General features: G+C 45.9%; 3 protein-coding genes across 7 annotated transcripts; 1 reads left to right on the top strand and 2 right to left on the bottom strand.

Moving 5' to 3' along the window:
- Window positions 1-10327: 10327 nt before the first annotated feature.
- On the bottom strand, window positions 10328-67823 carry MAGI3 (membrane associated guanylate kinase, WW and PDZ domain containing 3). Its single transcript, XM_054517281.1, is given in 22 exon segments — window positions 10328-12974; window positions 12977-13330; window positions 15092-15230; window positions 17369-17512; window positions 18027-18147; window positions 18238-18331; window positions 21762-21947; window positions 23696-23881; window positions 24597-24789; window positions 26469-26560; window positions 27073-27226; window positions 28950-28981; window positions 30003-30602; window positions 31981-32169; window positions 32770-32864; window positions 33915-33972; window positions 35360-35439; window positions 36201-36375; window positions 37661-37870; window positions 39254-39373; window positions 40779-40895; window positions 67451-67823. Coding segments are annotated over 22 exon segments (4356 nt in total). The 5' UTR covers window positions 67773-67823; the 3' UTR covers window positions 10328-12279.
- A 17850-nt stretch (window positions 67824-85673) lies between these two features.
- On the bottom strand, window positions 85674-108902 carry LRIG2 (leucine rich repeats and immunoglobulin like domains 2). Its single transcript, XM_036398300.2, has 18 exons — window positions 108706-108902; window positions 104318-104389; window positions 103771-103845; window positions 103158-103292; window positions 102498-102641; window positions 102224-102367; window positions 101311-101454; window positions 100934-101077; window positions 98731-98811; window positions 97830-97901; window positions 97622-97690; window positions 95973-96136; window positions 94405-94725; window positions 93061-93342; window positions 91389-91838; window positions 90766-90915; window positions 89607-89888; window positions 85674-88708 (listed from the first exon to the last, which is right to left on the bottom strand). The coding sequence occupies exons 3-18, from the start codon at window positions 103839-103841 to the stop codon at window positions 88482-88484; spliced, it is 2880 nt and encodes a 959-aa protein (XP_036254193.1). The 5' UTR covers window positions 103842-103845; window positions 104318-104389; window positions 108706-108902; the 3' UTR covers window positions 85674-88481.
- A 19043-nt stretch (window positions 108903-127945) lies between these two features.
- On the top strand, window positions 127946-143602 carry SLC16A1 (solute carrier family 16 member 1). 5 transcript variants are annotated; one of them, XM_054517294.1, is made up of 5 exons: window positions 127946-128002; window positions 136581-136838; window positions 140230-140373; window positions 140836-141696; window positions 142102-143602. In XM_054517294.1, exons 2-5 carry the CDS (start codon window positions 136622-136624, stop codon window positions 142365-142367), a joined length of 1488 nt encoding a protein of 495 aa, XP_054373269.1. In that variant the 5' UTR covers window positions 127946-128002; window positions 136581-136621; the 3' UTR covers window positions 142368-143602. The 5 variants fall into 5 exon arrangements, with proteins under 5 accessions (XP_054373269.1, XP_036254338.1, XP_036254339.1 ...); XM_036398445.2 differs by lacking the exon at window positions 127946-128002 and adding an exon at window positions 128432-128455; XM_036398446.2 differs by lacking the exon at window positions 127946-128002 and adding an exon at window positions 128847-128913.
- Window positions 143603-144179: the final 577 nt, after the last annotated feature.

The following is a 144179-nucleotide window of genomic DNA, read 5'->3' as shown; positions in this document are numbered from 1 at the left end:
CAGAGAACGGGGACACAACACGGACAGAAAGCTCCTGGCAAGGAAAATGGCTGCGAGGACTGAGAGAATGCAAAAGGAGATGACCGAGGGGAGACCGATGGTGAGCTGATGAGGCTCAGAGAAACCTGGAGGAAGAAGATGCTAACTGAATGATTTATTCCAAGAACTGCAAAGATGGATGCCTGAGAATCCTACGGCCAGAAGCCTCTACCTGCCCTCACGTTCTTTCAAGTCCTAGTCCGCCATAATGGATCCTGGCGGGACATAGCTGTCCATACAGCTCTGAACAAGACCTGAAAAGACATCTGACCGGATGCTTCTAAAGAGACAAGAGAGTTTGATGCCTGTCTGAGATCCCGAGTCCAAAGTTCTATGGCCTGGCTGCCAGGCCGAGGAATGCAGAGAGCACAGATGCTAACAATGATGCCAGGGTTTCTGACAGGCCCCTCCAAGGCCTAAGGTAAAGGACATGACATATGCAAACAACACATAATACACAAAAGACAAGTGACACGATACACGCCGGGACTGCTCTGCCCTGTGCACCTCAGCACTGTGATCCAAAGTCAGGCTTTGCTTTTATGGGGCCTAAGGGGCCGCTTCATGGACACCCCCACCTCCAAAGGGGAAACAAAAACCCCTCCCAGTAATTCCCAAACCAGCACCCTGCTTTCATCCCCTCTGTGGGTCATGGCCCTCTACTTATCTCTCGCACATCTGTGGAGGCCAGTCTCGGGTGCGAAGAAAGGCCACCTCGTCAGCTGGGAAGATCCTGCTGGCACCGGGCTGGTGTCTCTTAGACAGCTGTATTAATGAAAACCAAACATCAGTGCCCGATCTCGGCAGCCCATGGGCCAAAACCCCACAAGTCTGCTACTCACCGTGCTCCTAAGAACATTCAGCTTCATCGACGAGTCCCATGATTCTTCGGCAGGGCTCGAGAGAGCGGCACACCCGGTGCATCAGCCGGTTGGTGACTGGGGCTCGGCGTACTCCGAGTGGATTGCCTAAAACGCAGAAACAGGAACAGATGCTTAGAGTTGCACTGGAAAGCGAGACTGGAGCAATAACAACTGCTTCTGTACCCTACTCAATGCTCACCTTGCCCACCTCACCTTGACTGCTGATATCCAGCTTTACTTCCTAAAAAGAAAAAGAACAGTGCTGTAACAGAGTCATACTTTACACTCCCCCTGCAGAGACAAATGGTGACTGACCTGCTCAGGGGAACCTCCTCACTCAGGATGGGTGGATGGATTTTGCCCTGGATTTTATCCTTCTGCATCTGAAAGAAAGTGAGGACAAAAGTCAAAGGGCAGCGGGATAACTTCACAGCTCCAAACATCTTCTGTCTTTTTAGGAATATCATCTAGAGTCTGGCAGCACCCCACAAACTGCAAGTCCCTGGGACTTGTCCTGTTGCAGCAGGCTATGCGGCAGGGCAGGGCAGAGCGGCTCCGGCACAAATATGTGCGGACACCCGTGACACGGAACGTGACAAACAGGGGGACAACAAACACAACACATTATGCTTGTGGTGAGGGTCTTGAGGGGAAAAGGCAAAAGGGACCCCAAAGACACACTAGGTAACACGGTACACCGGACAACACGACGTGGACCGGAACTGTTCTGCGCTGCCCGCCTGAAAGCTGCCATCAAAAGTAGAGCCTCTCCCTTTAGCTGTCCTAAGAGGCCCCTTGGAGGAGATTGCTTTTCCCACTGCTAATTTTTAAATCTGTCCCAGGAACTCCCAACCCACTACTCTCCCATCATCCCATCTCCAGGACGTGGCCCTGACTTATCTTTTGGATCATCGGTGATGAGGATCCACGTTGCACCTGAAATGAGTCTGCCTCAGAGGGCCCCGTGATTGCCTGTTAGCCTCGCGGTCAGCTACAATAAAGAAAAACCAAAACCAATGTATGAGTACAGAGTTATGTGGGCCAAATCCCAGCGAGTCAGCTACTTGCCCTCTCCTGAGTGTGCCTGGCTCCTTCAGGCTCCAGCTTCATCCTGATTCCAAGGCTGTGGCCGTTATTATGAGCGGCACCTGGGTAAGAGAAAGGCAAAGTTAAATGGCATTCCTGTGAGTGCAGTGGATGACCTTGTGTGCTGTAAGACGTGTGAATGCCTCTGATCGGCTTCTAAAAGGCCTTGGGTGGGGGGCTCAAATAAACACCCTTTCTCACCCTGCTGCCTTCAAAACCACCCCCCCAACAGTAACTCCTAACCGGATACCCGCTCACCCTCCCTCTCCTAGTCACAATCCTCAACTCACCTGAAGCCTTAATCTGAAACATCATCTTGGACACTGGGCAGATTCCCAGATTCCTCTTGTGACATGATCAATCTGCTGAAAAAAGCATTGTAGCTGACACAACCTGGAGCCTCTGGAAGCTACGCTCCTCCTAAAAAAAATACAAAACAAAATAAGAACAAAACAGGAAATTACAAATGCACTTTACCACCCCTAAACACAAAACCCAAAATTGTGAACTTAAATACTCCCTGTATTCTATGCTGTTTTCTTCACAGTATCTTCAAAGCCTCTGTTGCTTTAGATGCCCAGAAACACCTGCTGAAAACAAGCTGAGATAAGCTGAAAGAGCCTCTTACCTGAAATGAGAGTGAAATGAGAGGAGAGCTCTGATCCCAGCACATCCCAGAGGGGGAATGAAGGCCCTGAGCAAAGGCTGGGGTTAATATACCCCTGATGGTGCCCGCCTCTCGTTCCCATGGCACCCAGGAAAAGGGAGGGAGCGAATCCCACCTGGTATGAAAGCCCTCAGAGCAGTTGCAGCTGTTTGGCTCCTCTGACTCAAGTTCAAGGGGAGCAAAGGGCTTGTTATAGAAGAAAACTCTTCTGAAAAATAACAGCACTTTCTTTTTTGCAGCAACAACTTGGAGTAAATGGGCAGGAAACTGGTAAGGAATAAAACTTTCTGTTTAGGCAGCATAACTAGATAAATTGGCTAATTTGCTGTGAACTTACATAATTATTCCTTAGTGGCTATTAAGTAGTACTTCATGTGTGACTAAGCTGGGTGGAAAAGAATGCTTCTGATGTGAATCATCTAAGTCTCCATGGGACCTCTAATTAGGCCTATCTACATTATAAGTAAAAATAAGAAAAATAAAAGCTTCCCAGGCAGTGTAAGGGTTAAGTGCATGCCAGGCTCACCCTGCTCTGAGATACTTGGTCCTATGGCACAGAAAGAAGGGCCCTGAAATGTATTTTTAAACCCTTAAAATGCTGAAAAAAGCAGAGCTTCCTTCCAGTGAACCCCTTAAAAAGAGGAAATGGGGCAGTTACCTCTACTGAAACTAATACAATAGCAAATAAATAGCTTCTGCCCTTTAATTTACTCTCCTTAATTATTGGGAAAAGAAGGGTTTTCTTCTCTCTTTAAATCTCTCCAGGGATGAAAAAAGAGGGATTTTTCCCTCAGTTCAAATTCTTATGGAGGGATAGCTGGGCTTCTCCCTCAATTTAGGCCTCAGGACAACAAAAAGGGGGCGGCTACCCTTAATTCAAACCCATAAGAAACATTGTCAAGGTTTTCCCCTTCTACTTAAACTGGTAAATAATAGAAAATGAGGACTTCCTGTCAATTAACACCCCTAACAGCATAGAAAAGGCAGGGATTCTTTCAACTGAGACCACTAAAATTGCAGGGGAAGCAGAGTCCCTCCCAGTTTGAACACAAAAAATAAAGGAAAAGGAAGCTTTTTCCCTTTTTTCTAAACCCTTTTTCTCCTAATAACCCCTCTCCTTTCTGGGAGTGCTGTGGAGGGTCTGGGGGCTCTGGGGAGGGACTGGCACAGTAAAAGGGGAAAGTTGAAAGCCCTCTCCTGGAACCCCACATGCTGCCTGGCCTGCTCAGATGCTGCCCCTTGGCAAAAGGGCTCTTCCCTTGGCGTTTTCTCAAAGGGGACTGAGTGGTAATAGTTTCAAAAAAGGCAAATGATCCAAGAAATGTACAAAGAACAACACAGAATTAAGAATTAAGACAACGCTTGTACCACTGATTTCAAACACTGCCTGGTTTTATTCTGGTCTTGCCTGAATAAAACATCTCCTTAGGGGAGGAATACTCCAGATAGAAGGATCAAGACTGTGTTTGTGTTCTGACCTTAGCCTGAGAATTGTACAGGGGAGAAGGGGAATTACCATTTCCATCAGTAAACTTTATTTGATTCATTCCAAGACTGGACATGCTAGCTGGGTTATAAGTAAATGCTTGAATTGTGAGAATAATTAGTATTGTAGTTCACAACATTTATGCTCTTATTGCAAAAAGTGTTAAAGTAATAACTTAGTTTTGTGGATGGGAATTACTAGTGCCTGGTGAATGAGAGATACCTGAAGAACGGTAAGAGTCCACAGTTAAAGGGTGTCCAAACCAATTTGCCTGGACATTATTTAAGAGAAAGTGACAAGGAAATAGAGGGCACGACCAGATTGGCCTCTGTTTTTTGCCACCGAGAAGATCAAATACACCTGCTGTGGGTTGCAACCTCACAGGCCTGGGAGGTGGGAGTATAAGGCATACTGGACCTCTGTTATTCCTGTTTCTGGCACTCATTTGTTCTCTTTTCCCTTTCGGGATACCAGCAAGATTGTGTCACAAATGCTGCAGAAAGCATCGCGTGGAAAGAAACCAAAGTTCCTCTTTAATTACACACACCTATGTCAACAGCCACTGTTATAACCCATCCAAATTAAGAACCTGTAGGCAAAATGGAGTAAATTATTGGATTACAAGAAACTTAGGAAAAAGTGGTAATAGATTTGGAATTGAATGTCCAAAAGGAGAGAGAGGGATTTGTTTTACGTTTAATCTTGACGGTTCGAGATTTGGTAAAAAAAACAAATAATAAAGGAAAAGGTAAAACCAGCACAGCAACTTAACTCTGTATTGACCCCAAATTATCTATTGAGTCGTATTACAAGACTCCAAGCAGTTATAGAAATGATAGCAAATGGAGCTGCCCAGGCATTGGAGTTAATATAAAGTCAGCTAAGCCAAACAAAAACTGTCGGGTATCAGAATAGGTTGGCTTTACACTATTTATTGGCCAAAGAAGGGGGTGTTTGTGGAAAGTTTAATATATCAAATTGTTGAAAATTGATGACCACAGAAAAGTCATTCTAGAAAAAGCAAAAGAAATCAAAGAAGAAAAAAATATATATGCATATAATAACCGAGGTACCAGTCCAAAAATTAGAAAATAATGTTAAAACCTAGCTGGTAGGGTAATGTATTAGAAGAAATTAAGATCTTTCATTTTATGTGTTGCAACTATTTTTATATTTCTTCCTTGTGTAATCCCCTGTTTTATTTTGCCCGCATAGTCCAGAAGATGCAAGTAGATAAGAAATATTGCTCAAGCCAAAGGATTTACAAAGAATAAGAGTGGGGATTGTGGCAAATGCAGGTATTTTATGATTGGCTTTTTTGAAATATTAAAATGAATATTATATGTGTTGTGTTAGAAAGGAATTAATTCTCTTAAGTAGTGTGTTAAATACAGTTTTAGGTTATAAAAACTGTTAAAATAGAAACGATGCTATGTAAGATACTTTTTTTAAAGAAAGGACTTGCAGCAAGATAGCGGCCACAGGACACCTGGATCTTTCAGAGAAAAAGAATTTATATATATTGCCCTCTTATCAGAAGAAACAAACTTCTTCCTGCCTCCAAGGCGCTGTTAGGATTAGAAGGAAGAAGTGGATGATGAGCAGACAGAATCCTGTGTTTGAATGGAATTTATGCACCATGTATGAAGTGTATGACTATGCAACAGGCTATTGCTTTTAAGGGTTAATCCTTTGTTAACGGGGGTCCTTTTTCGGGCTCGTGCTGCCCAGAAAAAGGTACCCGGACGTCCGTAACTCTTTGTTTTTGTTGTCTCATATTGTCCTAATTCAAATTGTCCAAATTATTATTACTCTAATTGTATGACTATTTTTATAACCATTTTATTACTATTAAACTTTCAAAAATTTGAAAAGCAACTGATTGGCGTTTTTCACACCAGTCTGTTAGGTGAAAATTATCAAAAGACTTTTGTGAGTTTTCTAATTTTGGCATTAATGCTGGCAAATTTTCAGGGTTTACTGTCTATTTGTGGGTCGAGAAATCTGTCCCAAACACTGAGGGGACTCTGGAGCTATTTGGGAACAGTTCTTTTTCAAAATTCTTTTGTGTTGGGATCAAAGAGCTGGTATTTGCAGGGGCAAAATAATTCTCTGTCTGTCCTGTATTTATTAAAGCAGCTGTCATATTCCAACCTCCTCCTCCTCCTCGTCGCACGGTTTGTGTGCATGGATGTGGCTGTGCAGACGAATCGTGACACAAAGTAGTCCCACTGGGTGCTAGGAGTGTGGAAGGCGAAAACGCGGAGGCACACCAGGTATCGGTTGTGCACGGTTACGCGCTGCGCTGTGGAGGGATCTCTCGGTGCCCGGCAGAGGGAGAGACGCGGAAGGATACACGCAAGGCGCTGCAGTTTTCGCTTGCTGTGGTGCCGTGTATAGACGCAGTGGCGGCAGAAGTGGCGTGACAGGGCACAGGGATGCCGGCTGTGGCTGGACAGCGGCACGCAGCGGCTCGGAACCGGGACCGGACTGTACCAAAGCTGCGGCAAACGCAGTGGGGGGTGGCGGCGGGGCCGTGGAGATAGAACTGCGCATGTGTGCGGCTGATCCCGGAAGCAGCGCTGTGGTTCGATGAGTCGGCGCGGAGTGATATCGCTGGTGCGGGGGTTGTAGCAACTGCGCATGCGTGGGTTCCGTCACTAGGGCGGCGCGGGCAGTCATCATGGCGGCGGGCAGGACGGGGCGTGCGGGAGGCGGCGGAGCTGCAGGAACGGGAACGGGGCCGCGGCTGCGGCCGTGGAAGGGAACGCCGGGACGCCCGTGGTTGCAGGAGGCGGCGGAGCCACGCCATCCAGCAGCTCTGAAGCGGGAGGGTGCGGTGGGGAAGGCGCGGCTCGGCCCGCCATGCAGCGGGGGCGGCAGGAGAGGGGAAGCGACCACGGGCGGCGCTGACGGAGGCTGGGCTGGAGCGCCGCAGCGCCGGCACGGGGTGCCTTGGGTGGCTGGGGCGCCCCGGTAAGACAGTCATTAAAACACCCTAAAAATTATTTTAAAAGCCCTGAAAAAGCCCTAAACCTATCCTAAACATTTCCAGAGAATTCCTAAAAATCTCCTGTAAAAAAAACCCTAAAATATCCCTAAAAATCCCTGAAAAATCACCTGAATGACCCTAAAAAACTGTTTAACCCCTACCTGTAACACTGTGGCCTCCAAACATCATCTTTACCTATTAATCGGGGTAACTGCAAGACCCTCAAACACCACCACAATCACCAGCTTGAGTTGGTCTGGGCAGCACCAAATAAAATAAAATAAAAAGCTTTAAAAATAGAAAAATAAAAAATAAAAATAAAATAAAATAAAATAAAATAAATAAAATAAATGCTTTAAAAATGGGAAAATAAAAAAAAGAAAATTAAAAAAATAAAAAGCTTTAAAAACAGAAAAATTAAAACTAAAAATTAAAAAAAAAATTAAAAAATAAAAGAAATGCTTTAAAAATAGAAAAATTAAAACTAAAAATGAAATAAAAATGAAATTAAAAAAATAAAATAAATGCTTTAAAAATAAAAAAATCAAAACTAAAAAATTAAATAAAAATGAAATTAAAAAAATAAATGCTTTAAAAATAAATCAAAACTAAAAATAAATAAAGAAAATTAAAAAATAAAATTAAATAAAATAAATGTTTAAAAATAAAAAAATTAAAACTAAAAATTAAATAAAAAATAAAAAAAGGTTTAAAAGTAGAAAGATCAAAAATAAAAATTAAATAAAAAATAAAAAATGTTTTAAAAATAAAAAAATCAAAACTAAAATTTAAATAAAAAGGAAAATTAAAAAAATAAAGAAATGCTTTAAAAATAGAAAAAGCAAAAAATAAAAATGAAATAAAAAATAAAATTAAAAAAAAGCTTTAAAAATAGAAAAATTTTAAAAAATTAAATAAAAAATTAAAAAAAGCTTTAAAAATAGAAACATCAAAAATAAAAATTAAATAAAAAATAATAAAAAAATGCTTTAAAAATAAAAAAATCAAAACTAAAAATTAAATAAAAAAGAAAATTAACAAAATAAAATAAATGCTTTAAAAATAGAAAAAGCAAAAAAGAAAAATGAAATAAAAAAATAAAAATAAAATAGTTCAAAAATAAAAAATTAAAACTAAAAATAAATAAAAAAAATTAAAAAATAAAATAAATGTTTAAAAATAAAAAAAATTAAAACTGAAAATTTAAAAAAAATTAAAAAGCTTTAAAAATAGAAAGATCAAAAATAAAAATTAAATTAAAAAAACATTAAAAAATGCTTTAAAAATAAAAAAATAAAAACCAAAAATTAAATAAAAAGGAAAATTTAAAAATAAAATAAATGCTTTAAAATAGAAAAATTAAAACTAAAAAAAGATAAAAAAAAGCTTTAAAAATCGGAAAATTAAAAAAATATTAAATAAAAATTAAATTTAAAAAATAGAATTAATTAAAAATAATAAAACCCAAAATCCGTAAAGTGCTGTAAAGTACTGTAAAAGTTCCATAAAAGGCAGTGTCGTAAAGCGCGACTGTCGAAAAAACGAACCTTTTACGACAGTCCCGCTTTACGGCACTACCTTTTAAGGAACATTTACGGGTTTTTTTTAATTTTATTTTTTATTTAATTTTTATTTTTAATTGCTTTTGTTAAAGCATTTGTTTTATTTTTCTAATTTTATTTTTATTTAGTTTTTAATTTTTCTATTTTTAAAGATTTTTATTTTATTTTTTATTTAATTTTTTATTTTTATTTTTGTTTTATTTTTAAAGCTTTTAATTTTATTTTTTTATTTTATTTTTATTTAATTTTTATTTTAAATTTTTCTATTTTTAAAGCTTTTTATTTTATTTTTTAAATTTTATTTCTTATTTAATTTTAAATTTTTCTATTTTTAAAGCTTTTATTTATTTTTCATTTTAATTTTTATTTTTTCATTTTAATTTTTATTTTTAATTTTTCTATTTTTAAATGTTTTATTTTATTTTATTTTATTTTTTAATTTTATTATTTTTAAAGCTTTTTATTTTATTTGGTGTTGCCCAGACCCACTCAAGCTGGTGATTGTGGTGGTGTTTGAGGGTCTTGCATTATGGCACTACCTTTTATGGAACTTTTACGGCACTTTACAGCACTTTACCGTTTTTATTTTGTTTTTCATTTATTTTTAATTAAATTTATTGTTAAATTTTAAGCTTTTTTTTTTAGTTTTTATTTTTATCTTTTTAATGCTTTGTATTTTATTTTATTTGGTGCTTCCCAGACCAGCTCAAGCCGGTGATTGTGGTGGTGTTCGAGGGTCCCCAGGACACGGGGAAGAGATGAGTGTCTTGACTCCACCTTTCAGAAGGCTGATTTATTATTTTATGATCTCTATTATATTAAAAGGAAATGAGATCTTAGAACTATAGTAAAAGCCTGGCGGTGGGGGGAGAGAGGGATGGGGCAGGGCGAGCTGGGGAGTGGTGAAGGGCAGAGAGAGGGATGGGGCAGGGGCAGGCTGGAAGTTCGAGTAGGGGTGAGGGGCTGAGAAGGGGACACGACAGAAGAGGGCTGAGGGGAGGAGGTAAGGGTTAGGAGGGGGCAACTCCGAATCTCCCAGACCAAAGCTGCAGCGAAGTAAAACTCTGGTTGCCCTGGCAGCGCCAAACGCCTCCTGCAAACTGAATTCAGGAACTGGCATTCAGTTTTTAAACAGATTCTCAGTGTACATATCAGAAGTTTTCCTTCTGCTTTATTGTTCTACAATATCCAGAATGTGCTGGCCTCATCAAGTCATCCCATGCCATGCACAGAAAAACTGGATTAATGGGGCTGAATCCTGGCAGCTAGCACTGAAACCAGTAGGAACTGGTGCGGGACATCAAGCACTAAAGCCATACAAGAGCTGCAGCTAGTACTAAATTGTTTACAGCTATTTTCTATACAAGGAAAAGTTGTGAGATATAAAAGGAGACGACAATTTTATATAGCAAAATGTACAAATAAACCTACAGGACAAGTACTTCATGACTGTACTGTTTTGACAGGACTTAATGGTTTTGATACCCTGTTTTTTGAACAGGGGATCAAGGACTTCCAGTGAGAAACTGCATTCATTTTCCAGATGAGTAGCATGTTTGTGGGTAAAACCTGCATGACACCCCTGAAAGCCAAGCAAGAACCTGGTTTAGACAGTGCAGAATCAACAGGCCATGAACTGGAATTTGTTTTTAATATCTATATAAAAAATAATGAGCGATTTACAGGTCTCTCTCTAGTCAGAACCTCAGAAGTCTGTATAAAGGTGCTGTACAATATATAAACATTTACACCCAGTACATCCATACATTGCGTAGCATTCCAAGGCCACATGGCTATGTCCGATACAGGAAGTACAGATACAAGGTCTATGGAAGGAGAAATCACACACAGGTAAGACATTATCAGGTGACATGAACATATAGAAAAATACAGTTGATGGCAGGGAAATAATTTCAGTGGGGCTAATTCATCTGGAATTAAAGGACTGGATTTTTCACTATACTCAGTGGTCAGGCCAAGTGCACACAGCTCAACATCAGCCAACCTCTGGGGAAGAACACAGGGCATTTTCTACACAGGCTACTTCAAAGTATTAAATTTTCACAGTCATATTCCACCCAGGGAGTATTTGTACGTGTTATGCTACATAGCAACCCTGGTGTCAAGCAGGTGAGCACAGTTCAGAGCTGCTTTAAAGCCTTTTGCATTCCCAAAGTCTTTGTTTAAAAGCTGTTTGAGCACTCAGCTGTACTCGTGAAGAATTCCACTCAGAACTGCCTCACTGTGCTTTGTTAGCCTTCAAAAACATTTAATGTTTCAAAGCCAAAATGAGATATTCACTTGCAAAGAGCAAATTATGTTTGTATTTTAAGTAAGTAAAGCTCAGTGATTTACTCTTCTTTCTCCAGCAAAGGGCCTTCTTTCACCACTTTTCTCCAGTCATTAAAAATCTCAGATGTCAGGAAATAATCACTAAAACTGTGAATAAAATAAACCCCTTCCATTTCTATTGTTCTTACAGTAGAACTTATTGTAGGACTGATGTGACAGTAGGTTCTGGTGGTAACATCCCTCTTTAAAACATCTCTGCCAGCCCAAACCATAGATGGGATGTCTCCTGTATCCTGTTTGTCACCAATGCTCCTTGATCACACATCCATAGTAAATAGGGGAGAGTTCTAAAATATACAGGCAAGAACTTCACTGAAAAAGCTGCTCTGGTAGCTGAGTCTGTCCTAAGGTCGGTTCTTACCTCTACAGAGGGGAAAAAAACCCCAATTCCTAACTAGCATTAAATAATTAAAGATGGGACTTCAGTATGAAATCCACACTGAGGCTGAGGGTGTCATGGTGCCACAAGTGAAACCAAAGGAATTGTGTTATTTAACAGAACTCAGAATCTTCTTTCCTCTCATGGATGTTTGCAACCCAAATCCCTGTGAATCAAGGAACTAAAGTGATTCTGCTGTGTCAGAAAAAGCAAAATTACAAAATTGTGTCAAATACATATACCAGGGTTTTGTATTAGGTATAAAAATTCCAGGAAACATATGAACTGAGCAGCATCAGCAGCTAATTTGCTGTCCTGGAACTGACAGAACCAACTCGCCTGTGTTCTCCCTGACCCAGCAAGAACACGTGGGTTTCCTGATGTAAACATGCAACCTGCTCTAGAGAAAACACCTAAACCTGCCTTGTCTCTGACTGGAATCCATGTGGGAAGGGTTAGATTGACTGGATTCAGTAGATAGCTTGGCATAACAACAGCAAGTGAGTCAGGATCACATTGGCAACAGAGGCATTAAATAACTTTGTTCAGAGTTCACAATACTCGGGGAAGCTGCAGCAGTGCAACACTGGGAGCAGCAGACATGGCCTGCAAAGGGACATGGGGACAGCAGCTCAGGAAGGGTTTCACTGAAGCAATCTGAAAATCCTTCATGGAGTTTAGATAATTTAAGAACAAATCAAATACTTCCCCCCCACAACCAGTTTCTGAGGAAGAAGAAAAAAAAAAAAAAAGACAACTGTGTGAGAAAAACCAATGCTTTAAATTACCCTTACTGGAAAATTGATCAAAACATGTTTGTTCTCAAAAAAAAAAAACAGCGTCTCTCAGTCTGTCACACCCGTTTTCCAGGCACCCCTGCTGCTGGGGTGCCCTTACAGCCACTGGGGACCCTCCACGGCCCAGGAGTTATCAGTATTTTCCGTACTGGAGAATTCTTCTCAGGTTGGGAAGTTCCATCTTTGGTTTCATTGTGTCTCTCCATGTGTCTTTCTCCATGGTGTCTGTTCAGCATAAGAGCTTCCTGTGTTTCCACCCTCTTTTGTTTCTCCATGGAAAGCAGTGGGATATTGGAAAGGCTGGAGGTTTTGAATCTGCTGGAACTTGTGTCTCCAGAGCTGGACTTGGTTAATAAATCATCCTCAGAGGCATTTCTCCTGGAGTCCCTAAAGAGAAGGTTATTCCCACTAAACAATGGGTAATGTTGGTCTGCAGAACACCCTTCTGTCTTTCCTGGGGTCTTCTGCTTTATTTCTTTACTGGTGACTTCTGGTTTACCGTTCCCACCTTTTAACTGCTCAACAGAACAGGATGTTTGGATCCTTCCCACTGTTTCTGTGCTTCCTGGCTTGCCATGATGCCTTTGGGGACTTGCTGACCTTCCTCGATTTCCATGGGAAGACTCCTTTTTGTCACTATTCTTCATCCCTTTTCCTGTGATTTTACTCTCACTCCTGGAACTGTCAGATTTACATGAGAGATTGTTTTTCTCAGGATCCCCTTTCCTGGGGCTGTGGAATCCCATGTGAGGTATCCTTCAGCAGCTGGACTGGCAGATCTGCCCCTTCTGGTCCTTGCTTCTGAACTACCTTTAGTGATTCCAAACCCAGGACTTGAGGGACATTCCCATCTGTTCTTTGTTCTCTGGGGAGAAGACTGAGGCTTCCTCTCACACAGGTTTTCAGTTAAAGTGCTTATCTTGTCAGGCACAGTGTTCTCTGCTTGCTCCAGTTCCTCAGACAGCTGAACTCCGGTTGAAGCTTCTCCTGGTACTGCTAAATAACACACTTCAGATGGGAAAGCAGAATGGGAAGATGAAGATAATAATGGTGACTGTTCTTCATATATTACATTTGATGAAGCAGGATTGTAGCTATCCCAATCACCTGGAAGCAAATGGCAAGAGATTTGGTTAAACACACAAAAAGTAATAATTTGCAAACTACTGAGTTCAATTCAAAAAACATTATGGAGTAGCATACTTTTAAAGCTTTATTAGCCAGCTTTCTGTATTGTGTTGTTCTACAACAACCATGAGGATGTGATTTTAGATAAAAATATCTAGTGCTCAGAATACCGTATCCCTGCAGGACTGACACGGTCTTGAATCAAAACAATTTTAGAGCCTACAAAGCAAAATTTCAAATTAAAAAGTCCCTGACCTACACTATTTAATAAAACCTAACAAACTAGAACTGCTATGCCTAAAGAAATCTGAAACAGTGAAAAGTTGGGGTTATTCATAGCTTTGCACTTTAAAAATAGGAAGAGATGAAACAAGACATGCAGATTTACCAAGTCTTTAAGGAAAAACCAAGAAAAGCACTGAAAGCCCTTAATGTTGCTCAGGTTTCACGTAGGGACACAGACTGGAAGGAGCCAAACCTGAAGGAGGAAGAGAAAAAGCCCAGAAGTACATACCAAAAAAAAAAAATCACAGAGTACAGCAAGCAAGACTTCAATCAGAAATGTGGGATTAACAGCAAGGCAAGAGGCCATAAACCCTTCCCCACTCCACCATTTCCTTCACCTATCCCAGGCCCCACTGTAGACAGAGGGCTGGCCTGGACATGCTCCAGAGGTTCCCTTTTGTCTGATTCTGTTTCTCCTCAAGTTCAGGGAATTTCTGTGACCGGCAGGGCCAGTAGTGATGCTCAGGATCCTTTTCTAGCTCTCGGGAGGAAAGCAATTGAGACGGTTCTGAGCAGATTTTGCCCTTTGAGTGAGGCCAGTAAGTAATGCCAGTGACTGAACACACAAAGTATTTGGTAGCTCAAACTGTGTGTTTGGGATTTTGAAAGGATAAGCTTGGGGTTGGTCACTGTGACTGAAAAACTCCTTATCAGAAAAAGTGACCCTACAATTTAGGAAGGTTAGCCATCAGCACCTTGGTGTCAGCATCAGGGTTTACAAAGACTAAGGAAGTTATATGTTCTTTGCTTTAAAATGCTGCTGCTGCCACTGCCACGAGTCTCTGATTTGCAGTCTTGGGACTGCGTCAGACACAAAGTCACCAGTTCTGAACTCTGTGGCTCCTTCAAACATTTGCTCTGCTGTCCTTCCTAGGTTTTTTGGGTTGTTTTTTTTTTTTTGGCCTACAAAGCTGTGGTTTCCTTTTGTAGACACAGAAATCACCTTGAATCAAACTGAATGCCTTTGGAGAGTAAAGTTGTCCCTTTCCTGCTTCCTGAAGTTTTGGCTTTGAAAAACAAGGCACTTCATAATTTAGAAGGCTAAAACCAGAAGTAAATACGTACAGAAACAAACTTTTAACAATACTGTAGCACAGAGAATTTTCATTTAAATTAAAAGGCAATCGGGGTTAATCATTATATTTTTATAGAAAAATTTGATTAGCTTGGACCGAGCTGAGAAACTAATTAGAAATATGGAATAATTTCAGATTGTGCAATACTCCTACGTACCGTCATGTGTTAATTTTACCCCAAATATTCCTTGTATTTGAAAATAGATATTTTATTTTTCAATTTTTATATTTTAATTTTGAATTTAATTCAATAATAAATGCACAGCTGTCACAAAGGCAACTGCCAACTACTGCAGTGAACAAGCAGCAGAATCTCCTTATCCCACTTTACTTCCCTGCCTTGCACCCTCAACACCAAAAAGCCCTTAAGACAACATACTGTGATCTGGTATCAATCCAGTCCCTGGTCTCAGCAGCAGCAAAACTTTATTTCCTCCAGCCTGAATCAGCTCAATGGCTCGTGTGTGAGTGATTCCTTGGGTAGGCTCTCCATTAATTTCCACAATTTGGTCACCAACCTGAGGAAACAAGAGCAGCAGATTAGTTTTTGGGAATCTCTGACACTGTGACCTGGTTTTTAATTGAGAAAGAAAAAGTAACAGAGGCAGATGCTTCTGTTTTCCTTCTCGTGCTAAAATCCAGTGGGCGTTAGTGGCACCATTCCATGGATTACAAGCAGGATGTTACCCTAGGATCTGGGGGTTCAGAGGTGCACAGAGGTTGTCTGCTCAGGAAAAGATCTCAGAGATCTTAACCACATCTTCTATTTATTTACAAGTGACGAGGCAGATACAGGATGTGCTTGAATACATTTTCATTGATCCTGGATCATGCTGTGGAGGTAGCATATGGATCAACCACATCACACTCGTCTGAGGTCACCTTATCCAGGGGAGGACACAGCACCTTCCCTATACCCACTGCCAAGCTGAACACCACACAAACGGATTTGATGTAGGGAAAGGAATTGTTATTTTCTGTTGGTCAGATCAGTGGTGAGGTCTCAGAGCCAGTAAACAATTCTCACAGGTACCAGGCAGGTTAATTTCAGCCAGCGTTAACTTCCCTGGCTGCTGGAAAGGGGCTGGAAGCTGCTGGAATAGCATACCCAAAAATAGTTCTCTATCAGGCAAAACTGAGAAGGGAAATGGGGAAAAAAAGGGAGCGGGAGCCTATCTAGCACTGCACATAGCAGCCAACAGATGTCACTGGTGTGCAACATTAGCAGCTTAAAGAGGCTTCCTGGGCTTTCTTGAAGTCACTCTGCAAAAGGAGGTCACTGCCGGCTCTTCATGGACAGGCTGGGTCTGAGACACACCGGGACAGCTCAGGTAGCTGGATGAGAAGTTCCTCCTCACACCGTTGAAGTACAACCAGAAAGAGACACCACATCCAGATGACAAGAAATTAAAAATGTGAATAACCTCAGGCTGGGCGAGCTCAGCCCATCCGTGCTCTGGGCTGGGCTGGTGACTTGGCACATGCCAGCACTGGGAGGAGCTTAGTGTCAAGGATGGGAAGATCAAAGACGTGACTCTGCACAAGACGCCCAGACAATCCCATGCTGTGCCTGAAAGCATTGTCCAGCACTCTTTGAACTCTGGCAGCCTTGGGGCTGTGACCATTCCCTGGGTAGCCTGTTCCACTGCCAGACCACTCTCAGAGGGAAGAACCTTTTCCCAGTATCTAACATAACCCTCCCCTGACACAGCTCCAGCCACTCCCCCAGGGCCTGACACTGGTCCTGCCCCTCAGGAGGAAGCTGCAGACCCCAGTGAGGTCTGACCTCTGGCTCTTCTTCTCTGGGCTGAACAATTTTTTTGGTTGCTTTGCCCAATAAGCAAAGCCCTGGAGCTCAATGTAACACCACTTGAAGGACTAGGAGAAAAAATATTAGCACTGAATGCTAAACTTGTGCTGCCTCTCAAGCAAATGGGGGAAAATACCAATTACTGTGAAGAACAGGAGAAGTTAAGAATACTAAGAATTCCACATCCATTTAAGCCTCACAGCAAGTATCTGTGCCAGCCCCATTCTGCAAATAAAGGACAAAGAGAGGCAGAGCCACATGCCAGCAACAGGGAAGCACAAGGACTGCAAAGGATGGCATCTCATGGGCACCTGGCTCACCTTGATGCTCCAGTCTCTGAAAATCCAGCCCTGGGCAGCAAATACAGAGTCTCGCTTACCATTGTTCCTTCTGTTGTATCCATGTACTTTGCTTTTACTACAATATTTGAGAATGTATTCCTTACACAAAGGCGAGAATTAACATAATATTTGGGGAAAAAAAATCAGGATTGTATCTCCAGAAATGGCATAGAACAGCCGCAGCACAATGTACACACAAACATTCCTCAAAAATTAACTGACTTGGACAGTGATTCTCCTCCCAGCTCTCTGGTGCACTGTGCAATCTCTTGTTGGGGCTCCTAAAATACCCATGAGTACCTGCTACTCACACCCAGGGATGCTACTGTAACCCCAGCAAAGCAGACAATTCCTTTGGGACGGCCAGAGCTGTTCATGGAAGAAGGGCAAAGGCTCAAGATGCTGTTCTGGGACCCTGTGCTTGTGAAAATCCAAGTTTGTTGCCACTCTGGGTAAATTAGTGTATCAACTGCATCAACAAATTGGTTAGAGAAGCCAAACCTACGTGGACTCTCCCATCCTTGACTGCCGGCCCATCCTCAGCCAGACGGAGGATGAATAAGCCCATGTTGTACTCCTTTCCTCCTCGGAGGCTGAATCCAAACCCTCGAGGGCCCCTTTCCAACTCCACTGGGAAACAGCCAGCATTCTGTGCAGGAAGTCACAGGGGGGAAAAAAAAAAAAAAAAAAAAAAGAGAGATGAGGACCTGTAGGCAGATTTAACCTTCTGTTTTTCTAGAAAAATATCACAATATTTCTATATTTTGAGCACTTAAACAGCATTCATCCCAACTTGGCGGTGACTCAGTTTTAACCCAAGTCCAAACATTCAGAGTATCTTTCCTTCTTAGTCTGAGATAGGCACAAAATTCTTGAGGAAACTTTGCCAAAGGGTCTATAGTCACTCCATTACAAGCATTTTGCGTTTCTTTCATAGCTATAATGAATGTTCAACTACCCATAGGAGATAATCACATTTGAAACATGAGCAAAAACATTCTGTGAGACACTTCAGTATGTTTTTATATACAACTGTTCTACCTGTATCCGACAGGGAAATGTTTTAACATTCCGCTTTTGAGAACTCTGTGGTAATGCCACTAGAGTGCCTTGATGGATGAGTATTCCCCGTGTCTCCACACCCTCTAGATGGATTCTTGTACCTGGGAATGACGGCTGCCAACACCTGAAGCAGCATCCAACTGTGCCATGTGCTTGTGCTCAGGCCAGGACAGCCGGTAACTACTAGAAACTTCTTTTCCAGCTTCACCTTCTGTAGCTCCCCTACGGAAAGGTGAAAGGACGTGGATGTTGCCTTCACATTAATCCCTCTGGCCATGCTTTTCCCACCATTCCCAGCCCCTTTTTCCCAACCTGTCAGGGTTGATCGGTGCCAATCCCAGTGGTCGGTGCTGTGGGGCTGGGCTCTGCCTGGCCGAGTTTGTTCCTGATGGAGGACCACGTTGCTCTAGAATCCAAACAAAATCAACAGTCACAACTTTAAAAATCTGCAGCCAGACAATGGTCACCACCAGTGCTGGGAGCTACTGCTCCCAAGGAATTGCAGCCACAGCACCTTGAGCCAAGCTCATGTGGGCACAACAGAGAGAGGATTTTCCAAACCAGGAACACAAGTACAGCTCATCAGTTCCATGGAATTAATTCTTAGGAATTCTAGTCTTTATTTTTATTCTTTTACTCTGCTTTTCCTCTGGAAATACCAACACAATTGTATGTCCTGACATGAACAGAAGGGTTTTAGCCTGTTTGCAACTTGATAAATGCCAGAGGGGATCAGGGCTGATCAGATCCATGAAATTGGTTCAGATAATCATTACCATAAGATTTTTTAAGAGATGAAGAACAATGTCCATTTGAGAAATACCCCTCTTTAAGGTAAGGGAATGAAGATCTGCAGGAGAAATGGGGATTTAGAGGTGAAGGCCCCATCAAATAAAGGGAAATTGCCAACTCATTTAAGGCACAACAGTTTTCCATTGCCCAGCTCCAGGTAAGGAACTGGTCTCTTGGGAGAAGGAGTTCACTGGCAGGCAATCAAGAGGAATGTTAATGTGTTTTGCCTTCTCCCAAAAGCTAAGTAAAAAAAAAAGGTTTTGATAAAACCATTTAAAATAACTTCCTATTATTTTTCCCTCCAGGGAAAATACTGTTAGTGTGCACTTTACAAACATCCAGTGCATTTCTGGAAAAAGCCCCGTGTTTCAGGATACAAAAATGACACTCTCGCTTAAGAATAAAGAACCACAGCCTATGCAAAAAGCTGCCTCTTAGCTGGAACCTGAATGGCAAGCAGTGGCCCAAGATGGACTTCTGTGCTGAAATATAAACTATTAACTCCTTTTCCCTGAAAGGGTTAGAAAGCAATCAATAATTCCCAGCACCAGAACTAGAGATGTTCCAGCCTCATTAGATGCAGCACATCACCGCATTTCTTAATTAAGAACAAACAAATTCCACTAAAATACAAAAAAGTGGTCAAGAATGTTAAGGGAAGAGAAATTTAAAGCATATTACACTGAATTTCTCAGGTATGTGAGACCTCCCGAGCCCTCCACACATCTGCTTGATGCTGTTCTCATGACATGCCTTAAAGAGGTTTTTCTCTAGAGACAAAATGTCGACTTTTACTCCTGGTTTATCCTCAGATTTTTAATTTAGAAGCATAGGCAAGAAAAATGCCATCTGTTTGTACAAATCCTGCAGCCCTCTCTGCAGCCTTGTCTCGTGTGTTCCCAACTAATACATGACAAAAGCTAACAGGCTCCTGCTTTTGTGAAAAATGTTAAAGAATCTCTTCTGGCGCATGAAGGGAATTCATTTAATCCCATGAAAAGCAAAGATCACAGGCCTGTTAAAGCCTAGGGGCAGGGAAGGGGACCAGGCAGAGGTTTTGTTGCCACTCTCAGAGGACAAAGCTAGGGAACAGCAAACTCTATCCGGGTTTCTGCCTTGCGCTGCTCAACAGCTTCCAGCAAAAAGGGCATTTTGTGTTTTTGGAGCTGTATCCTGGATTTTCCTGGGTGTGAACCATCCTTGTGAGGCTCAGCTCTGTCCCTGAGTGTCTGAAGCCTCGACTCGCCCACATCCATGCTGGATTCCCCCATTACACAGGGCTCTACTGTGAGCTAAACTCTTATTTCTTCAGCTACATTGAGGGGAATTTTAAAGTGGAGATATATTCCCACTCCAGTGGAACCGGTTCTGCTTCTTTCTCCTTCACTGTCACAAAATTCTTTACATCTCAAACATGCCAACTTCCGCTCCTCTGAGCCACAGATTTTTTTTCTGACTGATCTTTTCTCTGGTTTTACCACCTGCTACTGAGGGGTTCTTTCCTCTCTTTGTTGAGCCTCCCCAGGTTGTGTTTTTCTCTCTGTATTTTGGCTCCAAATCTGTAATTGAGGCAGTGGGAAAGGTTTTTACACAAAGCCCATGCAAGGTCATACACAAATAATGGGTAGAAATATGATATTCAGAAAATTTATTCTGAAAACAAGTGGAAGGTGTTCCTGATCATGGCAGCCCCATGGGCTTTCAGGTCCTTCCAACCCAAATCAGTCTGTATTTCATGACTAAAAGCTGCAGAGAAAACAGATCTAATTCAACCAACTCAAACTTCAGTTGCTTTATAAACATCACCCATGGCAACTGCTTTGAAGTGTGTCCCTTCAAACTGGAATGAACCAGATTTGATAAAAATAAAAATCTTAATAGAAAAATAACAACTTATAGAGGTCTCTCTACTTCAAGCATTAACAAAAAGGAACATTAAGTCTTTGAAATTCTGTGTTACAGGCTGAGATGGCATGTTAAATATTTGCAATGAACGTGAAATTAGAGAATCATCTGCTGGCTTTATTCACAGCCTGGCTCTACCTATTTCTTATTTCAAAGGTGAAGAAAGCCAACTTTCTGACAAAATAATGATAGGGAGTTAATTAAGCAGCATTCAAGAAAAATGCAGGGCAGGAAAACAGCTTTTCTCTCCAAATTACTGGATTTTATATATTTATATTTTTGTTTAGAAACAATATCACAGTGCATGCAGTGTTACATGGGAGCTGTCATTAAGTCACAGTCTCCGAAGATGGGACTTTGCAGTACCTAGGACTCACTTTGCTGCTCAGGTGACACAGCAGGTTTTGCAGGTGCAAGACTGGCAGGAAAACCCTGTCAAGGCTTTTTCCCTGTGTGGTAGGATGTGACCCTTTTCCAAAGAGGAGCTTTGGCAGACAGAACTGCAGCGTGTTTCTGCTGCAGGGATGCAGCATTAGGGAATTTGTAGGTTTTAACACGGGAGAAAGCAAAAACTCATGGTTTAAATGGAGAGATTTGAAAAGCAGGAGTCCCTGTGGCCTTGGAGCAGGGACAGAGCATCCTGGCAGCATTGGGAAGAGAGCTCTGGTAGGACCTGCAGCAGCAGGAGGTTGGCCCCTGAGCTGGGGAGAGATTTTCTCACTAAGCATGATCCTGTGGCTGCTGCAGCCCCCTGAGGGGTCATTTCTCTTTGGCTGGAGAATACAAGGTCCGGACAGGACGTTTCTATGTTAGCAGCATTTTCTGTCTCTCACACATGAGAATTTCTCTCACTCTTCATTGCACTGTTACTAATTTTAGCTCCTTATTGGGTACAAGCACCTTATTGTGGCAGCTCCTCTCTCTATCCCACCTGCCTTTAGCTCTTCCAGAGCAAACACATGAGCTTCCAACTTACTCAACTTCCAGGAGCTGATGATCGCCACGGGTCCCGCTCAACTCAGGATATTGTAAGATTTACTCTCCTAAATTTCCAAACATCTTCAAATGCTCCATTTAAGCCAACAAACTTCAGCAGTGATAAATACCCAACTTTGACAGTGTGGTGGCACCTTCCTTACCTTCCTCAGCCACCACTGTGAGGGTCACCACGTTGCCTGCATCCTTGATGAGTTGCACAATGCTGTCATGGGAGAGCTCCACAATGGACTGGCTGTTTACCGCTGAGATTCTATCACCCACTTTCAGCTTCCCACACTGGTCAGCCGGGCTTCCCTCGATAATCCGCCCGATCTTGTGAGGAATCACTAAGAAACAAGAACAGGCACAGCAACACTGTAAGTATTCACAAAATTATGGAATATCCTGAGCAGGAAGGGATCCACAAGGATGAAAATCCAAATCCCGGCCCTGCACAGGGCAGCCTCAAGAATCCTACCATGTGCACATCATGTGCACATCAGATAAGCATCACAAAGACCCAGAACTGCCAGTCACAGAATCACAAAATATGCTGAGTTGGAGGGACGTACAAGGATCATCAACTCCTGGCACTGCAGAGGACATCCCAAAATCCAAACAAATCCCACCTTGTGCCTGAAGAGTGCTGTCCAAACACTGCTTTAGCTCTGGCAGCCTTGGACCTGTGACTGCTTCCTTGAGGAGCCTGTTCAGTGCCCCACCACCCTCTGGGTGAAGAAGCTTTTCCTAATATTCAACCTAACTCTCCTCTGGCACAGCTCCAGCTGTTCTCTTGGTCCTGTCACTGGTCACCACAGAGCAGAGATCAGTGTTTGTCCCTCCTCTCCTGCTCCAAAGGGTGAAATTGCTTGTACAGGACACACCTGCAAATAACAAGGAATGCTTCACTGTGAGTGAATGGAGATGCCAACCACACAGCATGGCCTTGTCATGTACAGGGTGCTGTGCCTGAAGGAAAACACGGGAAGGAAATGGATCATATTTTGCAAAGGGACGAGTGAGAATGTATGTCCCTGGAGCGCACCAGAACAGTTGGTTTTACCATGTATAATGTAGTTTTCCATTTCATGCATCGACCCTGACAGACAGTGTGGGCTCAGAGAGATTTACGGTCATCCACTGTAACACAGGCATTCAGATGCATGGGCTAACTCTTCCTACTTGCAAAGAAAAATTAACCCTTAACACACTTTAAAAATATATCAAACTTCTCCTGCTGGGGACTGATTCACTCAGGTGAGGACCTGAGCAGGGAGCCTGTGCAAGGCCAGCAAGGTGCTACATCAGCTTTGCATAGATGTGACCGCTTTTCCTGGTCTCTGAGATGAATATGCACTTGTAATAATTGCCTCAAATTTCCTGCAGCTCTCCTGGCTTGGTTCCCTCAGTTCACCCCAGAGTGACATTATACCCTGCACAGACTCCTCCAGAAACCAAAGCTCTGGGGCCAGAACAGACAGACTGGAGAACAGAACAGAAGAAATGTTCTGAGAAGTAGAAGGCAAAAAGATCGATTTCAGTCCTTTTCCCAGAGATGAGCACAGAGGCAGAACTAGAGACAACTATGCCTGAGCCGCATCAATATCTCACAACTGCAATACCAGACCAGACTGCTTTTTCATTTTGATGATTCTTCTAGACAAAGACACTCAAAGACAGTAAGTAACAAGTTCATTGTTTTCCACCAAATACTGTACACTCTACTTCCTCAGATCTCCAGCATAAGAATTTTTACCTGATTAGGTAATATAAAGCCAAGGTTGAAACTATGCTTCCATTAAAATGCCAATAAATTAATGCAACATCACTAGAGCCTGACAAATATCGACATCCCAAATGCTGCCCTGGGACAAGTGCACACACTTGGGTATGGGTTGTGTGAGATATAAATTCCCTTTTCCCCATTTATGTCACAGTTGGGTGAACAAGACATACCAACACTCAAATGGCTGGGCTGTGCCAGTGTGAGTGAAAGCTGACTATGAGGGAAATACCAGCACTGCACAGGAAGAGATCCATGGAGAAGCCCCAGCGAGGTTAAGCAGAGGCAGAGCCACCAGGACATGGCACTTACCCCCAGGAGGAGGTTTGGTCTTGGAGGTGAGGATGACGAAGCCAAATCCTTCGTTCTCCTTCCGCTGCAGACGGACGTCGTAGACCTCCGGGCATGGTTGGTTGGCAAAGTTGACACGGTTCAGCCGAGGAGAGCCGTTCTGTGTCAGGACAGGCTGCGGCTCCTCCTCCTCTGCCTGCTTTTCCCCTTGCAGGGAACAGACGAACAACAAATAAGGAACAAATCACACAAAGCAACTTCAGCACAGCCATGAAGCTCAGTTGTCAGTACCAGCATGAGGTGGCAACAGCAGTTACTAATCAGAGCAGGGGGCCCTTGTCAGCTGTAAATCCCACCCCAGCTTTGTCATTCATGGAGTCACAGACTAATCTTCTCTAAAGTGTTGATCTGGACACTGATCTAAAACTGCAGCATCTCAAGATCTTGCTCTGAAACAGCTCCAGTTTGAATACAGTTAATCTTCCTACACACTAATGCTAAAAGACTTGAGAATACAGCATATAGAAGGTGCCCCTGCCCACGGCAGGGTGTGGGAAAAAATGAGTTTTAAGGTCCCTTCCAACCCAAACCATTCTGGGATGTTGAGAAAATAGACTGCATTATTATGCAATTTCCATAGCACTAATGGCTGTTCTAACTACTACTTGCAAAAAGGTTTGAAGAAACCCCTGCATCATAACCTTCAGAGCCTTACTTGTGTGAGCAGTGCAAGCTAGCGAGCAACAGAGTCCAAGCCTATTAAATTCTGCTTTTCTTCATTTAAGAGTTCTCCATTTATAGCTCACCCTACTCTCCTCTGTCTCAGGCTGCTCAGCCCCAGTGCAGTAATTAAGTTCCAGAGCAACTTCAGTGGACTTGACTACAAGCCCTAAGTGCTCTTTCTAGGCAAGCAGACACGTACCACTGAAGAAGATCTTCCTCCGGACAGTGAGCAGCACCTGCCCGTTTCGTGCAGCACTGGTCATTAAATCCAGAACTTGCTTGTGTGACTTCCCTTTCACAGGGACTCCATCAATGCACATCAGCTCATCCGCTGCACGCAGCCTCCCGTCCTTTTCCGCTGCTCCCAACGGGATTATGGCTCCGATATAAATCTGTGAGCAGAGTCCAGGGGTTTGAAAGGGAACATGAGTTCATCAGAACACACAGTGGTTGGAATCCACATGAATCAGTGCAGAAGAGGTCTTTTGGGGAACACTTTTTTAAAGATTACCTCACTGTCCAGCTCTAGCAGAAATGCAGCCAGCAAGTGTACTCTGCACAAGCTGATCTAGTGGAGACAATCTGGAGTCTCAAAGCATTCACTAACTACTTTAAATCTTTAATCTATATTTTTGTCAGTTCTTCTCTCTTGAGCATGTTTGCCAGTTTATTAGAAAGCAAAATTTTTGAAATGAGCACACACCATGTACTTATTATATATATGATTTCCTAGACATTTATGACACAAAAGCCTCTGACATTCATTCTACTCTATTTTTATTTTTTTTTACCAAGACTGAGGAAGAATGACTGGGGAAGAAATAAAAGCTTTTGAACCAACTCAAGTTTGTTTCTGAAAAGTTGCTTATAGACAGTTCCACATTTCAAGTTGCTTCAGGTCTCAGCTTTTGGTAATGAGATAATGAATTCAAACACCAACAGTTCTGCCTACCCCCCACCTCAAAAAGTGCTACTAAATATAATACAGAGAAGAACCACACTCAATTTCACATGCTACAATCATTTTCAATTAAATGGAAGATTAAGGGTAACCACAGCTAGCATGCTGGAGGTTAAGAATGGCGGGCAGCTCATCCGTACACAGCACTCAAGACATCAGCTCCACACCTCCTATGGGTGTTATGGAAACCAAACACCATAAATGCTATAAAGTGCAACAGAAGTAACATTCTCTGTGTTTGCTTTTTACTTTAAATGCATGTTAGTGAGGGAGGAAGAAAAAAAAAAGGCTAGCACTGGATCACAGCTGGGAATGGAAAAACCGAATTCCTTCACTGTAATGAGAAAACAATCTATGCAGATCTATTCCAAAAGCTTTTTCTCTCCACTTAAACAGCTTAAAGAAAGGTCCCTGATATATAGTACAAGTCTTAGAGCTTCTTCCCAAAGAGAAATTTATGCATGTTTGAAAATACAGGGGAGTCTCCTAAAACCTGCCCTTGGAGAACAGACCATCCAGCTGTGTCTGCTCTGGCATTTGCCCAGCTGCCTCCAACACAATGCATGCTTAAAAATCCAGCAGGAGAAGCAGGGAATAAAAGGGGTGTGTCACCATCTCAAATCTCATTTCACTGGGCTGCAAGGAAAGGAACAGCCTAATGAAATTTTGACAGAAGGAGCAATCACTTCCTTCCACTCAGCTGCTTTCCAGGATGCGCTGCTGTGCACATCTCACCAATGACTGACCACCACTGGGATCAGGTGACAATGGGCAAAGGCTGGGGACCAGCATGGCCCTTCTGAGGGCTCCGAGACACAGCAACGCAGCAACAGCTGTAGAAACACCGCCAGTGTCCTCGGCCCGACAGAAAATTGCGGCAAAGGACGGGCTCGGTAGCGGGAAGGGCGCAGAACCTTGGAGAATGGAGTCCAAGAAGAGGGGAAAAAACAAAGGTAATGAGGACTAATTCCTGATCTCTGAAAGGCAGGTATGAATCAATCAATTTTGCCATCACTGAGCTGCCTGGATGGGATGATTTGAAATGGGGATGACAGAGTAGGAACATTTCAACAGCAATACTGTGAGATAACTGTGATCAGTTTCACTTACAGGCTGATCTGGTCCGTCCCCACCAAGCACCCGGAAACCAAAGCCTGACTCTTGTTTTCTCAGGAAAACATCTAAATCTCTTGTGTTTGGAGCTAAGAAAAAAAAAAAAAACAGTATTTCAAAACATGTAAGGAGCTATCTTGGATTATTGAAGGATTCTTGAAGGATTATGCTTTGGTGGTACACTCTGAGTCTTCTAGTGACAAAACACAGCAACCAGAAATACAGTGATATTCTCTTTTCAAAATGGTATCATTAATTTTCAAAGCAGGAATCTCAAATACATCTGTGCAGCAGACCAGGAAAAAAGCCACTCTGTAACACAATTCAGAACTACTTTTATAAGCAGGTCTGCTGCAGTTTACTTCACAACCATCCTTGGCATTATTTCTGCAATTAACTGTTTTACTGAAAATACGGTTGAAACATACTTTATCTTTTTTGTTTTTCTGATTGCTGTTTGAATGATGCATTACTTGAAACATTTTATCCGCAGCAGGTTAACAAACTCAGCAACAAAGTCTCAGTAGTTTCACTGCACATGCGACAAAAGAAAAAATTCCTTCATAATTCAGTATTTTCAAGATGAAGATGATGTACTTACGTTTGTCCTCATAAATTGTCTTAGACTTCAGGTAGACTTCAGACGGGTCCAGTTTAGGAGAGCCTGGTCGCACAGCCGAGGGCGGGAAGGGCATCGGCTGCGGAATGGTATCGCTGACAGCTTCCAAACTCCCGGAACTGTCCTGCCTGTCCTTCTGAAACAGCCCAGAGATGCAAAATCCACATTAAATAAAGGCATGACTACACTTGTGGGTGCAAAGACAATGAACACCATGCAGAAGAAATAGACAGGAAGAAAGGAACAGAATTACAGCTTTTCCAGTGGATGTGTCTGACCAGAGTACTAAAGTCTTCCTCACTTGTACATGAGTTTCTACTGGAGACTAGGCTTGGAAAGAGTTTGAAGTGACTGATGCTCAGAGAGGAGTGAAGATGGGCAGATGCTGCTAGTTACCAACACATGGGATTAAGTGGGGCAAAAGGACAGATCATGTTTGGAGAAGACACCGAATCCTTGTCAGGTGCCTGCCTGGCTCTGGGCCACAATCCAGCACCAAAGGCACAGGCTGCTCCTTACCGGCACTGCCTCCTGTCCTTTGCCAAGCTCCTCCCCACAAGCACCAGGGGTGCTCCCAGCATGAGCTGTTTGCTGGAGCAATATACAATGGGGCAGGAGGACACACCTGGGCAGTGTGAGGTATTAACAACTTGCCTTTTTTGTCTTTTCATGAGCTGCAACTCTCCTGTTCATGAGGCAAGGACACTTTGTGGTCCCTCATCTAAATCCCCAATCAATTATGCAACAAAATAACTCTAAATATTTCTTCTGTGCAGAAGCCCAGCCCGGAAAACTGGCACGTGGCAGTGCATGCCAAACCACAGCAGGAGCAGAACAGATGTAGATATGCCCTTTCACCAAGAGCAGAAGAAACTGCCCAGAGCCATTCAGCAGTTTGACACTTCTTGTATGTTTATAAACACAAGAACTTGCCCTTTTTAAGTGAATTATTTTGCCACGCTGCTTAATGCCACTGAGCATCAAGCACTCTGTGGGCTGTGGCTGCTGTATGTGTGCTGGAATAGTATGCCAGTACCCAAGTCCAAACTATTTTTAGCACATTGCCATGGGATCCATGCTGACAGGACCAAGGCCCTCCAACTGCAGGGATTTCTGCTCTGATTTATTCAGTGCGGGCAGGTGGATGCTTGTAAGGAACTGAATCTGAAGATCTTATTGAGCACAGTCATCTTTGAGCATGCTGAACATGTGTGCTTGTGTCATTCCACTGCTGGGATACAACTAAGGTTGCACTCAAACAGCAGGATAAAGATAGAAAGGGAAGTTACAGCTATGTTCTGGTAATGGGGTTTTCATAAATTGCCCTGTTTGTTCTTTACAAGAAGCATTTTTAAAGAAGTATCTGTGTTCGACCACTCTAATTTACAACAGAACCTTCATAAAAAACATAAGCATTAATATCAGCATCATTAAATCAGAGGTTGTTCTATTAAGACCAAGGATTCTTTACTGAGCTAACATATGTTAAAGATGCCCTGACAGATCAAAATTCCAAGAGCAATGAGTATCGAGCTAGGAATGTACAGCTCCATAGAGACTTGCTGAAAATATGGATCCAAAGATAAGCATTTCCAAAAGGGAGCAGTAACCAGTCCATTAATTCTATGCGAGGACTGAGAAGACTCAAAGGATCATAAACTTCCTTTAGGAAGGAAAAAAATAGATGCTGTATTTTGTTTCCCTTTTAATGGGTACTCTAACTTAGACAAAGAATTTTGGCTACCAAGCAGATGTGGTTTTGATAAACCATCTTGCAGGTTATCACAGGGACTAAAATCCAGACGAAATGAGATTACAAAGCAGGTGAAAAACAAGTTACATACATCACAAATACTCACTCCTTTGGCAGCTTTAGTAGGGGAGGGTGGACCTGAAGAAAATAGAAAGTAACTTTAATAGCAGGTTACAAAAAGTTTCAACAACATTTCAGCAATATAATCAGCTGCCCCTGGGGTGAAAATAATAGCAGCTGATTCACTGTGCTTTTAAATGGCAAAGTGACCAAAACCATCACTTTAGAGAAGTCTCAATTAGAACAGAAAGCTGTACAACAATGAAAAATATCTATTTCTCTTTCTGCTGGAAGCTGGTCAGCCAAGTCACCCCTCAGTTCATGGGATAAGGAGACTTATGAATTTGTCTGAGGGAATTTCACTTGTCACACATAAATCTAATTACTTCCTTAGCTGATTAAGGAATAGTAGTATTTATAGAGAAAAAGATCCAGAGATTTTTGCAAATACCAGTGGCTGAAGTTAGGGTTACAATAAAGCCTGAAGGGACACTGAACGGCCACGAGCTACCTCATAATTCATTCAGATTCAGCTTCCTCTGAAAGAGGGACACTATCTGCTACAGTTTCTGGGGAGAAGATACATTCTGGTCTGTGACTGACAATCAAGGAAGGAGTATGAATATGCAAAGGAAAAAATCAGAATTTTTTCTGCTATTCCCAGTGATCAGCCCCACCTCTTCACTAATGCTTCTTCCCATCTCCTGCAATCCCCTGTTCTTTACAGACACAGTTACTAGAATATATTTGGAGAACCTCACAAAACTCAGTCCATCATATGCTTTGCATTATACTGGAGACCACGTGTTTGCTTTAGCACTCCCCAGAGACTTGGATGAGACAGTGCATAAACATATCACCATATAATTGTTGCGGGAAAAAGACCCAAAGAAAAACCTAACTAAATCTTCAAACAAAATCCCAGCAACATGCTCTCACCCTAAATAGTGAGGGGTATAAATCAAACTTAGAACATAATGGCTCAGAGATGGAATGAACTGCTGCTTAGCTGTCAAGACTGGACACAATTTAGATATCACACTAAAATAGGACTTTTAAAAACTTATAACCAATATGACAACTGCAATTTTGTCTGTACCTCCTCTTAAGATAAGCAGGGGCACCTCTGCTCCGACTGGAAACTGCTTGAGCACCTCCACCACCTGCAAGTGGGTCAAGCTCTGCACATTCTGATGGCAAATCTCCTTGATGACATCCCCTTTCTGTAGGCCTTGGCACCACTGGCTGTCCAAAATCATCTTCACCTTCTGGCCTGTGGGACTGTCTGCAATGGCAAACCCAAAGCCTTTAGGCCCTTTGATCAGAGGGATGGTGACCAGCTCTGGCTGAGAGCCTCCTGAGGAGGCAAAGGAGACCCTTTGCTCTCCTGAATCCACAGAAGGGCCGTTCAGGCGACCGTTGACCAACACTTTCCCATTCTGGTCCAACACAACTGTTGCTGCTACTAAATCTTGGCTGGACATGGAAGCATCTCCCTTGGCCACCGGCGGACCACTAATGACAGGCGTGGCTGTCACGATATCCACCACGGGGTCTTCATTGTCATCAGGAAGAGGGTACCCACGACACAAAGTCATGTTCACATACTGATTTATGGGAATGAGCTGAAACATCTGGACAACATCTGCATGGGTATGGCCAAGGACACAGCTTCCATTTATGTCCACGATGACGTCACCTGTTACGAAAGAAATTTTGACGGTGTCAAAAACAGAAGCGAAACCTTCAACAAAAGCCTACCTTGAAGAAATCACAGTGCTGTCTTCGAATGAATAACTGGTGTCTGGGATATTACCTCACGGCTAATATTGCCAAAAAGCATAAAGGATTTCCTCTTTGCATTTATTCTATTTCATCTCAGGACACAGTGCGCTAAATATATAAAGTTTAATCTGCAGCAGATTTAAAAAATGATACTGTACAGCCACGGGAGATGAAGCAGAGCACGCACACTACAGCAAGCAGATGTCTTCTACTTTAATTCATATTGCAGAGCATCCTAAACCCAATGCAGAATAAATCGGATTTTTTTTGGCCCCGTGTTTATTTTAGGACTGGCTGAACTTAAGCTAGGATCGTGCACACACACATGCTCCACACTCTTACACTGCTGCCACACGTGGCTAAGAATACATTTTCAAAATGAACTTATGTGGGCTTCAGATCCCAAAACCTTGGTTCGTGTTTTCATAATTTTGATGTGAAACTTTGCATGTGAGGTACAATATGTCCTGCAAACTGTCCTATCCCTTTAATGCCCAGGCATCAGTAAAACAGGATCTCCCTTATTCCATGAACTACAACCAGAATAGCTGCACATCTTTTCCATTCCAACATTTCTGCAGGATTGTTTACTTTTTTGCAGAGGTGGAAAATGAACCACATACAAACAAGTTCAAACAACACATCAGCAACAAAACAGGAAATTGTTCCATTTTGTAAGTTAATAGTATTTATCTTCCAAAGTATGAATTCTTTTACTCATTTGCTCAAGAGTAAGTGTTTATGTTATAGGTAAAGAAGCATTTCACCTTTTCTAATATGCAAACCAGAGGTTATGGTAAGGTTACAGGTAACCTAATTACACATGTAATAACCATGAAAAAATGCATAAATCCTCATGGGTTGCTCATCCCTCTTCTCTCCTCACTTGTTCAGCTCACACAACTTTGTTTCCTCACTCCTGCTGTGGGCTTTTTGCAGTTTTAATAATCGGTGTCATGGTTTCTGGCAGCAACAAGGCAAAACAGACCAGGACTCAAACACATTATTTTTACTTCACTTACAGAGAGAGAAACCATTCTATGAATAAACATGAAGATAAGTGTCTTTGCTAAAGCAGAAGTACTGAAATCTTCAGAAGTGCCCTTAAAGTCAATTTTTATCTAGAATGCTGCTTCTTTTCCTTTTCAGCCACTGCTCTGCAAAGATCTTTCACAAATATGAAAATATTTAATTTAGTGAGGATGTGTATGGAGTCCTCCAACCTCCTGTGCCTCAAGCTGTATTCCCCAAAGTACCCCAGGAAATGGAAGTTTACAGAAATAATACTTGACCTGGAGCAATTCTTCCATCTTGCGCAGCGGGTCCATCTTTTAACACATTCTTCACCTGAAGAAACTCGTCAGGCCTGTCCCCTCCGATGATTGTGAAGCCAAATCCCATAGTACTTTTCTTCAGGGATGTCCTTATGAGTGCTCCAGTAAGCTGGGATGGATCTCGAGTGAAGAGAGACCTCCCCGGTCCTTTGGAATTATGGAACACAGAGACAGGAGGGCAGTAAGCCAGGGTTAATTCTGCTAAGTTTTTTGTTTATTTTTAAGGTGTCACAAAGGTTAATGATTTGTTTATTGTTGATCAGCTTCTGAAGCAGTTTTAAAGGATAAACAGACAGGGAAGTGCTACACTCATTTTCCAGCTGAATTCAGGGCATGGAAAAGAGTTTTTCTGGACAGATTGCAACAGAGCTGTATGCAAACCTCCCACCTCAAATTCCCAATTTTTATCCTTGAATACCAAGCTTAAAGTAGATCAAAAGCATAAAAACTCCAGGTGTGGCTTTACCTGCACTTCCAGATGGCTCTTCTAACCCTCCATATATTCCAAAGCTGTTTATGACAACCGGCTTCAGAACAACCAAAATGATTTAGAAGCAGTCTTAGTGTGTCGGTTCAATTTTAACATGAAAAATTCCTTCAAAAAACCCAAAAGATCTTGGAGGGTAACACTGTAATGGCTAGTGAAAAGACAAGGCTGATGCCTTCATGAATTCCAGAATTGGGTTTTTATAAAGCATACTTGCAGATAAAGATATATGTGACAAAGAACACAACATTCAGTGATACCTGATTTGGAAGGGCCAGCATCAGTCTGTCCTAGCTGTTTTTTCCTTTTGGCTTCCAATACTGGATTTTCAAACTGAGTTTTCTGGTTAATATGACTGCAGGCATACAAAAGGTAGGTCAGGACTTCAACAGAAAACATTCTGACTCCTTCCCAAAAAAGACAACCCCAAAAAAACCACATCTACAAACACTATTTTTCATTATGTCAGATGAATGCTCTGGAGAAATGAACAAAAAACCTCTCATAACTAATACTGAAAATATGCTCATTCTTCCAGCGGTTTACTTACTTTGAGGCAAATAAAATTTTACTTCCTTTAATCGCCAGGCAGAGTTGTAATAGTTTAGATCCGAGCAAACCTGCTTTTTCTCTTGACCCATCGACCTATACTATTTACAAACTCAGGCATCACCTTTTCCCTAGCAGATGATAGAGAAGTACAGCATAGGAGGGGAAAACCAACAAATTTGAGCATAATTCGAATACCTTGGCTTTGCTAAGTGAAAAATGTTTGCTTGTTCTCTGAAGCTACATTTTCACCTCTACCATTTTTCTTCTCCATGGTTAAGGAGAGATTTAATTTCCTCTGGCCTGAAGGAGATTCAAAAGAGCTCCTGCAGCAGTTTAGTGGTTATTGACTTGGCTTTTTGAAAACAGCAATGGTCTACAAGTTATTTTTACTCTTTTAAAGTTATCAGGTGCCACTCTTAAATCAAGTGACTCTGTTTTTGGTAAGCTAAGAAAAATGACATCAGCTCACTTCCATCTATAAATTATTTTGGTTGCAACTTGCTTTCTTTTCCCAAATGAAAAACAGTCCTTAAGTCTTTAAGGTCACACTGTGGATTTTCCCTCATGCCAGTGCTACCAGAAGTTTGTGCCATGAGTTTGCAACCCAAGAACTGTTTTTCCTGGATATATGTAATAGTTTCACAGAATCACAGAATGTTTTGGACTGGAAGGAACCTTAAAGCCCATCCAGCAGTTCCACCCCCTGCTACAAGTATGGATACCAGACCAGATTGCTCCTAGCCCTGTCCAACCTGGCCTTTCACTGCATTACAATCGCTACTTACTGGGGATCAAGGACTTCAGAGTTTCATGCTCAATTTTTATGTATGCCAAATCAATAATTAGCACTTACTCAACGTAATATGTCCCATACTGAGGGTCTTCTATTTTCTCCCATCCATAAGGAAGTTCTGCAATCAGAAAGACCGAATTCTCCATTACAGGGGAAAACTATCCACAGATATCAGAGTTTTCATTAAAGAACACCTAGGCTCATGAAAAATACGAGGAAAATTCAGGTCCCGTTTTCTTCCCTGATGAAAGGTAAAAACCCGTTCCAGGGAATCTGAAGCCCTGCAACTTTTACTCCTTCTTGCACTAAATGATGAGCCTTGTATTCAATGAAATCCCGCAACTTTAAACATAAATAAACTTAAAGACCTGTTTGTACTGAAAATTACATGCAAAAGGCTCCTTTTTATGGCAAATTTAGCATCTGGTAAGACGGTACCAGCAGCTCATGACTGACTGAAGGTAATAAGCAGTTACCACAGAGGTCAGCTTATCAAGTTTATTGTTCTAGTTATCTTGACCATGGAAATTTAAATATTAGAATAATGAATATAGTCAGCCAGACATTTTAAGGATAAATTTGCCCTGCAACCTTGTTTGAGGCTGCCCTAAGTTTGACAATAACAGGAATCTCCTTGGCATATGACAGCATATTACCAATTACTAATACCAGTATTGGTCCACAGGGTCTGACTAAAGACCCAATGGGTCTATTAATTTAAGTATTGTTCATTTGGATATCCCGAATCTCTGTTTAAAGAGCTGCATGTACGTTTAATAAGCAGCAGAATAAAGCTGCTCCAGCTGGCTTCATTATGGATACATGGCTGTTAGGCTGGGCAATTTTGGAGGATGACAGGTCATTCTGAGCCTGCTTCAGCTTTTGGAACATGTCAAGCATTTGCTGAAGACAGAGCTACCTGATGCTCTTTCCTAGCAGACTAAATTGCCCACCTGTGTAGGAAATGGTTGCAGAAATTGCCTAATTGCCTGGAGGCTACTGACCTGGAAGTCTTGAAGGAATTTAAATCAATCAGTCAGATTGTTCCCTTAGCTTCTGCATTCAAATACTATGTCACATGCAATCGTTATCATCAGAAATATGTATTTTGCCATACCTTCTTTGTTATTCCTATATTCTGTTACTTATGGACCTTCTTCTGCCATATTCCACCTATACAACAGTTTCCAGTGAGAACATCACTCACATGCAGCTTTCTCCTTAAGAATGACACTGGAACAAAACATCTCATATTCTGCTCAGGAATGTAGATAAACATTTTGTTTGGCCAGATTCTACTACTCCAGGGAAAATACACCACGGACTTTCCCAGTCTTATGTAAATTCCTATTGCCACCAAACAGGGGACACTCAACACTCAGCCAGCTCCAGAGTCACATCTACCGGGGAGAAGCTTCTTCCACGGAAGTAATGGACTGTATCCAGCTGGAATAAACTCATACATTTATCAGTGACAGGTGGCAAATGCCTTCTGAACATCTCACCTCCATCTTCACAATCTTCAGGAGCTTTGGCCTTCTTACAGAGTCGGGGATCAAGCCATGTCGTTGTCTTGGTGTTGTGACTGTGGAGCAGAACACATGCCAGTAAGAGAACTCCCTCACACTGAAGAAACTTTCCTTCAAGTATTTACTATTGTAGGAAAATGTAGACTTTAGATAATACAACCTTTATTTGTGCCTCAGTCACGTCACAAAATGCTACAAAGAAAAGGCATCAGCACACTGGAGACTCTCCAGGGTACACAGGAAGTGTTGGAGGCACAGATCCTCCCCCCAGCCCCCCAAAAGCTCATATGGGAACAGCAGCTGTTTCTACCTGATAGGAAAAAAAAAATGTTTAGCCTCCTTATATGCTAAACTCTCAGGAAGGTTTCTGTTTCATTTTTGCCTTAGAACTCATAAATGAGGCAGTTTTACATGTGCACACATGAGCTACTTTCCTATCCTGGGCTTTCATCTGGGCTATTTGTATTTTGAAACGTCCATTCCCAGCCAAGGAACACAAGCAGAGAAGCTAAACAGCTAAACAGGAAGTTTCCATGTCATGTGTCACTTAGCAATACTCAGCCAGCTTTGTATTTGTGAGATACAAAACTTAGAACAAACAAACTGACTTTGCAGGTGGAACCATATGGTCTTCCTGCACAATGGGCATTTTACCGAGCGTGCAACATTGAGGACGATGAGTAAGGAGTGTAACAGTAGGAAAATAGTAAATTTCATAAAGAAATAGAAGCAGCACAAGAAGAAGAGAGGTGAAAGAGCAAGCTTTCCAGACTGCAGCCACCAGCACTTGTCTCCTCCAAGGAGTTGAGTTACTCACTCAATGAAGTAGATCATGCCAGCGTCCGTGTAGGCCATTTCCCAGTTCTTGGGTAGTGGTTCCAGGGTCTCATCCCTTGACAAATAATTTCTGAAGTCCATGTTGCTGCTTGTCTGGTTGTAGCTGGGAACAGGTTTCATCCAGTCAGGAGAATCTGAATGTTTTTCTTTGTCTCCTGTAGTTGTTCAGGGAAAGTGTTTGTCAGATGCTTATGTTGTTTCTCACAAAGAACCACCCTCTTAATCTGGCTACGAGTGGATGTCAAACACATCTCTCTATGTGAGGTGCATTTTTTTTTTCAGATGTGAACTTCGAAAAGCTGACATGAAAAGACTGAACTCTGCTCTTCCCCTGCCAAACAGAATTAACCTTGTATGCTGTGCCTGAGCCTACTCTGAAAAATCGACACTGGCAGAAATCCAAGTTGACTATGCTCTGTTGCCATTTCTACAGAGAGAACAGTGTTTGTAATGCCATAAAACAATCAAAAAAATCCTACTAATATTCTTTAAAGAATCAGAAGGAAATGTAGAGAAGACCCAAACTGCCAGTAAAATAAACAACAGCTTGCTACAAGCCACAACTAGAAAGAAGATCCCAAAAATTCTGGCAGGAAACTTTAAATAGAAGCCTCTACCCTTCAGAACTGAGGTTATGCTTGATACCCGCTGTGACATGACTATGTCCACGACCTTCACCCAACCACCAGCCTGACCATTGGCCCCTCTGTGGTGTTGCCAGCCCTGAAGATGACAAGACTAGGTCAGGTCTGGTCAGTGTAACTCTGTCCTAAACAGTCACACACAGGATCAACTGCAAATGCAATGTGACAGTTCCTCTCCACCATCAATTCGCCCCCCTCCAGATGAGTAACCATGACAGCAAAAGGAAAAGGGCACCTTGCCAATCCCAGAAAGGTCCTGATGGACACTGCTCCAGTCTCAACATGCTTGGCTTTGTTTCTCACTACAAGCGCCCCCCCGCCTTGGGTGATTTCAGGTTGTGCGATAGTTCCCCCAGGCAAAATCATCCGAAAATTTTACAGTATGAGCCAATGTTGCCCCTTCAACCAATCACTTCCTTAAAATCTCCTGTGTACAAATTCAGTGATTGCCTCAAAATTCAACAGTAACATTTGCAGGGTATGAATTCCACGCTGTGAAGGACTCTGTTATTTCAAGAGTGGACAAATTTTTCCTTCCTGCTCGTGTAACTGGCCCTGGCCCATATCCAGCACCACATGTTCTTGACCAAGCAGTGCATTTTATGATGCAACTGCACATCTGGCTGGGAGAACAGCTGGTTCTTTTTAAAAGGTCATCTCAAAATCAAATAGAAGCACCAGTCTGAACAGAAACTGCCTTCATACTTCACCTAAACTAAGGAAGCACAAATGTTTTTTGTATAGTCCATGTCCATTCATACAATACTCCAGGGAATTTCTCCCCTTGTCAACCAACCTATCCCTCCGCTGCCATTAACTGCTTCCTTTTCTTCCTCTTCCTCCTCTTCAGGGAGAGAACTTTCCATCCTTTGCATTTTGCTGACGGATGTGGTTCTTTTCCTCTGTGATTCAGTATCAAAATCATTGTCAAAAAGAACTTGATCCACTGGATCAGGCTGAAAGGGGCTGGGCTCTGCTGGAGGCTTTGGAGTACCATAAAAATTACCTGAAAATGAGACAGAAATCAGGAGCACTGAAGCACTAACACTTCAGGATACTTCAGCACTGCTGAAGGCGCTAGCAGTGGCTGTTACCAGTTTAGTGCCCATGCAAATGTATTTTGGTGACATTTTAAAGCCTCAAAGAAGACATCAGCACTACCAAAACTAAATCAACAGTCAAAGCCTATTTATTCATACACTGACTTCTTGCTAATGCAGCACTAATTGTCAAAAACCAAGAGATTATCTGAAAACTTTTATCCTGCTACAAGTTTTCTAAAGAAAAAGATGGATTTGGAGCAACAGAAATACTGAAGTCAAAAAGCAAATTACTTTTATGCAGACACAAGGTATTTATTTCCATAAAACCAGTTAACAAGTAATTGATTTTTAACACTTGCAATTTTCTACTGACAATACACTTGCAAAACAAAGATGTTGATATGGCTTCATATCAACATGCTGATATTTTTACTTCAGAAAAAAGAACAGATTTTTCCTTCAATATAGTACAAAGGACTCATCTGCTGTTTTCTGGAAAAAGAATTTCAGCAATTGACCTCTCTCCTGACTGCTCATATGATTTTTATTAGGGAATTGAGCACAAAGCAAGGAAGCTTCCCAGAATTCCTGCTGGAGTAACTTTTAGTGCCTGGATATGGTTTTGACCATGGAAATACATACATATAGAAAGAAAACCCTTCTGCAAATATCAAGCAAGGGCAAGGCTCAGAGAGGGGACAGTCAGATAAAGTGCAGCTCAGGAATAAAGAAAAAAAACTACTAATGTCGCCTAAATTTGCTTACTAGATTTCCACAGACTGGACAATATAAGATAGTGTGGGATGAGGAAAACCAGAGGCACAGAGCCTTTCACGGGATTGATCACCATCTCCATTACAATGTTTTTCCTCACCACATTTAACAAACTCACCTTTCCTACAATCTGGTCTAGTGATGTTCAACTTTTCATTGAAAAATGCTTTTGTTTCTCTGCTGGGTCAGAATTTCTCTTGCCTTTTGTCCTTTTGATGCACACCTGAGAGGAGAACATGGCTCCATTCTCTTGAGGTGTACACAAAATTGACTAAATTCTCTTAAATTTGTACCAGGCACAGACAAACCTTTTCAGAATGCTTCCCAAAAATGCAATGGTGAAAATAATCTGGTGGGATTAAGAGCAGTTGAAAGGACAATCTGCAGATTATTAGAAAGCTTTAAAACAGGATTGCTCCTCCTCTTCACAGTAACCCAAAACCAGACTAACTATTGTCTCTCTACTACTGTCACGACCATCAAGTGAGCAGGAAAGCTGGTATCACAAGGAGCTACACCTGAACACAAGTACTGGGTCCTTATTCCCATTCCATTAAACATCACTGACATACCATCATATGTTCCACTTTCTAGTAAGGCTCCACTTTCTTCCAACGCTTTAAACTGCTCAACAGGAATGAAATTATAGTCTACCCCAGGGACCTCCCCATCTCTAGGAGCCCTTGTAGTGCCTGCAAAGACAGAGAAAACACTCTTGTAAGACACTTAAATGCTGCTTGTTACCAAATGCTGCCTGCTGTACAGTTCAGTAAAAACAATGTATTTTCAAATCTTTATACAAAGATTATGTCACTTCAGTAAGAGTTAAAACAACTCTTGGTAAGCAAGTGAACAATAATGTATAAAAACTGAGACGGTAAATTCCATAGGAACAACACTTCGGGTATTGGGGGAGGAGGAGGGAAGCAGCTCGGTGAGGCGGCAATTAATAGAGAATGCTTTCTCATAGTCAGTGAACCAACAACAACTTTTGTGGCAGCTGACGACACGCAATCCCAGTCTGGGTTATTTTATTTTAACCCAGCTGTAAGGGTGCTGCATCTTTCCCTATTTCCACCAGCACCAGCTCCCTAATTTGCAATGAGGTTATCATGACTAAGCACATTTGATTTTTGGGCCACCGAATCCGTAACTCAGCACAGAATTTATTTTTTAACCTACAATTCAGAGTGTAATTCAGCCACACTCCAACCCCTGGCTGTAGGTAAACTTTATCAGTAAATTGCTGCGTTAATGCAGAGGTTCTCAAAGTGTTTGTCTATAAAAACAGGCCTCCCATAGTTATAACAGCTTAATTAAAGCTCTCCTGAAAGAACTTCACTGATTCATTACAATTCATTACTGCCTACAACCAAATAGCATTTTAAAAGCATGTATCATTTTTTTCAGGCAGCAGCATGAACAAGAGCTAGTAAATAAAAGCTAGTAATAATGAAATGCAGTTTAAGAAAGCCGCTAACTCTCAGGTGTGCTCAGAGAGAAGAGAGTAGAATTCCTGTAGATACAAAAACTTTACTTGACAAAGTTTTTAGTGCAATGAATATTTAAACAGTCAATGATGAGCCTTTTTATAATCAGTCTTCTCAGGATGAGCAAACAGTCTGCCTGTACGTTCTGCCACTGTCACCCCTTCTGCACCCAACCCCTCCTCCCAGCTGCCCTGCTCTGCCAAATGCACTTGACACTTAAGGTCTCAGTTTGCTCTTTGTGAAGAAAAAAACCACAACACATTGACAAAATTCAGGATGTTTTGGCACTGCTTGATCATGCTGAGGAAGATTTATTTCTTGTGGTGGCTGGGTCATTCTAACAACTACTGACAAATTTGTGAAGAGCCACACACAGATATTACTGAAACAATCTGAACTTTGAATTCTCAAGTTTTTGCTGGTTTTCAATCCATACTGGCTGCACCAATTCATGACAACTTCAGATGTGAAGCTACTGTAGCAAAGCCAGAAGTCTCCACTACAAGGTAAAATCTAAATCAGATTAAGAGAGAAGGTATTTCAAACTCATGAATTATGTGGAAGTTAGCAGGAACAGATGAAATGAGGCTGATCTTTACATACTTACAAGGGATGGTTCTCAAATAGAGATTGTCTCTGATCACTTGCTGAAGTTTGTGGTCTATCGAGCCCTTCTGGAACTGAAGGCTTAGGTAGTGGCGCAAGTCCTTGTTGATGACTTTTCCTTAGAAAGAAAAAAGAATAAATTAGAATAATCTGTAAAGCAGGATCTCACAATAAGAACTCTGTTTTACTGCTATAGTAGTTTCAGAAAAAGCACGCAGCTGGAAGAGTTGCGTTGTTTTAAATACAACAACCTTGATGGAAAATATCATTTTGTGCTATCAAATCACAGAATCTCAGAATGGTTTTTGTCAGAAAGGAACCTTAAAGCTCATCTTGTTTCACCCCTTGCCATGGGCAGGGACACCTTCCACTATCCCAGATTGCTCCAAGCCCCATCCAACCTGGCCTTGAATGCTGCCAGAGATGGGGCAGCCACAGCTTCTCTGGGCACCCTGTGCCAGGGCCTCACGACCGTCATGGGGAAGAATTTCTTCTGGCACAGTGGTTTTAAGCAGAGCTGACTAACAACCATTCCCCCTCATCTCCTGAACAAGGCACTGACTATAGTCTGGAATTGTTTGAAAATCAATATAAAGTATTAAAATACAAAACCTATTACCAAAATTCAAAGTCTCTACAGACAAGAAACTATTTAACTGTATTTTGAAGTAGTTTCCATTCAATTTACACCTACTCACCAGTCACCTGAGTTCAATATTTTGTCACATGGGAACTTGCATTCTTCAAATTATAGAAAGAAAATATTTCCTTCTTAAAAACATTGCGTAATAGAAGGGAGTTGGGTTTTTTTACAGTTACTCCTTTACAATACTTCTGTCAGGTATCATTAGTGAATCTGTCACATCACTGGAGAACCATGGCCCCTTCAGCACACAAATAACTGAGCTCTTGTATTACTGTCTCATCCTTCAGACAGGAGGGTACAAACCAATCTTTTGTACCCTGTCAGCCTCCCAGAAAACACAGTAAATAGGGTTCAGTGACCTTGGTAAATTTAAGTTAGGCACTACAGCAGAACACTCAGGGCTTTAGGGAAAAAGCTCAACCTTTGTCTCCAAACCTAGAGAAGGAGATGGGCAGCAGCAGATGGATGCTGGTGTAGCACAACAGCAGGGAAAAAGGCTGGAACAGACAACTGCTCCTGTAAAATTACATCACCAACAGGTTATGAAACGCCTAAACCTGCCCCAGAAGCATTTCTGACAGGAGCCTTTGAAGCCTATGAGCTCAAAGTTGCCGAGGAGACCACCTCAAACAGATCACAGACCCCACAGCAGTCCTCATACAAGGCCCATTCACCTACATCTTCAACCATTACAGTACCTACATATATGTAAAATTTGGAAAAAATCCAAACCATCAAAATCCTCCCACCACTAACCAAGTTTTCCCAACCATGTGTCACTTCTGCAAAGCTAGTTGCATGTTTTGGCTGTGGCAAGTTTATACTTACCCTTCCCTTTTAGCCAAGGTGAGGGCATTCCATATCTTGTTCTCAACTCTCAAACATACCCTCAGCAACCACCACTCACCAACAGCAAACTGAATTTCAATCCGCACCCTCTTCCCTCCAAACAAAACCATGTCACGACGAGTATTTCAAAATAGAACCAAGATTACCTATCAGTCCTTCAGAGAGGTGAGTGATGTCCACAGATTACAAAATGACCTTAAACCCTCATGCAAGGAGAGAGAATAAGCCCAGCACACCCTCTGAACAAGCAGGACATCCTGTGCTGAACACAAATCCTGAGCTCCAAATGAAATCGACTTCTCATCTCCTTAAACACCATCATTTATTTAAAAATTACTTCCAAACACATAAAAGGCATTTTGCAGTATTAGGACAACACCTCAGCATCGTCCTTGTGGCTGTCCAGCAATCACACAAGCAACAGCAATTCCTAATGCAGTTCTCCAACCAACCCCTTCCCAGGAATGCACTGCAACTCCACAGTCCCCACCTCAATTCCCTATTTTACCAGCATGAACTGTTCCTCATAAAATTTTGGATTTGCTTCCTGCAGCATAAGGAGTACAACACATCGTGGAATATGGAACCTAACAAAGGTTATTTTGTTTCACTTTCAACAGTGGACCAGCAGACGTTGTCTTTGAAGCATCTGCTTCACTTACAGAAATAGTAATATTACCGCGCGCTTGGTTTGTTTTGCTTCCCTTATTCCCTTGGCCTGCTTTTTTGTGTCTGCACGCCTGGCCTGATCTTGGGAAGAAGACGACCAGATTTGGAATGGTCCATCCATCTCCTGGTCAAAGCCAGATACGCACTTCAGCAATCCCAGCATATTTCACTTAGGCAGATCAATACACTTATATTTCACTGAGGCAGATGGATCTGTTCATCAGCTACTTTCAGAGTACTGCACATTGAAAAAAACCAGTCAATATGTGAGAATCTGTTCTGGATGTAGAATTACAGACTTTATTTACCCACTGATCTTTCCCTCTTCATGTTTAAAATTTTAAAAGCTTATAAACCCTTTTCAATAAATATCAACTCAGTTTAAAGACAAAACAAAGGCAAGGCTGCTACTAAGGATACACCAATATTGAGGGGTTAATCTTTATATTAAAAGCTTGGAGACTACACTATACTGTGAGACCAAGATGACTGAATTGAAGACTGACAGGATTGCCTGGGGAAAACAGAAAAAAGTCAAACAAAATAGTGGGCAGAGGAAAAGTTACAGAAATTCACAGGGAGGATGGTGTGCATTAGAAAGCAGAAAAATAAAGTAATTGTAAGGATGCTTTAGGCAACCTCTGGCAAAAGTCAGATTATTTTCCTGCCAGGAGCTGAGCATGCTTCTTTTATATTTTTTCACACAGGCTTTTAGGAAAACCTCATGTATCAGCCTCTCCAAAATGACCTGATAAATGTTGGGTTGGTGTTTGCTGTGCTGCAGAGCCGCTTCTAGAGGATGACACCAGCAACACAGGCACCAGTCAAGAAGAATAATATACTTTATTTTAACCCAGATGAACAGGCACAAGCCTCTTGTTTTCAGTTTTAATTTAAATTAACCAAAAAGGACTGATCAGATGAGTATATGCCCACTGGAGTAGGGGGAGAATATTAAGTTACTGGAGAAAAAAAAAAAAAAAAAGGCCCAAGTGCCAGTGCAGTAAAACACAGCATTGTGAATTAGGGAGACAAATTAAGGGGACAAAGGGGGCTGGGGGTAGGGTTGGTTTCTGGGTCCCAGTGCATGTAGCCAGGGTATGCCCAGCCTCTCATCCACCAAAACACAGCCCCCACAGTTCAAGGACCGGGCAGGAAGGAGCTGTCCCGGCCCAGCCCGCAGTGATCTGCCGCCACCTCCTGCTGATCCCCTTAATTCCACCCCCAAGTCTCCTCGCTCCCCTCCCCAGGGGAGTTTGAACAGCACAGGGTGAAAATTGGAGATATTACATACTGAGATGCAATCTTGTTTTCTCACTTAGAGCACAGCACAGGAGAAATGTAACCAGAGTATCATCTGGTACATCCAGAATTCCACACTGTGAACAGAAACCCAGAGTATGCAAGGGCTCTGCTCAGCTGTATGATGTGTTACATAAGCTGTGGCTGCCATAGGCCATTGACTATGGAAATTCCAGTGAAACACGCGTTGAGAGCTATAAAGCAGCTCCATGATTTCACTCACAGTCTAACTAAAATAGGAATTCTCAGGGCTCATCAAGTGGAAAACAGCTACTGTTTAATTAAACTGGGCTGTCAATGCACCCACTGAGATTAAGTGATTTTTGATGTGATCAAGCAAAAGCCATTTAAGGAAACATTCAGCTCCACAAATCAGGGATACAGTGCCAGGAAACACAAGCTAGAATCAGTGTGTAACACATTAGCTTTCTTATATTCCCCAACAACTATTAACATATGATGATTTCACGTAAGTTCCAGATCTGAACACGTGCATTCACTGAGGACAATGAATGATTTCCAAGCATGCAAGAGAATCACTGTATTTATGAAATGTGGAGAGGTTGGAAAGACCCAGTGATGAAACAGCCGTGAGTACCTGCCGTCCTCCACCTGCAAGTACTTCACTGTGACCTGGCAAATACACACTGATGCTCTCAACACAAGGAGAAGGTGTGAGGTTCAAATTATTACGACTAATACAGAAAAGAGACTAGATCATTTTGAGAATGTCCAACCCAGTCAGCAGGTGCTTCCTCATTTTGTGGGTTAGAAGCATAGATGGACTCCTGTGCAGAAGCCTGCTTTTTCTTCAGGGAAGGGGGCCCACAGCCCTGGGATTTTTGAGGAGAAAGGCTGAGACTAGCAGCAATGCCTGGCAGCTTGTGTCCCAGGCCACCAAGGGCTCCATGGCATGCTCACACTCAACACCTCCCTCTCTCCCTTCCAGGTGATGAAGGTAGGAACCCAAGCTGGGACTCAGCCTGTGGAAGCGACGAGTTCCCTCCCAAAAGAACATCCAGGCCACTTTGGGAGGTGAGGTGACAACCATGCCTGAACCAGTGACCCATGTGGGAAAAGAGATCTTGGCCCCATTTTGGACTCCGGGTAACTTCTGCTCATTCCCTGAAAAACTGCAGCTTCTTCAAAATGCAGGCAAGCTCCCTGTCAGGTGAAGCATTACATTTCAAGGCTCTTCACAGCCACAATAATCCATTAAACCAAACTCATTTACTATCTGAAAGCTGAGAAATATTAGACAGGGTTATACCAAAAGGCTTGTTTAGTCATAGTTTGCTATATGCCATCCAATAAATTCCTGGTAATATAGCCTAACTTACAGAAATTATGGTAGAGATAAGCATTACAGTATTAATAAATCATTTACCAGACTGCTCAAAATACTGACACGGTGTTTACAGTACTAGTGAAAGAAATGAAAACCTGTTGATCCAGATTAAGGAAATAAAGTTACCACAAACTCCATTACAGAATGTACATCCCAGTTGACTTTGGGGATTTTTTTACTTTTGTCAGTAAGAAAATCGACTCCAGAACCACCAATAACTATGTATTTTGACTTTTTAAGCCTCCAGATTTAGATCACTCATTACTAAAAACTAAGAGGTGTTCAACACCAGCCTTCACAGGATGCCTTCAGATCCTCACTTGAGGTGGTGACCGATTCAGAGAGACAAAGCTTCTCATTCCACATTCTTGAATATCCCAGGATTCTGTGCTGTTTCCTTGAAATCCTACAGGGCTGGAAAGATTCTCCCAATAAATCTGGCCACTGTAAGCAAACCAGTGCAAAACTAATATGATTGTGTTTGCGCATGAAATTCCATCATTAAAGCATTTCAATTTCTGAAGATAACTAAAATATCCTTTCGAAGGCATGTCACCAAAACGTATTTGAGAAACACAAGAAGGAGTGGCAAATCACGCGCTATTTATTCCAAAATATACTTGGAGCTGAGAGGGACAACATATGAAATGTAAACAGTGGGAGCTTGGATGCAATCCTCCTGGATTTTAGTTCTGTCTGTATAGAAAAAGTCACCTGTAACAGAAGGCTCTAGAGTGTGAGTATCTATGGGTGGGTTCCTGATCTGCCATGAAAAAAAAAAATCTAGCTAGAGCTGTCAGTGCCATTTGGGCAGTGTATGAAAATAACACTTGGTACCCAGTTAAGACTTGCCATTGTTCACAGATGTACCAGAACCACTGAAGCTTGGAAATGAAGAATAAGCCTGAACTGCAGGACAAGGGCGAATGGCTTCCCACTGCCAGAGGGAAGGAATTCCTCCCCGTGACATTGCTGAGGCCTTAGGACAGGTTCTCCAGAGAAGCTGTGGCTGGAAGTGTTCAAGGCTGGGTTAGACTGGGCATGGAGCAACCTGGTCTAGTGGAAGGTGTCCCTGCCTATGTAATGAGATAATCCTTAAAGTCTCTTTCAACCTGAACCATTCTGGGATTTTGTGATCCAGCACTGTGAAACCAAGAGGTTCTTAGCCTTTTGCCACCTACCCTGAGCTCATTTCCCTGCCTGCTCCAGCGTATCCATGGGCAGGGTGGGGGGACACTCTCCTGCATCCACAGAGGGCAGCTCTGGTCTAAGCACAACCAGTAACAAACAGCTTTTTTTTTTAAACCACCTAAATGCACAAGCACTCAGCTCACATGCCAAAACACATTCTGAGCAGGGAGAGCATCAGCAGAGCTCCGGGCAGATGCCAGCCCCTTCCCTTCCATCTGCTCCTGGGACACGGCCATGCCTCCGCAGGGCATCCCCAGCAAGCACATGGCAGGGCGGGTTCGTGCACCACTTTGGAACTAAAGAAAAAGTAGGAAATTGAAACCAGCTGCATTTGGAAACCCGTATGTAGGGCAGCAATACTACTCAGTTACACGGCTCTAGCACAGGTCTCTACTTTTCTTCTCTGTATCTCGTTACATCTGTAGACATTCTCAGTCTATGCATGACTTCCACAGAAAGGCAGCATTTTAAGTTGGTTTTATGCCCCGCATTGGCAGTAAAAAAAACCTGCATAGCCTAATGAATTGCCTACAACCTTAAGGATTTTTAAATGAAAATTCTTTTGAGTAAAGTAGTTCCAACTTTCAGACTCCAGCTTCACACACACCAGTATCAGATATGATTACAGTAATACATCGCACGCACACAAAAATCCATTAACTATGGGAATACAGTCAGGAGAATTACCAGTGACCAGGGTTTACTCTGATAATGCCAAGTATTTTAATGCTCTACTATTAAATAGGAGAACAGCAAGGCTGAAAGGTCTGTGCAGCTGTTTCTGATAGAAGATCAGACACTGAAGGAGATATACACAGAACTCAAGTAATTTAAAATAATGAATGGGCTTCAAACAAAATGCAAACATAACCATTTCCTTTAACTTATAGTGGGGAAGAAAAATGCAAAATAACTTTACACAAGGGAAGTTTGACCTTTTCTATTATATATGAAGACTTCCCCTTAATTTGATATTTTCTCGAGAAGTGAAAAAACACTGAACAGATTAAAAACATTTTGCCTATTTATAAAGATTTGCTGTATTTTCAAAAATGGGGTAAACTGGCCCATGATTTCCATTTCAAGTCAGATGCATTGACAGGGATGGTAAAGAACAAGAAGCCTGATAAACTGCACCCTGTGAGCCTCTGCCACTGTCAGGTTTGAGACAGAGAAAAGGATTTACAGGGATGCAGGGAAAAATCACTGAGCCCAGCCTGGGAGGTTGAAACACCTCACAAAAACCAAATGTGATTCTCAAGATCTAATTATGACTCTCAAAGTGACAAAGGGACGTAAAGCACAAGAGGAAACAGGCTTTTGACACCACAACGGCAGATGAATCAAATACACTGACCAGAATAGAACGTGGAATTGTTAAAGTTGGAAAAGAACTCTAAGGTCATCAGTCCAACCATCAACCAGCACCCACTATGTTCACCACTAAACCATGTCCTCAAGTACCACATCCACATGTTTCTTAGAATGCTTTCAGGGATAGTGACTCCATCACTTCCCTGGGCAGCCTGTTCCAAAGCTTTACAACCCTTCCCATGGAAAAAAAATGTCCCAACACCTAGTATAAACCCTGGCCCCAGTGTAACTTGAGGCCATTTCCTGATCATGATCTACTCAGACCACCATGCAAGTGACAGAGCTGGTACAGCAACACACCAATGGGTTCAAACATGTTAAAAGGATGTTACAACACTAAAAGGTCAAAGCAACAATCAGAACTTGCAATACAAAGACACGTTAAAAAATTAAAATACAAAATTGTTTTAACAATAGCACTTTATTAGAACTTCTTAACTATGCACTCAAGGCCTTGCTGAGTTTTAATCATTGTGCAGCTCAATACACTACAGAGGCTATTTTGGTTAAGTAGTATCTGCTGCTGCAACACTTGCACTGTGAAGTTACAGCTATGAAATAAGAGTCCTCTATAGCTGCCACAGGTTACAGTAATACATAAATCATTTAGTCTGCTCTTATTTGACAAGTGGAGCACCAAAACAAAGACAAGTAATCTGAACAATGGAGATGATTTTCCTAGGGCTAACTATGGCTCGTTTTTCCCAATTTATAAATAATCTTCCACTCATTCCCTTAAATTTACAATGTGAGGTTTTAATTTATTCACACTACAGAAAATGCTTTACTGAGACAGCAAACAAATCCATTTGGTTTGGAAAGCACAATTAACATATCCAACTGAACAAAATGTTACTTGAGGCCCCTGACTATTCTAATATTAATGCTTCCCTTTGGAAATCTCCAGCTTATGTGCAAATTCAAACTTACTGACATTTAATATTATTCCATGTCACACTGCAACAAGGGACTGCACACAGCGCACCTGTGCAAGTTAACCTGTCATAGTGCTTGGCAGAAACTGCCAATCCTTCTGTCTGTCCAGAGAGTGCAGCATGTTTCAGATGTGATGTATGTCTAACATACCGTATCGCATTGCTTAAGCAGCGTGCAGCTATAGAGAATGACACACTTCAATCACATCCCCAGAGAAAAATGTCCTTGCAGCTGCTCTTTGTTACACAAGCCATTTAATCTACTTGGGACTTGGCACTGCTTTCCCAACAGAAGGGTACGTGTTCACATGCCAAGACCTTTTTTGAGTATTCAGATTAGAATAGAATTTATGCAAATCACAGACAGGTTTATTTTTAGCCTACTTTCCATAGGAAGTAAGATATGCAATTACACTCTGCATAATGTCTAGGCCCACTAACCTATTTCAGTATGGAGTTTGGCAGGGCAGGAGTCTGACAAAGACATACTATTGACAAAGATGCTGCCTGCCTGTTCTCCTTTGAGCAGACAATCCTGTGGGGTGACCATCCACCATGGAAAACAGAAAATGTTCCCAGCAGAGGTGTCCTCTAGCTGTGTCAGTGAGCAGCAGCGGGTGGACTGTCATAGCTGGACCCATAAACTAATTTACACAACAGCAAATTGGGCTTTTAAATACCAGCCTCATTCTGAACATAGCTGCTTTGCACTGCCTGCAAGTATAACACCTCTTGTAACAGATCATTTCCATACAAGAATGTCACCCAAGGGCATTTTAGTGGCTTCTCAATGCCCCTTTCCCATGAGACCTCCCCTCCCCAAGGTCCCACCACCACAAAGCCCCCCTGAGCACAAGGGTAAAGGAGCAATTCCTGATCTGACAAACATGAGTCATTATGCAACCTTTATGAAGGAATTAGAGCTTCCTGAAAACGGCTTTTCAAGGAGCCTGGGAAATCCCAGCACTGCTGCAGGATGGGCTGCAGCATTCCCAAGGGACAGCCGATGCTTAAGGCTGCAGATTGCACTGCTGTGACTCACCACACTCTGGAGGACTCTCAGGAACCTGGAATCACCAAGATCTACATGCCAGGGCAGCACTCCTCTGATCAAACCCATAGAAGTGCTGCATCACAGCAGTATTGATTAGAGACATCTCACAGTTTAATTGGAAAACAATCCCCCACAGTGCTCTCACTGCACAACACAGGCAGTCAGTGAAATCCCTGGAACTCCAGATGTGTACCAGCCATGACTAACGTCAGTGCCTGACTCACACAGTTCCAATTCTACACCGAGGGATGCTTTACTCAGTCTGCTGCAACACCCAAGGGCCAGGGGCACAACAGTGTGCAGCACAGCATCCCACAAAGAGCAGAGACACTGATCCATGCTGATCTATCACACCCATGAATCCCTCCGGTGTCACTGCATGAACTCCAATTCTATTATAACCCAATTTTCCAGGGAAGCCTCAGTTTACAATCTTTATCACAGGCGGTTGTTTAAGTAATCAAGTAAGAGAAGAAGAACCATTTCCCTACATATTCAGGTAATCATCACATAATATTAAAAAGTAAAGGAATTTCTCTTTCTGCTTGCACAAGATAGCCTATTATTTCATCACTATTCATTTAATAAGACTTATTTTTAGTTATGGAGCCCAGGATTTTCAATTAACTATGAAAGAGTGCTTTCTCCAAGGAGTACACATGTGAGGAGCTGGATGCCAGCAATAGAGGAATTGCTCAGCCTCTGAGATACAGCTGCTTTCTAGTGAAGTACAAGCACGCTGGACTTGCCCAGGCAGTGCTGGCACATCCCATCACAGCCCTTTCCTGCAGGAACACAGGTCACAGCAGCCAACCTGGCAAAAATACACCAGAGGTGCTGACTGATGAGCTCCAAAGCATGTCTGGGAGTGGTGCAGGATCCTACTGACAGCCACAGCTCATTCAAAGTGCTGCCAGAGGTGCTCAACCTCACTATTTGGCACAGTCATTGGAATTTCTAACAAACCCAGACAGCTGATGGTGACAGACTTCTTCTCATTACTGATGCAGCATTTAACCTGAAAAACCCATGCACTTCCCCATCACCAGTTTGCAGGAAAATATGACTAAAACCAGTTCTAAAATCAGCTTGGCTGACCTTGGTGTGACTTACCAAAATACAGTCAGCTCTTCAGGAACACAGGTGGTTGAACTGATGCTGCCAATGTTTAACGTTCAGAAATTTCTTTTTTTTTCCTAAATTAATATTATTATTTCCGCATGCTGTGTTTACTGTTTTACGTATGCCTCTGCCTGCCAAGGAATTGTTAACTAATCACCATGATATTCATTATGTTAGCACACAGCTGGGTACTTGGTCTTGCAACATCTGTTTCTCAGCACTTCTTTTTCTTATCTATCCGTAGTTAGCAACAGAAGTGTCTCAATGGAGGATGTCAGTATGTGGAAAAAGAAGCTGGTAACCAACCGCCATTAAAACATAAACCTTCATATTAATAACCAAATCACAGAATCATAGAATATCCTGAGCTGGAAGCGACCAACAAGATCATGAAGTCCAACTCCTGGCCATGCACACAACCACTCCAATATAATAGCAATATGATGATCTCCTTTCAAGAAATACTTCTGCAATAAAGCGTTTGGACCACCTGCATCGAAGAGATTGACAGATTAAAAATGGGCAAATAACCTATTCATTAAAAGGATAAATTTGATTTTCACAATCAGAATTTACTGAACATTAAAAGAAAACTTGCTCTTTCAGTAGTCAGTTGTATAACAGATTCGGTCCTAGCTGGCATGTGTCAGTACTTCCTCACCTATGGAGAGGTCATTCCACATGGGGAACACCACAGCTGTATTTCCAATTATCTGTAACTTCAGGGCAAACTTCTTCCACTACTCTATACAATAAACTAGAACTACTCAAAGCAGAGAAAAAGAACATGGGCAATAAATCCACAGTAACTTCATTTTCACACTGTGATTTCCAGCACAAGCCATGTACAAACACACTTCAAAAACCTAAACCATCTGATTTTAGAAAATCCTGTAGGGCCATGGCTGTAGTCAGGGTACAAATGGTACAGTCACTTTGGCCAGCTTCAAAGATACCTACTAGCTGTTCTCCAAGTACAATAAATGACAAAATAAACATTTCAGCAGTGAACAAGAATCAAAGTCTAGAGAACAGGGCAGCAAACAACTGTTCCCCAGCAGACATCTGCAACAACTGATACACCGTTAAATCTGGCTGGCTGATATGCCACTAAATTCAGTGATTAACTTGCACCAGTTGCATTGTTTCAATTAAGACTGCCCAGGGAACTGCTGGAGTCGCCATCCCTGGAGGTGTTTAAAAAACATATTGATTGAGGACATGGTTTTGTGGTGCTGGTTGATGGCTGGACTTGGTGACCTTAAAGGTCTTTTCCAACCTTAACAATTCCACAATTCTATAACTTAATGTTTGCGCAGCCATGTTTGGCACTAGGTGAATGTTGTAAGCAAAATAGTAATGCTGTCTAGGTCACGAGACAGGAAAAGTCCTCAGTTATAACAACAGAAATTTCAACTGCATTCAGAGTGCAGTGCATTCCACTAGGGAAGCTGGCCAACCAGCATCTGTATGGAGCTGTTTCCAAAGGCTGGAGTCATTTATATTTGCTTAAAGAGCTCACTAAATTAAAGACTGACACAGAAATGGAATCCTTGAAAGAAAGCACTTCAAATAAAGAGACAGCTTTGAAGGCAAAGCCAAATCCAATTTCTGTTCACAATTCGCAATCAGCCAGCAGGCAGTTATGGCTGTGCAACCCAACAGGAACTAACAGCACAGAGCTTGTTCCTGTCTTTATTGCATCATTCCTTTACTATCATCCTTGTCTGACCATACAGGATCTGCAGTATTCAATCTGAAATGCTCCACGATCACTAGAGCACAGAGTTTGTTACCCTCAATAGATGGTTCTTTTTAAAACACTCCCTCTTCTCCTCACTTCCAGGACACACATGAACATGAAGGTAAGAGTTTTAAAAGGTTATATTTTTATCTGAATACCAGTATATGTTATATATCAATTGACCAATGTAATAAAACATTCAGCTAGGCGATGAAAACCCCTCCTGCACCTACAAGCGTAAGAATTACATTGGACAAATCTGACAGCAGGCACCTGTCCTAACCACATTAATCATTTCACAAAACTGCGACTGGAATGTAGTCAAGACCCTTCCCAATTTTACTCTTCATATTGAGTCAGAATCAGTCAGCAATTACATAGCAAGCACTTGATTGTTACTAAATAAATCCATTTAAATTCCCAAATTCATTGTTCAGTCCCCGTTGGCAGATCGACGGCAACAGCAAAGAAAAGGAAGCAGACATCTTGCTGTTCAAATAAATCATGGGATGAAATAGAGATTAGCTTGTCTTTACCTGCCAGTTTAAATTCTTCTTAAGAGACTTAACGAGGCTTTCCCAGAGGCACTGTCAGAGCAATCAGGTGAAGCCAAGGCTGTGCCGTGTGTGCAGCACATCCTCACCCGCCCAGCACAGGGCACCTGGAAGATTTATGGTACCAGGAGTGGCTGACTGGAGAGGACCAACATAATTTGCCACAGCACTGAGGTCCAGCTAAGTTTGCAGGCATCGCTCAAATTTTCTGTGTTTGAACCAGATGCACATTGTTACCTTAAAAAGCAGATTTTATTTTTATCTACGCTTATTCATTAAATAAGAAAAACCTAGCACTTTGCATTTAGAATTTGAGAAAAGCCTTGCATTCAGCATTTAAGACTTAGACTGCCAAGAAACAATGAATGCTGAATCTTTTCAGATCACTGCAGTCTGAAGTGAGCACCCCATTCTCGTGTCCCAATTTCAAAATCTTTAGATAACACCAAGTTCTGTCAAAGAACTGGGTGTTTTTTTGAAAACACTGTCTTTGCCGTTTCCTTAATATCCAACATCTTTGCAGCCCCACACCAGGAAGAGCAGCAGACCTCTTAAGAACACAGTTCAAATAGAAAAAAAAAAAAAAAAGTATTTGCCAAAAGGCAATAAATAAGGATTTCAAACAAATTTCCTGCCACCCAAAGGTAATTCAATAAAACAAAGTGACTCAAGTCCTTTTTCTTTTTGCTGCATTTCACCCACTGTAAGAAACAGCTCACAGAAAGAACTTCCTCACGTAAAAGCTTTTTTACTATTCCTACAGCATGGCACTTCACATTAGAGATCGGGTTTTGATGTCTGAATGGAAGAATACCCTATTTTTAGTAGGCTTTTCACTGAGAGAACAATTGGTAGTTCTGAATACTTTCCAGCTTCCCTGTGGACACACTACCCGCACTTGTGTACAAATACAGACTGATGAAAAGGTTAATGAATACCCCGAAGATCCCATCCTCCACTGCCCCCGAATGGCTGCCAATGTCTGATAAAAATAACTCCATTTTAAGCAGTGTCCAACACCACTTTTTAAATAGGGGCTCATCTACACAATAGTTTTCATGCTCCCTCATTTCAGGTTCCCTCCCTCTGAAAAGGCCAGAGAAAGTAAATAACCTCCTGCTTCGTACCAGACACACCTGTCTTGCCTGTATTTTGTTACGGAATTTGCGGTAAAATCTGACTGTGTCAAAATCTATTAAAGCTATGCAAATCACAGCACAGTAACAGAATTTTCCAGTATCCAGAGAGATCCAATTCTCAGTATTTCAGATGAAGAATTGCTGGAGTAACACAAATGCTTCCAATGCTTGTTTATGAGGCAAGTGCCAGCTCCAGTGTCAGACAGCTAACAGCTGGAAATGAAGAGCTGTGCAAATAACTTAAGTTTTAAAAAATGTGCTAAGAGCATTGTTTCAACAATAAAAGTACCTCTGATTTACAAAAAGTTGTAGCTTCAGGTTCAAACCACAACTTGAGTTTAAATGAACTCAGGGCAGACTCTGAACCCACCAGATCTGACCAACACCCACCAACAGGGAGACACCAAAGGCCAACCGGAGCCGTGGCCACAGGGCATCTCACCTGCTGTCTGGGCTGCTCTGGGAGGAAAGTTCAAGGTTATTTCCAACTCAAGACACCCAAACCTGCATGTCAGCTTACAGGTGATGTTATTTCTTCACTCCTGTTGGCACTATGCAGCGGTTCTGGGGCACAAAACAAGTTGTCACCATGCTCTCAAACACCTCCTGCGAGCTATTTACTATGGTAGAAAGATAACATGAAAAATTCAAATTAATAAGGCCATTCAGCCACCCAAACTAAGTCATAGTGAAGTGTTCCCAGTGTGGTACCTTATGGCTGAGCCAACATATATAACTTTTCTCCTAAGTTCCTCAATTCCATATTGATAAAGTGACAGGAGATTTAAGAGATTTATGCTATAAACCTAAACATCATTTTGAATCTGGACACTTTAAAGAGGCTAAAAGACACCCTTGGCTGTGGAGGACCCACATGTTCTGAAACATTTTGCAGAACAGAAAAATATACGGCACAGTACAGCGTAAATTACACTCACTTCACTGCATTTATTTGCTGTTCTGACGAACATTAAGAGTCCTGCCCTAATGAATTCCTTTAGGTACTAGCAGCTTCTCCTAATGAGCATTAATTAAAGTTTTCCAGCATCTCTACCTTCACCACAGAAAAGTAATTACTCACTGCTGCCGTACAGAGAGGGAAATAAAATCCACAGGATTAGGTTTTTTTTGAGTGAGTAACTAGGGCAGAGAGGAAAGCCTGCAACTTAGAGTCAAGTTGTGTAGTCCATAATTCCACAACATGACCAATACTTCAGGCCCTGGATTGAGTAAAACTGTTTTGCTGCTGCCTGTAAATAAACTGCTAAACAGAGTTTAATAATAGTACCCAGGTGTGTCAAGGACATAACTACTTGCCTTTTTCAAAATGTATAAGAGGACACAGCTCAAGCTATTACCTCAGCTGTTCTGCATGGTTTAACCCCAGCTGCACACACCCATCCACAGTTCACACCTTATCTAGCAGGGAACACATTTTAAAAATACATTAGTTGTATATATGGCATATTATTGCCATGTGAAACAAAAAGTACATGCATAAGTGGCATCTGACTATGTCAGATCTTAAGTCACAGAACTATAGAATCATCATAGCATAGTCTGGGTTAGAACAATTTTTCTTTTTTAATTTTTTTTTTTTTAAACAGGGACCAACACTTGCTATGAAGGAAAACCACAGCAATGTTGTTGTCAAACTTATGCCATGAGTATTTTTTTAATATGACAAATACAATTCATTGAAGTTCACGTTCCAAACATCATCTTCCAAGGAAGCACTGTCAACTAGAAGGAAAGCCAAGGCAGTACATCTTCCAATACATTCCTTAGCACTGGAACACCACATTTGTTTACTCACTGGTATTTTCCCTCGATGGCACCCACAGTACCAAGCAATTTTCACAAACAAGTCCTCCCTGCACCAAAGCATTTCCAATCTAATCTCACTGAAAAGAAGATCAGTGAAATCACTGAGAGATAATAGCTGCAGCAACAGAGGTAAAAATACTTCCCTGGTACTTTTGGTCAGCTGATTTTTGAGGAATTCTTTAGAGCAATAAAGGATGAAACAAGCCATTAAACATAATTCCCAGGGCTCTGACTCTCTTTTACATAACAGGATTCTGAAATTCCCCCACTGCCCACCCCCCCCACCAAGTACATGCATTAGGAGGAAATCATTTCTACAAACCTAAAACTTTAAGGCTTAGTTATTTCCTGATAGTTCTGTGGTTTTAGAGGAAATAAACTGGATGATAATCCTCTTGCATTTAATGAATAGTACCAGCACACTCTGCTGCTTTTTGCTGCAACAAGGTCATGGCAAACCTGGTGTACAACCAAAGCAAAGTTGCATCTCCAGGAAATGAAATCTCAAATAGGGGGATGGCTTAAGTGGTTTGGGTGTTTTGTCTATTTGGGAAAAAAAAGTTGTGTCAAAATAATTTTTAGATGCATAGAATTAAAATCGTAGAAACATTTCATGGGTTTTTCATAGAAATAACTTAGAGGAGGGAAGTACTTAATCAGCATATCAACTTACACCACGTTCAAATTATTTATCAATGGGTTTATGCTTTGTTTTTTAATAATGTCAGCAAAAGAAGTAAGTTACATACATGCACCTCTATACTCAGCTGCAGGACAAAGCTGGTAGGCAAAACCAGCTGCACAAACACCAGAAACGTGCCAGACACAGCACATGGCCCTCACTTCTGCTTCAGTTACACTTTTGCTGTGATCTTCCAAAAACTCCTGTAGGGAAAAGGGAATCTTATATGAAAACAGGCACTTCTGCTTTGTGTTTCAATTAGTTTTTAAGAGTGATTAAGAGAGTGATTTTCCTGCCCAGACTCACTAAGTTTTAAGCTGAACATCCCTCCTCTGATACATGTTGTGCGTACAGAACCCACAGCACACACCCAAAACACCATGCATGCTTTTTCCTAAAGTTAGACTAAACTATAGCAACTACTGAAGGGACACAATACTTTTACAGGGATTACTAAACTAGACAGCAAACCACCCAGTCATCTAAAGCTCACATAATAGAATCCTGAAAGTGTTTGGGTCAGAAGGAACCTTGAAGCTCATCTAGCTCCACCCCCTGCCATGGGCAGGGACACCTTCCACTAGATCATGCTCAAATACATATTTCATTTTCTTGTCCTCAAGTTAACTCTGTGAAAAACACCACAAAAAGAAAAGCACGAAGTTGCCTATCTGCTGCTTTGTCTATTTTGTTATAACTTTTACTAATAGTCTTAACCACCACAGGAATTTCATTCTCAATGACTTACAAGACTATGTTCTTTATACATAAAACTAAATCAGGTAATTTTTTCTTAGAATACCAAGAACTAAAACTCATTTAATTATTTGGATTCACGCAGTTGCCTGATTTCATGAGCTAGGACAGACATATTTACAAATAATCTAACACCTACTCAAATACCTTAAACCCCATATTTTGAATTTCTTTCTGGGAATATTTTTGGTCATTTGCCAGAAGCCACAGCACTGTCAGACACCCTACAGCAGTGGGTCCCAGCTTGAAGCCATTGAAGACAGAGATGCCCCAAGTGACTCTCATGGTGTTAATTGAAATATTTAGGAGGAGTAGACAGATTTCAAGCAGGCTTAAGTTTGCCACACAAAACTTGGTGACACTGGAAAATTCAGATAAATAAGTTGAAAGTTACTGCTCCAGGGTAAAAACCACTTTCTATCCTAACAGTACTTCCACGAACAACTTAATTTAATAAACTACATCACTGTATCCAACAGTAATTAAGAAGATGTCTCAGAGAGAATTTTTTCTCTCATCTCTTCTTTCAGCAACATGAAAGAGATATTTTTAATATGTTTCTTCTACCTAAACACAACGCTGGTGTTTATGCCACTGTGCCCTGCTCCTACCTTGGCTGGAGGACTGCTGAGAGGGCAGTGATGGTTCCAGCTTCTCCCACCAGTGCCAGAGACAGTCCTGGATAGTCCCAGCCTTACCAACCCAACCCAGTTTTGTACTACGACAACTGTGGTTGTAGTCAGATTTTGTTAGGCTCTCACATCAGGGCAAACTAGTCTGGATTTCATCTTCACTAGCTCCAAATGCACTCGATGAAAGAAGAGAAATACTAACAGACAATTCACACGACCACATTAACCTTGTTAATTGCCTCTACCACCTTTTCTAAAGAATACTTCATTACCATTTTGATGGAAAATGCATTTCCAGATTCCAAAACCCAGAATACTGCTGATATTCATATAGCACCCTCAATCCATATTCATCAGCCACCAGCTGCCAGGCTGATTGTATTTATTACCAAAGGTAAGAATGAAACAGCACTGAAGTAGAACACAGTAAGAACCACCATTCAAGTGCACCATGATCTGATAGAACTACAATTCAAGCTTTACTTTTTGTTTTTACAAGTAACTGAAGAGACATGACAATTCAGAACTTAAACGATTTCACTTTTTAACTGTATCTCAGGAAAATAATTTACAATGGATCCAGTTCTACGAACTACACTATTCAGCAAGTGAAGAGCGATACAGGATGGATAGTAAACACACTAGAGATTTCCAATTTGAAGAAGCTGCATTCAATTGAGAACAATCACCAATTCATAAAAAATTACAGGCTTGAGACTCATACATATTGAAAAGTAGCTTTAAGCAAGCTTTTTAAAATGTAGCCCTGAGAACACACTTTAAAAGCTTCCTGTCAGAGTTACAACTAACAACCTGGCTGTGCTTTGCAAACAGAATCACATTTCCACACAAAACCATTTCTTTAACAGGTTGCATAAGCACAGTGATATAAGCCTGAACAAAAGCTTGCTGTGGTTGTGTTTCATATTGAAAGGTGCACCCAGACTAATGGCAGAACACTGCTGTGTGTAACTACTCGCATCTGCACCTTAAACAACTGGGGACAGCTTTACAAAGGTTTTACAACCCCCTTGTCACCATTAACGCCTTTAGTGTCTCCTTGACAAACACCCTTCCTAAGATACCACCCTTTCCACCTAAAGTACTTGCTCCTGCTTTTAAAGCTAATCAGATTGGAAGCCACATTATCCAGCTTCTGCTGAAATAGCACTTGGGAGAAGATCCCGTTTCCATCATGACCCACAGAGGGCCCAAAAAACGACCAATTTAACACAAATTCAAACACCAATTAACAACAGAGATGACAAATTACTAGTAATTCTGATTTTTGTGATGATGTAGCAGATCAACACAAGTCTGCAATCTTCCTATTGCATTTCTCCTCTCACCTTCTGTTCAGCAGAACTACATAAGTAATTTACTCGCAAATACAAAGAGCTCTTATTTTTCTGAATTCAAATTTAGTATTCTCAAGAATACGGTTGCTTCGAAGAAGAAAATTGTTCCCATTCAGGAAACAAGAAGCAATTTAACTAACAGCCCATGAACACAACAAGATATCTCTTAAAAGGATGCATTGTGAATTAAAAGCAAGAACCAGAAGAATGAATTTAAAGATCTTCAAACAGAGCAATAATGAAAACTAGAATAATTTTTTCACCTGTCAATTTGAATGTACAATCCTTGTCACATTTTAAGATTCTTTTAAGTTTTGCAGCTGAAAAATAACTTGAAGCAGATGCTTCAATAATAAAAGAGCACAATGCATAGCAAGTTATATGAGCATCACTTGCTTACTTTAGGAAGTTTTCAAAAAGACTGTTTAGTTTCAAAGTGTCTTTGCTTTATCAGAGCAAAATGAAACTTCCTTTAAAAAAGTAAGGTTATTGTATCTTCTGAGATAAAAAAGGCCATTTTCTACAACTGACTAGCATTTCATTAAAACCAGACAAGAACTGAAGAGTCATACCTAGACAAAAGTCATTGAGATTAAATCTGCTGTTAAAATCATGACTTCTAATAAAGGTTCATCTTTAGTTCATTCTTGACTTCATTCACAGATAAAAAAACTCTCCTGCCATTGCAGAGTAGCAGCAAAATTACCCTTCAGTGATTTTAAGCAAGATCTCTGCTGGTATGGACATCTAAGGCTGGTGGGGGCTCAGAAAAAACCCAACATAAACATATATGAAAGAATTTCAATTGAAACTGTCTACCCGCACAAGGAAAGTTCTTTCCAGGAATATCTGAAATACAAGTACTCGATTGTACAGTCCTGGTGAAAATCTGATTCCCCTAAAACAGTGGATCCAAAGAGGTGGGTTTAGAGAACACAGACAGCACCATCTGCCCCATCACCAGTTCCAGATAAATGCACTATCCTACAGGGTCTCCCCTGAGAGACATCAAGGACAGAAACAGAGAAGAAAACTGTTCTCCTGATAGGAACAACAAAGTACAAATTAGTCGCAAAAGCCACGTGAGGCCTCCTTATCACCTAAATGACCACACCAAGAAAGAGCAGAATCATTAGAGGGCATCGCTGGTGTGATCATTACCACAGCACTCATCGGAGTAAAGTTTAAACAAGGAAGTACGTGAAAGGGAAAGGCACTAAGGTCTTGGTCAAGAGTACATTTATATAAAGAGGAAAATTAGAAGCAAGATTATAAAGTACATGAACATCCTAATACCCACTGGTAATAGTGCTTAATAGCCCTCTGCATCCATACATTTAAGGTGCAAGCTTTTTGTGCAAGGCAGCTCCCAAACTGATATAGGACAGTTTTAGAGACAACAGCCTCCAGCAGAAAGCATTTCCCCTTCTGTTTTCTTTTTCAAGACAGCATCATCTGATGAAACTGGGATACCTCCATTCTTTACAGCGGACCTGTATGCTTTGGGCTTTTTGTAGCATGATTAAATGCCTCAAGCTTTCCTCTGCAGTCCAGAACAGGTCAATTCCCCACTAACTCTCAAGCAGGGAGGGCAGTTTCCCACAGCAGCACTCTGTAGCCTCTACCCAACACCCACCAAGGGCTGTGGGACCTAAGGTGGATGCACGGCTCCTTGGGCTTCCTGAGTAACACATTCCTCTCTTCCATCGTAGAGCTAGACCACTGCCAGCTTCCACAGAAACACAGAATTAGGGTAATGCCTGTCCCCTGAGAGACAAAATTATCCTAGTGTATGTACTCTGATCTCTGTTTCAACATGGCACCTTTAGAATTCATCCAATTTTGTGAAAATTGCCAGGGAGTATGGCTCACCTTCCTCTCTGCGTTAATTGCTACACATGTAAATGTTTACCCCCCCATATGGAGGCTTTGTGCCTACCTCAAGCACAAGAGGAAATGTAAATGAACCTCAGATACTTGGCTTCAAATATTGTGTCTCAAGTGCTGAATCTGGCTCCAAGTCACTGGATTTGTCACCGTTTTCATTCATTCTGCATCAGAGAAAGGACCCCCCACCATGCACAAACCAAGTCATAACATTCCCATTAACTCCTGCTGGTAACAGAAGCATTAGGGATTCATCATAGTCATGTGAAAAAATGGTTCCAGCAATAAGTTGTCTTCTTGCAAGCTTCTATTACATGTTGATCAGGAAGGCTCTTTGGGAAGGTAAGGCCACAGACTTAAAAAAAAACAGTTTGGTATGAGTACCTCCACCTGTCAATCCTCTCATCCTCTGCACTAATGTTCTGTAATTCAAATAAAGCAATAGATCTGAAGCACTTAGAGGTGTCACATCACAAAACTGCAGACAATGGTTGAGCGCACATAGAGCAGCAACACATCTGCTTTGGACTGGGGTGTACTGAACCTATTGAAAACCGCATGAAGGACTGGAAAAAGATCACATGAGTTCTGTCAGTACGAGCTGGGATGTCCTCCACGTGTTCCACTGGGGAAAAAAAAAAAATCAAAGCACAAACTGAGACTCACCAGAGGCCAGGCAATCCTGACTGGAGACACAAAATAAATGCACCAGCTGGAGGAAGAGCTCCAGCCACAACTGAACAGAAAACTATAGGAAACAAAACTATAGGAAATCACGGTTTAACAGCTTCAGGAGCACTGAAAAAAAAGTTAACCTGAAGAAGACTTTTCATCCTTTTTACATCTTGCTGCATTTTTTGATTAAAGATCAGTTTTGACACAATGGAGCCAAGGTGCATTTGCTCCAAAACCAAGGAACCAAACTATGTGCTCTGGAAACATTCTCAAGTGGAAGAGCCCTAAGACTCTGCCCATTTCCTCCCACATCCTCCTCATAGCGGCCATGAAAGTATAGTAATTGACACAGAGTAGCTGTATTCATCAAAGCTCCTTAATCTGGAAGGAGAACACATTCCTTCCTACATAGTATCTGGCAACTCAGCCTGCAGAAAGAGGAACTTGTAGATATCAGTAGTTTTTCTTACTTTAAGTCTCCAGTCTAGTTTTGGTGTATTTTAGTTACCATGCTGCTGTGAAGAAAGAAGGCACCCAGGGTTGTCCTGATGAGTATTTTAGCAACCCCATTTGCACATACAAACATCCTTCTGCCTAATTCTGAATCATCACAGAATCACCATCCTAAAATGGTTTTAGTTTTTAAGGGACCTTAAAGACCATCCAGCTTCAATCCTCCCACCACAGGCAGCGATACCACCCCTAGATCAGGTTGCTCAGGGCCCTTGAATATGCATGCAACCATAAATTTTATGCAATCACAGAATCACAGACTAGTTTGGGTTGGAAGGGACCTTTAAGACCATCAAAGTTTTACGCCGCAACCACATTTCTCCAATCTCTGTCCAACCTGACCTTGAACACTTCCAGGGATGGGACAGCCTGGGCAACTTGTTTCAATGCCTCACCAGCTTCACAATAAAGAATTTTTTCCTGGTATCTAACCTAAACCTACTCTCTTGCAGTTTGAATCCATTCCCTTTTGTCTTATCGCAACTTGTGCTTCCAAAAATATCCATCTTTCTTGTAGGTTCCTTTCACGTACCGGAAGGAAAGTAGATACCTATAGAGGATGAACTTAGCACTCAAATACCATGGATATGACTACAACATTCTATTTCACTAATGGAAATAGAAGACCCTGCAGCAGCACTGGCCAGTTACAAGGCTAATACCCTAATCCGAATAATGCCAGACAGGGAAGGTCCTTGAGCACACAGCAGCCATTGTTTGAATGCATGTAAGCAGGCAATTAGCTAAAAACCAGCACTACTCAAGCACAGCTAAAATACAAATGGACTCATTAGGATGAGCTGGCCCCTGGCAGCTTCCGTGCACATCCATACAGATATCCCACTGCACAAGCTGCCCTAGCTCTCTGTATGGCTGCTTTGCTCATCTAACCAAGATGATAATGATAAACTACACATAAACAGAGGTATGGTTATCATCTCAAAGTTCCTCTAGAATTTAAGTTTTATTTAGACAGCTTAGATCCCAGCATCAGTCCCAAGTGCCACTGGCAGAGTACTCAACACTGGCCTTCCACAGACTATGCTGTGTCAATCCCTATCCATAATGGACCTCTGGATTTTCTGGCTAGTCTGCACACACCTGAGACCATCCTCACATGGGACATGATACTCAGCCCTGGCACACTGGTCTTGTTCTCCCTCCTCAGCTAATCAGGTTGGACATTAAGAAGAAATTCTTCACAGAACAGGTGATTGGGCATTGGATTGGCTGCCCAAGGAGGTGGTGAAGGTGGTGTTTAAGAAAAGACTGGAAGTGGCACTTAGTGCCATGGCATTGGTCGACAAGATGCTGTTAGGTCATAGGTTGGACTTGATGATCTCAGTGGTCTTTTCCAACCTAGTTGATTGTGTAATTCTGTAATAAAGACAGAACAAAAATGGGAAGGACAAATTTCTTAATCAACAAAATGGTCCATCATTTGTGATGTGTGCAGTTAACAGATGGCGTTCAAATTAACATTCATATCCTTCAAGTGTCTTAAACAAGCCTAAACAGCATTTTGAAATTTCCATTTAAAATTTTCCATGAGCTTGCAAGAAGTATCACAGATTTTACTGCTGTCAACTAAAGCTGTTACTGCCTTTAATGAGGGAGTGACTATATCATGACTTGAACGAAAGCAGTCCAGATCCTGCTGCCCATGGTCACCTGCACAGAGTTCACCAGGAAGATGGAGCACCAAACTCACCCTTTAAAATGCACAGGGAGACTGTGAGCATCAAGACGTTAAAAACACCTTACCATTCAGATTCAAGGAGACAAATCCCTCACTGTCAACCCCTGACAATAGATCCCCTCAGTCTTCTGTCCCAATAGCACCCAAGCCTGAAGAGCCATGAGGCATACAAAGGTCTGCTGGCAGAACACTCCATGCCTTTCAAATGATGGTTTCAGTTTTGACTGAGGAAAATCATGAAACACAGGACCTTGAAACGCAGTAAGGCAGTTACATGTCCTTGAGAATGCAGACATATTATGTGCCTACCAGGGACCACCAGCTCCTGGCCCTCACTCCCTTCGCCTCAACCACCCACATGGTCCCATGCACCTTCCCAGATGCCTTCCAAAACTTGGCAGGTTTGGATGCCTCTGGATCAAAAGGGAAGCCAAATTCAAAGTCATCAGTCTTCATAGAGAATGCCTTGTCAACAACTTTCCTAATTACATATACCCTGACTGGAAAACCGCCACTGAGCGGCTGTAGCAGCCTTGCAAAAAACAACCAAAAACCAGTATGTTTCAAAATACCGTATTCAAGGACACTAAATCTAACAGAGAAAAGGACTACAAAAATCATCTGATGTGGTACATATGTCCCAGTATAGGAAAAATTGCTGGATCTGAAGATTCAGTTTTATCTGTTCCAAAAGTTACATAAAATCAGCACAAAAATGCTACTTCTCTTTGTGCAACTCACCAGCATTGGGTTTACAAGCTCTGGATGACTATGCTAAACAGCACAGGTCCTTACAAGACTCCAGCAGCAGTTTTCTTCTGTTGAAAAAACCATTCCTCTGTTTTAACCAGTTACTAAAGCCACAGGAGAATTCTGCTCTTGTATTTTGGCAGCTACACTGCCACACCATGCTCACTCAGCAAGATCTTCATCCAAGTCAGTGATACCTTACTGAAAGCCTACTTGAAAATCCACCTCACCAAAATACTCAGATTTGATTAAACCAGCCAGTGAAAGCAGCCCTCTCTCCTCATTAAGTGGTATTGGTTCACATCCCCAATATTCTCCTTCTCTTCTAAAACTCAAATTTTAATCAACTTGCTGGAATCACCAACCAGCCTCTGTTGATCTTCTGGATCCTTTTCTCATCAGTACTCTATATTCCCCACTCCTATTCCTTCTGCAACACCCAGAATTTAAGGAACAGGTAACACACTACTATTAATACTTGATACCTGGAAGTCCTCAGGATCATCATCTGGCTCTTGCCATTTTCTACTGCTAATTTCAGCAATTTCTTCTAAATCTTTTCTGGCAGTTTTGACAGTTTGACATTGCTGCTATAGAAATTCCCAGCACAAGAAAATTCCTATTTCCCTCCATAGGAAATACAAGAAATCCCTTTGATCTATAGTTTCATCTTCCACAAGCTTTCTCTTTTAAGAAGAGATTATTTTCTATCTTGAACAATTTGTCCCTCTTTTTAAAATCCTCTTAGTTCACATCTAACTTGCAGCTGTTTGTTCTTTTCCATTTTCTCCCTTCAGAAAAGATTTCCAATTTTGTAAATTAAGACCTTTTTCAAAACCTACCAAGCTTCTGTAGGTGCTTTTAAGATGTGCGTCTGTTTCATTTTTTTTGATTGTTGTTTTAATTTAGCAAGTCATATGAATCAGGACCAACAGTACAGTCTCTACATAGAAGACGACTTTCCATTAGTGGTCAAACAGGGAAAACCTGACTTAAAATATGTATTACATGAAGTCAAATAGCACCCACCAATTACCAAAGAAGAACAAGACAAGTATTCAGCAAAGAAGCTCTATGAGAAATATTACAGACCCCAGTCACAGGGGTTCTATAATAGAAATACTGATATCCACTGGGATTCAGAGAAAAATATTTTTTCCCAAGACACTTTCATATAAAGCAGCAGGCTCACATCTAGGTTGCCTGACCAAGAAAGCAGTAGGTACCTCTGGAGCTAATGAATTAACTCACGCAGCTGCAGGTGCCACTATTCAGCATTAATTTGACATTTAACAGGCATGTTGATAAAAATGATTTTACCATAAGCATTAGTTAATTGAAGTGTACTCAAAAATAATACAAATCTGTGGAAAAAAGAACAGCCGGAGTTTGTTCTCAGGCTTTTATCTCTGCCAAATGGGAAACCAACAGGATGAAGCGATGGCAGTCCGGTGCTCCATCCCGGCCATTCCCCAGCCACCCTCGACCTCTGCAAGCAGCGGATTATATAAACACCACGGAAAGCACTTCCTGCACCTCCGAGAGGAGGACGCAGGCACCGGACCCTCCGGGGGCCATTGAGTCACCCGGAGGTCCGCAAGGGTCACACCCGCACAAACACCGCATCGCGGCGGCGCCAAGCCGGGCATTCCGGGCGGGGAGAGGACCCTCGGGAGAAGCCACCGGGACGGGACGGGCGAGCGAGCACCGTCCTGGGGCCGCCCCGGGACTCCGGGACCGCCTCCCCCCTTACATCACCCCCCTCGGCAGTGCCGCCGTCCCGAACCCGCGGAAACTTTCCCAGCGGGGCACCCGCGCCCCGGATTCCGCCCGGTTGCCTCCGGGCGCCGCTTCCCGCCGCGGCCCTCCCGCCGCCCTGCAGGGCGCCGGCGCGGCCAGGCCTACGCGCGGCCGGCTGGGCGGCGGCGGGAGGGCCTCGGTCCAGCTCGGCGGCGGAGGGCGCTCACCTGGGCGCACGGTCTTGAGGCGCACGGGCTCCCTGAAGTGCCGCACCACGGCCAGAGTGTCGCGGTGCGTGAGGCCGCTCACCGGAGTACCGTTCACCTCCAGCAGCACGTCCCCCGGCGCCGGCGCCTTGCCCGAGAGCAGCGCGGGGCCCGGCGCGCCCTCGCCGCCCGCGGGCAGCCGGCCCGCCAGGTACGGGAACTCGCCGCGCTCGGCGCCGCCGCGCAGCAGATCGGGGTCGGGGCCCGCTGGGCCGCCCCAGGACACCACGCACTCCTGCACCTTGCTCAGCCAGTGCCGCTTCTTCCGCAGGGTCTTGGACATGCCGCAACACGGGGCGACGCAACCCACCCCGCGCTGCCGCCGCTCTCGCCCCGGCCGCGGCTGCCGCCCGACTGCGCCCCGCCGCGCCGCCCCAGCTCCGCCTCGCCGGCCCCACCCCTCCAGGCTCCGCCCTTCCCGTCTCCACCGCGCCCTGCCGGCCTCACTGGCCGCGCCCCTCCCGTTCCTGCCGCGCCCGGGACCCGTTCCTGGCGCGGGGCTGCCTGTCACAGGCCGTGCGGTGCTGGGCCGGGCCCGGCCGGGCCGGGGCGGGGCATGTAGGGGGCTCAGACCCGGCCCGGCCGGGACCCTCTAGGAGCTGCGGCACGTTCCGGATGTGGCCCCCTACTCCGGAAAGAGCCCCTCAGGCAGTCCCCGCCTAGGCCGGGATATCCCCTCAGCCAGGAGTTCCCCAGCCAGCGCCCGTTGCAGCAGAGTGCCCTCTCAGCGAGGGCTTGCGTTGTGTAGTATCTCTCCTCAGCCAGGAGCTCCTCGGTCAGTGCCCATCCCAGGCAGGGTTTCCTGTCAGCAAGCATCTCTGTCAGGATCTCTCCTCAGACAGGAGCCTCCCTCAGCCAGGGCCTTTCTCAGCTAAGAGCCCCCAGTCAGCTCCCACCGAAGGAAGAGTTTACCTTCAGCCAGGGTCATCCCTTAGCGAGGAGACCCCCTTGGCAGCTGGGTTCGAGATAGGTGTGAGAGCTGAGGTGGGGTGTGCATGATCCGCTCTCATGTTTGCACTTAGTGCCTGCACAACCAGACAGGCAGAGACATCACTCCTGTGTATTCCCAGCATTCCCATGGCTACTGCCACTGGAACCAGTTGGTTCAAAGTAGCTTGAGCACCTCAGGCCAAAGCAGAGCTCAGAACAGTGCGTACAATTTCAATATGAACAGATGCAGATACTTTTTCAACTGGAAACCACAAACCCAGTGGGTTTTCTTTTCACATGAGCCTGTTTATTTAGCTGTGATTCACAAATATATTTAGCTGTGTCACTCACATATAAAGAAGTTCTTCTTCATGTTCAGGTGGAACTTCCTGTGCATCAGTTTCTGCCCGTTGCCTCTTGTCCTACTGTTGGGCACCACCAAACAGAGCCTGGTCCGTCTTCTTGGCAGCCCTCCTTTAAACACTTATAGACATGGATGAGCTCCCCTCTTTGTCACCCCTTCTTGAGGATGAACAGGCCCAGCTCCCTCAGCCTTTCCTCGTAAGAGATGCTCCAGTCTCTTGATCAACTTTGTAGCTCTAAATTCAATGACTGGGAATGGTCTGTGCTGGGATAAAACCCTGGCTAATGGGTGTCACAGGCCAACTCTCCTCTGCATGTGGAACTGACCGGCAAGGTACGCTATTCATCCACTTATTAGGAATGGCCGAAGCTATTGGTTTGGTGATGTTTTATAATTTTTACCATCCATTCAGCTATTTCTCTCCACTTGGGTGTGTTTCTGATCATCACCCACTAAAATCCTTTGTTTGACCTTCCCCTTGCTGTCAGCCTCCTTTGCCAGCAGTGAGTTAGCATCTGTAAGCAGTTCATCTCTGTCAGTGGTTTTACATCTTTAATAGGACATGAAATATCTGCAGCAGCCTTGTCAAGTTTTATAACCCTGTTCACAGGGATTTGGGATAGCTGGCATGGTCCAAAAGCCTGTCCCAGTCTGTCTCATAAAAGTAATCCCCAGCACCTCTCTGATTCTGGCTCCTTTTCAGCAGTCACTTTCTCTCTCTTCACTGAATATCAGCTGCTTGAGCAGCTGGGGAAACAAGGAGGACCAGTCAAAACTCACAGAGCAGCACTCCCAGCCCTCTGTGTCTGTGCACAAACTTCTCTGGAGAATGCCAAAGGAAACTCAATTTTCTTGAGAGTTGATGCCCACTCCTGTCAGTCATCACCTCCCAGCCTGAGTCTTGCATATCAGGTCTGAGCCTGTCTTTCACAGACACCTTGAAATATCTGAGTGGACTGGAACCAGTGACAGAGGATTGAGGGCGTTATCCTGCCCTCTCCAGTTCCACTAGCCCTACTGACAGAGGAGACGGGTCTGAGCTGCAACAACACACTAACAATTCTCTTGACTTCTAGAAAAGAGGATGAAGGAAGAGCAGTGGAGTGTTAGGAAGTGAAAAACAAGTCTCCTTCCCCACCCCTACATTTGGAGGGAGCACTAGGGTTACCTGTGTGTGCATCAGTCCTCTCCTGGAATCATTCCCTAGTGTTTGAGGTGTGATTTCAGACTGACACAGCCAACCTTTCTTTGACTGCTATTGACATCACCGACTTCATCACTCTGTCAGTCTTCCAACTGCTTGTACCTTCCAGAAAGCCTCATTTGAGCAGATCAGCCTTGCCCAGCATAAGGATGACTGCCTTCGTTATTCTGAGCAACAGCTCATGCAGATCTGGTTACATTACTTGTATAAATCTATATGGTTAATACATTTCTTGTCTTTCCATGATTAATATTTAGGCAGCAGCATGCAAGGGTTTACACAGAGTTATTTAGAAAAGAATGTCCCCATTCTTCTTTTTTCATGTTAATAATGTAGCTAGAGTCTCAGTAGATCTGTCATAGGAAATATTATCAAAGGAACCAAGATAAGTGCAGAATTATTTGCTGTTTAGAAAATCCAGACATGTCACAGAAAGCAATAATAACACAAAATAACTTTGATAAAAGTTTTACAGAGAGAATTTTTTACAGCCCCAGCTGAAATTACAGCTCATATTGAATAAGCTGCTTACAAAGGCTTTAAGTTAATTTGCATTTTAGTACAGGAAGTAGAATAACGCACTCTGACAGAAAAAAAAAGTTCACCTCTAGGCAGAGGTCACCCAGCTCTGGCTACAATAAAGGCAGAACTTTGGAAAAAATATACACCTGGGGTCCAGAGGTCCCTTGGGTTGGGGCTGTACATGGCAACTCACCCAGAGCTCCCCATGCTTGAGATGTAAAAGTCTCTTTATTTTCTGTGACTTCCACAACACTCTTGCTGAGAGATGCCATGGCTGAGCATCCACTGAGAAATAAATTGTCTTCCCACTGCACTGTGTCCAGTTCTGGATCAGGTTCCTCCCTTTCAGCATGGTTTTCAGCACATTGCAGAGGCAGTCTCAGAACCAGAGCTTATGTACAATGTCACCATTCCTCTGAGAACACTGGTGACACACCTTTCTCTATGTTATTTCTTTGTTACTTTTTCATCCTGCATCAGCCAGACAAAAATCCTCCCACTGCATTATGACATCCATAAGTCTGGAGCTCCTGTCCTATTATAATTTAGTTATTAAATTATTGCTCTAAATACAGGGAGAGCTTTTCTAGGTTCTTTTTTCTCCTGGCAGTGTTTGTACAGCAACACATGTCACTGTAGCCAAAACCGGATTAATATTGCTGGGTTTTGTTAATAAGTTATTTGCAAAGGACTGTTTGGGAGTAAATGGGATCTAATAGAAGCCTCACAGTTTTCCCATTATACTCCATATAATGTTATCATTTAGAGGCAGCTTCTTTTGTAGTCATTAATGAATAACGACAATATGACAATCTTCAAAGCTCACCATTCCAGCACCAACCTTTCCTCTGACTTATAACAAAGATGTTAAAGTTAATTTCCCTTTCACAAAGCAGGGACATTTCTTTCTTTGCTGATGCATCTGTTTTACTGATCACTTCTCAACTCCCACTGCTGGGCTCAATCTCACTGAAGGATGAGGGGAGGGACTACACAGTACTTCATCTTTCAATGTCAGCCCTCAAAACCAGTTCTGCAAAAAAAAAAGAGAAAAAGAGCGTGTCCTGTTGTTAGATGTCTCCCGCTTGTGGGTTTTGGACGCTATTTGTTATTGACATAAGGGTCAGGAATCATAAAATCATGAAATCATTTAGGTCAGAAAAAACCTTTATGACCACCAAGTCCAACCATTAACCCAGGACTGCCAAGGCCACCACTAATCCTTGTCCTCAAGTGCCACATCTGCATATCTTTTCAATCTCTCCAAGGATGGTTACTCCACCACTGCCCTAAGCAATCTGTTCCAATGATGGACAACCCTTTTGATGAAGAAATTTTCCCTAGTATCTCATGCAAACCTCCCCTGGTGCAACTTGAAGCCATCTCCTCTCATCTTGCTGCTTTACTTGGAAGAGGAGAGACTCATTTAGGTTAGAAAGGACTTTTGAGATCCTTGAGTCCAATGTCAGGATCTTTCACTGATCTTCAGAGTATGGTGTGATGCTTTTCATTTTTAGGTGAATGAAATAAGATCCCTTAGGCAAAGCTGTGCTCCCTGCATGTTAGACATGCTGAAATGCTTCCATACAGCAGCCTTTTGATATGTCTGACACCCAGACTCACACTGGGCCCGCCTAAGTGTCATCCTCAAGAATGGCCTCGTCCCTTTAAACATTCATGTGCTCTTGCTTCTGCTCATGTATTTTTATTACTAACAGGTTTCCCAGCTGATAACACATCAGTGAATACATTATTCAGCCTGGATTGCTGACTTTACTGCTGGCTGTCTCCATTACAGCAACATCCTCCAACACTTATGGGTAGGGATCTCAAGAGTCATCTGAGTGTCCTGGCAGAGCGTGGCTGATGCTGCAGGGCTTAATGGGGAAAAGCAATGGGATGGGACCAGAGCCAGGGATCTCTGTCCAGACTCCATTCACAACACTGGAGCACACAAGCCCAGCTCCTCCAGTCCCCTGTGAGCCCCAGGAGGTGCAGGGGAGGCAGGAGATGCTTCTTGGGGCTGAAGTACCACTTGTGCTTCTTCTATTACATTACAGAGCTGCTACAACTGTGCCACATTCCTTTCCCTCTTCTCCCACATGAACCATGAACTGAGCAATTACCTCTGAATCGCACAGGGGGGCTGTGAACCTTAATTAATTTGTGGGTTTCAGTTCTTTGTGCTCTCAAAATTCAGTGTGTTTAATTCCTTCATTACTTCCCAGTTAATAGCATTATTTATTTGAGTCAGGGTAGTTCCCACCAAGACTGTGCAATGGTGGGTTCCCAATTCCACATGATATGCTGGGCAGGCACAGACTCCCTGTCCTCCCTAACACTAACTAAAACAGGAGACAATTAGGTTAACTATTAGGAAGTAGTTCTTCCCTGGGAGGGTGCTGAGGCCCTGGTAAAAGGTGTGGCTGGTAAAAGGTGGCCCTGGTAAAAGGTGGCCCAGAAAAGCTGTGGCTCCCCCATCCCTGAAGTGTCCAAGGCTCTTGCCTTGGTCGTCCATGGCTTGGAGCAACCTGGGATAGTGCTAGAGTTTCCTACCCATGGCAGGGGGTTTTGAATGAGCTTTTAGGTCCCTTCCAACTCAAACCATGATCACCCACCAGTGGTCCTGGGGAGGCCCTCCCCAAGTGGGTTTGTGTCCATGCATAGCTGTAGGTTGGGGAAAAGACGCAGGAGCGTGGCCATACCTGAATGCACTCTCATCCATGTGGAAGAGGAATCCGTGTTCGATGAGTGGGGTGATACAAGAGGAAGCTGAATTTCAAGCAGCCTTCATGTCCAGCTGCTTACAGAGACCAAGCAAGATGAAAATTAAACAGGCCATTAAGCAGCACTCCAGTGGATTAACATTTGTCTGTCTCGCTTACGCTGCAGGATTTCAAAATTCCTTTGAAGTTTGCATATTAGAAAATCACCTTCCAAGCCACATAACTTTGAGGAACAGCTGACTAATCCTTTAGGATTTAATGAGGTTAACTAACATGCACAGTTTTGTAGGGAGCTATTGTTTGTATTTTGGTAGCAAACATGAAAGACATTGACAATAAGTAATGTTCTGTAAAGAGCCATAATGGAAGCATGGCATCATTTTGGTAACTTTTGTAGAAGCCTCAATTTTCTTCATAGAGCAGAGGCTGGGCTTCTGATCTTGTTCAATTATAATTAACAGTTAACAGAAGTGTTTGCTTTTAACTCTCACTGAAGTCAATAGGATTACAGTTTTCTGTTCTCCAGGTTAATTGATGGTTCTGTAGTTTCTTCTCTGACTCTTCAGGAACCCTGTCCATGGACTGGCAGAACATCGGCAGTGTTTTCCAACAGCTGGGCTGGTGGCAGGGGTTGCCCAACACTGGTCTGGCACTGGAGCCACATCCCACTGTTTGCCCAGCAGAGCCCAACTCTGTCCCTGGCAAGGTCTGGCACTGAGCCCTTCCCCATCTAAGCTCCTGGAATAATTATAGAATAGAATCATAGAATCATTAAACTTGGAAAAGACCTCCAAGATAATCAAGTCCAGCCTTCTCCATTTGGGAAGTTGATTGTAGACTACTTGTGCCTCAGGTGCCTCAAGACTGAACAATCAACTTAATTTGGTATTTACAGAACACCAAAGTTGCATGTAACAAGCTGACACATAAATTCATTAGGATGCAATTACAGCAATCAGAATGTAGGCTACTCAACCATTTTAGCAAGAACGCATAATTAACTGCAGGTTCATGTTGAATGCTGCCTGGTGCCATGAAGCAGGTTCCAAGGATTGTCTTGCATGGGTAAACACAGCAGCGAGGCTTTTCCCAGAGCACAGCCTCTGGCTGAGATGCAGACTGATGGAAAAGAGCAGTGGCTGGATTGGTGGGAGACAAGCCCGAGCAAGACAAGAGGAGCAGAGCATCTTGTCCATCACCTAGCAGCCCAGCTGACAGAGCTGGAGCCTCTAGGCATGTGAGCTCAGTGCATCAAAACTCATTGGGTATTATCACTGCTGCGCCACTGCTGCCTCATGATTAAACAACATGAATATTAATGAGTTCTTATAGCTTCTTTGGAAAAATCTGCCTGCCATGGCTTATAGATCACAGTGGTGCTGGGAGAAAATAAAACTATGTCAAACTGTTTGCCTGTTGCTTATTCGAAACTCTCTCCTTCAGCTCATGGGAGCCAGGACACTATTCTGGAGAAGTTGTTTCCTCAGCATCTCTTCCACTTCTGAATTATTTCATGGGAAGCTTTGTCCTAGTAATGAGTGGAAAATTCAGTGTGCAATTAATATTTGTCACCCTCGGGCCTTCACAATCCTTGTCAAAATATGCATTACACCAGTAAAAATTCCCTACAGAGCAGCAGGCAGAGAGGTGGCTATTCAGGGGCTGTGCATGGAGAGAAGGAAGAGAAAAAAGACAAGAAATCTCTCAGGATTTACAGCATACATAAAGCAGGAGAGCATCATGTGCCTGAGTGGCACAACAGGACCAGGGAGTTGTGGCACAGAATCCTGTGTGGTGAGGAGCAACCTGGCCTGGGAAAGGAGTCCCTGCCCGTGGCAGGGGTGAGGGAATGAGCTTTCACGGTCCTTCCAATCCAAACCATTTCATGATTCTATGAAGTTAATTTTGACAATTGCTCTCCCTCATTCCCAGGACAGTGCCATGGGGTGCATGAGTTCCATGTCCCTGGTCCCATTCCATTGTTTTAGGAGGAAGCTTCTGCAAAGAGCCTGATCTTCCCACAACTCATTTCTAACTGGAATTTAACAGACCCCCATCTGCCAAATAATAAATAAGAACCTTTACATGCAACACTCTGTTAGTTAAGCAGAGCTATAGACAAAGCTTTAACAGCAGCTGATTTAGGGAACAAGGACGGGAAGGCAATGCTGCCATGGCTGCAGCACATGGGTGGGATGAACCACTCAGTCCCGTATAGTCAGGTCCCCAAAAACCAAACCTACTGCCAGACTTGAAGCCACCATCAAGAGCTTTCCCCTGTGGCAGTGAAGGGAAGGCTCTGAAAGATTAAAGAAAATGCCTTATTACAGCAAAATAGTGTGGCTCTGGTTTTCACTATCACCACTCTGTGGGGAAAGCCCGATGTGGTAAAGCTGGTGGCACAGCAAGAGCAGGACCAGCACTGGCTGCTGTGTCATTCCCAGGGAGAGCAGAGCCAGACATGCTCACAGACTTCCCAGGCCAGCCTGGGAACCGGCATGGACCAAACCGGCACAGGAGCCTGTGCACCGACTTGCCAACAGCCGGAATGGGGTTGGCAGAGACAGGGGAACCACAGGGCTCATGGCACCTCCACACAGTGGATCCGTGGGCTGCTCTGAGCTCTTTACACACTACTAACTCATGTATTTCCCCAATGCATAATTCATACCTTTTAGCAGAAGATAAAAACTTCATAACTGTAAATGTGCAACTGTTTATTAATGTGAGTCTTCCAGACAGCCCTTGGATTTGGAAGGAGCTCTTGAGAAAGAGCCAAAGTCTGCCCTCTGTAAGCAGATTTTTTTGAAAGTTCAGAGGCTGGTGGCTACCAGTCTCCACACAATTGTCCAGTGGCTGCTGAGCTGCTGCTTCATTGCTTCATCCTGGTTCCCCTGAAGAACTTGGAGCATCACAGAAGCAGAAATAAATAAATAGATAATTTCCTTTACACAAGGCAAGGTGCTGGATGTGCTGTATTGTTCATGTCTCTCTCCTGCACAGAGCGGTCAACCGAGCACAGAAAGGAGATAAGAGCCTTTGTTCCCACAAGGAACACAGAGAGGATGAAAAACAAGATTTCTGTTGTGTTATGTGCAAGGTTGTTTATAACTCCTCTGACTATTTTTAAGCCTGAGAAATGAAGGGCTGCCAGCTGCAGCCTGCTCTTGAGGGAAGGTGCATTGTGTTCTGGAGTACTGTCAGGATGAACGAGAGCAGACACTTGTTACCCGGCAGCCAGCAGGGACACATCGGTGACACCATCCTCCCATCCCTGTCCTTGGCAGGAGCCTGGCTGCCATTGGAGCATCTCAGTGGCCTCCTCTGGCCTTGCTCCAGCAGCTCCACATCTTCGTGATGTTGGTTCCCAAAGCTGGAAGCAGCTCTGCAGGTGAGATCTCACCTGAGCAGGGCAGAATCCCCCCTCCCCTGCTGCCCACACTGTGTGATCAGCCCAGGGCTCAGGGTGGTTTCTGGGTCCCAGCACATGTGGCTAGTGCATGTCCAGCAGCCCCAGGTCCTTTTTTCCATGGCTACTCCATGATATTTTGCAGTGACACTCATTGGGATGGTATGTCATTGGAGTGTCCTGCCTGATCCTCAGCACACTGTGTGCTCAGCTGTCCCGCTGCCTTTAGAAATGCCCCTGGAGAGGATCTCTGCTATGCTCCCAGCCTTGCAATCCATTTTGGAGAAAAGCAGTGAGCTGAAGGGTAGACTGGCAGGCAGATTCAGGTTGTTTCTCTTTTCTAGCTGGACATATGGATACAGGAAATCTTTAGAGACCTTGAAAAGGAAAAGTACCTCCCTTTGCATTGCTAAACCAATGGCATGGCTAAGGATAGCCTCTGAAGGGAGAGGGAAGATGAATGACATGAGGCATTCAGCACTTTTTCTTACTGTGCAATAGTCTTGAAATTTAAAAAGTGAAATATCAAGGTGTGTGCCGGTGAAGGGGTATGGCCAGTCATGCTGAGGACATTTGGAGGAGTGTGTTATTATGTAAAGCAAACTGGGGAAAGGTTAGCAAATACCACTGCTTCCCTCGGGAGCCCTTCTCTTGCCAGAGTCATTAGTGCACTGGCAGGATAACAGATCCTCTCTGCTAATTCTCTAGGTCATTGCAAATTAAGACAGAAAAGTTGCTCTGCTATCAATCTACATTAGGCACAGGAGTCCAGCTCATCTGTCCAGCAGCTGCTGGTTTACAGAAAGTTTAAGGCTGGAAGATGAAATTCTTGTCATTAAACGGAGCCCATTTTCCTCTCAGCTCAGGCAGGCTGGGCATGGAGCTCTGGGACTGAGCTGCATGGTTCTGGCACCCCTCAGGTGAGAGCAGTTTCACAGAGGGTGCCCCAGGACCTCTACCAGTGCTGCTTCATCCGTTCAGGGGAATCCACGGCCAAGGTGTTACAGCTATGGTGCATGTCAAGGGGCTCTGGGGTTGCGGCCCCACAGGGAGGGCTTGGATTCTGCCAGCTCGTGCTCACCTCAGAGTCTTGATGCCAGCTTTCAGTAGTGCAGCTTGCGATTTGGAAAGGGACAGACCAGGGAAATGTTGCTCATGGGATGTGGAAAACTCCTTCCCTACGCAGGAAGGGGAGAATGAGGGTAGGAGGAGGCAGAGTTTTTGCTAGAAGCAGCCCAAGTGTCTCCCAGCCAAAAGAGCTTTTGATACCCTCAAGATAAACTGCTTGGTGCGATTAAAACAACCCACTCCCAGGGAGGATTCAGCCCAGGTCTGGAGCTGCTCCCTCCATGGACACACCACTCTGTGGGTGAGTACCCTGGGCATGGCAGGTGCACTCCTGGGAGAGTGGTCTTCTCTGCCAGGGCCATTCCATGGGTGCTGAGAGGTTTCGGCTGGATATTTGGTAAAGATTTTTCCCCAGAGGGTGGTTGAGCGCTGGAACAGGCTCCCCTGTGAATGGTCACAAGGCTGCCAGAATGCAAGAAGCATTTGGACAATGCTCTCAAGCACAGGATGGATTTTGGGGTTCTCCTGTGCAGGGCCAGGAGCTGATCTATGCAGGTCCCTTCCAGCTCAGGATATTCTATGCTACCACAATTTCAAACAGAAATGGTGCCAGCAAAACCTCCAGAGTCACATTTGCAGTGAACAAAAACACCCATCTTCACGCAACACAGCATTTCAAATCCTGCCTTTAATCTCAGGTTCCAGTAACAACCTGCTCATCATCCAATTACTTGTCTTACAATTGACATAGAAATATCAAATTTCTAAGAATTAAAGCACACTTTGAAAGTATAACCTACTTTTAAAGCAGACAAGATTTATAGTGGAAGCATTTACTTTCTAGTCCTTGACATTATCAAAGTCACTGATGCCTCATCAGCAGCTCCATAAATGAGGCCTCCAAACACAATGTCTGGTTGCCTTTTGCTGGGTACTGTTTGCTGGCTGAGCCTCTCTGACTGTGTGGCAGGTGACAGCCCTGTCACTGTCCCCCATGACCCTGAAACCAATGTGTGCCCATGGTGTGCCCTCGGCATCCTTTTGCTGTCACACGCTGCCGGGCACAATCAGGCCTGTCCTGCACCCCTCTGACCATTGCTGAGTAGCAGAGGCAGCCGCTGGCACTGTGGGCTCACTGCTGCCAGCCACAGCATCCAGAAAACAGCTCAAATGGAAACTGGGGAATCTTTGCACTAGAGCAAGCACCAGGCTTCTGGCAGCAGCAGTGGCAACGGTGCCCTGGTTCCCACCTCTGCTTGGCCCCAGCCCTCCTCATAAATTGTGGCACTAACCTACATGGAGAGGCATTAACTTTCACTCCTGAATCTAGGTGCAATTGTTTGAGTTGGGCATATAAGGACACCAAGTGATGCTAATTACCCTCTAAAATATGAATAGAATTAAGCCAGAGAAGCAGAAAATTAGCTTTGTGGGAGATCTGCTGCAGAGTTTAACTGAACAAGGATGGTAGCTGGATTGGCAATGAAGAATTTGTCTTTCAACACCAGTTCACAAGCACCTTGACTATCACCCTGGAAATCGTCCAGAGTTTTAAGTAGCCATTAACTCTTCCCTGCACATTCAGCAGTGTTCAAGGAGACCATTGTACTGGTTTCACACCCCTCCCGCAGCCTCAGGCTACCTCAAGGCACTTTGTTGATCAGTAATTGCTTCCAATAGCACATAATCACTGACCAACTCTGCTCCTTGCAGCCTGCCCAAAGATCATAGAATCACAGGACGGTTTGTGCTGGAAGCACCTTCAAGCGCATCCCATTCCACACCCCCCCCACCCCACCCCCGTGATGAGCAGGGACACCTTCCGCTAGATCAGGTTGCTCCAAGTCCTGTCCAGCTTGGTCTTGAGCACTTCCAGGGATGAGGCAGCCACAGCTGCTCTGAGCAGCCTGTGCCATTGCCTGTTCCAGAGATGGGCAGCAGCCTTCCTGGGAAGTCAGGGTTGCTGGAGCTTTGCCACCAAACCAAGCTCCAGCCTCGCTCCTGGGGTGTTTGCATTGATGCTGCTCTGTGCCAGTGTCCCTGCTTTGCAGAAGGTCCCAGGTCGCCACCAGATGTGATGGGGACAGGACTTAAAAAACAAACTGGGATCTGCCCCAGCTTTATTCCCCTGCAGCCCTGAGGAAACCTGTTCATCAGGACGCACTCCAGCTGCTATGCAGTCCAAGTGCTTTCTGACTCCAAATCCTTCCCTTGCACAGATCTCTTCTCTGGCTGATGCACCCAAAGAACCTGAAGCATCTGTGGAGGAGCTGGAACCCAATCAGGACAACTTTGGGACTCCGTATGGCTAGCATATGCACGGGGATGTGCCACGAGCAGCCAGTGACAGCCCTCAGCACAAGTGGTTTTCAAGACTGATCAGCCATGGTGATTTAAAGTTCTCTTTAAGGGTTCTCTAAACCCTTCAGATCATAGCACTGAGCTCAGAGCTGCACCCAGGACTGACCCCCCCCCCCCCCCCGCCTCCCCAGCACATCCCACTCAGGGCTGGAATTCCCCACAAAAAGCTGGAGGTAACAGGGAGTTTTATCCAGTGCAAAGCCACACGTATCCAAGACCTCAGGGAGTTTCTGCCCCATCTGTTCCAGGCAGGTAGGAAGCACACAGTACTGTGCAGCTCCTGGGAATTTTAATAGTAATTAACAATCAGTTCTACTCAAGTATTGGTGGTAAGAGTCTAGGAAAAGCTGTCTGTCAGGATCTGGAGCAAGAAGACCACCAGAATGGCTCTGATGTGGCTGCAAATGCTCCTGAAATGAAAAAGATTCATCTCTCCCAAGGACTGTTGCCTCAAGAGCCTCCTGCTTTCCCTATTGCTCTCTGAAGTTCATCTGTATAAAACCTTTTTGTTGCCATCACTGCTACTCCTGGATTTGTGCTTATGTGAAAAGCTCGTGGAATGTGCTGTGGGAACTAACAATTTGAGAAGCAGTTCAGGGAATGTGCTCCCAAGAACGGCTGCCACTGCTTTCCCTGCTGTGCAGGACTTGCAGTACCTGCAGCACTGGCTGCTTGTTCTAGCCTGGTTACAGCTCTCTTCATTTACAAGATGCATTATTTACCAGCCTGACATGCAGCTCATTTAAAAATCAGATTTATCAGCAAAATAGTAGCACTTGCTATGGTGGCTTCCAACAAGAGTATCTTGCTGAGCTTGTGTTGACTCGGCAGTTTTCTGCTCAATTCATCACCAAAGGGCACTAGCACAGAGCCCTCAGCCCCTTCCCAGCCACGGTGCTCTGCTTACAGCACCACTGGGATATGGACCGCCTTGGACTTTGGACTTCCGCCAGCAAACCGAGCAGGAGGAGGCCCACACCAAGGGAATGACCTTCATGGAAGCAGAATGAACTCAGTGCTGCAAAGAGCTTGGATCCTGTTTGGGCAGCTGGACGCTGTGCTCAACAGTCTGTCCTGCTCCACAGCACCCACAAAGCAGGGTTAACACAGTTTGTGACATGTACCAGTGGTGGCAGCAGGTCCTGTGGAGGGTCCCAGGATGCAGCATCGGCACCAGGGGTGTCATCCCTGTGCCCACTGTTGGCAGATCCTTGTGTGGCTGCCTGGGAGAAAGGCCAAAGGAACAGCTGAGCATTGGCCACACTCCTATGTGGCACAGGAGGGTATAAATATGTATGGGAAGATCCAGGCAGTTCTTGTAAAGCTGCATCCTGGAATGCACCACCTGCCCTGTGCCTCATGGATCTCCGAGCTGCCGCTTCCCACACCTGGGAGCAGGGTCTGCCCTGCTCCTCTTGTTTTGCAGCAGTCCAGGTCTGTTGTACACAGTTTTGGGGGTAGGAGCAGCTCACACCAGCTGAACCATGCTGCAGGAACTGTTCTGGTGCCAAGGACCTTTTAGCACATCATGGGAAGTGTCAGTCACTTTGCAAAGGTGGGACTGTTCATGGAGTGAAGTGTAACTAGAGTTCCTCAGCAGCTCAAGATCCACCCTAGAAAGGGGATACTAGTGCTCAGAGGAGCAATGTCCTTCCCCTATGTGCTCCCTTCCCAGCCAGCACCCTCTACCCTTTTCCTCCAGCTCCTGCGACAGGTACCCCACTGGGCCATTAGCCAGTGCCAATCTCAGGTGGGAACAAACCAAGGCCCTCCAAGAGCAGCAGCAGAGCCATGGGCACAGGAGCCAGACCCAGTCATGTCTGTATCACCCGTGGCTGAGGGGCCCATGGCCACCTTGTCACACCTACGTCTTCACTCCACAACACGTGTGTGGACACTCACTGCTCCGAGCAGCCCCTCCTGTGCAGCCAGGAGCAGGAACACACTGTAAACACACATAAATATTTATTATTCGGAGAGAGAGTTTTTACCATTACCCAGATTCTCTCCTCGTGATGCCCCACCAGGACCCAAGGGGATTGAACAAAATGGGAGCTTGGATGTGGACGTGCACAGCTCACCTCTGTGCACAGCAGCCCCCAGCCCAAATCAGCCAGGATAGCACATTTTCCCTGCCCACTGTCCCATCCTCACAGGGCTTGTCTTTGAGCCATGCCTCTAGGTGCCACACTGCTCACCTGCAACGGGGACAAGCACAAAGTGGGAAAGTGGTTGCCTTGCTCCCTGTGAGGTGCAGGAGGAGAAGCAGGGATGCTCCAAGCAGCATCAGCCTCTTTACTGCAGCAGGCTTCTCCTCCAGGAGAGGTGCCCGACGGGAGTTTCCCAGCCTCAGATCCACCTTGATGCAGCATTGCTTGGTTCTTTTCACCACCTGCTCAGGCCAGAGGCAGGTTGACTTCCCTGGGAGCACCCACAGGCACTGGCAGGGCTGAGCATTGCTCCCCAGCTCCTGCTCCAGCTCACAGTGGAGTTGTGTCCTCCAAAGGCAGTGCTGCCTCATCAATAATAAAAGGCAATTTCCCCAGTCAGAGCCAGGAGATTACTCAGCCCTTCGTGCGCTTAATCTGCAGCTGACAAGATGGGAAGGACTTTGGGAAGATGCAATTTGACAGTAACACAAAACAACAACAACATTAAGGGAAGAATAATGGCAAAGGCGTCTGTCACAAACTTTGTGTTCCTTAACCAGGAGCAAGAAATCAGAACAGCCAGATCCAAGCAGAACCTGAAAGGGAGGGCAGGAGTGCAGCAAGGAGCCAGGTATCACTGCTCATGGGGCATACCGGCACCGTAGGATCTCAGGTTCAGGATGTGGCCACAGGGAGGATGAGAGGACCCTGGTGTCACCTCAGCCAGCTCAGAAACTTGCCAGCTCCATGACCACAAGTGTGGTTGAGAGGACTTGCCTGGGAGAGAGGCAGTGCTGCAGGAGTGTTTTTCAATGAGTTATTGAGCTCTGCTGAGTGAGGGCTTTCCACTAACCAGAAATGCTTCCATCCCATCCCCCTCACACAGACCTTCTCCTCCAGAGAGGGTGTCCCTGACTCTCGCTAAGGACCTTGGGGATCCCCCATTTTGGAATGAGGGTCTGACTGACAGTGTGGTGGGTGCTACAGGCAGACGATTACTGTGAGGGACTGGGGGGAACCCCACATGAAGACTGTAATTCCCATCATGAAGCCACACAGGAACAACATATCCTGCTGTCTGTCTGAAGTTACCCCCTCCACATGGAGCCAACAATTGTGCAATTGGGGTTGTGATCCCTGCTGCTGGTGTTCCCAGTGAGCCACTTCAGGGCCAAAGCCATAAAAATTAGGATTTGGAGTTTATTTGTCTGCTTATGAACATGTGGGTTCATTCTGAAAAAGGACTCTGTGTATCTTCCAGCTTCCTATGTGCAGGGAAGAGCAATCTGGAGTTCATGGGGCTTCCAATGCAGGTAACAGCCCTGGCTGCTTTGAGATTGGAGTCCAAAGCCCCCAAGGCTGAGGGTCCCGTGAACCCAAGGACTGTCTTCTCCTTCCAACTCAGCTATTTGTTTATTCCCTTGCTAAGACCACACCTGAGGGACTTGAGGGTCAATTTAACAGAAGGTGACGACATCAACCCACAAATGAGGGGGTAACTTTTCCAAGTGGGTGTCTGGAGGTACCCCAGGGACACATGGGGCTGCTCCCAGAGGGGGCTTCACCCAGTCCCCTGCCCCTGCTCATGTCCCACAACCCTGCCCACCCCACTGTGCTCATCAGCTCCTTCACTCCACGGTGCCCAGGCCTATGCTCACGGCACCAACCATCACACTGGAGCCTGGAGACACATCCAAAGGGGCCAGAAACTCCTGCAGGAGGGAAGGAGAACCTGGCAGGCAAAAGGGAAGGTGCTTTAATGAAGCATCCAGTATTAAACCACTGAAGGCTTAAAGAGAGGAAGGACTAGGATCCTCCACAAAAACCCAGTCATTAGTGAAGCCCAAGGGCAAATGCAATTGTTTTCTGTTTTTTTTCCTGTCTTTGATAACCCAGTTTTTTACTCTCATCAGCACCAGGCTTGTGTTAATTTTTAAATATGCTTGGGTAACTGAGAACATTAACTATTCATGATCTTATCTGCAATAGCTGTTGGCTCTGACACTGTGCTAGGGAGAGCTGAACTTGCCTGGGAAGGCAGTAGCTGGTTTTTCCTGAGCATCTTGTTGAAATGATCACAGGGGTGGAGTTCCATAACACTCCTGGATAAATCAGGGCTTGTGGGGCTGGTTAGGATAATTGAGGCCATTCTCCTGCAATTGAGGTGGCTTGAAAATATTTAGGAGGACACAAAAAGCTGGGATCTGGGGAATGCTGTGGACACTCTGAATGCTTCAGCTCCAGGGAAACCCAAATATGGTTTAAAAATATAAGGGGGTCCTCCTGAGGTGGCAGGGGACTCTGCTGTCCCCTGCCCAGCCAGGTAGTGTCCTAGTCCAGGCAGAGGCTGAAGGAATCCCTGATTATCAGGAATGTGAGCTGATAAATCACAGAATCATGGAATGTTTTAGGTTGGAAGGGACCTAAAAGCTCATCTCGTTCCACCCCCTGCCCATGAGCAGGTTCACCTTCCAGTAGACCAGGCTGCCCCAAGCCCTGCCCAACCTGGCCTTGGACACTTCAATGGATGGGGCAGCCACAGGCTGCTCTGGAAAATCTGTGCCAAGGCCTCAGCACGCTTACAGGGAAGAATTTCTTCTTAATATCTACTCTAAACCTTCCCTCATCAGCTTAAGGCCTTTCCCCCTTGTCCTGACACTGCATGCCCTTGTGCAAAGTCCTAGTCCAGAATAAGCATGAAGGTCAGCATGTCTAGGGTGGGGGGAACAAGGCACATGCAGGTCTTGGGAGCCCTCTCCCTGGGTGTAAACATCTGTAAGCAGGAGTCGGGGATGAAGCAGCTGCAGGAGCTCAGGTTAACCTGGGAAAAGCTAGTCAGTGCTAAGATCTGGGAACAGGTACAAGAGTGAAGAACACAGGACAGAGCACAGGAAAACAAAGGTGATTATCAGAACGTGAACCAGCAAGAGAATGCAGGGAGAGAGAGAGGGAGTTATTCAAAGGAATAAAAAGCTCATGCTGGTTTTCAGGAGGGATTGGGCTAGCGGCACCTCCTGCAGCTGAGCTGGCATGTGGGAGATGCTCCCACTAACTTGTGCTGACAGTTCATTGCTAGAAAGAAAATCATCTTTTCAGAGGATCCAGAGTGCAGGAGGGCAGCATTGGAAAAGCAGGAGAAAAGTGTGGGGAGCACAGTGATGTGCAAGGCTCCTGGCACAGAGTTAACACTACTGTGGAAGAACCACCCCTCCTCCATTTTCCAAAAAGGGTACAGGTACTTCCTGCAGGAAAACTGAAATGACAACCACAGAATCAGAGAATGGTTGAGATGCAAACATCCTCCAGAGGTCACCTTGTCCAAATCTCAGAGTCCCAGAACCATGTCCAGTTGGCAAAGTTTACTCTATTTTTTTCCCCCTATGAAAATTAAATACCATAGGAAAAAATATAATGATTCAATTTTCAAACTAACAGAGTTACACTGAATGCTCAATGTATACAGCACTTTATTGTTTGGACATATGTTACAATGGACAATCATATATTACATATGCTATACAAAATATACATTCTGCTGTGAAAAAAAAATATAAATAGACAATAGGAAATAGCAAGAGGGAACAGAAGCAGCTTTGCTCTTGCTGCTTCTGAACCCCCTCAGTTCCTGTACCGGTAGTGCTTTGGCATTGATTGAGGCAATTGCTTGTTTTTACTGAAAAAAGAAAGGCCACTCTGTCCCTCTACAAAGGGGAAACAAGACACACATGATTTTCTCCTCCAAGTCTACCAAAGAAGTTTTTCCACAGTGCAGCAAAGTGTCACCTACTTACAAGCATCAGCTATTTACAACCAGCTTATGGACTTTAAATGCTCATGGAAGGATGTAAATGTCTTAAATCAGGATTCAGCTTTTATAGGCCAATCTCTCACAGAAATCAGAGCAGCTTTAGCTGCACTCTCTGACAGCCAGTATAGTCCTGGTACAGACAGTAGCGATTTTAAAGCCCTGACCCAGGACAAGCAGGTCTCACCTACCTAAAGTGAATTCTCTTGCTCCAGAGAGTTGTACCCCAAGTACTCTCAGGGTCTGGATGATGCCAGCTGCACTGTGACAGATGTGTGAGCTCAGCTTCTACAAAGCGAGAGAGGAATGAAAGAAACAGGAATAAGCATTTGCCAAATGGCGCTGAGAGAGCAGCAGCAGGGACGCGGTTTTCCCACTGCTGGCAATCACAGATGCCAACAGCACCTTGTCCCAGTAGCCTGAGTGACTACTGGCTGAGAGAGCAGCCCAAAATGATAAGGCTTTGCTGCTGCTATAGTTTCATGGCATGACCTGACCTTTTTCATCTGGATTTAAACTGACAGTGCTGGGTCCTTGCAGCAGGGAGCACTTTGGATTCAGAATAAGCACTGTGCCTTAAATGCTGTCTGGGAAGGAAAAGTCTGGAGGAAATAAAACCAGAAAGAAATGAACTGATAAATTTCTCTTTTTTTAAAGATTTCACCTGTCAGAATTCCAAAATTTACAAACCAGTGTTTCTCTCTATTTTACCAAAAGGTCAAGGACAATTGCATCCCCTCCCCACTAAAGCTGCTGTCTACCAAAGCAGCCATGCTGGCTTTGAGAGCATGGGAAAAGGCCTTAAAAATATTTACTCATTTGCAAGATTTTGACTATTATTCCTGTCCAAAGAGTCATGGGAAAAGCATCATTAATCCCAGTGTTTCCCCACTCATTTACTCAAATACTTCAGTCTCTAAATTCTGCTGTGATTCTGCACGACTAGACCTAACAATTGAGTCGCAAATCTATCAGTCCAGGAATGGATCAATGGGAATTCTCACATACCTACAACTGAGCTGGGCCAAAAAGGGGTTTCTTTATAAAAATATCACACAGATGGCTTTATTTGGGTCCAAATCCTATAGCTCCAAAGCAGACAGTAGTGACCAGGAAGGAAGCACCTCACTCTAAAGGCGTGACCACAGAGCACAATGTACCTGCTGAAAACCCATCCCTGAGGAGTCTTTTAACACCTTCTACCAAAAAGGGGCATTTTCCCCCAAAAAGAACAACTTTCCAGGAAGCCTTTATAATGTCATTTGTCATCCTCATTTTCTCAGGCACATCTCACTGAAACTATGGAGTCTGAGCTTCCTCTGTGTCAGCAAGATCTTTCAGTAGTGAGGGGTTCCCTGCATTGTATCATTTCTCACCTGTCAAATATTTAAATATTTTGACCACACCAAGATTTAAGGGAACTATTAGTTCAACAATGTAGCCTGATATTTTACAACAGAAAAGGATCGGTGTTTTAAATTCCATATGCCTTTGGCTATGCAGAAGAAATAAGTATTCATCAAGTGCTCTCTCAATTTACCTCATGCTTTTCATCACCACATTCTTTTTAAAAGTTCACTTAACTGTCAGCTGGAGACCCTCTCAGCAGATACAATACAAAGGGTTTTTTCATAGATAAAAGCTTAGATAAACCTTGAAATTCTGCTACTATCATGAAATGAATCAGCTTGCAGCCAGGCACACAGTTGTAGGCAACAATGAAATTCATCAATATCACAGTTCTACCACATATCTATAAGTAAATGCACTTTTCAAAACAAAGACAGCTCTACTCCCTCACAAACAAGCTTTCAGTCCCCCCAAGCTCCCCATATGGCTTAATATGCAGCTGTCAAGACTAACAGTATGATACATACTTTAGCATAATAAAAAATAATTTACATTACAGTCAACACATTTATATGCTTAGTGTATACAAAATATTTATAAATGCGAGTTTATTTACAACTAGAGTCCATTATTCATAGAAGAAAACAAGCCCCAAATTCAGACTGGCAACAGACACCTGCCAACAGTCTAAGGAAGGAAAAGCTGGCCAAGAGTTTTACACTTACAGTTCCGGGGAAATTCCATGAGGAGGCCCTGATGGTTTGTTTCCAAGCAGACAAAACACTGAAATAGCTACACACATTCTTCAGAGCTTTCCAAAACATGCACCACCACAAAGACTGCTTCCAGCATCACACAATCCATGTTTTAGTGTTATTTTTGTAGATAGCACTAATTTTCCATGTGTTCTCTGGTGCACATTCCCATTTCCAATGGAAAAATTGCAGAAAAAAGGGCATGTGCCATCTCCTCCAAGAGAGTCTGACTCTTTAGTACTTGCAGACACGTACACAAGCATCTTTGGCCTTGGGGTTAGGTTAGTACTGAGGTAGTAAATACAGTCAGTCAAAACGTGGATTTGCTTTCAAGGCTTTGCGAGTGTTTTATGTGGTTTCACTGTGGTCATGAATGTTCCGTGTCCTGTTAAAATCAAAACTCTCCTCCCGCAGCCTGCGGCAGGACCTGGGTGATGCCTGGTCCCGGCCACTGTTGGCAATACTGTCGCTCCGGAGCGGCTGTGACGCCTCGTGGGCCAACGGATGGTGCAGGAACTGCGGGTGAGAGCAAGCCAGGTCTTTGCTGCCTCCCCACAGAGGAACCTGGAAGGGTTCTGAGGGAGAAAAATTAGAAGATAAACAGAAGTAAGTTCATAGAGTCAAGGAATATCCTAAGTTGGAAGGGACCCTCAAGGATCGTGGAGTCCAACTCCTGGCCCTGCACAGACACCCCAACAAATTCCACCCTGTGCCTGAAGAGCGTTGTCCAAACATTCTTTGAGCTCTGGCAGCCTTGGGGCCATGACCATTCCCTGGGGAACCTGGGCAGTGCCCAACCACCCACTGGAGGAAGGACCTTTTCCTGATACCCAATTCAAACCATTCCTGACACAGCTCCAGCTGTTCCTCAGGTGCTGTCACTGCTCATAAAGAGCAGAGATCAATCACACTGAGATTTTAAAAAGATTTGAGCTCTGTGACTCGGCAGTTACAATCCTTCTGAGATTATTTTCTCTGGTTTTGAGAGCATATTTTACTAGATGCTCTCCTTTTCCAGCAATCTCTTACAGTAACCAGGAACACATAGAGCTTCAGTGTGAATTTTTAAAAAGGTGATCTGGAAGAAAGTCAACAGAAAAATAACCAATTTAGGGAGTTCTTTGAACTTAAGGCCAGCTCAAACAGAAAGGCTATTTGAATTTCTTATGTGAAGCTCCAACTTTTGGTTAACACATGTCCTTGAAGTATAAGCAAAGACTCACATTCCACAAACTTAAACCTGCAAATTAAGAAATTCTATCTTTTTAACATCACCCTCTTCAATCTCAGGTACTGGATGCAAGCTGTTGCTTGCTGATGCAACATGGGCATTTGGAGAACAAGTGTTTTAACATGTGAGTTATTCCACAAACTACTGGCACTTGAAGCTGTTTGTCAATAGTGAAGGGCAGCATAATGAAAGCCAAAGTTATTAGGGAATACAAAGCAACAAAAGGAAAAGTGGGCACTCACCAATAATCTGCTGGGAAGAGATTTTCTTATCGCTTTTTTTGTCATGGTTGGCAAGGAGGACAGGCACATCTCTGTCTCCTAAGAGATTACCCAGAGCATTGGTTTCATTGTGGGTGTGTGCTGTGTACGTTTCCTTGGGCATCTGCACCATGAGATTCGGGAGGCTTTGATCCAGGGGGTCCTCCTCGGTGATGAAGGCATAGGGACAGTACTCTCGGGTCCGGGAGTAGATGTTGGCATTGTCATAACAATCTGAGCAGATCACTAATGGTGCTGCACCACCTGATGAACACAATGGAAAAATAAAATACTCTCAAAAGGATGAGGATGCCAGATTTTCACAGGCTTTATGTCCTGGTATGATCATTTATTACAGCAGCACAGATTGAAGGCTCTTTTTAGAGTTAAGGGAGTAACAGAGTACTTGGCTTGAGAGGTCACATGAGAAATCCCCCAGGTTCCCCCATCCAAATTCTCCACAGCAGTCCCCTTCTGAAGCTGACCAGAGGAACCATAGACATGTTCCCCTATTTCATGGGCAAAAAAGTTCAATGCAGGTGCAGCCAGCTTGGGCACCAGGGTGAAACAGCCTAGGGATTAAACTGGGATACCTGCCCACATCCAGCTTGGACCTGACTTGCCCCTGCATGCCCACACAGATCAGAGCTGATGATAAACCAGTCACTTAGATGAGCTGCTTCTCAACTCCTTCCTCATACAGACTCTAGTGCAGTGGGACTGGGCTGGAGGGACCATGGATGGGTGTGAAAAATTTACACTGAGGATCAATTTTCAAGCCAGCCTATGTAACGAGTGATGAGTCCTCAGCATTTTGATGACAAAGAAGGCATCTCAATGACACGAACATCCAGAAAAATGTCCAAACGAGGTAGGGAAATAGTGCAGACCCTTTAGTTAAAACTGTAACAAGCCAACCAACCTTAAAACAAACCAACCAGCCAACCTTATACCAAGGATAGGAGTCACAGCTAGTCATCTGCCAAGCAAAATCTATTTTCCACCTCTTCTGCCTGGGCTCTTGAGATGCCAAAGGAAAGAAACAGGATAAAGATCTATCTTGACACTTAACCTGTGAGGATGAGACTGTGCATTGGCATCCTGATGAGGCACTGGCAACACACCTGAGGCCTTTGCTTACCATCTGTGCCTTTGTGCATGTAGCTGCCAGCTGGAGGCATCAGCTGCTGATGGCTCCCTGCCTCCAAGCTAGTGTAGCCTTCCTGAGGCTCAGACAGTGTTCCTTGGGAGGACAGGTAGCTGGGAATGTCAGCAGGTAGGTTCATCTCCTCTGCAAGGCAGAATTAACATTGGCAACATTAAACAGTGTGAAGATTTCAAGGTATTAACACCACTATTCCCCACATTAACAAGAATATCCAGAATTTCAACTTGCATGTAGGTATCGTTTTTCTACCTCAGTAATTACAAATCCAGACAGCCAGTTCAAAGCTGACAGGGCCAGAAAGATACTTTACACCTATTATTCCAGGCCCTGAAAACATTTCTAAATTTATTCAAATATCTACTTCCAAACTTTACTGTTTTCCCTCAATGTAGGGCAAACCTAGTGTATAAGGAATAGAATTAGCACACTTCTGGTATTTAAAAGAACTTCTAAAATGGAGGAATTTGAGCAAAACCCTGAAGGGATTTTAGAAGGAAATCTTCAGTTCTTTAATCTTATCCATTTGTAACAAATCCAGAAATTTAAAGTGTTTTTGACTAAAAACAGGACCAGAGACAGTTGATTTGACACTTAACCTGTGTTAGTGATGCTGTAGTCCTCATTCTTTCTCCTCATGTGGTAGATGACGATAACCCACACCAAGGACGTTCCCACCACACAACACACAACAACGATAATCACAATCCCTACTGTTGTCCAGCCATCCTCTTCATGGACAATGGCACTCTGGGAAGAATCACAGTTGGGGGAAGCCAGGACATTTAGGTAAATATGGCCACGCTCAGTGCCCAGTGTGTTGGACATGATGCATGTGTACTTCCCAGCATCCTCCAGTCCTGCATCCACAATGATGAGGAGCTGATTTGCTGCAGCGAAGAAATGCCGCTCGGTGACTGTCAAGGGACCATCGTCCTTGGTCCAGTTGAGGCGAGGGGCAGGACTGCCACCAGCTATGCACTGCAGGACGGCAGTTTCACCTCGGGTCACTGTCCTGTCCTCCAGGGGCCTCATGAAGGAAGGAGTTTCTGGGACAAAAAGTGAAATTGTAAGATAACTTTAAAGAATCATGGAAAAATATAATGGTTTGGGCTGGAAGGAAACTCAAAGATCATCCCGTCCCATCCCCTGCCACAGACAGGGACACCTTCCACTAGACCAAGTTGCTCCAAGGCCCACCCAAGCATTTCAAGCACTTCCTGGGATGGGGCAGCTGCAGTTGCTTTGGGAAACCTGTGCCACTCCAATTCTAAATTTGGCCATTATGTTAAGAGTCTGGAAGGAACTGACCTTCCATTATTACTCAGCATGGTTCACAGGATGGGTCAGCTTGGAAGGGACTATAGTGGGTCATCTGGTCCTACCTCCCTGCTCAAGCAGGGTCATCCCAGAGTACATGGGACAGGATTGCATCCAGGAACATCTCCAGCTAGGGAGACTCCACTCTGGGCAGCCTGTTCCTGCACAGTAAAGAAGTTCTTCCTCACATTCATGCAGAGCTTGCTGTGCATCAGTTTCTGCCCTGGGCCTCTTGTCCCATTGCTGAGCAGCACCAAGCAGAGCCAGGTCCATCCTCTGACCCCTCCCTGCAGACACGGACACAGACTGATGAGGGCTCCTCTCAGCCATCTTTTCTCAAGATTGAACAAGCCCAGTTCCATAAGCCTTTCACAGAATCATGAAATCATTTAGGTTTGAAAAGGCCTCTAAGATTATCAAGTCCAACCATTCACCATTTCCTTCTAAGAGTGATGCTCCAGTCCCTTCATCATCTCTGTAGCCTCTGCTGGACTTGCTCCAGGGACTCTCCCTCTTGTCCTGAGGAGCTCAGAACTGGACACAGCACTCCAGATGTGCCTCACTAGGGCTGAGCAGAGAGGCAGGATCACCTCGCTGACCTACTGGCAATGCTCTTTCGCATGCATCCCAAAATCCCATTGGTCTTCTTTGTGGCAAGTTTGTTACCTGTGACAAAATTTGCTATAAGGCGACACAAATTACTTGCCTGACCTACACTGCTGGACTAAGATACGCCCCTCAGCTCCCTGCAAAGATCACACTAACTCCAACTCCACCAGGCAGCTCTGCAACTCAGGTTCTAAAGCTTCACTGTGTAAACATCACACCAAATGCTGCTCCTTGTATTTTAACTTCATTCTCCACCATTTCAACTTGCTACTTATAGCTAAGCTACACTTCCACCGCAGTTGTGCAGGGATCCATCTGCCAGTACAGGCCAGTCACACTTACCCAGCACAGTCAGGGTAGCATTGGCTGACAGTCCCCCTGCGATGTTCTGGGCCATGCAGCTGTAGATCCCCATGTCTTCCATCTTCACATTTGCAATGAAGAACACATCGTCCTCAGGCATGACGTGCATCCTCCTCTCTCTTGCAGCAGGGAAGTCTGTGCCACCATCTTTCTGCCAGGAGATCTGTGGGGGTGGGTGGCCCTCAGCAGCACACTCCAGGCGGGCCATGGCCCCGGTGCGGATAGTGAGATCCATGGGAGTTTTCAGGAAAGAAGGGAGCTCTGGAACAAAGGGGACATCAATTCAGCATTTTCATTATCAGGTAAAATGCAGCAAAAGCTCCACAGTAGAGAGCAAATTTGAAAACATATCTGAAACACTCCATAAGAGAGAGCAACAGATTCTTCTGAAGAACTGCACAAATTTTCAGTGGTTAGTTTTAAGAGCCTTTCTCCCAAAATTTAAATGCAGTACACCTACAGTGTTCATAGAACCACAGAATGCTTTGATTTGGAAGAGATCCTTAAGACAAGAGCAAGGACACCTTCCCATCTCCCAGCTTGCTCCAAGCCCTATCCAGCCTGGCCTTGAACACTTAGAGGGATGGGGCAGCCACAGCTGCTCTGGGCAACCTGTGCCAACCTCACAGGGAGAAATTTCTTCCTACTATCCAATGCAAATGTACTCTCTTTCAGTTTAAAGCCCTTAAGTTCCTCTAAGATGATGAAGGGAAGAAGATGATTTCTCATGGAAAGAATCAAGGGAAAAGTCTTTGCCACATTTTTCTTCTCTGCTAACAGGGAAGGCATGCTTCCATCTCATCACCTCTTCTCTGAGGTACTGTGGGGACCAGTGGTCTGCTGACTGATGTGAACATTGTTTATTTTGAGGGAAGGGGAGGTAAGAAGACAATCATGATGGCTCTAAAAATAAAAAAAAAAAATACTTCACTTCTGACTTTTCAGAGTTTTTACCACTTATTTTCTGATGAGTCTTCCCCAGTTTTACAAACATGTGGGAAAGGTGCTGAGTTCTGAGGAGACAGTAGAGGGAGCTTTTAGTTTAAAGAATTCCACCTCCAATTAACAAAATGAACAACTAATTGTGTTCTAATCAAGCATGGGAGATAAACGCCACTGTCAAAAAAGTGAACAGAGGCTTTTCATCCACAAAAAAAAAAAAAAATCACTTCTTTCCAGCTTTATAAAATTATGTGTGATACATCTAAATCCAATTGATATTTGCAAGAGTATTTTGGGCCAGCTTGCGAAAAATAGACTTGTAGCTACTTAAATGGAGTTTTAGGTTCAGAGTGTTTCTCCTTTTTTACCATTATCACTTACCATTGACAGTCAGCTTGGCTTTGTTGGAATAATTGGAGCCAAAGTGATTGGTGACAATGCACTGGTATTTCCCTTCATCAGTGAAATTCACATTGAAGAGGTGCAGGACAGTGGTGTATTCCAGCACCTCCCCACTTTGCTGCTGGTACCTGGCAAAGTTCTCAACGTCGGCATCATAGAGGACCTCGCTGTCTTTGCGCCAGGCTGTGGCCATGGGGGAGTCACTGCTGCTCACAGCAGTGCACATCAGGGTCACATTTGTGCCTCGCAGGGCCACCGTGGTCTCTGGGTGCACTCTGATCTGTGGTTTAGGGAAATTATCTGAAAAGAAAAGCACGAAGATCAGCTACTTTCCTCTTAAACTTGAATTAATATTGCAAGAAAACTCACTCAAAAGAATGCAAACAAAACCAAAACTTTGGGAACAGATGTCGTGCTTGAGGGGCACAAATTCAGCTATTTTGAGCTGGAAATCAAGCTGTGAAGGACGCAGAAGAATCAGCATTGAAAACAATCAGTGTAGAAATGTGGTGCTGAGCAGCCCTGCCTTTTGTCCAGCTTCTGAAACTTGCTACATTTAGATCACACTCAAAAATCCTGCTCAGCTGAAGAGCCAGACCATTTTATGAAGGACTGAGACTTACTTTCAGATAGTTTAAATACCCTGAAGAGCCTTGAAGTTCTACAAGCACAAAGCATAACAAGCTGGAACTCCACTAACTCATCCCACTCGATGAAAATGGTTTCCATATCCATAAATTCAGCCAAGACACTCCCACAGGCACATGCAGAGCTCTGTCAGATGCCACTGTGGTGGTACTGGAGTGGAGAAGTAGGTGCATGCACCTACACGATTACTATTGTAGCCTTTGCCACCAAAGCAATGAAAGAATTGCACGTACACAAGTAACTGTTATAAAATTTGCCCACCAGGAAAAGGAAACATCAGGCCTGCCACAGGTTTCATGCAGACTCTGGGCAAAGAGTTTCAGATCACCATAAACATCACAGTTATGGAGCACCAGAAAATGTGCCAGAGCCTGAACTACTCTAATTTCTGCCCAGAGCTGTGGCTGTCCCATTCCTGGAAGAGCTCGTGGCCAGGTTGAACAGGGCTTCGTGCAACCTGTTCTCATGGAAGGTGTCCCTGTCTAGGGCATGGGTTGGAACTGGATGATCTTTAAGGTCCCTTCCAACCCAAACTATTTTATGATTCTGCAATATTCTGCTGGTACGGGCAAGAAGCAGGAAGAAAATGTCAAACAGACCTTACAAAGCTAAAGGTAGTCAGTCATAAGCAGGGAGAATGAAAGCATAATCCTTTCTTACTAGTAAGCTAAATAAAAAACAATGCCCAACAGCACTACTCCTTCAGGTTAACTTCAGTGCTCAAACACCACAAAACAGAGCAAAGAGATGCAGAATTAAACCCCAAACTTACAGCAGACTCAGGGATGTACATGGGCACCATGGCCAGGACCAAGTACCTCCTCAGAACTGCAGCCTGATTTCAGCTACATGACTTGTGTTACTGTGCTTTTGTATCAAAAGTCACTAAAAATACAAACCACAAACAAAGTCATCAGGGTCCACACTGAGAAGGCTTTGTCCTGCCAACCAGTCAGGGTGAGCACAGCTGACACTGACAGCCCGCAGCAAATGGTTCTCACTGAGCCACTGGGGCAGCCATTTCAACTGGCAATCACAAAGCAAACTGCTTGTGTTCAACACTCTGCAGAAACAGAGCAAAACAAAAGGGTGAGTGAAGGTTAGTTCACATGCATACATGTGATTTCACACAGCAAAGCGACTTAAAGCATACACATACAGACATATCATATTTACAGTATTATTTTATACTTATAGGTATTTATTATAAAATCTTGGGTATTTATGCTAGAATCAATCCCTCTATATCATCATTAAAACCTAACATTTCATTTTAATCCTGGAGAATATAAACTCAGAGTTTCAACTTCTAAAAAAACAATCCCAAAACCACTAAGCCTGTCTTTACAATTATCTCATCCCTCTTTAAAGCAATTAAAAGAACATAACATTGCAGCACAGCTCCATGTTTCAAACTAAACACAACTGCCATTATGAAATGAGCAAAAGCCTCAATTCTCATTTTAATGCCAGCTGATAAATATTTAATGCCAAAAGTGATTTATTTCATACAGATATCAACTGCAACAGCTTGTTTTCTCTGCTTGACAGAAGACCTACCGACAGAAAGCAATGATGGGTCTCTTCTTTCCTACCATCTGCTTTCAAAGTTTCCCAAGTATTATTACTCATTCGCTGGAGAGCCAGACGCCACCTCTGAACTGCCTTCAAGACATGGGGGCTGAGTTTTCTTTGCCAAATACGAGTTTGACTGACTTGAGACAGTCTAGCATTTAATAAGAATGTATCCTAATGATGTATCCTAAGATGCAGCCAGTCATGGGAGAAAAGAGGCACCAAACAAGCCAGGATTCCATCCTGCTCTTTGCCTGCATATATCAATGACTCATCACTTTTAAAATACATCAGAGAAGGCAACTTTAATACCTGAAACAGTCTCCTCACAGCAGCAGATCTTGCAGACTAAGTCCATCTGGCCAAGGTTAACTAATGGAGTAGTAAACAGTTTTAGACCAGATTACAACAGTCAGAGACTTTATCTCACAGAAAGGACTGCATTACAGTAGTATTAGTCTTGGGTGTGAAGGTCATTTCACATTATACTACTTCAGATGTCTAAAGACCACAAGAGACCCTATCAGCTTAAACATCTGCTGAGCACATAGAAAATCTTGTCTAGCTGTGAATTTTAAAGCCTTTCCCTAGCCCCCATAAATAGGAAGAAAAACACAGGATTTGCTAATCCCCCTGAGAGATTCCTGATGAATTATTTGTTTTGTTCACTGCCTACATGCAGCACTGAGCCTGCTGCAAAATCAGGATAGGAAAAGCTTAATGGTTCAGTACTGCAAGAAAAAGTTAACTCCTCCTAACTGCAAATAAGGAAATGCAGTTGAAGATTTTATCAAACCTTAAATCTAAATATTTTGCTACCAACTTGGAGTTGATATTTTACCAGCATTGCTGCAAATATTTCATGATGAAAGCAGGCACACTTCAGACAACCTCAAACAACCCTACAATGGCTGAAGAATTCTTTCCAAGGTAGGGCTAGTAAAGAATCTCTAAATAATTGTTATGAACTTACAGCTCCTTCAGCTGAGCCTGGGCAAAGGCATTTTCTTGGATGGACATTATTGCATTGTTGCTTAAATCTCTGTAAGTTAAGCAAAGAGTACAATGAGGAGTCAGTGTGATTTCATATGCTGCCTTCAGTTAAATACTTGAAAATCTCACAAAAAACACAAGACTAAAGTTGACAAATAATTAGGAGTTCTACAAATTAAAATACTTACAGATGTTCAAGTCCTTCGAGACCAGAGAATGCTTTTTTGGTAATTGACTTAATTTGGTTTCCTTGCAAGATTCTGAAAATAAAGGCCCAGAAACCAGTCTGAATGTCATTATGAGTTCAGAAACAAGACCCAAAAGAAATACCCTATGATGCTTAACTACATTTTTTTCTAATTGTAGCTGAGATACAGGACTAAACACTATTCTTTTTAGCTTAAAGGCTCAACTATTTTTCCTGAGAACAGGGCTTCTTTTCTCTTTTCAACTTAGAGATTTGGGTCAGAAATGTGTCAGAAGATAATTTAAGTCAGGAGGATGAAAGAGCAGTAAGTAGAATTTGGGAATGGAGCAATAACTTCCTAATACCAACCTGCTACCACCACACAACTTCCTGGACCGCACCCTCACACCAGGCTATTTGTTATAAACAAAGTTTGTAACTACACAGGATGGAGCTTCCCAGAAAACACGTGGCACTGGATGAAAAGGGCACAGTCTAAGTATCAAGCAGTTTGTTAATGCAATAGTGTTTCAAATTTGCTCAAAAATACTTTGTATTTTGGGGGTTGTTTTTTTGATAAGTAGTAACTTTTACCCAAACCACAGAAACACAAAAAATGACAATCACCACACAGAGGGAGTGAGGTATTCAATAATAAATGCAGTCAAATACTTATGCTCATCTCATCAAATTGGTGCTGTAAGGAAATGCAGTGCTACATGGATCTGATGCCCCTGAACAAGGAACTCAGGACTACATCGAGTGGTTGTTACACACAAGTGGAAACACTGTGAGAAAGGCTTTCTACCTCATGTCATTGACTGGCAATTACTTAATATTTTGCACTCTCCCTCTCTGCATGCCTGGGAAATGCTGTTGCTCCCCTAATTTGTAATACATACAGTTTATCCAGCCTGCTGAGTCCCACAAAAGCTTCATTTGCATCTTCTATGGCCCAGGAGATCTCATTGTTCCGCAAGTCCCTGCAGGAGAAGACATTTCTCAGAAAGAAGACTTGGAACATCATTCTAACCAGGGCTAGTGGTGAGCTGGGGAAGACAGGCCAGGTATGGGGCTCTGGCACACCCGCAAGGTTTCAAACTTTTACAAAACTAAACTTGTCAGGAAATGAATTTCTCACTTCAGAGGGGCAAAAGGGAAAGCTTCATGATAAGTGCTGCAGTAAGCACCACAAACAAATTCCACAGCAGAACTTCTTGATGTGGCATTTAAGGAAAGCCCCAGTCTGACCAGTACTTTTCATGTGATGGACTATATGCCAGGAGCTGGGAGAGGCTCTTGAAGCAAGTTGGTTCATGTAAGGGAATTAACCAATACACCAGCAGCATTAACCTTCATAAGTAACAGGCTTATACCAGCATTAGCATATTAAGGAATTACACCCAGGCTACAGTGTAGGCCTGTCAGGCACACCTTGGTGGCTTTTTCAAGATGAAGTTGATATTCTGCTCACAAATCTTGTTATCAGCTAATGGTATTTCTGGTTGACCTCAGCATAGCACTTCAGCCCCTCATGGAGAAGAAAGGTCTGAACAGCAAAAGCAATACAGCAATAATACAGTTTGGAGAGGATTAAATGCTCTTCAGAAAGAAGATGAAATAAATTCACTTGCATTTTTAGCCTGAATGGCATGGACTGAGCCAAAAGCAGCTGTTTTGATACCACCATGCATAGAGAGGAGTGTATTTAAAGGAAATCATGCTAATAAAAAATATTCTACGAACAGCTAGATAAAGCTTCCAAACAAGTCAACTGACACAATCTAGCTGCATACACAGGCAACTGTATATACCACTCATACAAGCACCTCTTTCCCTGTGCTAATGAGGGGAAAATGAGGTATCTACTTTCCCATTATGTGAGACTGTAAACTGTGTAGAACACCATTGTGGAAGAGACTGGGATCAACCTCCAGGATATCATCAGTGGTAACACAATTTTCTTACTTTTCTTACTCTGAAATATAGAAGTCCTGTTAAAATCACACACAGAAATACATACACCAGCTGTAGCACCAAACAACCAGCACACAACCAACAATGGAACAAAAACCACATGGTATCTCTCATTTTTTGAGGTATTTTTACACTCCACTACTCAGACCACTCAGCAAAATGAGTGAGCAGCCCAAAAGAAAACCCCTCATTGTGTGAGAGAGGAGTTGGCTCCTCATGCCTGGCTGGGCACTAATGCTTGGAGCCTTGTTAATCACCCCTGCTCTCCATCCTGCACATTCCAGTCCCAAAGCAAAGGGCCAGGCCCTCACTGTTGACATCCCTGAGAGCCCAGGACAACTTACTAATTAATCTGCTCTTGTTCTTTTTCATGCTACTCTAAATCTAAGAAATTAGGTTTAATTATTTAATTAAAAGGTTGTATTAAAGTTAACAGAGTATGACTGCTTACATGAACCTCTCCGGTGAATTTGCTTAATTAAGCATTTATTTAATGAAGTGACAGAGGGGTTATAAACTTTCACTCCTTTCTCAAGTACTGTTGTTTAAGATAATTACAACTGTTCAGAGCTACTTGGGACAGGACTGGATCTCTTCAGAAATATCCAAGATCTGCCAGAAAAGGTCCTGGCAAGTGCAAAGCTGTGCCTTAAACAGCAAGAAGCAACTCTACACCCCCAGTTATGTTTGTGAGGTCAGAACATGAGCAAGATGGGCTAAACCACACCTTCTACAACACAGAAAGGTTCAGTCCTTGGTTTCTGAGGTTCCAAACCTAGGGAAACCCTCTAGAATAAAGAGCTCCAGGCTATTTGCTTCACAACTGGATACACAAGGTACCCACACCTCTCAGAAGCCACAGAACACACATCTGAGTACCCAAGGTCACCAAGTCATTGTTTCTTATACCTCTGCTATTGAGCAGTTGGCTTGTTTTAGCTGGGCTGGAATTCTGTCATCTTGGCAACCAAAAGATTATCAGCCCTTCCACACCTGCAGGCAGGACAGCACCAACAATGATCTCAGGCTCCCACAGTGCAATATCCATTATCTCTACTTCCAAAAGCTCCACTTAAACTAAAATTGCATTAAACTGAAAAACGTCTGTTTGAAGTTTTCTGTACTTACAAGGTTTGAAGATTTGTCAGACCTCTAAAGACACCATCAGCAATGTGATTAATGCGATTGTCACTCAGGTTTAGCTTCTCCAATAAACCAAGTCCCACAAAGGCAGATTCCTTGAGGCGAGTGAGCTGATTGTATGACAAGTCTCTGAAAACATTCAACACACACTTTAATGGCATGCAGGGGGATTAATTATTAAGATACTATCTGACTTGATTGACTATTGTGTTCTAATTTCTCTAACAGAACACTTATAATTAAAATACATCATTGCCATGGGCCTAGCAAGGAAATTGAGTACTTCCTTCAGTAATTCATTCTTGCCAATCAATAACTGCAACATTTCAAAAATCCCCAATGAACAGTAGCCCAGGACTTACAGCTCAGCAAGTCTTTGGCAGAATTCCCATGCATCTGGGCTGATCCTGGTGATGGCATTCTGGCTAACATAGAGTTGTTGCAATGTCCGCAGCCCATACAGCCAACCCTTGTTTACTTCTGTTAAGTTATTATGTTCCAGTTCTCTAATGAATTAGACGGAAAAAACATTTGCCAAATAGATAATAAATGAAACATCTACTTACAAAATTTCACCTTATGGATGTCAAAATTATTTATTAACTTTAAGCTTCAGACAACACAAAATGCATGATTCTTTCAATCCTGTTAAATTTTAAAAAAAGTAACTAAAGTATATGAAGAACTGAGTAACTAAACACCAGCTTCAGGGATGAGTGGCAGAAACAAAACTATAATCTCTATTCTCAAAAACAACTTTTTAAAAAAGAAGTCTTCTGCTAACATCACATCATACATCCTTGTGTTCACACTGTCAAAGTCATGGAGGAAAGAACAACCCCGTGCTATGGGGACTGCAAATAAAAACCAGCAAAAAGCAACTACAGAGGCAAACATTCTTGATCAACACGTAGGAAGAAGCTGGAAAGAGGACCAATATAAAGGAATCACAAGACTGGTTTGTGTTGGAGGGACCTCAAAGATCTTCCAATTCCAGCTCCCAGCCATGGGCAGGGACACCTTCCACTAGACCAGGTTGCTCTATTCAACCTATTCAGCCCTATTCTACCTAGCCTTGAACACTTCCAGGAATGGGGAAATGTATCTTACCACTTCTGAAGTAACCAGACATGACATAAAAATAATGGGAAAACTCTTTTCCTATGATTTTGTCAATATTCCAGCACAGCCTTGATGTAAGGGAAACCATACAGGACACAACCCCCCAGAGCCATTTTCTTTATGCTAAAAAACTCCACAACCAGGCATACTCACAATTCCTCTATATTACCCAGGCCAAAGAATGCTCCATCCATTAGTCTGCTAATCCCATTGCGCTGCATTTTCAAGGATTTTAAGGATTCCAATCCTTGGAATGTAAGACTTTCCACTATTTTAATCCGGTTCCTTTTCAGTTCCCTTTCATAAAGATGACAGTCAAATATTAAGACACCTTGCAACAAGCATCACTGTGTGAAAGTCAAGAACATGCTGAGATTAACAGCTCAGCTGTAAATGTTGTTTGGATGTTTTCAAGACTGTTACTTACAGAAACTGCACATGAGGCAATCTGAAGATCTTTGGTGGAATCATACTAATCCTATTTCTGTTCAGTTTTATCACCATTAGTGAGCTAGATAAGTTATCAAGGCAACCTGCTTCTAGAGTAGTTATTCTGTTGTTACTCAGATTCCTAAGGAAGAAAGGAAGGAGGCCTTTCAGAACACAGAGAATTTGATGAACACAATGACACAAGCACCTCAGAGCAACCACTGATTAAGTGAACCCATGACCCTTGCAAAGTTACATGAGAAATCTAAATCACCAAGCTAAATCCTTCTTCCCAAAGGAATAGGTGTGAGGAGCTGATTTTTACAGCATGTCCATGTTTCAGTTAGAAGTGGTTAACACAATGTCCACAGTGATCTACTCAAACAGGGCAGAAATTATTCCCTGTCCCTGATGGCTTATGTACCTGCATTCTGACAACAGCAATTGCTGTTTTCCGTGTTATTTGGGAAAATACAATACAGATTGGTATGAAAACTATTTTATTTCAAGGACATCTGTAGCTCCATTAAGCACTGCTACCAGCTCAAAGCTGTGTAAGGATGTCGACTTTAGGACACTAATTTAAGAGTAAATGAGGTCTCCAACCCTATCATTGTAGAGCCAGGAATCCCAGAAACAGAAGATCACTCATACTTACAGGTACTTCAGTTGCATTCGTGGAAAGGAAGAGGCTTTAATTTCTGAGATAAGATTAGAACTAAGATCTAGATTTTCCAATGAAAGGTAGACCTGGAGTTGCTCAGCATTTATTTCTGGAATGGTATTGTGCACCCTGAAAAAGATCAGCAATAAATATGATTATCACAACATCTCATCCTTCTGGATGCACAGCTGAAACAGCAAGAGGATTCTGTATATCAACAGTACTAGTGAGCCTCATAAATGGGACATGCACAAGAGGCTTAAAAAAGTGTTAATTCCTAAAGCAATACTGCAAATCCAAGAGCTATTTGCCACCATGACATATGAACAGATTCAAATTCTGAGGCCTATAGATGAGCTGGTCCTGTGGGAAGTTCCTGGACTGAATCCCACCCCTTTAAAGCTGCCTGCATTTTATTGGTAATTTAGGGTGACTTGATTGTCCAACTGATTTGTATTTCTTTAAAGAGCGCTTACATATTCCCTGATGCTCTTCATGTGAGCGGTATTTCAAGAAAAAAAGATGTTTTCCTACAATTTGATAGCAGAACTCTAACACGGTTCTCCCATTTGTTAAACAAGAAAAAGGCAGATGAGCTATTACTTACAATGAAAGAAGAGTTATATTCGAAGTTGTTTCTCCAAAATATGGAATTTCACTTAGCTCATTGTAATTCATTTTCCTTAAATAGAGGGCAAAAAAGATTACTGACACTTCAAAGAGGAGAAAAATCCTTCTGTATACAGAAATAATTCATATCAATGGTTAAAAATTTTACTGTATTAACAATACTTAGTAGTTGACAAAAAAGATTCCTCAAGAGCTTAAATACTAACAATTTGAACGGTGAAACACGCTAGCTTTTCTCATTTTCATTGATACTATTACTTCTCTTTCATTTGAAATCAGCTATAGCCAAAACAAATACTCTCATTTCTCTTTAAAAACACTGGTCTTCTGCTCTTTCATGAGAAAGATTTCTGCTCACAACACCATAGTTTTATACATAAAATGTGCTGCCAATATGGAGCATCAATTTTTAATTAACTTGCACTAAATATTTCTGCAAGACAGACCAGGTATCTTGACATGCACTAAAACATTCTAATTAGAAAGGTTATCTTTAGACTTTATCCTCATAAAAAACAACTTACACTTCTTGGAGAGTAGGGACAGACAAATCAATGCTCCAATTGGATGATAATAAATGATTATGACTTAAATCCCTAGAGAACAGAGAAAAAAGTTATTTAGTTCCTGGAATAATAATAAAAAAAGCTCAACAAACCCAAAACATGTATACATTATGCAATCTCAAGTTTGAAACTGCATTTATGTATTTTATACAGTTGCTCCTTCACTTAAGAAAAGAGCTTGTTTTAGTGGTCACTCACAATTAAAAGTCTAAACAGTTCTGTTTCTCTGCTTGAATAAAAAAAATTTAGTTAAAGCTTCTTGATAGGAACACTGTACTTGACCAGAGAATTTTGGCTTTAATCCAGAGCTTTACGAACAACACTTGTCCACTAGAAGAAAGAAAAACTTTGCAGGGACATGAGAGTAATTTCTTACAAAACACCCGTTACTGAACTGCTTCCATTTTCTCAGTTTCCTAAGATGCTGACTAGCCAAGGCAGGCTTATTTTAATGGAACAATATACAGAGAATTCCCAAACAAGCTGAAGTAGAGAGAACCCTGAGGCTGGGAATCTTACAAACAGATGCTTTAGCACCAGCTGGTTTTACTTATAAGAATCAAATGTGGGAGTTGGACTCTTTCAATGGGCAAGAGTCATTAAATCCAGCTTTAATGCTCACATTGGGTGTTGGTGCTATTCCCATTGCTGTAACTTTACACAGTATCTTACTTTTGCCTTGGACTTGGTGCATAAATGCAACAGATGCATCCACTTCCGAGCACAGGCTGCCTCTAGTCACGATGGACCAAAAAAAATCAGGTTTGTGATGGAAACCCGGTCCCAGCCATGCCAGAAAGGACAGGCAGATGTCAGTCCAAAAGGTGAAACCAACCCATCTATGTGACATTTTGCTGGTACAAGTCCAGCACAGAGGTGAATCTCCGAAAGCTCACGCCAAGAGCCTGAATCCTTGTGTATCAGGCAGGCAGCAGCTATGCTGACACAAGAGACAAAATCACACTTTGCAACCACAACTCTATTTATCTGTTAAAATGAATATTAAAATGCAAATGAGTATAATTCAAAATATTTCCATTGACAACCAGGTTTGGACAAGCCACAGCATCCACACAGTCCTCTGTTCCTGCAACAGCTTTGGGCCTGTGCTTGACTCCAAATGCACCAAGGGCCAAACTTGATCCTGCAAAAATCATTAAGTCCAATTCCTGGTCCAGAACAGGTCACCCCCAAAATTCCACTGCATGCCTAAGAGCATTGTCCAAACGCTCCCTGAGCTCTGGCAGATTATTTTTGATCTGTAAGACCACAACCTACTAAAAGACAACATGGACTGACAATTGACAAACTACAGTATAGTTACAGTTGTTAACTTTCACTCAGGTTCAGTGTAAAGATTCTGCTGAATTATTAAAATCCTGGGTGTCATGGCAAGTCAGGCAGTTGTTAATGTATTCTTTTAATTACACCAGGATGCAAATTATACAGATAGAGCAGTGTGGGTTTGGAAACAATTGGAAAAAAAAGACTCAAGAGAACCTGGAGAGAAGAACTGCAGCCAGTCGCAGAACTATTCTGCAGCTCTGCTTCCTCAGTACATGTGGTAATTAAGCCAGCCCTAAACACTAGGAAAAACACAAAAACAACCAAGCATGAGCTGCTCCTGAGCAGGCTTCCCACCTCAGGGGGCTGAATGCTCAAGACACTCTCTCCAGCTGCCCACATTCCCCTGGACCCTGCTCAGCCCCAGCCTCTGGGCATCCACAGGAGCCTGGCACAGACAGGTAGAGGGAAATATGATCCCAAATCCCAGCAGTAGACTTTCCTGAATTTTTCAAACATGCAGGCACCCAGCCAGTGCTGGCAGTCTAATCTTGGAGCAGAGTGTTTAACCAGAGCAGGAAGTACTAAGCCATGCTGTTTCCAGAGAACCAGTGTGCAACAGATGGAGGAAGGAGACAATGGACATGGAAGATAACGCTGCACCCCTCAAGGTGCGCAGATACTCCACTAATGAGCAAAACCAGGCCACGGGTTCTGAGCCAGACCAACCTGTATATCAGGCACAGCTAGCGGGCACTGACATACATCTTGGAAGCAAGATTAATACACATAGAAAACTGAAACTTGATTTTTCTAAGGTTTTCAGGAAGACTATAATAGAATATGTTAGCTGGGTAGGGAACCTACAACAACCTTCTAGTCCACCTGCCTGACTACTTCAGGACTGACCAAAAGTTAAAATTATTCAGGACACTAAATTCCTCCAAATTCCTCCTAAATACTGACAGCCATGAGGCCAAGGTGATGAGGATGTGCTAACAACCAGTTATCCCCCCCAGAAACCTACTGTCGTAATATTGAGTTAGAAATTAAGATTTTAATTCAGAAAGCACAGGAAGTATTTTTCTATTATTACTCAGATTTGGACTACAATGAAGTTTTCATTACAATAAGTCCTCTTTCAAGAAGTTGGGTAGAGTTGATATTTAAAGTGATTCTGACATTATTTATATCTACATTCTGTTACTAATGCTTTTCTTTTTCAAACAGACCAACTGATCACAAAAAACAGAATTAATACCCTGGCTGATTTTCTGTGTTTAGAGATCATTCAATCACACAGCTAAGATTCCTGCTATTCTGGAGAACCAGATGCCATTCCCTTGTTCTGGAAAAGCCAAAGCCAAAGAAGCCATCCTTTAAGCAACCTTTATAACTGGGAGGCCCAAGCTGAGCAGAATACAGAGCAAACATGCAAAATTTGTATTTTGGAGATTCATCTGGTATTGTATATAACATCATCTAAACATTCATTTTGAGCTTAAGTGGTACTCATCTCTTAAGTAAATAAAACAGAACACACATACCAAAGTGATTATGGATGATGAATGATCCTAATTCAGCCAAGCTGAGCATACTGTGGCACTGCAGAGGTGTTGATGCAGAATGCAGGCAGCCAGTTGAGCTCACCCAAAAAATCTACTGTGAACAGAACTTGCTGAACTAATTAACTGATACCTGAACTACTTCTATTCATCATCTGTCTGGTTACCAGGATATATAAACACACCTGCCACTATGGGACTAGAGGCAGTGACCACCAGCATTGTGCTTCTCTCTGCTCCCACACACAGGGCTGGCATTCCTTACTCTAAAGAAACTAATGTTAACAGGCAGACATACAAAAAAAAAATTTCATAACTCCCTAACTTCACAACACTTTTCATCACCTACCAGGTTAGCCACAAAGCATATATAACTTCAGAGGCAAAATGAAGTTTCCTGAGTACTTCCATCATAAAAACCAAGTTTTGTTCTGCTGGCTTCAATAAAAACAAAAAGTGAAAATAAAACCAACCTGCACACACACACACACTGGAAGCACCACCTGCAAGTAATTTGAGAATTAGGAAAAAGAAGAATTTTTAGTCCCCAGTGCCAGTTGAAATGGTATCACAGAACTAATAGAGAAAAGCACATCAGGGACTTGATCATGTGAGAAAAAATAGGCTTTGATTAATTTTAAACAGCTGGTATACATTATAGCTCATTTAGACTCAGAACTGCTAGAGTAGTATCAGTCAAGAAAAAACATCATCCATGCTTCATGTGCCAAAATCCTGAAAGCCACAACAGAGGATAGACACAGAATGGATAAAGAGCAGCTCTGAGGAGGACTTGGTGATGTTGGTGGATGAGAAGCTCAAGAGAAACGTGCATCTGCAGCCCAGAACAACGCCCCCCCCAGCCCTGGGCTGATCCCCCAGGATGAGCAGCAAAGGACGGAGCGATGCTGCCCCTCTGCCCCGCTCAGGTGAGACCCCACCTGCAGAGCTGCCTCCCACCCTGGGGCACCACTGCCGGGTGCTCTGCCCACAGCCCTCCGGGCTCCGTGAGAACATCCCGCGGACAAAATCACAGAAACTATTAGGTTGGAAAACACCTCCAAGATCATTGAGTACAAGCTATGACCAAACACGACCCTGTCAATCACACCACGGCACTGAGTGCCACGTCCAGTCGTTCCTTGAACACCACCACCTCCCTAGGCAGCCCCTTCCAATGCCTAATCACCCTTTCTGTGAAGAAATTCCTCCAGATGTCGAACCCGAACCTCCCCAGGCACAGCTGAAGACTATGTCCTCCTGTCTTACCGCTTGTTACCTGGGAAGAGAGCCCGACCCCCAGTTGACTGCACCCTCCTGACAGGAGTTACAGAGCGAGATAAGGATACCGAGCGCCGAGCCCTGCCGACCCTTCAGCCCGGGCCTCGCACCGCCCCCGCCGCCGGGCCCCGGGCCCGCACCCCCGCCAGGCCGAGACCTGCCCACAGCCCACAGCCCACCGCCCGTCCGGCCCCGCAGCCCCCCGCGCTCACTCACAGCCCCGTGGTGCCGGCGGGCAGCGGCGGAATCCTCCGCGGGCCCGGCCCACTGGGCAGGCGCAGCCGGCTGCAGTCCAGCAGGCCGCGGCGGCACGAGCAGGGCGCGGCGCAGGGCTCAGCAGCGGCCGCCCGCGCACACAGCGCTGCCGCCGCTAGTAGAAGCAGCGGCAGCAGCGGGGGCCGGCCCCGCGGCGGCGGCCCGCGGGCGGCCCGTACGGCCGGCCCCGCTCTCCGCATCCCCCGGCCCGGCCCGGCCGCGCCGCCCCGCCCGGAGCTACCGCAACGCGCAGGCGCCGAAAGGCAGAGCCAGCACAAGCGCCGCCCTTCGCTGACTCCCGGCTGATTTACCGAGCCGGGCTCGGCGGGGCCAGGGGAGCGAGGTGCCACCTCCAAGCCCCGCCCAGCACCCCCAGCAGGGCTCTCGGGGCGGGGTACGCATGCGCGGCGACACGGCCGGCAGCCCGGGCGGCCCCGCGGCCTGCAGGCACAGAGGGGGCGGTGCCACCGCAAGCCCCTCCCACACAACTTCCGCTTGGCGGTGTAGGGGCAGGGCCGGAAGGGCTCCGGTGCGGCCTGAGGTGGGACGGGCGGGCGTGTTGGCAGGCGCTCTCGGTGGCTCCGCTTCGGCCTTTGCGCCGCCAGCTTGTCTTTCGGTGGGTGTCGGGGTCTGCACGGAGGGCTCAGATGACCCACTGCTGTTCCTTCCAAGCGGATCCGTTCCGTGTCACGCTCTCCCCGGGCTGTGGCTGCAGCGCACCTGTGCTCAGGTGTCCCCAGAGCTGTGCAGCTCCACTGGCACCACGGCCTGAGTCTGTGCTCCCACAGTCAGCAGGAGGGCACACAGACCTGAAGGGCTCCACCTGGATCACACCAGCATGGCCAGCACTGGCCATCGCCAGTGCCCAGCCTGGCTACAGCACCTGGGCACAGACCAAACCACCGACTGTGTGCCCAGTACTGTGTGCCCTCTGCAGCCCCTCCATGCCATTTGCGTCCTAACGGGGGTCTTAGGCTGCTCCCATACCCCACTGCCATGGCCATGGCCTCCAGGTTGGCCAAGGTCACAGAATCATTTAAGTTGGAAAAGACCTCCAAGATCATCGAGTCCAATTTGTGACTGAATACCACCTTGTCAACTAGATCGTGGCACTAAGTGACACATCCAGTTGTTCCTGAAACACCTCCATGGATGGTTACTCTTTGAGCAGCCTGTTACATGTCTAATCACCTTTTCTTTGAAGAAATTCTTCCTAATATCCCATCTAAACCTCCCCCGGCACCTCTTGAGGCCATTTCTTCTTGTCCTGTCATTCATTCCCTGGAAGCAGAGCCTGACTCCTGGCTACACCCTTCTTTTAGGGGAGTTATACAGAGTGAGAGGGTCGTTGAATGAGGATTTGCTGAGATCGCTTGGTTTGTTCAGCCCAGAGAAGAGACGTCTGAGGTCAGACCTCATCATCATCTGCTGCAGCTTCCTCCTGAGGCCAGCAGAGGTGCAGCTTCAATCTCTGCTCTCTGTGACCAATGACAGGACCCAAGGGAATGTCTGGAGCTTTGTCAGGGGACAGTCAAAATGGATATTAGGAAAAGGCTTTCCCAGAGGGTGGTCGGGCACTGAACAGGCTCTCCAGGGAATGGGCGTGGCCCCAAGGCTGCCAGAGCTCAAAAAGTGTTTGTACAATGCTCTCAGGCAGAAGGTGGATTTTGGGGTGTCCTGTGCAGGGCTTGGAGTTGGACTCGATGATCCTTGTGAGTCCCTTCCAACTCAGGATATTCTTTATGATCTGTGCAAAAAGGGCTGAGCAAGGACGGGGAAGATGTCAGGTGGGAATCCGCTGCCTGCATCAGGGTGGCCACTGGCAGTGCTGCCCCCAGCTGCCACAGGCTCAGGGGAGCTCAGTTGGGAGAATCTGCTTAGATAAAGTCCAGGGCCCAGCACAGGTCTCTCCAACAATAGTTCCCAGTGCAATTTGCATTTATAAGATTATTGCCATGGCAGCAGAAATTTGCATATTAATAGAAGCCAGTCTTAATTGCTGAGCTGCTCCTAACAGCTTGGAGCAGAAAGGAATCTGCTGTGATTCACCAAACTACAAGTGCCACTGCTGGGGGCCCTGCCTTCTCAGGCAATTCCCTTAAAATTGCAGGGCAGGGATCTCTCTCCTGCTTCCTCTGCCAGTCCCAGTCCAGCACAGCTCCAAGACCTGTGTAGCTGCCCACAGTATCCATTTAGACATGACATCCCTCTGAGGGTCCTCTGGGACGATGCCTCTGGAATCCATTTGCCCACGCAGGCCTGGTGCTATAGACACCTCCTGTGTGCCCAGCATTGCCCGCAGGTGTTCCAAAGCCCAGTCCTGCTGACCGTGCTAAAGTGGGCACAAGCCCTTGCAGGGCAGGTACCGAGGGTACAGCTGAAACAACCCTGCTGGAGTTAATTACAGCCCAGACATCAGTGTCAGTGTGGTTTAAAATGGAAGAGGCACTCGTTCCCTTTCCTGTCCCTGGCTGGGACGAGACAGATCGAGTGGTTAGGGACTTGCCATGGAAGGACTTTAACATCTCCCTGAGGTGAGGAGTCTCCCCACTCCGCAGCACAGATCCTGGATCCTAGGGAAGGTGCAGGAGGCTTTGCTGCAGTTCAGCCCTGCTCATCCCCCTCGGGCCACTCTCCCCTCCCAACATCTGGATTGCTTCCTGGGCATTTCGACGGGAAGCCTGGGATCCTGCTACAGCAGGAGGCTCCCTGCCTCTGCCAGGAGCATCGTTGGCCTGGGCATGCTTCTCCGGCTGGGTGGCAATGGAGACTCAGCGCATCCCACTGCTGTCTGCAGCTTCCACACTGGGTCCTCCACGGCGAGATGCTTTCCAGGCTCCAGCCCAGCACGGTTCTCTCCTTCGCGGCGCTGCGCTGGGCGGCAGCGTGGGAAGGCTCAGCCTGTGCTGGGGCTGAGCCTTCGCCACTGGATGGCACACGAGCCCCAGCAGAGGGGCCTGGGCGGCCTTGGGGTGCTGAGCCAAGCGCTGCCGGCTGAGGGCTGGGGGTGCCGGAGGCTGCCAGAGGTGCTGGCAGGTGCTGGGCTCCCGGCCCCTCGCGTCTCTCCCTGCACGCCGCCCTCGGGTCTGTCGGAGCTGGGTCGGAGCGGGACTCTGACCTTGGCTGAGCAGTATCTGCCGCACCTCCGGCTGGGCGTCCAGCTGCTCCTCAGGAGCACACAGTTTTCTTCCAGCACTCCTTCCAGATAAGGCTGAACTTACCTCCCTGCTCCTCGCAGGCTGGAAGTTCAGGGAGGTTTTTAAACCTGCTGGCCTTCACAAGCACGGCCTGAAATGAGCTCTTTATTTAATATGTTTGTGCCAATGACACTGCTGGAGGGCAGGGGATGCCAGCCTGGCCAATAACTCACAATAAAAACTCTTCTCTCCCCCAAATCCACTTTTCTATCTGCCCCTGCTGCCCTCTCAGCCCTGTTCTCATCTGCATCCCTTTCCTCACTGGGACATCTCCACCAGCATCCAGGCACTGCAGGGCGGCCTTATGCTGTGGCAGGCTCAGTGCTGCGGTGCTGGGATGGGGCAGTGCCAGACTGCTCAGGCTGTGGCCCCCCTGTGGGGTCACCCTGCCACAGCTTCTCCCTGGTGCTGCCACCTCATCAGCTGTGCCGCAGGTCCCTGTGGCCCAGCTGTGCCCAGGAAAGTGAGCGGACAGCCAGAGGAACAGACAGATTGTCTCTCTGCTGCCCTTGGCCCCATTGTTCTCCCATGGCCACTGTGTCAACAGGAGCTGGAAGAGGAAACAGGGGCTAAGGAGATGCCAAGACCCCTGCTGCTCAGGGAAAGATAAGGAGGGAGGGGGCATTTATGGAGTGTCCAGGGGTGGCGGATGCAGGAGGTTCCCCTGTGGTGCAGAAGAGGGACAGCATTGTGTCCCCAGACAGCTTTCTATGTACCATGCTGAGTGTGGGCAGGGACTGGGGATGCATGGCATGCTTGGGTGGTGGTTTAAGCCAGATGTTTAAAAAGATTGAAGTGATTTGCCTGTGAAGCTTTGGAGAGAACTCCATCACCCACAGACCCTCCTCATGGCACAGAAATGGCTGAGCTCTGGCTGGGGTTCTTGGAATGTTCCTGTCTCCTCCAGTCCATTCCCAGGGTGTCTGCACCATACCAGAGCCCTGAGGGACGGGATGCAAATTGGTGATCCTGGCTGTGTCTGCCCATGGCCCCAGTATGCAGGCCAGTGCACTTCTTGGGAGGAAGGGATGAGTGCCAGGGGGCTGGTGGCACTGCTGCCTCCCCCGGACAACCCTGGGATGCAGCAGTCTGCTGGCATCTGCTCCAGGAGCAGGACACTAACCTTCTCACATCCACTCTGTCAACAAACCAGGAGGGAACTTTGAACTTTGCCCTTGAAAGGGGTGACAAAGCCCAAAGGGCAGTAGCCATGGGCTTTGGAAGGTCTTGCTTGGACACACACGGGAGACACCTCCATTGCCACAATCTCCTTCCTGGTTCCCAGTCTATGGGTTTGGTGCCCAATGGACCACCAATCTGCAGCTGCTGATGGGCAGCAACCCAGGAGCTGCCCTGCCTGTGTCCTGGACCTCTCCAAGTGCAGCATGTGCATTTCTTTGCAGACATCCACTGTCTGTCTGGGAACCAGAGCTGAGCCTTGGCACGTCCAGCCATGTGTGCTGGAACTGGGCATTGATGCCTTGTCCAGTCCTGCAGGTTTGTAGTCACGTCTGCTCAGGATCACATTCATAACACTGTCAAAAGCCCCCAGTACCCCCACAGCCTTCTGGGTGCCCCAAATCCACACCCTCCCGGTCATCAAGTGCTTCCCAGGAACACTAAGGAGATCTCCAGGCCTGTTTTTTCCAGAGAAATCACTGCAACACAATAGCATCTTCAGCTGGAGTCTGGCTTGGCTCCACTGACATGTGGCCAACACCTACAGCCCTTCCTCTCCCTCCCAGCAGTTTGTTTTGTTTCCTTTAACATTTATAGGTCAGCTGGAGTCAAGAGAGCTAATGAGCAGGAGCATGGCCTCAGGAACTTCCCAGGCTCTTATGGACTAGGAACAGGGTGGGATGGAGATGGGGCATGCTTCAACAGCATAGAGCTGATATGGGAATCCCTGCATTTCAAGGATGGTGCAGGTCCAGTTCAAAGATGATAGAATTGACTTGTGGTGAAGGTGAAAGGTGAAGGTCTTCGTAGAGAAGATCTATGAAAAGAGAATTAGGAACAGTTTAATACTTATCACATCAGGGAAACTAAACAACGTTTTATATAAAACAATAAAACAGAATGGTTATTTTGTAACCTTTAAGCTATACTCAAATTTATGTTCTCACCCTCAGACCAGATCAAAGGATTTCCTGGGGAATTTATTTAAGGAAGGGTTTTGGGACATACACTTGTGATGCTGCTCTACTGGGGCACTCAGACTGACACCAATCACAGCTCTTCCTATTGTCACTCAGCATTATTTCCAATGTGGGAACCAACCTGCACATCCCCTTCTCTGGTGTGGAAAAGCACTGGATCAAGGCAGGAGACTGTGACCTCCAGCATCTCTGGCAGACCACTGGGTGCGCCCACTTCAGGGAGAGGTGAAATGTGAAAGCCATCTCCTGGTCTCTTGCTGCTGGTAGGTCCCACTCAGAGGACACAGGGTCAGGCTCAGGAGCCACAGCCACACCGGTGCAGAAAGTGAGCACCAGTGAGAGCACAAGGCCTTCACCTGCCACCCATCTGCCCTGCAGCTGCAGCACCTCCCAGCACTGCTGTGGCAGGAGCTCCTGGAGCCAGCATGGGATCCAAAGAGCACACCGACGTCAGAGCCAGGACAAAGTCTGGCAGGACACAGAAAGGTGTGAAAGGCAAAGGGCTGTCACATGTGCCTGATCCACGTGACTGCCAGCGCAGAACATTGCTCACACCGTCTGCCCAGCGCTCCACACTGGCAGCACACATTAGGCCAAGACGGGGATGTCTCCCACCATGCACATCTCCTGAAGCAAGCACAGGAGCAGGGAGAATCATCCATTTCTGTGACTATTGAGTACCTGGGACATGCTGTGTGGCGTGTCCCAAGACAATCCTGGTCCCCTGACATGACTGCGCCAGTCTCTGGTGGGGTGCGGGGTTGAGTGGGTGCATGTGAGGTGCCCACGCACCCCAGCCAGGGCATCGCCTTTCAGGGGGCTTTGTCCACACCATCACTAATAATATCAAGGTGTTCTGCCAAGTTCCTTCCAGCAAACCTATGAGTTCATTCAAAGTGACAGGGGACCTGATTTATTATACTAACGAGCCAGCGATAAATAAACATGACCTGAGAGAATCCCAATCCCACAATTCCATTCTTGTTCGGCTCCTTGGGGGAGATGAAAGGTTTCCTACAATTTCCCAGTGCTACCCAGAATCTCCCCTACTTGATCTGCCAAAGCTTTCTCCTGCTGTTGAGCCTGGCATTTGATTGAATTGACAGCAGCGGCTTATTAATTGTACTAATGAGGGGCTCAGCAATATGGAGCGGTGGAGAGAGTCCAGTGTGGCTAATAAAATGCTCAAAGCTGAGCAGAGCATAAGGTCACCGTGTTGCCAGGCTACTGGCTAAGCTGCCTGGAAAACGAATACGTGAACCAGTAGGTGACTCTGGGAAAAATATTGCTCCAGAACTCACATAATTAATAGGACAGTGATGCTTTCTTTTCTTAGGAAGAATATAGAGCAGGGAGGGTGTGAGTGCACAGGCGTCGCAGCTGAGCAGCTGGGGTGGCTGGGGGCTGTGGGAGCTATGCTGGGAGTGGGATAACAGGGTCTCCTCCTCTCCTGGCCTTTTCCCAGCACCATTTACTCCTCCTTGCAGACATGCAGGAGCCCAGAGCCAGGCTCCAGGAGAGGCCTGAGAAAGGTGTCCACATTGTGACACTTTGGTGTGGCCTGAAGGGAGATTTTGGATATCTGGTAACAATAAGGGAACTGCCCTGTGTTTGACCTGAGCTAGTTCCCCAAATACCACTGCAGGGAGAGATAAACAAGGCTAATTAAAACTAACGATAACTGTAAATTTGGCAAGGGGATGTTCTCGGGATCTCTGATCTCTTGAGACAGTAATTCCCCCTGGGAGTTTACCACACAACCCCCAAGGGTTTATAGCAATAAACAGGAATATTTTTGCTCCACTAGGAAGGAAAAAGGAAAAGAAAAGGACAAATACTGATCTTAATCTCTTTATTTGCAACTCATTTTGTAGCCCCTATTCAAGTTCTCCAAATTGCACCTCACCAGGGGAGCTTATTCTCATACCAGACTGTTATCTGAGCAAAGCCCTGGAGCACGAGCGTCTGCCTAAAGCAAACACTGGAAAAAGGTCATTAATCTTTCAGGCTCGTGTGGGACTTGCAGCTGTGGCGCTGGGGGCTCCCACATGCCCCCTGTGCCCTCTGTGAGGCTTCATGGGCTGCCAGTTCTGTGCTGGGAAATGTCAGCAGGGTCCTTGCACACAGAGGGATCTCCAGGGGTCTGGAGTGTCCCCCACAGCACAGAGCTGCAAGCCACTGTGCCATGGACTGGGTGGGCACTGACATGTTCCCACTCTATTGGCAGAAACAGCCTTTCAATCTGCCATCAGGTGGGCTGGGATTGCCTTTGGAAGAGACAGGTTGATGTGGCTGCGGTGGCCAGCGAGTGGCCACTGCTGAGCCACAGAAAAGACACTGGACAATTTGGCAGAAAGTTCTCTTACGAAATCCATCATGGTAATGTCAGGAGAATGAGGCAACATGACAGAAATGGCTTTGTCCAGAGATGGGATCATGGAATATTTATCCATCTAAACGGAGAGGGCCACAGAGCTTCTCTAACTGCTGTGGGTGTCTCTGTCTGTGTGGAGCTGGATCCTGGCCCTGCTTCTCGCTGTGGATGGGCTCCTGGGGAGGTGCTGGTTGCTGTCACACTGTCCTGGGATAAGCCAGCTGCTGTTCCCCACAGTGGTGGGGTGTTGGGGCAGGCAGAGCACAGGGTGCCCCTGACCCACATTCCTGAGGAGCTGGTGGCATGTGGCCTGGTGGTAGGGCTCAGATACCACCTGCAAGGTGGTGGGGTGGGAGCAGAGGTGGAGGGGCAGGAAAGTAGAAAAGACAGCCTCTCTCCATGCTGTGCCTCAGCCCCGGAGCTGCCAAACAATGGCTGGAAAGGTGATGGGAAGATGGGAAGTGTGGGGGGAATGGCAGGACATGCTCCAATTGCATGTGCGCTGTCCCTGCCAGATCCCAGCAGGCTCCCTCCTGCTGGCACTTCCCTCGGGCCACAGTTTCATCCCTGTCCCCATGGCTCTGTGCTCTCCCAAGGACCTGCCAGCCCTTCCCTTCCAAAGTCTTTGTTTCCCAATCTCCGGAAGCCAGAGACTCAGGTTTCCAGGGTAGAAAAGCAATTTCTTCCCCTGAAAATTGCCCCTGTTTTGTTTTGTCTCTCCTCACACAGCTGTGGAAGCCAGGGCTGCTGCCACTGGGGCAGCTCACAGGTGCTGTGGTGGGTCTCCCTGGAACCCAGGGCCACCCCAGTAAGTATGAGCTCCCTGTGAACTCTGCCCAAACCTTCACATGAGTGAGTGTGGGAGCCAGGTGCCTTTCCCAGCAAGCTGCCTGCATCCTGGGCTCAGCAAGTGCAAGCTGGCCAAGCAAAAAGCTGCAGCTCAGTGCAGCCCCCCACGCCAGAAAGTGAGTAGACAGCATAGCAGTAGAGAGCAGGGCCAGAGTTAGAGTTCCTGGGCTCTGGTATCCAGATGGGACACAGCCCCAGCCTCAGTATGGCCTCAGCTCTGGCTTGGGTGGGATTATGGTTTTCTTCAGATAGAAATGAGTGATATTAATCCCCTGCTCACCCCAGGGATCCACACCTGGGGTCACAGCTTCTGAAACCTCGCTGAGACCCATGCAGCATTAAGGATGTACAGAGGTGCACACTATGTACCAAGCAGGCTGATCCATGGATTCCGCCCTGTGAGCGTGAGTTTCGTCTGAGTTCCCCCATGAGGGAAGTGAAACTAAAGATTTCCTGGTGTGAAGGCTCTGCCAGCACTGATGCATCTCGCTGTTCTGCTGCCTGGGGTCTCTTGGACAAGGGAGACCACTCCACAGTATCCTGCCTGCACTCCCACTCCCCTGGCACTGAGGATACTGAAGGCCCCTCTGCCAAATTCCTCGGCCTGGCTGCTCTGACCAGCTTGAAATTCACTTGGGAAAAAAATACTTAGACTAACAAATAACAACCCTGGCGGCTGGCCAGTGATTCAAAGGCTCCAAAAACGAAGCTGAAATTTGCAGCTGGCCACACTCCCTGCCTGACTTGGCAACAGCGCTGGTGTCTGAACACCTGCCAGGGCCAGGAGCGACCGTGGCGCCCGCAGTGGAGCGCGCCGCGCCGGCCGCGGGGCACCGTGCGTGCCCTGGCACTGCTGCTGGGCCGCCCAGTGCGGCTGTACCTGTGCCCTGGGCTTTATTCTCACAGAAAGGGATCTTCTGGCTCCCGGGAGCAGCTCTGCCAGGACAAGGAAAACGACCTGGAAAAACAATGTTTGCAAACAATGCTGCTGCTGTGGGAGGCAGAGTGCATGCCGGAGCTCTCTGGGTTCAACACCGCAGTGTGCTCAGCGCTCCTGCATACTGTGGGCCATGACCAGCCAGACTGGCCCTTTGCCCCACCCTGGGCAGGCTGGAATCACTGCCTGAGCTAGCTGAATAGCAGCTCAGCTGGGACGGGTGCTGCTGGGGTGGTGAGAGAGCTGGGGCTGAGTGGGCAGGGGGTCAGTGCAGTGCTGGAGAGTAAACAGGCGGCTGTGAAAACGCAGCAGAGCCTGGCAGAGGGTTGGGGCTCCTGCAGAGAAACACAAACTTTGGTAATCCTAAATGACAAGGAGGTAGAGAGGTGCAGGGGAGTGGAGGAGCTGAGCAGGAGGCTGTTGGAAGGGCAGGGCACTAGGCTGCAGCCCCTTGGCCTCCCCATGCTCAGGAAGGGGTGTCATGTGGAAAGGTAATTGGATCCTGGGATTTACTGAATGATACTGCGGATTATTTCACGACCATCATGTCGCAGTGTAATCTCATTATGGCATTACACAGCCATGTGCACGTGCAGCCCTATTGGGCCCATGGCTGGTGACACATGAGGACCTGCCTGGCCTATACGTTTGCTGAGGCTTGATCTGAGACGAGACAGCAGAGGAGGGGTCATTTAGTCAAGGGTGGCTGGTGACAGCTGGGATTTGGGATTTTCCAAGACACACAAGAGGCTGGGACAGGGTGCCGTGGCTTTGTGGCAGAGAGCTGAGCCCTCAGGTGCAGGGGGAACACTGGCAGGTGGCAGTGTGGCCATTCCTGCCCTGGGGCTGAGGTTCTTGCCCCCAGCATGGGCTGAGGGGCAGAGCAAGAGGCAGCTGTGCAGCTTGGAATGCAGCAGAGGTGCTGGGCTGGTTCTGACAGAGCTCAGACACTTAGAGGGAAACTCTCCATCCTGGGAGACCTGAGCCCTGGGCATCCTAGGGGAGCATGGTCAGGGCATGCCACAAGGCAAAGGGGGCTGGGATGCTGCAGGAGACCTGGAAGCGAGGTCTGCAGCTGCTGCTAGCCCTACGACAAATATCTGCTGTGAGCCCAGACCACGTGCCTCCCCTCCCGCTCTCTGCACCATAGTTGGCTGCTTTTCCAAAGCATAACAGGCAAATCCCATCTCTGAGACAGTGAAAACACAGCTCACCCCCGCAAGGTAAGAATAGCAGATTAGCTGGGGCAGGCAAACAGCCTTGACCACAGCTTCCTGCCACAGACCCAATGAGATGGAGCTGAAGGAGTCCCTGAATCCCTGTACTGGAGCATTTGGAGCCGAATGGGGACTCAGGAGACACACGGTGCTGCTCAGAGAGGAGGGCAGCCAGTGCAGAGGTCTGAGACTTTAGTCCACCCGGGCTAGTGCCTGAATCCCCAAAGACAGAGGGTGTAAGGAAACTCTGTCATCCTGCTCATCTTCCCTCGTCCCTCCAGCTCAGGACAGGGAAGTGAAAATCACAGGGCAGCATCAAGAGCTGCTGCCACCCAAGCCATGGCACTGGGCATTGTGTGATTAATCACGTTTGGTGCTTGTGCCCTAATGAACTTCCACCTAGAAAGTAAGTATTTGTACCCAGCAGCAACAGGCTTAATCAAAAACAAGCTTTTTGAGTTTTTTTTGTTTGCGCCCAACTGAAACATGGAAATCTGAAACACTGCAGATCAGCCAACTCTCCCGCAGCAGGTTAACTTTGAACTGGGGTGATAACAAATTATCTGCTAAACACACATGTGGAGGGAGCTCAGTGCCAGTCTGTCTGACTTGTCTTTAGCTGTTCCTGCTTGAAAATGTAATTTTCTTTGACATTTTGTATCACTCAATTTTGTTCCTTTAAGCCTGTAAACCAGGGAAAGGGTAGCAATGCCTTTATCCTAAGAGGAAGCATGACCTCCTGCTTCAAAACAAGAGCTGGCTTTATTTATCCTATCCCCAAGCTGGGTTTGGGGAATAACAGAAATGTTTGTTGTCCCACAAAAGCCTGGTTTATCAGCTATTATTAGAGCAGTAATGGCAATTTAGAATGAGCTTATTAGGCACATTTAACCCTATTCTCTGATTATGGAAGATCAGGGATTTGTAACTGGGGCTATTGCAACTATTTTCTGCCGTGAGTTTTTGAAACCAGCATGGTGCACCCACCCTGTGCCTATGTAACTGTTGAGCCATGGGATGGTTGTGCCTCCACAATGGGTCAAAAGTCAGTTCATGGGGTACCTGCCAAGTTGAAGAAGATGCTCTGGCTTGCGCAAAAGACTAATTAAATTGCTTTATGTAACTCCTCCTAGAGTTACATAAAGCATACCTCCTATAGAGCTCAGTCACCAGAGTGTGTGCAAACCCAACATAAAACAGCACGTGGAGAAGGTGGAACTGAATTTGCTGGTGAGAGCTAGTTTTGATGGACACTTCACAGTGTCCAAACCTTATATCCAGTAATGTTGACTTAGAAGGTAGGACTTGGGCTATGTGAATATATTTTCTTCCCCAAAACAACCTTCTTTCTAGTCACCACTATGGACAACACTATTTCAGAGAGAGAAGAGTGGGACCTGATCTAGTGTGTGGCATCTCTGCTGTTGAGGGGAGGTGGAATGAAACTATTTGTAAGGTCCCTCCCAACCTGAATGTTTCTATGATTCTATGATTCTGTGATGACCTGCAGAATGGGCAGAGCAAGTAGGGTGGGTGGGCAGAGTGGGGAGACCATCCTAGTGGGATGGGATGGGAGAGTGCATGTGGCAGTGAAGCAGCAGCTTCCCAAGGACAAGCCAGCTGCATTCTGACCTGAGCTTTGCTGCTGGCAGGGCATGAAATCCCATCTCCGTGGTAGCAAAAGGCAAAGTCCCCAAAACCTGTTCTGGGCCAAGGGCTGCCTCAAACTGTTAGTGTACTTTGGTGGTGTTGGACTTAGGCCTGTGTTTGTGCAGGGAGGGCACCTGACCCACTTCAGAAAGAACCATCTCCAAACGAGCCAGCCACAGGCACTGCTCCTTGCTCCCATTTGCCCAGGGTCAGAAACGATGCTGGGTTGGCCCTGTGAGGGAACAGAGCCTGCAGGGCATCCTCCCTGCTCAGACCTGGGGCCCACTCCCTGTCAGAAGCAAACCTGTGTCAGGGCACGCAGCAGCAGTGAGCTCCTCTCTGGGGATCTTTCCTCCAAACAAGCACGGTCAAACAAAGCCAGGGGGACAGAGGCTTTCCTGACATTGTCAGTCCAGGCTCTTTGGGAACAGAACAAGAGGGGTTTTGGAAACAAGCAGCACAAATATGTATTTACACATGCACACAATAGGCTGTGTGCTCACAGTGTGGGATGTGAGCGCACCGTGGCTGTCCTGCCACTGGGCCCTGCCAGCAAAGGGAAGATGGAAACAGTGACACACTCAGCCACCAAGAAACTGCCAGTGTTGGCTCTCCTGTCTCCCCTGCTCACCTCCACGCAGCCTGATGGGCTGGGGGCGGGCATTTAAAGAGACAGGCAGCTGCACCAGCTGGGGCATTGCTAGCAGTGTGGTGCAGGTACCCCTTTCTCTCTCTTTTCATTACAGATGGCCTCTGGAGGGCTATTTTGGGGGAACATTTAGGTATCGAGCAGCCCAGAGAGTGAGAATGGGGCTGAAGTGTCCTCATGCTGCTGCTATCCATGGGGGCAAGAGAGCTCAAGGCACCTGGGTAGGGATGCCAGGGGAGAGTCACACAGACTATTGTCCCCTCTGCCTCCCCTTGGCACCACAAGTGGGGTCATGTTCACTGCACAGGCATAGGTGTGACTCCAGAAGTGGTCCTCCTCAGAAACCCAATCTGAACCACCAGGAGCTCACCTGAGGACTCTGCACTCCCCTTGCTGGTGCAGGAGAATGGGAGCATGTCCCTGCCTTCCTCCCTGACAGTCTTCCAGATACAGAGCAGCCCAGGATACAGAGCAGCATGGGGATCTGCACTGGTGCTGGCTTGGCAGAGAGAGAGGGCTCAGTGCCTTCCCCAGGGATGGAGAAGTGCTCAGCCCCGAGGAGCTGTACACATGGCCCAGGGGTGACCTCATGGCCCACTCCACAAGTGCCTTCCTTCCTAAGCGCTTGTCATCTTGGCCATCCCAGTGCACTGATGCGCTGACAGTCCAGTGGAGCAGCAGAAGCAGGTTCCATGCTGTCCATCAGCTGGGTGCTCAAGCCAGGAAATCCCAGTCATGTCTGGTACTTGCCAGGCTCCAGTCTAAAAATACCTAGGGAAAATAATCCTCCAGGCTCATCAAGGCCAAAGCAATTCTGAGCAGATTTCTGGACAAATACTGGGGTTTGTGTTTTTGTCTGTTCTCAGCACGCACTTGTCTCAGCACTCACTGCCTCCCCAGGGACTTGTGGGGTCGAGACATCCCAATGGCCATCCCAGCCATGTTGTGACTTGGGAGGGGAGTGTAGGGCCAGACAACCACAGCGTGCTGTGGGGCAGGAGTGGTCTGAGAGGGGGGTGGGACCAGCATGGCCAGGGACTGAGACATCTTCACAGGTGTCAGGGTCAGCTGATCAAACCTCTTATCTCTCAGGCTGCCTGCAGTCCTTTCCCTTCCTCTTCACACCTACAGGAGTGCCCCAAGCTCTCCTGAGATGATGCAGGACCAAAAATGTCAAGTACTCCAAGAGAGAAGCCTGGCTTTGTGCAATATTCCAAGAGAACAGCTGCTATAGATGCTGCAAAGGAGAAACGGAACTGGAGCACAGCCCCAAGCTCCAGCTCATCCCCATGGTGAAACTACCCTGAGCTCACTGAAGGTAGCATCCTCCTAGAAGCAGCCCAATCAACAAACCCATCTGCAGTGGAAACTGATCCTAATGATGCATTGTGTGGAGAGGCAGAGATGCTGAATCCTGTTTGAAGATGAAGAGATATGGCTAGGAATGCCATCAACCTCTTGACAGCCAGGGACCATGCAGGACAGGCTGGAACCAGGAGGAAACAGCCTCTCTGGGCAGGGATACAACAGAGAATGAAATGCAGGTGAGCTAGTGTTATTGACATGTGAAGTTATTTGGTGCAGGATATGGTTAAATTATTTGCCGAGCCCCCACCTTTTCCTCCCCACCCCAAGAACAGGAATAGAGTCATTAAAACAGCATGTTCTGGGACAGTGGAGATCCCATGGGAGAGCTGGACACGGCAAGAAGCACACCCACCGCCATGGCCTGACCGAGTACCCTTGCCTCTTGCCTCAGGGGTCCCCAGCTCTGCCAGCAGGCTTTTGGATAAAGATGATCCCAGCATCTGGTGTATGTAGCAGAACAGGATCTTGTGCTGGTCAGACTGGTTTGGGTGACCCCAGCTTGAAGACAACAACACAACAACAGTGTGGCTGGGATGCAGCTGAGTGTTCATCCAGCAGCCTCACCTTTGTGTCTCCTCTGTGGTGATGCTCCATTCCAGTGGGCTCTCACTCCCTGGGGTGACATTCACACACCAAGCCCCTCATGCCAGAGGAAACACCAGCCCCTTCCCCTGCCTGCCTGGAGGCACTGGCAGCAGTGGCTACAGATCCCAAAGGATGGACCTGGTTGAGTGAGGACTAGTGTTGCCAAGACGTGCTAGTCAGGCAGCCAGCACTTGGGAAAGAAGGAAGGAGAATGTGGAAAGAACAAGTCACTGCATGGGGAGCATATGGAATAGCAATCAGGGAAGGACAGCAGCCCACATACTCCTTGAAGAGGGAGCAGAGGCCCTCATGAGTGAGTCCTCACAGAGCATTCAATTAGTATTGGAAAAAGGACATTGAACAGCCTCACTTTCCTTTGGTCCAGGAACGGAGGGGCAGGAAGAACAGAGATTCTATTTCTTGTGGTAGCTAAGTTCCTTGGCAGAAGGTGACGTGCTTGTGCAGGCTGCAGCATGAGCGGCCCATTGAACAGAGCCAGGGAGCTCTTACCCCAGAGCATGAGGAAGAGGCACAGTGCAAGGGACAAGGGAGGACTACACCAATGGTGACATCTCAGTTTTGCCATGTGGTCTCCATGTGGTCAAGATTCACTTATTTCTAGGCAAGCTCTCCAAGGAAAGCATGCTTCTCCTGGCAGCAAAGAGCAGGAGTGGCAGCTGCCAGTATGCAGCTGGAGCCAGCACAGCCTTCTCTTTCTTAGGCAGGATGCAGCAAAGCCAGGTCAAAGCAAATGCAGCAGGCAAAGCTCTCTACAGGGCACAGTTACCCTCTTCCCATCTGGAACAGCGGGACCAGCTGACTTGCTGCCACTTGCCTCTGACTGCCACCATACCACACCATCCTCCTCACTCCCCTTCCCCTGGAGCTCACAGTGAGGTGGCAGTCCCTTTTGGTCAGGGCTTCTGAGAAAGACTCCAGGAGATTATCCTCTTCCTGCTAGCCTCACATCATCTCATGAGCCAAAACACTGTCTGTCTCACTGCTCACTGGTCACATGGTGGCCCAATGCCAATTTTGATAAGGAATTATCTCCACTGCCACTAGGTAACAAGTATGGGGTTCTTCGTGCTGGCAAATGCAGGTCTCTCTGACATGGCCACAAGTGTCAGGATCCAAGGGGGATCTTTGGGGAGACAAAACCTTGTTAAATGCTGGTCAGCATTGCTGAGGGACATATGTGTGAACCTGACACAGGCAGCAACAGAGCAGCAATGGGAGTCCGGGCAGGTAAAAAGTGTTGATCTAAATGAGCATCAAAATGAACACAACCACAGAGGTCTTCCTCAAAATGGCAATAGTGGCGATTTTGAACATCTTAGCAGGCTCTTTCTTTCTAAGGCAGATTATTTTCTAAACAATGGCAGAGGCTGCTACACCAATACACCCCTGAACAATGTCATACCTATATCATCCATGGAGGAGAACTTGCACATTCTGTAAGGACAGTGGTTTGATGCCTTCTCTTCTGCTTCCGTTGTCATGGAGTAAACTCAGAGCCTGGAAAGTCAGTTGAAGTGAAATGTCAATCCAAAAGCTCAGAAAACCCTTTTCCAAAGCCTAGTCAGGAAACTAGGATGGATATCTCAATAGAACAGACTTTCCGAAGAGATTTCCAAGAATTCCTGGATTTGGACTCATGTTGTTACCTCTCTTATCAAGCAGGACATACGTATTCATGACAGATGAGGACTAGACTACTACATCTGCTACGGACATTAATTCCAAGAGAAATCAGAACTAATGATTATGTTTTGAGATTACTAGAGGTCCATAATGTTTACAGTGGAACACAGAAAACCTGGATTTGTACTGCTCTGCTGAGGCCTCTCTCACATTCTAGAAATGAAATGGTTTGGCTGTCCCGGATGTTGAACTTGATTAGTGTCCACCAGAAATGCAGTCAGAAACAGGACTGCGAGGCTGCTTAGTGTTGCTTTTCAAGGACAGCTTTGTTGCTCAATATCCTGAAACAATATCCTGTTTTCCTCACAAGAAAAAAATTCCTAATAGGATTATTATTAAATCCGTCTTTTAAAGGAGACAAAAATGCAGCAACACAGAGCAGGAAGGACTCCTTCCCATTTTCAGTAAGATGAAGAAGCAGCAGGAGCAGCAGGAGCAGGAACAGCAGAGATGTCCTGCAGCTTCTCACCTGCCCTTCCAGTCCATCACTGCTCTGGCAGCTCCCTGCTCACTTGAGCTCTGCCATCCCTGGCCTCTTGTTTTGCACCTTGCTCTAAAATCCACACACTGGGGCATTGCACATCAGTGCCAGACAAAGGACATGCTCTCTGGCTTCATTCATCCCAGGAGCACTGGGTCTTCTCAAAGGAAACTGGAAGGCCATGTCCCACCTGGGATCCACCACAGCACTTCTGACTGCTCGTCCCCAGCAGAGCGGAACACTTGAGCCTAGGTAGGATCCTAACAGCAGAGCCAAGTGGCACTTTGAGCTTGATCCAAAATTGCCCCTTTGAATTGTTATTTATTTGTTGTTTAAGCAAAACAGAGCACAGGCCTCTCCCTGCTCAGTCACACAGGAACAGATGGATCAAGAGATCCTCCCACCCACTCACTCTTTGGGTTGTGGTGTCTCACCTCAGAAGTGGGTGAAAGAGTTGGTTGTAGTCCCTGGCCTTTTATTGAGTGCACCTGGTCCATTCAGTGCCTCAACATGCTCAGAGTACACCCGTGACCATGCTTGCTGTGATGGAAGAGCAGTGGTTCCTTTGATATGGAAGAGCTGGTACCTCCACACAGCTGCTCTGTCTCCATCTATGGAGCATCACTGTTTATTCCCTTCTTTCCCTTCCTTGACTCACAGTTGAACTACACCACTCTTCTTTTGGCTATGAAACAAATTAGAGCATTACATATGCAACCAAGAAGTCAAGTAGCATCATTAGGCTTTGGGAGACAGCAGCCAGAGAAAAGCATGCCCAGGTAACAGTCCCTTTGTGTAGGACTTGGGACATGCAGGGAGTGAAGAACATGGGATGCACGGCTGCCACAGACTGGTTTGCATCCAGAGATGAGGAGCCTCGCTTGGGATGGGAACATGCTGCCAGCAAGGGCCTCTCCCACGCACCTCTCCCATGCACGGTTTGGCACACAGAGCCTGGGACTGTTTCATCCTGCAGAATCAAACTGTGAGTGAAATGGCGAGGGCAGCCAGCTCCTTCACATCTCTGGGTACAAAGGCCCAGCTGAAATAACTGTGATCACCACAAATGCCCCCCCCCAGCACAGTGTGTCCTTACCTTCATGGGAACACAGCTGCCAGCAAGGGCTGGCAACGCTAAGAAATGTGGTGAACGCAAAAGCACAATCATCAGGCAAGGTATTTTAATTTTAATGGATTTTTAGGTGCTACTGTGTTTTAATACAGACACTGTGCAGCATTCTGCACCTGAAGGGGTCCGGGACTACGGGGGGCAGGGCCAGGTATGCTAGGAACAGGGCCAGGACTCCCGGGAGTGGGGTCAGGGCCCCCCAGGAGCCGGGCCAGGATCCCCAATGGCGGGGCTAGGAATCCCACAAGTGGGGTCAGACCCCCGGGAGGGATGAGGGCAAGGGGACCCCCCCTGTTCCTGCCCAGCGAGTGGAACTCCTGCGCCGAGTCACTCCGTGGGACAAGTTCAGGGAAGTCCCGCGCTGCCGCTGCGCCGGGCAGTGTCATCCGGGCTGGCCTCCCAGCACACTCGGCCCCAAAGCCCTATCCGCCACCACCGGGGGCCCGTGGGGCCGTGGCGGTCGGTGTTGTGGCGGCCCGTGGGGCCGTGGCAGCCCGTACCGGGGTAGTATGTGCCGTGGGGGCCCGTGGCGGGCCGGCCCGTGCCGGGGCAGTACGTGCTGTGGCGGCCCGTGGGGCCGCGGCGGTCCGTGCCGTGCCGGGGCAGCCCGTGCCGGGGCAGTACGTGCTGTGGCGGCCCGTGGGGCCGTGGCGGTCCGTGCCGTGCCGGGGCAGCCCGTGCCGGGGCAGTACGTGCTGTGGCGGCCCGTGGGGCCGTGGCGGTCCGTGCCGTGCCGGGGCAGCCCGTGCCGGGGCAGTACGTGCTGTGGCGCACGGCCCGGCTCGCGGGGCCCCCGGGGCTCGTGAGGGCGGGCAGGGGTCGGGGGGGCCCGAGAGGCGCACGTGGCGCGCGGGAGGCGGAGCGTGGCCGGGCACGCCCCGCTCCCGCCCCCCGCGCCTCTCCGCCCTTATAGCGGCGGGGGCGGGGGCGGCAGCACTCGGCGGCGGCGGCACCCGCAGGTAGGGCGCGGGCGGCCCACGTGGCGCGACGGGACGGGCGAGCGAGGGGGCGAGCGAGGTGGGGGTCGGCGTCAGGCCCTGGCTATGGGAGCCCCACGCACTCTGGCAGCTCCGCGCTCCCTGGGGCCGCAGCTGCCGGCCCGGCTGTGAGGTCTTGGAGCCGGTGATGGTCCTGGGCCGTTCTTGGAGCGGGGGGTCGCCCTTGTGGCCGGTCGCGCAGCCCGTCCGTTCGGTGGCCGGTTGGTTCCACACCGGCGTTTGTGGCTGTGTTGGAACAGCCGCTCTGGTCTCCCCCGCCCCCGGACTGAGGGGGGAGCCATGTTTTGTTCCCGCTCTGCTGTGGCCGCGTGGTGAGGATCCCTCAGTACCCTGCCCCGAGCGCCCTCGTTCCTCTCTTACCGGCAGTAGCGCCCTGGGGTGGTGGTGTCCCCGGCCTCCTTCTCCCGGCGAACGGTGAGGATGGATGATGATGGCCTCGAGGGGCCCGGGTAGCCCCGTTGCCCCGAGGTGGGGGGTCCCTGTCTTGGGGAGCTCCTCGTTTCCCCTGCCCGGCCCCTCAGGACGCTCCCCCCAGCGTGTTTGTGGGGCCGCGCGGGGGAATCTCCGCGCCATTTGAGGGTGCTCGATAAACTCCGGGGGGCAGGAAGGAGGTGATCACTGTGTGTGTTTGGCTCTTGATAAAGGCAGGGAGGGCCTGGAAGCTGCGTGGGAGCCTTGTCCTGGGAGTGGGTCTGCGGTATTGGGGTGCAGAGGGGTACCCATCGTCGCCATGGGAGCACTCCTGCAGCCTTCCGGGTGAGCTCAGCAGCATCTGGGTGAGCTCTGCATCGCGATGCCGCTCATATCGGCCTTCAGGTGACTCCTCTTGGCAGGTGCTCAGAGCTGGACCTTGGGCATTCGAGGCTGCTCAGGTGGGTGAGTCACCCTAGGCATTCAGCACCGTGATCCCCTGCTGGCTGTGCAGGATAGACTGCGGAACCGTGCTCCGGCTCCAGGAAAGGTCCCTTTAGCGCTTGTTTCTGCCTTGCTCAGGGAGGAGGTAGTAGTAAGGTCATGTTGGCCCCATAAGTGTTTGAGGCGAGCATCCACCCTCTGGTGTGCGAATCGGTTAGCTGGCGAGGCGTTGCGATGACCAGCAGCAGAAAGCTGGGGCTGCTAGAGCTCAGTGGTGGCTGGTGGTAGCTTACACTCGCTGGGTAGCAAGGGGCTGTCAGAACACTCCTAGAGCCAAGACCGACCGGCTCTGGTCCTGCGGTCTGCTCTGGTTGAAGCCTGGTGGCCTCTGGCAGGTGTTTGCTGGCCCCTGGGTGAGATGCTCAGGCTTAGCGGGACTGGGCTCCAGATATGCTGCTGGAATGCTTCACCCAGGGTGGGTATTGCAGGTCGGGCAGGAGTCCTGCAGCTGAAGGGTGCACAAATGCATCATGAAGGTGAACAATGCCAGAGGGTTTGAAAGTTGACTCAGACAAAGGGGATGAGTGTGAACAGGAGGATCATAAGGAAATTGTGAATTGTATCTTCGGCAGGAGAAGTGGGATTTGTGTCCTGAAACAGTAAATGGCCTGAGTGCTCACACCCTGCCCCTTAAGTGTGGACCTTTTGCACAATGGTTACTCATGTTCTCCAGCTTCAATTTTTTTCTTAGGAAAAAGGTGGGTTTCCTTAGTTGCATCACAAGGAAGCAGGTATAATGATTCTGGGTTTGTGCCTTTCTGTGAGCCTTAAGTCTTTTTGTGATGTACAGGCATCCCATTTTCATGCTAAGTGAGGTCATTTAGTGCTGTTGGATTCTCCTGGGTATCTTTGCGCTGAGGTTGCCTTGGCTGTGTCTGGAAGGATAGGAGCAGCGCTGAGAAATGGGCCAGGGCAGGGAGCAGGAGTGTGCTGGGTGTAAAGAAACTCCCCCAAGCTCCCGATAGTGCCTTTGTTGGGGAGGAACTTCCTTGGTCTTAGATGAACCGCAGGGGTGAAGGACCTCCCAATTACAAACAAGTTCTGCTAGTGTATGTCAAATCTCTCTGTGGGGGTGCCTGTGGCTGTCCTAGCTCCTTGGGAAGGTGTGAAACATTGTTCCCTTTCAGGAGGTGTTACCTGGAAAAGGTGTGAATGGTCGCGTGTGTTTTCTCTTGGCTCCTATTTGGCCCAGTTGGCCTGATTTATCTGGCAGCTAAGGTGGAAAATACCCAGTGATTTTCACGCTGTCATTTTATATCTCCTTTATGAGGAGTTGAAAAGCTGCACGTAGGCTTGGGAGGTGCATCTCATTAGGGCCCTGTAGTTCAAATCTACTGTTGCACTTTTATGGCATTTCCCATTTCCTCCTCTGGAATAAGCCTATAACAGACTCTTAAGAAAGTAGGAGCCTCTCACTGGTGGTATCGGTATGACTCACTGTGTCCTTAGAGCCGCTGCAGAGTAGTTCTGTAGCTAAGGAAAATCCACGTGGGGCTGTAGTTAATTACTGGAACCACAACCACCGGAGTGCTACTGGGCCCTCGGTGTGACCTCCTCTCCTGCCTCCATCCCAGTGCTGCCTTGGTCCTGGTTTGAGGGCTGGGTTCTTGGTGCGAGTGTCCATCCCACTTCCATCCATGTACTGCTGGGTCCTTGGTGTGACCTCTTCTCCCACCTCCACCCTTGTGTTTTTGAGTCCTTGGTGTGCATATCCCACCTCCATCCTGGTGCTTACTCATCTGTGGTTTGAGGGCTTGAAGGTAGCAATAATGTGGCAGTGGCTGGGATCAAAATTCAGACTCCTGCTCGTAGGGAAGGGACAGCCAGTTCCGTTTGATGGTAACCGCTGTGACTTTTTGTGATTTTGCAGCCCCCTGCTTTGCCAAGACACCCGGAGCTGTCTCTGGCTGGCATTGTGGGTCTCTAATGAAAGAATGCCAATGCTAGTCCATACTACATTTTTCTCATTCTGAGGATTTCTGTGAGGGCACAGGGTGTCCTGGGAGCATTCCTGAGCACCGCTAGTGCAGGGAGGATCAACTTGGTGTCCTGGCAGAGCACAGCTTGTGCTCAGGGTGTGACTGGGAAACCCTGTGCAGGGGCTTGAGCACCTCCTGTCCCCACCTGAGACAGGGGTTTGGCTGGAAGCTGGTGCCATGAGAATCCCTTTCCCTAGGGATGGGGGGGACTCTGGGTGCTGTGCTGGGTGCTAAAGCTGATGTGAGCCCAGACTACATGCAAGAGCTGCTTGCTTCACATAAAATTCCTTTAACTGGTCTGCAAACCAGCCATGACCACAGCCAGGCTCTGGTGTAGAAATAAGCCAGGCTTTCTCCCTTGGGCTTGTTGGTATCTTGCTTAAGCTTGACTTCATGCTTGCTCACACCAGTAAGATGGTTGATCCTTACTGAGCATTGGTGATGCTAACAACCAGGCACAGCAGCCCCAGACGGGAGCTTCTCTGGTGGACACAAATAGCTGCTCATCTCTCTGGTTGGTTGGCTTCCCTCAAAGCTGCCAACAAACTATCCCAACACCTCACTTTGCAGGGCAGGTTGCAGCCTCTCTTGCCCTGTGCCATGCTGGGAGCGTTTTGGGGGCTGAGGAGCTGTGTCCACCAGAGAGTAATTGTGAGTGTCCAGGGAAAGACCGTGGCTGTGCCCGGTGGGATGAGCAGGATGATCTGTGCCTCTGCGGGCTGAGGCTTGTGCTGCCAGTGGGGGAGCTGGAGGAGGGTGGCTGCCAATGCTGTGCCCCATGGCGTCTGTCTGTCTGTCTGCGTGCTGGTGCTGGCTCACCGGGCCGGCAGACCAGGGCATGTCTGGGAGTGTGTTGGCCATTTCTGGTGGGAAGAGGCACTGAGTGGGCTGGGCTGCTCCTGGCCAAAACCTTGAGCTTGCCTGTGCGGGCTGCCGGCCTTGAGTGAGCCCTGCCTGTGCTGCTGACCTTGGCTCACCCCAGCAGCAAAGGCTGGGGCTGAGCAGGGCCTCAATTGACTATTGTCCTGGTGCAGAGCCCTTGGAAGCGCTGGGGAGTCACGTAGGCCATGTGCTGCCAGGTTAAACCCTGCCTGTGGGTGCCTGCTGGAATTAAAGCTCGGTGCATAATGCTCTAAACCCACTTAACTGGTGAAAGTGGTGTCTCCTGACAATCTCTATTTCGTCTCACTTCAGGCCAGAAAAAGGCCAAATTTGAAGGTATAGAGTGTTATAGGCTGTGAACAGCTGGTGATTGCCAGCCCCTTCATTTCCCCAGCAGGAGATCTCAGTTTAGTTTTAGGGATCAGAAGGAGAGATTCTGGGGGCCTGCCAGCTCCCCATGTTGGGCAAATGTCCCACGGATGTTTATGGCCCTGTGCTGAGCTTCTTGTGGTGAGCTGGGCTTTGAGGAGCTGGATGTGGCTAATTCTTAGGGCTTGGCTGATGGGAATGAGCTCCTGGGGAACAGCATCCCCCTTTCTGCTGGCGGCTTGAGGGAAGAGCTCCCTCAGGCAGTGCAAACTCTGCTGCTAGCAAGGGGCAGCTTTGTGCCCATCCTTCCTGGCCTAGGTGTTTCACTGATGGCATTTCTAGCCCAAAGGCTGGGTCCAGCTTACAAGGGCACCAGGTGCCCAGATGGCTGTTGGATAGCTGGGACATCCCTGGGCATCTTTTTGATGTGGAGATCCTTCTCTGGACAATGCTATGTCCATCTCAAGCTGGGGGAGCACAGGAGGAACAGAAAGCAGGAAGCAAAGACAGCAGGGCTGGGATGAGCCACTGTGGATTTCACACCTGCAAAGAGACCAGATGAACCTCCGCTGGCTGCAGCACGAATCTGTGTGGCACTCGGCTGATGGTGGGTTGTGGGAGAAATATATGGGTCTCTCAGCTTGTTCTGCTCCATGGAGCAAGAGTTCAGGCTCCCTGCCTGCCCTGCTCCAGTTCCCAGGTACTCAGAGAGCCCTGCTCCAGGGGAAAGGCTTTGTGAGCTCAAAGGGCAGCAGGTGCCACTGAGTGTATAACCACTGTAGGGAAGCCTTGAGCTGGAGGGATGTGTGAGTAGAGGCAGAGGTGTGTTGTGCCTGGGCAGGGTCTTTGCTTGGATGGGGGAATGGCCCTCTTCCTTTGACCCCAAAAAGAAGTGATGTGAACCACTTCAATAAAGGCTTTGCCCCAGAAATACTTTGGGGCATTTGCAGTGCTCTATAAATGTGAGCCTCTGTCTTTCTGTGCTGGAGTCCTGCCAATCTGAGCTTTCAAAAGCACGGCAATTTACTGCATTATATAACTAAAAGTCTTGAAATCATGCTGTTCCAGGCCCCTTTGGAGAAAGGATAACTGCTTGTGGGTGGGACCTAGGAGATGGCAGGGATTTAGTCTTCTGAGGGATCTGTTTTGGGGTGATACCATCCTCATTGTCTCAATTCCTGCTCTCACTCTTGCTGTGCAGAGGAGGGTGGCTGTAGGCTACCCATTCCTGCAGATTAGTCAGGACTTTTATAGGGGAGCAGTTGTGATACTCAGTCATTACTTGGTCTCATCAGTCTTAATTACTGCAAATATGGTTATTTTATTTCCTAATCGGTTGAACTGTAGCTGGTTGCCTGGCAGTTGTGAATTTGATTTCTAATCACATCTTACATGTTGCAACTCTTCCAAAACAGCTGAAAATGTCATAACTATGTGTTCTGGTTGTTTTTGTTTTTTTTTAATTTCCCTTTTTGCAAAAGGGAGGGAATCTTTCCAGTTGGGCTGGCTGCCTTACATGTGCTTTATTTTTTTTCCTCACTTGTTTGAACCTAGTTCTGTGTGGGGGCAAGGAGTAAATCGTCAAGAAGCCTAATGCAGTTGAATCATGAGCTTTCTAAAACTGATCTTTCTTATTAAGGATTTTCAGTGAGTCAGGGAAGAGTGTTGTGGCATGCAGAACTCATTGTGTAAATTCTCTGGCGTCAGACTTTGGGAATCTTTGGTCTCAAAACCTTGTTCAGCTCAAGGTTTTTCATTGTGCCTCAGCCATGCAAGAGAGGTCATGTCTAACCTGCCAGAAGCCTTTTCTTTTTACAGAGAGATGCCACCTCAGGAGGAGAAATGTTGCTTGTAGGGGAAGAAAAAATAAATTAACCAAGCCACAGTCATTTTGGAGCAGTTGAGCTCCTTGGGAGCAGTGAAAGAATTAAACCAGTGTATATGTCTCAGGAACAAAAGGGAAAAATCCCCAACACCTCATCAAAACCTCCTCAGCCTTTGCCTTGGATGGCTTTTATTGCCTGTAGTTTTAATTAGTGCTCACAAGTAGATTATATTCCTTGCTGGGAGCTTTTATAGCCAACACCTGGTAGTTTCAGCTTTCAAAAATGTTTTGGATAAATCATTGTGGTTGGATGATGCTTTAGGGTTCACTGAAGGCTGTGAAAGCTCAGTGTGACTCAAAGCAAGAGGTGGTGGAAGCTCCAGTGTGCAGCTTGTGTGGGGAGGGCATGTTCAGCAATTCCCAGTGCTCATGGTGGGTGGGTGGGCTGCTCTGTGTTCCAAGAGACCAGACTGCATTGGGAGTCTCTGTGAAGCCTGGCTGCTCCCTCGGTGGTCCCACGTAGGTGCCCACAGGTGTGTGTTGGCCCAGGGATCTGCCTGCAGCCAGACACCGGAGATGCGGCTCATCCGTTGAGTCCCAGAGAGGAAATCAGAGGAAACAGGCTCTGGCTCCTGGGCATAGTTCAGCTGTGGACGTGCCAGGGGCAGCGTCTTGTCAATGATTCCTTTGTTGGAGTGGCGGGTGGCTTGGAGCTGCTCGTGATGGTCATGTGTTGCGCTGGCCAGGATGCAGGAAAATACCCTGCCAGTGAAAAATCATTGTCTGGGTCACACTAAACTAGTCTTAGCAGCTTACAGAATCCAACCTCCTGTGCTTTTCTTTCTCTCGCCTTGTGTGGGTCTGGGGCATCACTGCAGCCAGGTGTCAAGTGGCTCTGGCAAACCTGGTGCTGTATCAGATAACTGCTGCCAGTACCTCCAGTGCCAGGTAGGAAGGAGCAGGATCTCCCCATGACTCTGGATCACCAGCTGTGCTTTGACCAGGAAGCTGGGATCCCAGCCTTGGATGTGCACCAAGTGACACAGAGTGAATGAAAAGGCAGGAGCCCGTAGTCCTGTAGTGTGTGCTATAGGGATGTGCCAGGTAAACGCTGGCATGTCAGCAGCCATGGATGAGATGGTAATCGCTGTGAGCTGGGGCGGATGCAGGCTATAAATAGGAGGCTGCACCTCTCTGAGCCAGCACCACACTGCTTTGAAGTTGTCACTCTGCCTGGCATGACCTCAGGAGCTCTGGAAAAGACTCTCCTGCTTGAAGGTAGCTTTTGCCCTTGAGTGCAAACTTGAGCAGCAGAGAGCTGTGGTGTGTGGGGTGGGCTCTGGTGAAGGAGCCTAATGCTGTCCCCTTGGCTGGTGGTGCTTAATATGGGTGAGTGAGGTGGGGGTACTTCTGGCTGTGAGGCTGGGGAGGGCTGCAGTCCATCAGAAAATGCCTTCTGAAGTCCCTGTGGGTGCACAGGAGTTCTGGGGCTGGTAGTGGTTTCTGTGGCTTTGCATGTTGTGACTCTTGTTTGTGAGCAGCTGCCCTTGCTACAGTTCCTTGCTGTGATGCCTTGTGCTGCTCTCAGCTGCCTGTACCAGCCTTCATTTGGAGTAACAGCGGCTCTGGAGTGTGATCTGGTTCTGCTGCTGTGTGGGCCCATGCATGAACAGCCTGACCTTGATGGCCTCTGGATTGCTCCCAGTCAGCCTCTCTGAGGGGATTCCACACCTCAGCAAGCCTGAATGGCATCTTCCTGTTTATTTTGTTTTCTAGTCATTTCTAGTTTTGAACTTTTTAAGTTAATTGTTTTTATACTTGGGTGCTTTGTGAAACCTGCCATAGCCTTTTTGATCAAGGAGGAGGTTTTGGATGCAGCTGGGTCTGGAAGTGCCCTGCCAGGGCCAAACTGCAGGGGAACCAGGCTCTGCTGGGACTTCTCAGTATGGATCCACCTCTGCCTTCTCTGGTGGCATATGGGAGCCTTCCTTGGTCACCACTCAGGCTAAGTTTAGCCATAGCCACTGACCTTTGGGGATGGTGGGTGTGCTGTGACACCCAACTGCCCTTTTTCAGCAGAAATAGGGGTGTCCTGTTTCGCTCGTGCATGGGGACTTACTCCCCCTCAGTATATCTGCATTTAATATCCTTGGTGTGCAGCTCCAGCTCTAGGTGGCCTGGGGCTTCCTGGGATTTTGCAGTGCTGGGGTTGCACTCCAGCAACCCAGATGCTTTGGGAGCTCTGCCTGTGCAGATGAGTCCTGGCTGCTGTCACAGACACTACCTGCCCTTTCCAGCTTAGGTCGGGATGTCATGTCTTAAATTCGTCACTTAAAAATGTGTGCTGACTGGGCTCTTAAAGGCCAGCTGCAATCTGAGCATGTGCTTTGGAGTGGCCCACTGTGCTGGTGATCCTGGGGTGATCTCACCTCACGGATCAACTTTCCTCATGGTGGTGGGGGCACTGGTGCTATGCCAGCCTTGCAAACAGAGCTTGAGCCATGCAGTTGTGTGCCAGGAGCAGAGAGAGATTCTGCTTTCAGCTGAGGCAATGTTTTGTCCTTTGCAGATCTTTGATCCCCAGCTGAATCATCGCCGACTTGATTCAAGATGCCACCGGCCATTGGAGGCCCTGAAGGATACACTCCTCCTGAAGGAGGATGGGGATGGGCTGTGGTCGTCGGAGCCTTCATTTCCATTGGTTTTTCCTATGCCTTCCCCAAATCTATCACAGTGTTCTTCAAAGAGATTGAGGTCATCTTCAATGCCTCCAGCAGCAAAGTGTCCTGGATCTCCTCCATCATGCTGGCTGTTATGTATGCAGGAGGTAAGTGGGGTGGAGGCAGTGGTGCTTGTGCTCCTGCATTACAGCACAAGATGCTACTCTTCTGCTGGGACTGGTGATTCCCACCCGGCTGTGGTGACAACAACCAAAATTTTGCTAACACTTTGAATTCTCTCCTTATCTGAGAGCAAAACCTCCCTTCATGAGTTTTCGTAAAGGAGGCTGCTCAGAAAGTTCCATTTAATGCCCAGAGTGCAAAAACCGGGTTAATCTGTCCTCTGCAAAGCTGTAAAATCTTTCCGGGGAATTATGACTTGTGTAATTCTGCCCTTGTCCTTGTTACAGTGAGTTGCAGATGCTGTGTCTACTCCCAGCATCCTCCTGAAGGCCAGGGAGCTGCTCTGCTACATGTGGCAATGTGGCTACTCTGCTCTTAGGGGCACTTTCAGATAAGACATTGATTTTTAATTTTTTTTAATTTTTTTTTCCAATTCAGGGAATAGTGGGTGTATGTAGGCATCTGTCCTCAGTTTCTTGTCAGCTCAGTTGTGCTTGGAGTGCACTGAAACCTTGTGCCACATGTTACTGCTTGCTGGTGCCAAGCAGTGCTGTAGGCAGCTTGTGCTGTTTGAGAATGGTAGTGTGCACTGGAAGTACAGAGACATGAACAGAATAAGGCAAACCCACCTAAACCAAAACAGCTCCAATCCCTCCCCTGTCCTTCAGAAGCTGCCTTTTGAAGGCTTTTAACTCTCAAGCTGGGTGCTTTATGCATGTTTTTAGTGGGTGAACAGCATGCAGAGTGTTCCTGGTCTCCGGACCCTGGGGTCTTGTATGTGCCTGCAAACACAGTCTTGTGCTGGGCTGAAAGAAACACTGTGAGCCTGCTGTTGTGGCCACTTCAGAGGCAAATGGGAGCTTCTCCCTGCTGCCAGTCCCCAGCTGGCAGGTTGCCTGCAACCTTGTTGGATTTGTGCATCCAAAGGACCTGACGTCAGCTCCCGGCTGAGCACGAGGCTTTTCCTTTGCAGGGAACAGGCTCTGCTTTGTCCTCGCTCAGCTAGCGAAGCGACCAGCACATTTCCCTGCTCCAATGTTGTAACAAGCTTGTAAACCGTGTAACTGCCTTAATGAGACCCAATCTGGGCCATTCCTCCTCTCCCAATAGCTCAGAGCTGGTTCTTCTGGGGGCACTGTCTGGAGCTGCCTGGCAGCAGGGGTAAGAACTCCCTCCTCCAGTACTGGAGTAGTGGTTGTCCCAATGTCCCCCTCCCTCCATGGTGATTCTGTCCCTCCTGCTTTCACTGAGCTGTAGCCATTAAATTCTGGCAGCTGCTGGTCTTGGTCTGCTTGGCCATATGGTGGCTGGTGGCAGGGATGCTGGAAGTACCCCAGATCTACCTGGGTGCATTTTTCCTCCAGAAGGTGGTCAAGTACTGAACAGGCTTCCCAGAACAGTGGCCACAGCCCCAAGGCTGCCAGAGCTCAAGGAGCATTTTGGACAATACTCTCAAGCAGAATGTGGGATTGTTGGGGTTGTCCTTTGAAGAGCCAGGAGTTGGACTCTATTCTTGAGGATCACTTCCATCTCAGAACTTTTTATTCATCCCCCAGCTGCTGAAGCACTGGAATTGCTGCTGCCCCATTCATTCCTGCCTGAAACCAGACCCTTTACAGAGTCTGAATTGCACTGGAGCAGTTCCAGTGTGCATCCTGTTTTCCCTGTCTCCTAGGACACCTGCCTGCTTGGAGGCTGAAAAAGTAGTTCATCTTCTGGAGTAGTAGAATCTCACAGAGCTGGGGCAGCTTCTGTCCTGGTAGGGCTGGGTGTGAGGAAGCAGCATATTTCCCTACAGCTGCCCTGTGCAGTCATCATCAGGATGCATGGATGTCATGGTGTCAAATGCTCCTTTGTCAGCCCCATGTTGGGATTAGATTCCATTATTTACATGTTTTTGGCAGCTTGAGCAATCAAGTTAGATCGGGTAATGTTTAGTCAAAAACACTTCCAGTGAATCTAGAAAACAGGTATGGGTGTTGTTTTCCTTTAGAAAAGGGGGGGATGAGGAGAATTGCCCCTAGAGTACCTGGCACTGCCCAGCTGTGTGGCTTCCTGCTGATTGCCCTTTGGAGCCTGCTATTTTCAGGTGGACTTCCCGGAAGAAAGGCTGTGGCTGCATTTAGACTCTTCAGGGGTGTCACATTTGCTGAGTTCAAGGTTCAGGTTTTGCAAAGTGCTGAGTGCTCTGTGCACCTTGTAATGTGGCAGCTCCCAGGTGCTGCTGCTGCCACCTCTCACAGGACCAGAGCCATGGCCCATCCCTGGTGGCATTGCATTGGAGCTTCTGGTAGCAGAGAGCAGAATGCTGTGGGGCTGGGAGCAGACTCTGCAGCACCAAGGCTTCTGTAACCTGCTCCAGGCTTTGTTTAAACTGGGCAAAAAGGTCAAGTACCATCTGAGGACCCATGAATAACATGTTGACAACCTCTCTGTCTGTTAATGGCAAAGCAAAGTCTGTTAATATTCAATGGATGTTCATTCAGTGTATTTAAATACATTTTAGTGTCTGTAGAGCATGCTTGGCAGTCTCTAATCACTGTTTGCTTTGGATTAAAGCGCCTGATACTGAAGCACTTAAAAGGGCAATTGGCCCCTGTCTGCATTAGGGGTAGCAGTGAAAACAGAAGCACCCCTTCTCCTGAGGCACTGCTGCTTCTCCCCAAGCCTGAGGAGCTTCACCTGCACCCAGAGAAGGTGTTTCCTCACAGCTTCATCTGGTCTTTATCAGAAACCTCTGGCAGGAGATGTGCAGTTGCTTTGGGGCTGAGACCCCAGCCCATGGTGGGTGGGTGGCCGCAAGTAGGGCAGAGCCCCCAGTGCAGCATGAGGCAGGTGGCTTCGGCCTGTTCCAAAGCCCTGTCTCTGGGGGCAGCTGGTGGCCAGGCAGCTCCTGTTTCAGCCCACAGAAGGCAACTTTCTCAGAGAAGTCAAAGCTTTCTGTGCTTCAACAATTCTCTCTCTCTTATGGTTGGTTTAGATTAGATATTTAGGAAGAAATTCTTCCGTGAGGATGATGAGGCCTTGGCACAGAGAAGCCTAGAAAAGCTGTGTCTTCTCCATCCCTGGAAATGGCCAAGACTGGGTTGGATTGCAGCAACCTGTTCTAGTAGAAAGTGTCCCTGCCCATGGCAAGGAGCTGGAACAAGATGATCTTTAAGGTCCCTTCCAACCCAAACCATTTTGTGATTCTCTTGTCTCCAGCTGCCTCTGAACCTTCTGTCCTTTCCCCTTACCCCAGTTCCCTCCCTGGGAGAGACAATGCTGTGTGAAAGCTGGAATCCTCTGGCAGTAAAGCTGCAGTGTGCTTGTGTGTGTGTTTGGTCTCTCATGCAAAGATAACTCCTCTCTGGTGCATCTCCTTTGTTTGCCCAGGTCCCATCAGCAGCATCCTGGTGAACAAATATGGCAGCCGGCCCATCATGATTGTAGGCGGCTGCCTTTCCGGCTGTGGGCTGATCGCAGCCTCCTTCTGCAACACGGTGGAGGAGCTCTACTTCTGTGTTGGGGTCATAGGGGGTAAGTGATAGCTCTGCCCTAGTGGGGCAGTGAAAGGAGCAACTTCAACCCGATAATTATTAGTTAATGTCTGAATTTGCATGAATTCTGTTTCTTGTCACTGCCTGGGTGCCTCTTTAGCTGGCAGCAGGGGCTGACTCCTGCTCATGCCAGCTGGGAAGTGGGTGAGTCAGTTGTTGGAATGGACTGTCTGGGGCACTGGTGGAATCACCATCCCGGAAGTGTTCAAAAAGCATGTGGATGTCACACTTGGGGCATGGGTTAATGGGGACCTGGCAGTGCTGGGGCAATGGTTGGACTCCATTATTTTAGAGGACTTTTCTAACCTAAATGATTCCATGATTCTAAGTTGGAAATGGAGCTGTGAACTCCCCAGAATTGAAACCCCACTTGTATTACTAGCCCTTCTGCCAGTGCTGCTGGAGGCATCCAAGACTTGAGCCCCTTATCTCTCTCCTGCAGGTCTTGGACTTGCCTTCAACCTGAACCCTGCCTTAACCATGATTGGCAAGTACTTCTTTAAGAAGCGTCCACTGGCCAATGGGCTGGCAATGGCAGGCAGCCCTGTCTTCCTCTCTACCCTGGCACCCATCAACCAGCTCTTCTTTGGCATATTTGGCTGGCGTGGCAGCTTCCTCATCCTGGGTGGCCTCCTGCTGAACTGCTGCGTGGCTGGATCCCTGATGCGGCCTATAGGTCCCAAGCCAGATCAGAAGAAAGAGACCAATAAGGAAGTGCAGCAGGAGGCTGGGAAAGCGGGGAAAAAGGATGATGGTGACACCAGCACGGACCTCATTGATGGAAAGGCCAAGAAAGAGAAGCGCTCAGTCTTCCAGACAATCAACAAATTCTTGGACCTGTCTCTATTCACACACAGGGGCTTCCTGCTCTATCTGTCAGGCAATGTAATCATGTTCTTCGGGTTGTTTGCTCCCTTGGTCTTCCTCAGCAATTATGCAAAGAGCAAGAAGATTCCTAGTGACTCTGCAGCCTTTCTGCTCTCCATACTGGCGTTCGTGGACATGTTTGCCAGACCTTCCATGGGACTGGTGGCAAACACCAAGTGGGTCAGACCCCGCATCCAATATTTCTTTGCCATTTCTATTATTTACAATGGTGTTTGCCACCTCTTGCTCCCCATGTCCACCAGCTATGCTGGCTTCTGCATTTATGCTGGCTTCTTTGGCTATGCCTTTGGCTGGCTGAGCTCGATTCTCTTTGAGACCCTGATGGACCTGGTGGGAGCTCAGCGGTTCTCTAGTGCTGTTGGCCTGGTGACCATCGTGGAGTGCTGCCCTGTTCTTCTGGGACCCCCTATGTTAGGTAGGGTGTGCTGTGCCTGGAGAACTCACTTGAGGGCATGGTTTTAGTGGGGTGGTGCTGGGTTGGTGATTGAACTTGATGATCTTAAAGGTCTTTCCCAACCTTAATGATTCTATGGTTCTTTGACTCTGGCTGTCCTGCCTGGACTTGCTGAGTGGTGATGGGTTCCCTTGAGCCATGGGCAGCCCATGGCACTGGGGCAGCAGTCTGTAGACCACTGAGGAATGGCCAAGGAAGTGGGATCCGAACCCGTGGCACAGGGTAGGGGAGCAGGGAATAAAGGAATGTGGGACAGGTCCTTGTCTGAATGTGAGGGTGATGGGCTTGGGCTGCTCTTGGGAATATCTCCATGACCTGGAGCTGCTTTGGGGGCTTCTTGCTGAACTGTATACTCTTGTCTTTTAGGGAAACTCAATGACATATATGGTGACTACAAGTACACATACTGGGCCTGTGGGGTTGTCCTGATCATCTCTGGGATCTACCTCTTCATTGGGATGGGCATCAACTATCGCCTGGTGGCCAAGGAAGAGAAAGCGAAGAAGGAAGGAAAGGAGGACGAGACCAACATTGATGAGGCTGGGAAGAAGAAAGAGGCAAAAAATGATGTAGCCCCCTCACCTCAGAAGAATATGGAGGGTGGTGTCAAAGAGGAGGAGAGCCGCATGTGAGGGACCGGTCTTAATCCCGGAGTGTCGGGGAAGCGCTGCTGCCCTGGTGTGGTGGCCAGGGCAGAGCTCCGCTGGCGCTGGGGGGCTGTAAGAAGTGTTTAAACCGGGTGTTCATTTTTAAACAGGCTCTGAATTGTCTTTCCATCTGTGTTAAAGGTAACAGGACTACACATGCAGTATCCTCGTGTGTCCAGGGGCAGGGGGCTTTTATAGTCTGGCTTTTTAACAGTAACATGAATGTACTAATATGTGCCTTACAGTCTCCATATCTAGCTGAATCTGAACGAGCCTTAACTCTAAACTGTGCTTTAGCTCTGTATTCTGCTTGGGGTTGGGGGGATATGTGTGTGTTTCGGGGAGTTTTCTTGTTAAAAAGCCATAAAAAGCAGGATACTGGATTTGTTGAAGCACAATGGGCTTCAGGGCCGGCCCTGGATGAATACTGCTTCACACGCTTCTTACTGCAGATCCTCTGCAGGGGAGATGCAGGCATGGGGCAAGGTGCTCCTTAACCCCCGTGCCCAGTGCCTCCTGGCTCTTTAGGTGGTCTTTAGGTATGTTTTGAAAACACTTTAGCTACTGTAGTTCTTTAAAATCCCTGTTTATGTAGCTGTTCTCTCATGGGATATTCAGGTTGAAGAAAGATGGCTGGGGTTCTTGTTGGGCAGTGTCACCCACTCCAGGGCTGTGGCAGCCCTGCTTGCCCAAGCCTTCCTTGGGGACTGTTGGAGTCCCCCCTGCCTCCCCACTCTGCCTCAATAGTGCCTCTTCTCAGCCCAGTGCTGGGTGATGTGAAATGGGCTCAGGTTGTGCTGCTGGCATTCACACTGCTGTTGGCTGTGCTGGCCCATCCTGCCCATGAGGTGGGCTTCCACCAGAGCATCCCATCCAGCCAAGTGTCTAGGGTGCCTGACCTTGGGCAGAGTGGTAAGGTGAGTGGAGATGGTACATCCCTGAGACTTTTTCTGCTTTTGCTCTTTTATCTGTTAGAGAAACCTCTTTTACTTGCTTCTGTTCAACTGAGATCTTAAGGCGGTGGATGCTGAACCTCTCACATCTAGGACATGTAAGGGGGAGGAAAGAATTTGTACGTATTTATTTTTTATTTTTTAGTGTTGGAAAATATCTCAACGTACGTGGAGCAGGTTAATGGCTCTCAAGTTCTAGTAATGTTGATCAGAATTCATGTTAAGAGGCTTGAGTTTTTTCAAATAAACTTGTTTTTTTACAATTTACCCATCAAATGTCGAACTTCTTTCTTAGAAGTGAGATTTCTGTGTGCCAGATCACATAGATTTAGGGTCAGTTTTGAGGATAGGGTGAGTGGGGCTGTGGTGGGGCCTGACTCTACACTTGCTGTTCCAGCACCCTGTGGAAGCTGGACACATACTGAGAGGGTGAGATGCCCCCTTCTAGCTGGAAGAGGAGGCTTTGCTTAGCAGTAGGATGGCAGCAGCATAGTGTCCTCATGCACTCTAGTTTTAGAAACCTATAAAAAGCCTTGAGAACTGCCTTGATTGTGAGGGGGAGGGACATGCACTTAAAAGTCTGAATAATGTGCAGATTCTCTTGCTGTTTCCTTCCAGGCTGAGTGGAACCACACCTGTATGGGCCTGAAACTAAATTCAGGGGTTAAATGAAGGTGATCTTGAGGGAATTGTTCTGGGGTCTCTGAGTCTGTGGCAGCTTCAAGCCCTGCATTGCAACTGCTCTCCTTGCTCTCCCTTGTCTGCAAGGCCCATTTTGCTTTTTTTGGTCTAAATATCTCATAAAGCACCCTGAACTGTTGGGGTTTTTTTAAAGACTGTAGAT

Source organism: Molothrus ater, chromosome 25, assembly GCF_012460135.2.
Source record: "Molothrus ater isolate BHLD 08-10-18 breed brown headed cowbird chromosome 25, BPBGC_Mater_1.1, whole genome shotgun sequence".
NCBI lineage: Eukaryota > Metazoa > Chordata > Aves > Passeriformes > Icteridae > Molothrus > Molothrus ater.
The sequence above is the reverse complement of the archived record's forward strand: the minus strand, read 5'-3'. Positions and strand labels throughout refer to the sequence as shown.

Excerpts from the sequence above, each read along its gene's own strand:
- LRIG2 (XM_036398300.2), bottom strand. The coding sequence starts at position 103,841 with ATGAATTACAATGAGCTAAGTGAAATTCCATATTTTGGAGAAACAACT. Across the intron at positions 101,455-102,223 it reads CTGGGTAATATAGAGGAATT|AGAACTGGAACATAATAACT; the intron begins GTGAGTATGCCT and ends CTAATTCATTAG. Across the intron at positions 101,078-101,310 it reads TGCCAAAGACTTGCTGAGCT|AGACTTGTCATACAATCAGC; the intron begins GTAAGTCCTGGG and ends GAATGTTTTCAG.
- SLC16A1 (XM_054517294.1), top strand. The coding sequence starts at position 136,622 with ATGCCACCGGCCATTGGAGGCCCTGAAGGATACACTCCTCCTGAAGGA. Across the intron at positions 140,374-140,835 it reads CTGTGTTGGGGTCATAGGGG|GTCTTGGACTTGCCTTCAAC; the intron begins GTAAGTGATAGC and ends TCTCTCCTGCAG. Across the intron at positions 141,697-142,101 it reads TCTGGGACCCCCTATGTTAG|GGAAACTCAATGACATATAT; the intron begins GTAGGGTGTGCT and ends CTTGTCTTTTAG.